General features: G+C 35.7%; 9 protein-coding genes and 2 long non-coding RNA genes across 16 annotated transcripts; 6 read left to right on the top strand and 5 right to left on the bottom strand.

Moving 5' to 3' along the window:
* The first annotated feature begins 18387 nt into the window (after positions 1–18387).
* Positions 18388–19424, top strand: LOC110794752 (PRA1 family protein B4). The gene has a single exon (XM_021999705.2). It carries the CDS (start codon positions 18519–18521, stop codon positions 19212–19214), a length of 696 nt encoding a protein of 231 aa, XP_021855397.1. The 5' UTR covers positions 18388–18518; the 3' UTR covers positions 19215–19424.
* Positions 19425–25772: 6348 nt separating this feature from the next.
* Positions 25773–29252, bottom strand: LOC110794753 (uncharacterized). 2 transcript variants are annotated; one of them, XM_056832085.1, is made up of 4 exons: positions 29019–29252; positions 26536–26736; positions 26380–26445; positions 25773–26124 (listed from the first exon to the last, which is right to left on the bottom strand). In XM_056832085.1, exons 1-3 carry the CDS (start codon positions 29127–29129, stop codon positions 26392–26394), a joined length of 366 nt encoding a protein of 121 aa, XP_056688063.1. In that variant the 5' UTR covers positions 29130–29252; the 3' UTR covers positions 25773–26124; positions 26380–26391. The 2 variants fall into 2 exon arrangements, with proteins under 2 accessions (XP_056688063.1, XP_021855398.1); XM_021999706.2 differs by lacking the exon at positions 26380–26445 and having other exon boundaries at positions 29019–29245.
* Positions 29253–29354: 102 nt separating this feature from the next.
* LOC130463061 (uncharacterized) lies at positions 29355–31191 on the top strand. The gene is made up of 2 exons (XM_056832084.1): positions 29355–29716; positions 30114–31191. The coding sequence occupies exons 1-2, from the start codon at positions 29377–29379 to the stop codon at positions 30431–30433; spliced, it is 660 nt and encodes a 219-aa protein (XP_056688062.1). The 5' UTR covers positions 29355–29376; the 3' UTR covers positions 30434–31191.
* A 7257-nt stretch (positions 31192–38448) lies between these two features.
* Positions 38449–43962, bottom strand: LOC110794754 (uncharacterized). Its single transcript, XM_021999707.2, has 2 exons — positions 43557–43962; positions 38449–39022 (listed from the first exon to the last, which is right to left on the bottom strand). Exons 1-2 carry the CDS (start codon positions 43665–43667, stop codon positions 38795–38797), a joined length of 339 nt encoding a protein of 112 aa, XP_021855399.1. The 5' UTR covers positions 43668–43962; the 3' UTR covers positions 38449–38794.
* Positions 43963–48377: 4415 nt separating this feature from the next.
* Positions 48378–58446, top strand: LOC130464281 (uncharacterized). The gene is made up of 7 exons (XR_008924655.1): positions 48378–48643; positions 48742–48991; positions 49505–49569; positions 50523–56241; positions 56340–56589; positions 57103–57167; positions 58121–58446. It is a non-coding gene; the product is annotated as an uncharacterized lncRNA (long non-coding RNA).
* Positions 58447–62457: 4011 nt separating this feature from the next.
* On the top strand, positions 62458–64607 carry LOC130464280 (uncharacterized). The gene is made up of 3 exons (XR_008924654.1): positions 62458–62801; positions 63286–63349; positions 64372–64607. It is a non-coding gene; the product is annotated as an uncharacterized lncRNA (long non-coding RNA).
* Positions 64608–65517: 910 nt separating this feature from the next.
* Positions 65518–81270, bottom strand: LOC110794755 (AP-4 complex subunit epsilon). The gene is made up of 12 exons (XM_021999708.2): positions 81175–81270; positions 80336–81049; positions 77621–77806; positions 75482–75697; positions 75276–75386; positions 73972–74169; positions 73763–73894; positions 71839–71895; positions 71013–71129; positions 70056–70133; positions 67778–67921; positions 65518–67074 (listed from the first exon to the last, which is right to left on the bottom strand). The coding sequence occupies exons 1-12, from the start codon at positions 81268–81270 to the stop codon at positions 66010–66012; spliced, it is 3114 nt and encodes a 1037-aa protein (XP_021855400.2). The 3' UTR covers positions 65518–66009.
* Positions 81271–82181: 911 nt separating this feature from the next.
* Positions 82182–84104, top strand: LOC130463641 (uncharacterized). The gene is made up of 5 exons (XM_056832831.1): positions 82182–82266; positions 82348–82656; positions 82717–82932; positions 83067–83845; positions 83937–84104. Exons 1-5 carry the CDS (start codon positions 82182–82184, stop codon positions 84102–84104), a joined length of 1557 nt encoding a protein of 518 aa, XP_056688809.1.
* Positions 84105–92038: 7934 nt separating this feature from the next.
* LOC110794756 (protein SIEL) lies at positions 92039–102470 on the top strand. The gene is made up of 9 exons (XM_021999709.2): positions 92039–92777; positions 93069–93152; positions 94428–94658; positions 95491–95682; positions 97775–97915; positions 98021–98110; positions 99708–99924; positions 100028–100211; positions 101417–102470. Exons 1-9 carry the CDS (start codon positions 92091–92093, stop codon positions 102348–102350), a joined length of 2760 nt encoding a protein of 919 aa, XP_021855401.1. The 5' UTR covers positions 92039–92090; the 3' UTR covers positions 102351–102470.
* Positions 102471–102840: 370 nt separating this feature from the next.
* On the bottom strand, positions 102841–111294 carry LOC110794757 (uncharacterized). Of its 2 annotated transcripts, XM_021999711.2 has the most exons (12): positions 111087–111294; positions 108893–109014; positions 108258–108439; positions 107325–107906; positions 107156–107209; positions 106447–106759; positions 106166–106365; positions 105245–105321; positions 104245–104346; positions 103346–103532; positions 103116–103224; positions 102841–103026 (listed from the first exon to the last, which is right to left on the bottom strand). In XM_021999711.2, exons 2-11 carry the CDS (start codon positions 109011–109013, stop codon positions 103126–103128), a joined length of 1917 nt encoding a protein of 638 aa, XP_021855403.1. In that variant the 5' UTR covers position 109014; positions 111087–111294; the 3' UTR covers positions 102841–103026; positions 103116–103125. The 2 variants fall into 2 exon arrangements, with proteins under 2 accessions (XP_021855403.1, XP_021855402.1); XM_021999710.2 differs by having other exon boundaries at positions 102841–103224; positions 111087–111292.
* Positions 111295–113371: 2077 nt separating this feature from the next.
* On the bottom strand, positions 113372–121779 carry LOC110794759 (protein root UVB sensitive 3). Of its 4 annotated transcripts, XM_021999712.2 has the most exons (15): positions 121592–121776; positions 121440–121497; positions 121111–121170; positions 120177–120215; positions 120013–120075; positions 119851–119907; positions 119357–119420; positions 117882–117965; positions 117372–117454; positions 117166–117295; positions 116550–116642; positions 115722–115860; positions 114925–114965; positions 114632–114819; positions 113372–114021 (listed from the first exon to the last, which is right to left on the bottom strand). In XM_021999712.2, the coding sequence occupies exons 1-15, from the start codon at positions 121690–121692 to the stop codon at positions 113923–113925; spliced, it is 1299 nt and encodes a 432-aa protein (XP_021855404.1). In that variant the 5' UTR covers positions 121693–121776; the 3' UTR covers positions 113372–113922. The 4 variants fall into 4 exon arrangements, with proteins under 4 accessions (XP_021855404.1, XP_021855405.1, XP_056688929.1 ...); XM_021999713.2 differs by lacking the exon at positions 121111–121170; XM_056832951.1 differs by lacking the exon at positions 121592–121776 and having other exon boundaries at positions 120177–120320; positions 121440–121492.
* Between the last annotated feature and the right edge of the window lie 7596 nt (positions 121780–129375).

The following is a 129375-nucleotide window of genomic DNA, read 5'->3' as shown; positions in this document are numbered from 1 at the left end:
AAAAGCTCTAGTATAGAGGCCAATAGTAAAGAATGAGGCGTTTTTAAAAATAACCGCATTTCTCATTTTCCAGATGCTCCATAAGGAAGTTATTATTTTCTTAATTGGGAGGCCGAGTTATTTCGCATATTACGAAACAAAGAAAAAAATTGAATTTTCTTGAAGGTGAGTACCTAGCCAACATAAAAATTCTTTTGTAGAAGGGCAATGTAGCAAGAGATGATCTTGGGTTTCATTGTGAGGTGTGCAGAAAGGGCAACTAATAGGAATATCAATGTTGCAGTACACTACATTGTCCCTAGTAGGTAGACCATTGTGCAAAAATTAGCATAAAAAGATTTTTAGCTAAGGGGAAATATCTAATTTCCAAATCGAATGGCTTCCCATTTAGCGTGAGAGATAGCTTTATGAGCTAATCAAGTGGCGGATTTAACTGTAAAATTTCCATTATTAGAAAAACCCCAACATGGTTGATCTAATACATTCGTGACAAGTAAGGGAATACATTTGATAGCTTGAACTACTGAGGGAGGAACTGCCGAAGCTAGAGCGTGTTCATCCCATGTTCGAGAAGGAGTAATAAAGTGATATACTGTAATATCCAAGTCTTCCATAACTGAAGTATCTAAATTTAAATGCGAGATTAAATTAGTGGAATAACACCAATTATCTAGCTAAATGGGAATACAATCATGACAATTTTTTTTTGTACAACTGTTTGTAGCATATTCAGGTCTCGAACTTAGCCAAAAAAATGGTTGTAATCATAAAGTACCCAATTTCATATTTCCTTGATCCATTATAGAGTAAGTTGGCCCATTTCATTCTCTCAAGCCTTATTTATTTATTTATTTATTTATTGCCATTTTGAGTATATTTTACTATTTTCATTTCCTTTTCTATATAACGTTCTAATTATTTGGATATGTTTTAAGCCAGTTTATTTATTGATAAAGTCGTTGTAATTGAAATATAAATTATAACGATGATATATTTATTATTGTTAAAAAAATTATTATTATTATTATTATTATTATTATTATTATCATCATCAAGAATATAAAATTTTCCTATTTCTTTCCAAGTAAATAAAATGGATTATTAATTATGACTTAGATTATTTTTATTGCTATTGATTATAATTATAATAAGCTATATATTCTCTGACATGTTTAACAAAGAATATTTATTTAAACTAAAGTAACTAATTTCATATTTTATTTTTATAATATGAGTAACTATTTTAAAGTAATTAAAGTATATGGTTTTGAAAAGAGATGTATTATAAGAAAATAACATAATTTCTTTTAGTAAATTCTAAAACGAGAGACTTATTCAAAAGCAAATTGTTGACAAAGAATATTTATTTAAACTAAAGTAACTAATTTCATATTTTATTTTTATAATATGAGTAACTAATTTAAAGTAACTAAAGTATATGGTTTTGAAAAGAGATGTATTATATTATAAGAAAATAACATAATTTCTTTAAAGTAATTTCTAAAACGAGAGACCTATTTAAAAGCAAAGGGAACTTTAATAAGAGTCATTGTTTGTTCGATAATTACTAACATCGTGATTAAATCCCTATATTACAAGATTCGTTTCTCGGAATCCAAAACGAACGATTTATCGAAGTTAGCAGTAAGGATTACTAAATGCGGTGTAAGGTAACATCTATTGCTAACACCCACAATCCCCTTCACAGACGTGTTTATGAAACCAATTTATGAACATGAGAAATGCTTTATGATTTACAACCATGTTTATGATATAATTCTTGATTGGATTGTGGGATGCCTTTTGATTTCAATAATGATTTTATGAAATTATGAATGATTTCAGTGAGCTTTATGAAGCATGATTTATGATATGAAATGTTATTCAGTCAACACATGAATAAGAAATGAAACATGATACTGAAAAGTGGAAGACAAGGTTCTGGCAGTATTCTAATCTATTTTGCTCTGATTCTTATTCTGATCATGGTCGTGGACGTACCCCCGTACCCTGCTATCCCACGATGGATAACGTATGTTTCAGTCTTATTGAAGGAACGATCTGGTGGGAGACGTCCTACATTTTGTTCATACTTTTCAGTAACCATGAATGAATTAATGTTTTAATAATATAACGGAAAGGTATTATGTTTATCTTGAATTTTAAAGGATTTTATGAAATGATTTGCAAAAAGATTTTACATGACTCTACTCTCTCTGTTTTCAAATAAAATGAATTGAAACAAATTTACGTTGTTAGAGTAGTTGTTACTGCGCATTGACTCATGATGTTGCTTTTGGTTTTAGGTGCTGAAGAGGACAACGAGATGGATTAGTGGAGATGACGTACCAGTTAAAGCAAGGTTATGTAGTTGAATAACGTTATGGATTAGTGGTGAGGACATGACCTTAATGTTAATCATGTATTAAAACTCTAGCTTTAATTCTAAGAATTAGTACGGTTTGTATTATGACAATTTAGTTAATACATATCGCAAGACTTATGTTTCATTAATCTAAGGTTTGTTAATTTATGAATTATGCGCCTTGTATTTTTTAATAGAGGTACAACATGTGACACACCGACTAAATTAGGATTTCACCACTAATTATAGATTAATTAACCTAATAAAATTGATTAGAAGTTGGGGCGTTACAATTACTAACTTTGGTGAAAGAAATTTTTGTTTTATTTAGTTGTTGTACAAAGTAGTATTTGTTAGATTTAAATATTTTTACTTTGTATTATTTTTAATGAATGAATTAAGGGAAAATAGCTATTTACCACCTATAAAATTGGGAAATTGTTTTTTAGCACTTAAAGAACTAAGGCCTTGTTTAGTTCACTTTATTTCAAGACCTTATTACTTATTTTAGATTTAATCAGATCAGACCAGACCAGATCGGATCAGATTAGAAAAAATAAGTTTAGATCATATCATATCAGATCAGACCAGATTATTATGATGATTATTATTATTATATATTATATCATTGTTATTATATTTAATATTTTATTACTATTATTGCTTTAATACTAAAGAATGTTGTTGTCGATGCAATTAAAATCTACTCCCTCCGTATTTATTTAAGGGATACACTTGCCTTTTCCGGCCGTATTTATCTAAGAGATACACTTGCCATTTTTAGTAACTTATCAACACCACCATTTAATTAAATAATCTATCTAGCTAATATATCCTATGTTCCACCACCCTATTAAACAAATAATTTCAGAACTACACCTCACCTCCAACCCCCTAAAATAACATGGTCCCCATTTATTTTACATATTAAAATATCTACCCAACCTCACTTGTTTTATTACTATATTTCATTCAATTGTTCTTCTTAATACACGTGCCCCACCAAGTCTACCCCCTTAAATAAATGCGCAGTGAGTATTACTTAAGGCATACAAAAACATTAACAAAACATTCAAATTCATCATATCCAAATTAAAATCATTAAGTCCAGATCAGAAACGATATGATCAGCTAATGTCCATATCAAAACTGATTTTTATAGATCGGAACCATTATATATCTAGAACTGATAGGATCAGATAACATTCAGATCATAACTGATCTGTACATATCATGTCCAAATCATGTTCAAATCTGCAAAGATCTTGTCTACATCAGAACCGATCCTTACATAACAAATATGTTCAGATCAAAACCGATTTTTACAGATCATATCCAAATCTGAATCGATGTGTCCAGATTATAACTAGTCTAGATATCGACTCTGTACATATTATGTTCAGAACAGAATTTATCTGCAAAGATCATGTCCCTGTCATAATTGATTTGTACTTATCATGACCATATCCTAACTAGTCTGTACAGATCATAACCAAATCAGAACTAATCTGTACATATCATGTCCAGATCAGAAATGACATGGTCCCCACTTGTTTTACTTATTAAAATATTTATCCCAACCCCACTTGTTTTATTATTTATTTCATTCAATTTTTCTTCTTAATATCTGTGCCCGGCCAAGTGTATATCTTAAATAAATACAGAGGGAGTACATTTTTTTTTTGACATGCTTTGGCCTCCACTACCAAATATATTAATATATTTTTCTTTCTTATGGTCCCCATACATACTCACATTAATTTTTAACTATAATAAATTAACCCACTTTCATCTATTTTAATAAATTTAAAAGGCTAATAAAAGAGAACTGAACTTTGAAAATCTCTCTATGGAAATCTCTCTACCAAATACGGCAACCAAGGAAAACACCTCTTCTGAGGAACGAGATCAATTACATCGATCAAACAAAAAGCCTAAACGCAAAATTACACATCTTATCTTTGATAAGAATCACTCCAATGGAGAGGACACAGTTGAAATGGAAATAACAGAGGAGCAGCCATCTACGGGATAAGCAAGCACTATCCCTCCTCAATCAATTCTTAGGAATGTACCCACCACACCTCTTTCTTTTAGAGATCTGGTTCGTGGCAATCCTCCTCAACAAGTTGTTTCTCCAACGTCCACAATGGAGGAAGATGATGATGTATCAGATGATGACACAACAAGAAATTTTGAATGATGATCGTTGTCCAGCCATCCTTTTATCCAAGGAGGAAAAGAGAAGCATGCGTCGCCCTTGGCGGAATACACTGATCGTTAAGATGTTCGATGGTAATGTTGGTTATATGGGCTTGATGCGCAAACTGAAAAAGAAATGGAACCTCCGAGGAGAGCTCTCATTGACAGACATTGGACACAAATTTTTCATAGCAAGGTTTACCAATGAAGCAGACTACAACTTTGTGCTTACTCAAGGTCCTTGGATGATTGATGATAACTACCTAACAATTAGAAAGTGGGTTCCAAACTTTGTTCCGGATGAGACTCCCATCAAGATTCTCACCGCCTGGGTACGCATTCCAAACCTTTCAGTTGAATATTTTGATATCAATTTCCTCAACAAAATTGGCTCGAAAATAGGCAAAGTCCTCCGTATTGATAGAAACACAGCACAAGCTCAACGAGGCCAATTCACCCGTTTAAGTGTTAAATTGATCTTTCAAAACCTCTCTTATCTAAGTTCTGGTTGAAGGGAAAGGTTTGGCGAATCCAATACGAGGGTCTAAGAATGGTTTGTTTCAAGTGTGGCAAAAACGGACACTGATGAGTCATATTTGTATAGGGTATTTTAGGCGCATTTAGGTTGCATTAATAGGCATTTATATCATTTTAGTTGCATTTAGGATCACATTTGCATAAGTTATCGTTGTCGTACTCTATTACGCCCCGTTTGTGTTTTCTTAATGTTTCAGGTGATTTTACGGTCATTTGGATGCTTTCGGAGTGTTATGAGTTGATTTGGATGATGAACGGATGGAATGTTGACTCGAGGATCATTGCATGTCTCTAGGGATAATTTTGAGTCAACAACGAAGCTAAACGCTATTTTTCTAAGCATCAAAACGGACAAGCGTTCACTCTTTTGATGATATCTCAAGTTCTACATGTCGGAATGAGACGAATTTGATTGGGCTAGAAAGTAGACTTCAAGAGCTTTCCAACGACAGGTCACACGTCCTTATAGGCATTGTAGAACAAGAGTTATGACATAAACAAGATGGCTCGACTATCCGATTCGCCTACGGCCCAAAACGCAGGCCCAACTCTCCTCCTTGGGCGCGAAAACCAGCGACCAACCAGCGGGCCCGCTGGTTTCTGCGCCCAAGTGATTTCCGCGCGTGTTTTGGTCTTCGTGATCGTCCAATTAAATCTTAGCTTATGTAATTGTTATTTTTTCCTATTTTGTTTAGAATTTGAGAAGCATATAAATACTTCAAGGGAATGCTTTTATCCCTCATGCTTTTATTTTTCTTTTAGGTTTCAATTCCCTAGATTTCGAATTCACGTTCTTTTTCTCTCTTTTCTTCTTCATGAACCCTAGTTTTTCTACATACTCCATCAATGTAATTCTTTGAGGTATAATTGATTTTTCTCTTTATTTTATTTATTGCTTTTAATTATGTTTTCATTCTTAGAATTGATTTTCATTGTTCGTTTCATGATTGAGTAGTTCGCTTTCTAGGGTTTGGGAATCCATGTTTATATTATGAATCCTTATTATTATTGTTGATGGTTTGATTATTCATTGATATTTCTAGTTGATTAGGTTTATATTGTTAATCTTTGCAATCTGATCAATTGTTTGATTAAATCATGCTAATAGGATTTAGAATCGAAAGATCGAATTTTAGAGGCTTACCTACAACTAGCAATTCTGATTATGTTAGCGATCGTACTGCATATGTTGAATTGAGAGTGTTAAGACCCGACCGTAGGATTAACTTGTGCTCTAGATAATTTGAATATTTGAGTTGTTGATGATGTTTTGATTGATTCTGAACTATGAATATGGTGAACCGTTGCCCTAGATATTTTAGTTTATTTTTCTATTTATTTTAGTTTAAACATTGAATCCTAAATTTCGTGACATTGTTAGTTTCGCCATACCTTGAAAGCTAGATTTAAATAGCCATCTCTCTGTGGATTCGACCCTGCTTACCCTACTACATTGTTAGGAGGTTTCGTTAGGATTTTATTTTTGACGGGTGTACGACAACCTATCAAATTTTGGCGCCGTTGCCGGGGAGACGGTTTTATTTTTCTTTTTAGCTTTTATTTTTGGTGAGACTACATTGTATATATTTTTTTTCGTTTGTGTATAAAATTTCCCTTATTTTTTTTTTATATACATGGCTTCTATTTGTTTTCCTCAATTCGAGAATGAAGTGTTTTGGAGGTATTATTATAGACTCGGAGATTTTCTTGGTCCAAATCATCTTTTTGAACAATGGGAACTATGTATGGTGATTTATGAGGGATTGAATGAAGATACAAGATTGGTGTTGGATTCCATGAGTAGTTATATATTTGTGGAGAAGACTCCAAAAGAGTGTTGGGATTTGATTGAGCAATTAGCTAGGGATACATATGAGTGGGAGATGACAATGCTTGTTGAACCTACTCTGCAAAATTTCTCTTTTCCTATTCCTCAAACTCACACCCCTCCCCCGTATTATTGTTCTTGGTGTCATTGTCATGACCATGATACTTCTCTTTGTCCCTATAGCGAGTCATATGTTAAAACTGTCAACCCTTTCCTTCGATTTAATACGCAAAATTTCCAACTCGAACCATCTTATTATGACATGAAAATCCTTTATAATGATGATGATGATGATGGTGGATTTGTTGAGAATGTTAGTTCATTAGAGGAAGGTTATCATTTGACTTTTGGTACTGATGAGGAAAAGTTGGATATAACGGAGACTTTGGAGGTTGAAGAATCACTAATGGTTGTAGAATCGATGGTTGAGAAACCGTTGGTTGCAAAACTTTTGGTTGACGATTTTAGTGACGAGTTTGTTCACGAGGGTGGAATTATAGGTAAAAGCATCAATGTTGAGCCTATATCTCCTCCCGCCTATGCCCCGTTTTCGCGGAGGCTTGATCTTTTTCCTACATCCCCCATGTTAAGTCTTTCGCACTTTATCAATAGGTCTCCATTCCATGATACATTTGACCTTGCCGACCTTGATGCTCATTCTAAAACGTTTACATTGCCCGAGGAGCAATTAGAGGGAAGTTGTAAATATTCTCCTTTTTCTTTTTCTTTTGATTTTTCCTCTACTTCTGATTCTTTTTCTTTTGGTTTTATTTTTTCTGTTTATTTATCTAATACCCTATTTGCGAGGATGAATTTGGTTTTTCTCAAGCCATACGTAGTGCTCAATGACATGTTTGCAGGGGCATTTGATAAATTACTCAAGGCGTTGGATTCTTCTGATTAAATATTTGAGTGGAGTCAAGCTAATGACTTAAAACGAGCGCTTATCGGGAGGCAACCCGACCTCTAACTCTCTATCGTTTCAAATTTTTTTTTTTTTCTCATTTTATTCCTATTTTAATTTATTTATTTTCTATTTAAATTTCTTATTTTTCATTTGGTTAATTCATTGAAGAAAAAAAAATAGAACAACAAAAGCACAAAAATATTTTATTTTCGAGTTCACTTGAATTCAATTTTTTTTTTGTTATTTTTAGATTAGTTTTTCGTTAATCGTTTTTATTTATTTTTTTTTATTTATTTTTTTTGTGTGTTTAATTTTCACTAACGATTCTAACTTTGAGTTTAGTGGTGCTTGAATTATTATTTTTTCAGAATTATAGGTGCAAGATCAAGTCCATTCCGAAAATCCGATGCATCGACAAGCTTTGTAAGCCACAATTATGCAGCGAGCAAGCGATTCACGCCCAGCGAAGGAGTTCATTATCCGCGCATAATCCAGCGCCAAGCCAGCTACGTCGCTGGCTGTTCTCCCCTCGCAACTGAACATTCTGCCTTGTGCGCTGGCCATCCAGCGGCCTCGCTGGAATTCCCGCCCCACCTGATTCAAAATAAGCAAGAAAATACTAAGTCATCCACCTACGTAACTCCATCACCTTCGCAACTCCATCACCTTCGCCATCCACCAGCCCCCTCCCTCGCCCGTGGCACCCTCTCTCCTCGCACCTCAACCACAACCGCCGCCGCCTGCATCACCCCCTCCTGCACCGGCGGTCGGCGAAACCTAACCCACCCCACGCAATCTCCCTCGCCAGCAACCAGTTCGCCATCACCACCACTCCTTCGCACTTCCTTCCCTATCGCACACTGGCCTCCTACCACCATCGCCTCACCGGCGTCCCGCCGGCGCAGAACCACAAACCGCCCACCTTCGCTTCCCCACCAGTCGTCCATCCATCTCCTGTCGTTTTCGCCCAAACACCATCACCCACGACACCATCCCCTTCCGCGCCACCAGCCCTCCACCTTCTCTCACCCTACGACGTCCACCACAAACAACTGCCGCCAGCCACTTGCAGCATGGTGGTCGGCGCACCAGCCTTCCAACACTGCCATCTTCCCTCCTTTTTCTCCTCTCCAATCTCCCATATTCACCATTGTTCTATTCATAATTTAAAACCCTAACTTTTGAAATCAATTTGGGGGTTTTTGATTATTTGTAGGCATTGGCAAATTGTGTAGTATTGTGGCTTGTTTGTGGAATTCACGTGCTTTCGTAACCAAATTCTAGTCTTTGTGGTGCACAAAAGATATTAAAATTTCAATTTTTCTAACGTTTATTCACTTGAATCATATTTTGAAAAGAAATTTGGAATTTTGATGACAATATTGGTTGTTGAATTCAAATGGTTGTCGTTGTGAATATTATATGAATTATTTATCCAGATTGGTTAACGTTTGTTGATTGTTGAGTTCAAATTGGTAGCATTGGGAACTTATTGATTATTGCATGAACTATTCGTTGGGATTGATCGTTGAATCTTGAAGTATGCACCGTCTTGGTTGATTGGAGTATTTTAACTCGCGGTTGTTGCATCATGAAAGCAACTAAACCAACTAGCTTTCACCCAAATCCACCACATCTATGGAGATTGGCTCTTAGCGTAGTCAGTTTGAAGCTTCTGGCCACACCGTTTCTACTGTCGACAGTCGTACCGAGTCATACTCGGCAGACGATGCTCATCACGAGTGAGCATTTCCCATCTCTCTCCCTTGTTTGAATTTTTCTGTTGCTATTTTCACAGTGAGGGCACTGTGTTTTGTTTAGCTTGGGGGAGGGATATCTATCTTTGGTTTAGTGTTGCTTGGGGACAAGCAACAGTCTAGCTTGGGGGAATTGGGATATCTATCTTTGGTTTAGTGTTGCTTGGGGACAAGCAACAGTCTAGCTTGGGGGAATTTGGGATATCTATCTTTATTGCTTTCTAGTATAGTTTTATTGCTTTTTTAGGTGTTGTACGCTTTGTACCATCCATTAGGGGTGGGAGTTTACGTGCAACGAAAAAAAATGTACTGCTTTCCTAGTGTTATTGTTCAATTTAGTTGCATTCTTACTTGCATTCATATGTCTTTATACCCTGCATTGTGCAATTGACTTTCAAACTATGTTCGGGCTTTATTTGACTCTCTTGAGCTTCTTTTGAACTTAGTTATGATTCTGAAATTCAGTCGGTCATGCTATACATTGATAACTGCTTGGCATTGTGTGAACCAATTGAATGGTATGCGGTAAGATGTTGGTCTCGTGTCAAGAATAGCTAGCCAATTATCTTGCAGGTCACCTTACTATGCGTTTGTGTGATTGATGTGACTTGTTATCGTATGATTTTGGCTTGAGATTCATTAGTAGTTTAGTTGCAACTCACGCATGCCGCGTATGACAGAGGCCATTCTCTTAGGAAGCCTTCAGACGAATTTAGAAACATCAGTTCCTGCCTTTCATACCCATGTTGTAGCCTTGTCTGTTTATTGTTTTAACTCCACAAAATTGAGCCCTATTAGCCCCGTTGGTTACTTGTCCCGAATCTAGCTTGGGGGAGCTTCGGTGTTCGTAATGGTTTCATTGATGTTGATTGATTGGCACACTAAGCCAATAGTTCGTGGTTCGAGGCTATGTTTGGATTTGTGGTTCGGAAATGGTGTATATTATTGTTGGCACCCAAGCTTGTAACAGTTAGCATTAGATTTATTATGTACTTTCGATTTCATTATCTAGTTTCATTTTCATACCAAAATAAATAAATAAAAAAAAAAAAGAAAAAAAAATAGAAAAAAAAAGAAAAAAAAAGAAGAAAAAAAAAAAAAGAAAAAAAAAGAAAAAAAAAAAAGAGAGAAAAATCAAAAAAAATATGTTTCGTTTTTGTATGTAGTCTGAAAGCTGGGAAAGGGGAATGAAGAAAGATCATTGACATTATATTATGTTTTTCCCTTGGTTATAACTTGGTTGATTGTTCGGGTTTCATGGTTCGATGGAGTTGGATTTGCGGCATTATCACGCCGACGCATGTAGTTCACCTTTGCTCCCCAAGTTGGACCTTACTCTCACTTTTTCCCAAATTATACCCTACCCTTTGTTTTTACCTATCCCCATTACAAGCTTATTATAAAGACCTCTTGATCGGCATGTTTGTTTTGTGATTGAATGAAAATCGTTTCTTGCTATTGTCATCTTACCCCATGTTGCATCATATATTTATATTCTACAAGGTATGCGGCGACGACTAGCTTGATTGAGAATAGTTTGTGGCTAAGCTTGGTTGTTTCGATTGTGGATCACGATGCTTTGTGGTTCTATTTGTATCCGAGCTAGATTTCTGTCTCAATAACTCTGCTTGATTGTTTGCTCGAGAGTTGGGTTGGTCTTACCATGGTTTTGTGAAAGTCATGTGCGTCTTGTTTCTCTACCTTTGGTTTAGTGTTGCTTGGGACAAGCAACAGTCTAGCTTGGGGGAATTTGATGAGTCATATTTGTATAGGGTATTTTAGGCGCATTTAGGTTGCATTAATAGGCATTTATATCATTTTAGTTGCATTTAGGATCACATTTGCATAAGTTATCGTTGTCGTACTCTATTACGCCCCGTTTGTGTTTTCTTAATGTTTCAGGTGATTTTACGATCATTTGGATGCTTTCGGAGTGTTATGAGTTGATTTGGATGATGAACGGATGGAATGTTGACTCGAGGATCATTGCATGTCTCTAGGGATAATTTTGAGTCAACAACGAAGCTAAACGCTATTTTTCTAAGCATCAAAACGGACAAGCGTTCACTCTTTTGATGATATCTCAAGTTCTACATGTCGGAATGAGACGAATTTGATTGGGCTAGAAAGTAGACTTCAAGAGCTTTCCAACGACAGGTCACACGTCCTTATAGGCATTGTAGAACAAGAGTTATGACATAAACAAGATGGCTCGACTATCCGATTCGCCTACGGCCCAAAACGCAGGCCCAACTCTCCTCCTTGGGCGCGAAAACCAGCGACCAACCAGCGGGCCCGCTGGTTTCTGCGCCCAAGTGATTTCCGCGCGTGTTTTGGTCTTCGTGATCGTCCAATTAAATCTTAGCTTATGTAATTGTTATTTTTTCCTATTTTGTTTAGAATTTGAGAAGCATATAAATACTTCAAGGGAATGCTTTTATCCCTCATGCTTTTATTTTTCTTTTAGGTTTCAATTCCCTAGATTTCGAATTCACGTTCTTTTTCTCTCTTTTCTTCTTCATGAACCCTAGTTTTTCTACATACTCCATCAATGTAATTCTTTGAGGTATAATTGATTTTTCTCTTTATTTTATTTATTGCTTTTAATTATGTTTTCATTCTTAGAATTGATTTTCATTGTTCGTTTCATGATTGAGTAGTTCGCTTTCTAGGGTTTGGGAATCCATGTTTATATTATGAATCCTTATTATTATTGTTGATGGTTTGATTATTCATTGATATTTCTAGTTGATTAGGTTTATATTGTTAATCTTTGCAATCTGATCAATTGTTTGATTAAATCATGCTAATAGGATTTAGAATCGAAAGATCGAATTTTAGAGGCTTACCTACAACTAGCAATTCTGATTATGTTAGCGATCGTACTGCATATGTTGAATTGAGAGTGTTAAGACCCGACCGTAGGATTAACTTGTGCTCTAGATAATTTGAATATTTGAGTTGTTGATGATGTTTTGATTGATTCTGAACTATGAATATGGTGAACCGTTGCCCTAGATATTTTAGTTTATTTTTCTATTTATTTTAGTTTAAACATTGAATCTTAAATTTCGTGACATTGTTAGTTTCGCCATACCTTGAAAGCTAGATTTAAATAGCCATCTCTCTGTGGATTCGACCCTGCTTACCCTACTACATTGTTAGGAGGTTTCGTTAGGATTTTATTTTTGACGGGTGTACGACAACCTATCAGACACAATGAGGAAGAATGTCCCATGTTATCTACTGATAAAAATCCTGCAATGGCTGCTGTGAACGATCAACTAGAAAACATTTCCATTGAATCTAATGTTGTTCATTCAAAGATCCTCGAACATAGACCAGAAGTGACTGAAGACTACGGCTCCTGGATGCTCGTCAAAAAACCTCCCCGAAAAAGAAACCCTAGGCCGGAAAAAACCAATGTTACTGGTGTCAACACCACAATAGGTGGTCCAGTGATATTTGGTAAAAACGGAAACATGGGTACGAAACAATCAACTCCTATTTTTCAGGCACAAAAAGGGGGATCAGGCTCGAGATTTTCGATACTTCAAGCTACAAATAAGGAGAATCCCATCAACATTGATACTCTGACTATTCCCCTCAACCAAAACTCTAATTCCCCATCAGACCCCGTGATTGAAGGAGGGAATCTAGCTGAAAAGATCTTCCCTACAGTGGATTTAATTGTAATTCTATTCCAAGTCAACCAAAATTTAATCTTGGTAAGAAATCACAGAAAACACAGAATTATACTACTCCTAAACTTCCTAACAAAACCTATCAAATAAGGAATAAATCTCCCAGAGCCATATCTCAACCCCCGCTTGGTATTATAGACCCTAATATTCCACAAACAAGCCGTAATACTCCTCCCCATACCCAACTTAGTAAAGGAAACTCTAGTGCCATCAATCAAGCAAACACACAAGCCATAACTCATCTGCCATCACAACTTGCCCCACAAAGCCAACCATCAAGCTCTCTCAATGGAACTATACCCCCCTATACTACCCAATGTGATCAGTTTGGAGGTCCCCCTGGAGAAAACTCTATGCGTAGGGAGCCCAATGGACCTCCCATACCTAGTCACAACGACCCCCCTATCCCACATTCTGGAAGTCAGAATGGAAGCATGGATCGAGCCGAACCCGGAGCCACCGGAGTTAGTGGTAACAATGTTACTACCCAATGAGATAAATCGCCTTGTGCGATTAATTAGCCAAGCCTACATGACCACTCTTTCCTCTGTACCGATTTCTATGTCAGACAGAATTCCAAATCTTGCTCATGACTCCTTCCCAATTACTTGTATGATATGGAATGTACAAGGCGCGGGGAGTCGCTCTTTCATCTCTGCTCTCAAAGAACTAGTCTGCATTCACAAACCTTGTGTCCTGGTTTTAGTTAAACTCACATGGGGGGTGAACAAGATAATAGAATTGCTGCTATTCTCAAATACTCTGGTCACACAAGAACTGATGCACAAGGTTTTAGCGGAGGTATTTGGGTATATTGGAAAACGGAGCTAGTCTCTATAGAACCGATCTTGAAACATAATCAACACATCACAATGGATATCTCTAGAATTGGAGGTCAACCCTGGTACTTATCGGATGTCTATGCCAGCCCTGATGCAACTAAGCGCAAAGATTTATGGGAGGAACTACAAAAATTTGCAGCAACCCATAACAAGCCTTGGTTAATTGCAGGCGATTTTAATGACACAAGGTTTGACTGGGAGAGAAGTAGCTCTTGTGCTGAAACTTCTCGACGAACTTCCAGATTCAATGATTGGGTAGAAGATATGCAACTGTTGGAAGTTGAGTTCTCGGGAGCTGCACATACTTGGGCTCGTGGTCGCACTACTGAAACTAGATGCAGTGCTCGCTTAGATCGTGCCCTTTGTAATAGCGAATGGGGGATGCGCTTTACTACTGCCAAGATGAAGCACCTCCCTGCAATAGCTTCGGATCACTGCCCTCTTCTGATATCTCCTAATGGGTTTGCCCCAACTGAAGCATTGTCCCATCCATTCAAGTTCCAAGCGGCATGGCTAAAACATGAGAACTTTCAAGACTTTGTTCATGACAAATGGAACTCCTCCTCTTCTCTGTTACAATCGTTAGAGTCTCTAGCTAATGAACTGCAAAACTGGAATAAAGAGATTTTTGACAACATTTTTAGACAAAAACGTACTCTACTTGCTCGAATATCAGGAGTCCAGTCAGCCTTGTCTATTAAGCACCACAGGGGTCTCATCAAGCTTGAAGCCCGTCTACGTCGAGAATTGGATGAGATCTTGGAACGAGAAGAACTTCTCTGGTACCAAAAATCGAGAGTAGAGTGGTTACGAAACGGAGACCGCAACACCACCTTCTTCCAACTAAGCACAATAATTCGCCAGTGGAGAAACAAAATTACTGCTCTAAGAGGTGAGGATGGGAATTGGGTACATGACAAATCCCAAATTAAAGAGTTAATAGTGCCATATTTTACAAAACTCTTTACGAATGAAGAAGATGATGGGGTGTACAACATCCCTTCAGGTGTGTTTCCAGAGTTACCACAACCCGATTGGGACCTGTTAAGCAGGCCTTTTGCCAAACACGAAATCGACACAGTGGTTCAAAGTATGGGCTCCCTTAATGCACCTGGCCCAGATGGCTTTCAAGCCTTATTCTTCCAAAAAAATTGGGAACTTGTCAAAAACAGTGTTTATGATACTGCTATGTCTGTTCTGAATGGAAACAAAATGCCTGACAGATTGAATGACACTCACATTGCCCTATTACCAAAAGTAGACTATCCAGAATTGGCAACACAATTCCGTCCCATAGGCTTATGCAACTCGGCCTACAAAATCATCACTAAAACCATTGTCAACCGCATAAAAATGGTCCTTCCTAAACTCATCTCCAACACTCAAGGTGGATTTGTCCCAGGAAGACAAATCACTGATAATATCATCATAGTACAGGAGGCCATTCATACTATGCGGAGAAAACAAGGTTCGAGAGGACTAATGGCTATAAAGATTGATTTCGAAAAAGCTTATGATCGCCTTAAATGGTCGTTCATTCATGACACTTTGGTTGAGATGAACTTACCACTTCTATTGATCAATGTAATTATGGAGTGCGTCACTACGGCAGCTCTTAAAGTGCTATGGAACGGAGAACCTTCGGAGTGTTTCAAACCATCTAGAGGAGTCCGTCAAGGCGATCCCTTATCTCCATATCTATTTGTCATGTGCATGGAACGTTTATATCAAATTATTGAGGAATCAATCATTGATAAACGTTGGAAACCAATCAAGGCAAGTCGAGATGGTCCCCTCCTTTCAAATCTATTTTTTGCTGATGATATAATTCTGTTTGTTGAAGCTACTGTCGACCAAGCAGATGTTATTCAAGACTGCTTGCAACGCTTCTGTAAAGCGTCTGGTCAGAAAGTGAGTTATCCCAAATCAAGGGTTTATTTTTCCAGAAACGTGACTCCCGAAATGCAGGCAAATATTGGTGCTAAATTAAGCATGGATATAACAGATGATCTGGGAAATTACCTCGGTATGCCTACTCTCACAAGTAGAATTACAAGGGATACCTTTCGACACTTGTGCGAAAAAATTGATCGAAGATTGACAGGGTGGAAATCGAAATACCTGTCCTTGGCTGGCAGGATAACATTATCTAAATCAACTCTTTCCACCATTAGCAGCTACTCTATGCAGTTAGTAAAAGTCCCGCGCTCAATCTGTGATGAAATGGACAAAAAAAATCGAAGATTTGTGTGGGGTGGGACTGATGACAAGAGAAGTATACACCTCCTTTCTTGGGAAACCTTGCAGCGTCCCATACACAAAGGAGGTCTTGGCATTCGATCCTCAAGACAAACTAATGATGCGCATCAAGTTGGGCTGGCGTATGCTTACGGAACCAAACTCTCTTTGGGCAAGCGTTCTCCGCTACAAATACTGTCATGGTCGTTCAGACATTGATATGTTTGTTCCAAAACCAGGTATGTCTAATATTTGGGGCGGAATCACAAGCAATGCACGCGTATTGTGTGAAGGCATGCGGGTGGCAATTGGGAACGGAGCAAAGACCCTTTTCTGGGATCATAAATGGGCTTCACCTAAACCCCTTTGCGACTTGGCCACTCAACCAATTCCAACTGATATTTTGGGTGCCACTGTTCAAGAGATGTGGGAAGAGGGACAAGGGTGGAGGTGGGATATTTTCAGTTCGTATCTCCACCAAGATACCCTCAAACTGATTCAATCACACGAAGTGAGGGAAAATTCAGAGGTAGGGGATTTATTATATTGGCATGATGCACCAAAAGGTAAATTCTCTATCAAAACTACAGTTGAAATCATTAGGAAAGACCCAAGTCAATTTGAAGAAGCAATTTGGAAACTGATTTGGTCAGCTCCCGCACAACAACGAGTCAAAACTTTCATCTGATTGGCCTGCCATGATCGTTTGCTCAGCAATGCCAACCGCTTCAAGAGAAACTTGACTGACAGTCCAAAATGTTACATTTGTGATGGGGAAGAAGAATCCACACTGCATATTCTACGCGACTGTCCAGCTGCTAAAAGTGTGTGGAGAAGGTTGGGTGGCCCAGCAGATGCTACAGTTTTTTTATCAAGATGAATTGAAGCAATGGGTGATGAATAACATAGAATACAGAGAAGAAAATGAGTCTGAAATTCCCATTTGGTCCGCTTATTTTTGCCTTTCTCTTTGGTGGATTTGGAGGTGGAGAAATGCTTTTGTTTTAAGCAAAAGTAATGTGATACCCGCGGACATAGGTGGTTTTCTCCAAGTCCGTTTTAATGAACTAAGGAAGAGCCTGCTTGAACCTATTGATGGTGCTCTACAAACTGCAACAAAGAGACAAGAAGCTCACATTAGATGGAATTTCCCCCCTACAGATTGGTACGTTTTAAACACTGATGGAGCTGCTAAAGGGGCCCCAGGTACTGCAGGTGGAGGTGCTATAATTCGCGACCATGGTCTCTGCATTAGCAGCAAGTTTTGGTAGCTGCTGCGCTTTTAAGGCCGAAATTATGGCTCTTCACAGAGGATTAGAACTAGCTCGAAGTCTTCGCATAGGCAAACTCATGGTTCAATTGGACAGCCTCTCGTGCGTCCAGACTATACAAAGCACAACTCCAAGCAGTGGAGAATGCGCCCACGTCATTGATTCCTGTCGCTCCTTAATCAATGACACTCAGTGGGAGATTCGCATTAATCATGTGTATAGGGAAGGTAACCGCGCTGCGGATTGGCTCGCCAACCTTGGAGTGACTCACCCTCATGGGATAGTGATCCTAGAGGAGGCACCTTTAGCTCTTCAAAGAATTTTAGTCGAGGACATTCGGGGTGTGGCCTTACCACGCTCCATTCATCCTTAGTTCGTTGTTTCTGTTTTCAGTAGCATAGTTTTTACTGCTTTCTGTTTTTTGCTGTCTTTTTTCCTGTTTCTTTGGAATATTCTTCCTCTTATGAATCAAAAAAAAAAAATCTATTTTAATAAATTTAATTCACTCTCTTAAAATGTGTGCCGCTCAAAGTGTATCTATTTTTAAAATACGGAGGGAGTATTTAGATAAATTGGGACTCGGACTTTTAGTTCCCTTGGTCCACCCAAGATCTAAAATAGACGCGTAGGCTGTCACGTGTGACGTTATTCGTCGGTGCATCAGTAATCCTCCCATCCCAAACCACAATTGACATCGACTTCCTTTCTTAATCTTAACCTCTACGCTTTCTTTTTCCGAACCATCGTTGAAATTACTAATTTCACCACCCATAAGAATCAAATTCTCCTCTCTCTCCTCCCATAATCTCTCTCTTTTTTCTCTCTCCAATTCCTAAATCCTCTCTTCCCCCAAATCAACCACCAGCGATGGCCACCTCAGCGCCACCAATCCTCCCAATCTCCACCCCACAATCGAAACCCGCCACCATCCCTACCACTTCCACAACCGCCATTCAATCATCCGATCCACCCATTGCAACCCCCGCTTTCCGATCCTTCATCACTCGCATCACCGACCAGGTCAAAGACGGTTACTCTCAAGGTCGTCCATGGACAGAACTCGTCGACCGATCTGCCTTCTCGAAACCTGAATCCATCGCAGAAGCCACCACCCGCCTCCGCAAGAACTACTCTTACTTCCGCGTTAATTACCTCGCATTCCTCGCACTCGTCGTCGGGTTCTCCCTCGTTACCCACCCTTTCTCTCTCCTCGCCCTCGGCATCCTCCTTGCCGCATGGTCCTTCTGTTTCCTCTTCAAACCCGCAGATCGGCCCCTCGTCATCCTCGGTCGCACCTACTCCGACCGTGAAACCCTCGGAATCCTTGTTATCTTCAGTGTGGTCATGATATTGATCTCCAACGTTACATCTGTTTTGATGTATGCTTTTGTTCTTGGTGCGGCGATTGTTTCTGTTCACGGTGCTTTTAGGGCCCCTGAGGATCTCTTCCTTGATGATCAAGAGTCCGCCTCTGAATCCACCGGTTTTCTCTCCTTCCTCGGTGCTACCACCAGGAACGCCGCCTTTGCCGCTGCTCCAGCCGTTGCCGCAGCCCGTGTTTGAACGGGGTAATTTCTTGATCGTCTTTGAAACAAAGAGAACTTAATTCATGTTTGTTTAGTAGTGGGAAAAACAAGATTTGGATTTATTTTTAGTTATGTTTCTGGATCTAGATAGAGCGAATGTTCTTTAATTTGTATCAATTTCTAATTACGGATCTACAGTACATATCAAATTTTTTTTGTTGAATGTTAATAATTACTGGTTAAGTGATCTGTTGAGTGATGATTGCCATACTTTTTTGGAAGAAATTTTGTATGTGTTCAGATGATCTGTTTTATTGTTTATATGAAATTTAGGCATGAACAAAGAAATTTGTGAAATTCTGGTAACAGATTACGAAAATTTGTTAATTAATGTAAATGATGATGATGATGATGATGATGCAAGCTTGTCATTTTACCATAACTATGGTTATAGATGAAATTGTAGCGTTGAGATTCACATGGAATTTTGAATCTGCATTTTTACAAACTCCTGTCTAATTAGTTCTGTAAAGTGTAAACCTACAGACACCTGGTTGTTTTCATCTGTTTCATTAAGACACCTGGTTAACCAGCGTGGATGATGCCCAATTTCTGGCCTTGCCTTGGGTTGAGATGGTCTGTTAGAAGGTTGTTGTCTTGTTGGGGGCAATATGATGTTTACAATGTATGTTGGATGGTTTTCGGTTGTTATAATTTACCTGCTGTAATGTTTTATTACCATTACATCCAGCTCTTTGAGAGAACTGGATAATCAAGTCGTTAGTATTTTCTTGGCAAGTCGTTAGCTAGAGCCTAGTGGTGTATAATCATGACAAATTGTGCTGTTAGTTACTCGATATGCAGCCAACTCAACTTTTATATCTCTGTTATAGCCACCATTCCAGTAATGCTATATTAGTGGCTAGTTTACCAATGATGTCTTGGCCTAGTGGTTAAGACTGTGGGTCTGTGCACGATAAGTCTCAGGTTCAAATTCCCCTGCCCCCATTTGTAATTTATATTACCCTTGTGGCTCATTCGCACCAAAATAAAAAAATAATATTAGTGGCTAGTTTAAAATTGTGAATGTAAGTCATTCAAGTGTCTCAACTGAATCTGTGTCTTGTCATGATTTCACCCTTAATAATTATAATGGAGCTTTGTTGTTGGTCACCCGATTATCAATGTAGTAAGTCGATCATGTTTGCCTTCTTAAAGCTTATATTTGTTCGTATCACAAATGCACAAGGAATCTGTGCTAGTTAGTTAACCAATCTGTACAATAACTTCTCTCTCCGTTCTCATAACGAGGGATTTTTACTTTCGGAAAATGTGAATATACAAAGAGTTGAGAGGGACATTCATCCACAAACATATACCCTCACCTTGAAATTTACGAACACTTGAACCCATGGGTCTGCAAACCAATCAACTTGAGTCGGCTATTACCGAGTTCGAGCTAAAACTGGTTATGAGCACATTCGACCTCAATATCAGTATTACCATATTCGAGCTAATTTGTTAAGAAATATGGGCCTGCAAGTGAATCAACTTAACCACAAGTGTGTCTTAGCCTAGTGGGAAAGGATTTCACCTTCCAACCAAAAGGTTGGGATTCAATCCCCACTAGGGGCACTTTGAGTGAGGATTCTCCTTATCACTCCCCACACTCTCAAAGTGTCTAACCTGCTAACCCGGGCTGGTTGACCAGTGCGGGGTTCCGACCCGATAAAGCTATTCATCTTACCTTGCAAAAAAGGAAAAAAAAAAAAAAGTGAATCAACTTGACAAATTGTTCTAAAAGAGGAAAAAAAGTAATATCGTAAAAAAAATTATGATTTCTATGCTCAACATATATTTTTCAAATTCATATTATCATATTATTTCCATGCTCAACATATTTTCAAATTAGCATTAACAGTACTATCATATTATTTTCATGCTTATCATATATTGTTTGTTCAAATCAGCATTAACAGTACTACATATTAAATTAAATAAGTCAATTCAAGTCCCTTAAACTCTGTGCCGGTCAAACCGGGTCGAGTATTCCGGGACGGAGGGAGTATCATATTATTTTCATATTTACCAAGTTATCATATATTATTTGTTCAAATAAGTATTATCATATTATTTCTATGCTTACCGTATGTTGTTTGTTCAAATCAATATTATCGAATTATTTCTATGGTCAATATATATTTTTCAAATCGGTATTAACAACTATGACATATTTCCGAAGCCAGCCCAGCCCCCAGATTTTTAGCTGGATAGGTATCCAGCTACTGTTGGGTGCATATGACATAGAACGACATCGTTCTTCACTTCCCCTCTAGTTTCTTTCAATTTCCACTTCCCACCTCAAGACATGAAGCAAATTAACTCCCTCCATCATAAATCGCTGACCAGAAAAAGTGAATCCAAATTTCTACCTCAATTGACCCATTTTCTCTCCCCTAAAATCTATGTATTTCATGCTGTGTTGCACGGAAACGGCAAAATTTTTCCATGATCCATTTCTGAAACGCCTAAAAAGTAAGGAACACAGAACACCATGAAAACATATATGGGAATGAAGAATGGCATTAAAATTATGTATTAATTGAATTGGTTAACAAAATTTTATAAAAGGAGGCGGGCTGCGACGGATGGTTGAAGGCCATTGAAGATTTGAAGTAGTAGATCTAAAGGAAAACCAGCAAGGAAGGAGGAGGAGGGAGGGTACGACCGTACGACTGACAAAAGGAGTTGTCATTGGAAGTGAGGTCCATCAAAAGCTTAGGATATTGATTATTTTTGCTAAAACAAGTTGTAGGACTGTGTAATTTTTACTTTATTTATTTATTTGTTTCTTTTTGGGTTTATAAAGGAAAGAAAGTTAAATATTTTAATTTTTTATGGATATATGTAGTTATGTGCAATGATTTTGAACATTTTATTTTTCTTTTTTCTATGTTTATTTATAATAATAATTCATAAGTAAATTTATTCCTAATGAACTAACATTTTCCTTTATGCAGGAGAATCATAATGTTTTTAGTTGAACATGATTCAGTATAATTTGAACATAAGACTTGAGAAATTGAACATCACACAAAAGTGTTCTTATTTGTGAACATATCATAGTTTTATAATTTGAATTTAGTTGAACATGATTCTTTATAAGTTGAACATGAGACTTGAAAAACTAAACATCACATAAAAGTGATATTATTTGTAAACATATCATAGTTTTATAAGTTAAATTTATTGTATTATAAATTGAACATTGAACATCATCTTTTATAAGTTGAACATGATGAATTATAAACTGAACTTAACAAATTCAGAATCAATATTCAGAAATTACTACCACAACCACTAAGAACAACAATCGCAAACACAATACCAAATTACCAACAAACAACAACATGCAACGACAACAACATCTTCGAATATAATGAAATAATATGTAAATGAACATGCAAGCGAACATATCTATCATGCATATTTCAAAAGATAGCTAGTCTTAGTCCCCATCTTCCCATATTTAATAAGTAAGGTGATAAAATTTGAACATCTTGCTTTTATAAATGAACACAAATGTAGAATATGTGAACATAGTTAATTGGATTATAACTAATTTAATATACCCTTCCTTTAAAAATAAATAAAAAAATAAATTAATCTACCCTCTTATCCAACAATGGTTACTTGGCTAGATTCACATGTCTCTTCACTTCTTCTAAACAACACCTAGCTCGTCCCCCACAGCCTTCGGTTTAGCCACCGTACCTATCCTTCCTCCGCTCCTTAGTCTTCATCGTCTCATCTCCCTCCTCGCCCCTATTCGGCTTCGTAAGTTGTGTCTCCTCCTCTTATTTTGGCTTAGCTGGCTTTCTAGCTTCTTCCACCGCAGCTCTTCATTTTTCTCTCGCAATGGCAACCGCCTCTTTAACCATCTCCTCCGCCCCATCGTCCTCCCCAATCTCCTTTCCAGACCTCTTTTTATCTTCTACCATTGCTCCATTTGGTGTTGATGTCAGTCGATCGAATTTAGGGAGTATGCATATGGCATGAGAGAGATTGAAAGATGAGAGAGAGTTAGGGGGAGTGCTGCAAGTTTTGCATGTAGAGCAAAAATGTCAGTGATGCGCGTCGTTTTTGTGCGTATGCAGCTACTACTGGATGGATACGTATGCATGCAGTAATTATTAAGCCCAGCCCACCTAGCTTCCCAAAGTACGTTCGAACAGTGTAGTGGGCCTTATTAGGTAAGTGCCAATATTGGGCTAGACAACGTTGGCCCATGTTTTTTGAAGTTTAAGATAACAAAATTTTGATTGATAATTTCCTAACCCTAAACGAAGTCAGTTTATGATAAAGGGTTTTGATGAGATACTAATTAGGAAAGTGTGACTTATGAGTTATGAGATCTAAGATTGTTTCCTAAGTTGTTTATGTATGTAGTTTCTATATTCTTAGACTTCCTAATGTTACTACTGCCTCCATTTCATAACACAAATTCTTATACATTAAATATTACAACGGTTTTTCTAACCTATGCACCTAGTGCATAGGTTAACTAATCAGTGGAAGATTATATTAAGCAATTAAATATATTCTCCAAAACTAATTAAGGTTAGAATTTCATCCTTATTATTATTATTATTATTTTGTTCCCTAGTTTTTTACTACCTAAATATTTCATTCCTTTTTTCTCTTATACATAATACTACTCCGTACGTTTATAGCTAGAGATTTATTGTACAAGAGTATTATACGCTACTACTAAAACCATTACACAATTTGTAATTGTGTTGATTCTAAGTTCTAACTGTAAGTCAGCAAACAAAATTTATGAGCACTACTATAACCCATTCTAGCTAACCCTTTTTTCTTTACGGGACTTTCTAGCTAAGCCTTAGTGAGTTAGTTAACTGGGAGATTATCTCTCTAGAGAGATACTCCGTATACTTAAAATTTTTGTTTGAGCTTTTCCCTCCAAAACTTCGTCTCATCAAAACCCTTAATCTGACGACTCTACTATCTAGATTCATGATTAATTAGTTAAACAAAGAATTGCAACTTTGAACAAACGATGAACAACTTTTTAAGGAATTAATCGTACGAGTTGGGATAATTTCGAGTTTGGACGTTGATCGTGTTTCATGAGAAGATCCATAATAATTCTTCCAAAAATAAATTGCAATTATTTTATTATGCTAACAGCTAACTAGATACTACAATTACGCAAACAGAAAAAATAAAGAACATTACATGAATCGGCGTAAAACATCAAACCGATTCCGACTTTAAACTTGGTACTTATTAGTATCAAAAATACATGTAGAGGTCATCGTCTTCAACATTGGAGTCGGTGGATTCGATTTCCGCCGTAGTGGCAGCAGCAGCAACAGGAGTAGATTCTTCATGATCTGGTAAGGCTTCTGATGAGGCGGCGGCATTATTACGTCTGCATTGATTGTGAGGTAGCCATTGACTTAGGTTGAGGCCGTTGAGTGGATGTTCCGGTCTGCATTGATTGTGAGGTAGCCATTGACTTAGGTTGCGGCGGCCGTTAAGTGGATATTCCGGTGAGTCTTTACGTCGGAGTTGATTGTGAGGAAGATATTGACTTAGGTTGAGCGGGTGTGTTGGTAAGTCTTTGCTAGGGAGTTGATTGTCAAGTATCCACTGACTTTGGCAGCCTTCAAGTTGATCAGACTCTTCAAAAGGATGGTTAGGATTGATGACGGCGTCGTCAAGATTCGAAGTTGGTGATGTAGCCATTGATGAGGTTGAGCTTTCCATTGGAGTTGGCCGATTGATCAACAGATCTAACATTTAGCAAGCTAGGCTGCTAGGGAGAGATTATGGAAAATATATTGTGTATGAAAAGAAAGGGCGTGAAGGGGGTTTTTTTATAGTTTTTGTTGGTGTACTTTCCTTTTCCACAAAGTATTAGGAATTAGGGATTAGGAATACACGAGTTCTATTAGGATTTAATTAGGGTGTCGGTTACCCTTAATTCATTATTTCCTTGTTATTTTTTTTGGCAGGTAACAGACCTAAACTAAATTGAAATTATGAAAAACAAAAGATAATAAATGAATTTTTAACTTTAACCCAATTTTCTCTTATTTTTATATTATTAAAAATAAAAGTTATAGAATTTTTTTATTTTTGGTAAAATAGAAATAGAGAAACATGTTAAAGGATTAAATGATTATTAGTAACTTTGAAGAATTTTTTTTATTAAATTGAAAAATTTTATCACTAAAAATAGATAACTATTACATAGGGTAACTTTTAAGCATTTTACATTATTAATTTCGGTGTACAATATTTATCGTATTTGTGTATGAAAAATATCCAAAAGAACAGGGCAATCTTCACCAACAAATAGTCTATCCATCATAAGAATGATCATTAACCCTCAATCGGTCACGGCTCACAAGCCTGTTGAGCTAAAAATTTCTGACTTGCCGCGCAAGTTTGCAAATGGTCATCACTAATCTACTATTGGTTTTCTTAATGGCAATGCACAAGAATTTCCAATGCAAAAATTTAAATCATGTCTACTTGCGGCAGCCAACCAATCTGCACACCATCAGAAAAAGAATAACAATGGAGAATGTGTCTTTAAATACTGAACTTAGAATGAACAGTTTCACATCATGGCTCTTGGGAAGACTACTAAACATGACATCAGTGGCTCCATAACAGAGGTTCCCATATCAAGGCAAGGTTAATTACATTGTCATATCCTTAATTCAGCCACAAGACTAGAAATAGTGATATATCCTTCTACCAGTTAAGTACAAATAGTCAAATATAGTTCCATAAGAGGAGTTTCAATGGACCAACCATACATGCATTTAGAAGGTAGTTCCATAATAGGAGCTTCAATGGCGCAACCATACGTGCATTTAGAAGGTAGTTCCATTCCACCCGAAAAAGGCACCCTGCAAAATTTTCGGAAAAAGTATTCTAAGTAAACTTAAGAGATGAAGATTTATCAGTCAAAGAAGCATAGCAGAACTTCACCCTGCAAATTCTTTGCTCCCCCACCCTGGCCATGATCCCTACCCATTGATTGTGTAACTTTTAAGAAAAGAGTAGAAAGAAATATAGCAACAAAGAAAAGAATGGAGGAAAATATAAACTAAAATTGAACTTAGAGTTCTTAAGACAACTTTAGATGGTGAAAGCTTGTTTACGTGTTTTATTGGCTAGCACTGGTGTAAAGCATGCAAACACTGTGCATGTTCTTGAATTGGATGATCCTAAACAGGAGGAAGAGTGCAATAATAAGAAATGAGTGCATATGATATGCTCAGTCCACTAAGATGAACAAGATAATTAAGACAACTTGCCTTGGTGTCATAGAATTTGAGGAAGAAACGGTTTTTGGGAACAGACAACTTGGTCTCGAGGATTGCGGCAATGGCAGCACTCAGTTTCTTGTTGATATCAGGATTAAGGCCTCCAATGGAGACAAGTTCACCATATGCTGCAGGCTGCTCAGTTCCGCCAAATGCCATTGGCACTGATCCCTTGAGCACCACCATAACATACTGCAATATTTTACCCCAGGTGGTTGGCCATGTTAAATGTCAAAGACGTATAACATGAAAGAAAATAATGCAAATCAAACCACAAATCCGTTGCAGGAAAATCAACACCCGTAATTGTTCAGATATACAAACAACATATTCAGAATCGAACAGATTCAGGATAGAAAGAAACTGTAGCCTATACATAAAATTAAAAGAGATTTTAGAGTTTAACTATCCAAGTATATGCAGGATCATCACTTCCATCTCAGTGTTTAAGACCGTGATGTTGTCAACAACCAACAATAGGCAGAGATCGACATGCACTTTCTTCATTATAAAGGTAGCCTAACACATAATAAGTTCGTAGAGAAGTTATCATTTCTTCATTATGTTGTTTCTTTTTGTGGAGGGTCACTTGGGGGGGGGGGGGGACTTGGAAGATATACTATGAGCAGAAAGGAAGAAAAAAACAGCAAACCAACCCTGGGTACAGATTTACATTAGTATAGAGTTATAGACCATTGATTCAGAAGCCAACAATATCCTTTTCCCTGTTCTATTGAAGGAAGTAGTGCGAGCTGGGTATTTGGAACACCTGTTCTATTGAAGGAAGTAGTGCGAGCTGGGTATTTGGAACAAAAAGAAGCCTGTATTATTGTGAGATCATGGTACACACAGGTGATATGCTGGTAGATTATTATGAGAAATACTTGGCATTGAAAAATCCATGTCTTAGAAACTATTCTAAAACTACCTACAGCTGGTAGGGATCAGGATGGCAGGTTCTTGATGTGAGATAGATGTCACGGGTCTAGCTTTTAACGCCAGGCGATAAATCAATGTCAAAGAAGTTGAATATTAGTTACTATAAACGAAGGTGAAAAAGAAGATTTCAAAGGGTGCTTCGATCACCCTTCCTCACTGTTGCCACCATATACATGACTGAAATGCATAATGCAACAGTTCACATATATAATGGCTCTTACTGTACAAAAGGAGTAACAGGACTTCCAAACATACATAATGGCTCTTACTGTACAAAAGGAGTAACAAGACTTTCAAACATAATAACAAAGAGGACAAGGAGCAATAACACCGATAAATATTTAACAGATAAAAGACTGTAAGAGATGTCACAGTATTCAGAGGTCAATTCAACTCAGCTCTTGATGATCATTTAACCAACAAGAACAGGAACTCCGTGAAGTGGTACCAGTGTACCACTCTCTTTGATGATGTTGCCAAAACCCCTAACTAACCTACAAAACATTTTAGCTTGAAGTCATATTTTTAAGAAATAATGTGGGTCGAGGTGAAAGAGCATATGCGAAGTGACAAAACAACACAACGGTAGAGGGGAAAGGTAATGAAGGGATGATCAGCAGGAAGAGCATAAATGATCTCTAATCATCAGCATTTGTTTATCTATATTGATTCGCATGCTGGTTGCATAAATATACTCCAATAAAAAATCACATTTTTATCTCCCTCTTCCTAGTCCCTTCTACTTTTTTGCCTTCCTTCAAACAAAGGATTTGGTATCTCATACAAATATACGTCTTCTCAATGAATATGCTAACTTATCCTTAATTTTAGGCAAAGCTATTAACAGTACCGATATAACATGGCGATAAAGCACTTGATAAGTTGGTAATGCCAATCGAGCACTTTATCTTCATTCAAGCACAACAGAAAACAAGTCAAGACTACATTACTTGTTAATGCTACAATCACATAAATCATCATAACGAGCATTCGAGGTTTTAATCAATTCGACTATCAGGTACATAGATAATCTCATAGAACACAGTCAAGTTTGAACTCATTCAAAACAAAATCGAAGAAAATAGCTAATATTGCAACAATAATCTACCACAATACAAAACCAAACGTCCAAATTTCAACGTACCAAATGATTCACATCTATCAAACATAATGCTTGTAAAGAACGCGACGAACCCCATACAAAATCTTAGTCCAACCATCATTGGCAGGGCGATTCGTTCCACAGAACATACCAACACAAGTCCAATCAGCAACAGAGAGATTAAAAAGACCCTTGAACAGAACAAAATAGGGGTCCAAGCAAAAATCAACCCCAAGACTTTCCGATAATTCACAATTTCACCACAAATTTTCATTTCAAAGCATACAGAACCAGAATTGGGATAAAATCACAACCACCCAAAAATTCAGTAATTATGACAGTAACAATTGAAATTTAAATAATGGAAACGACGAAAAATTCAATAAATGGGGAAAAGAAGGGGAAAATAAGAAAAGGAGGATGGAGGAAATACAGCTTCGGGTTTTCCGATGAGTTTGGCGACGGAGGAGGTGGCTTCAGAGAGGATGGCGGAAGTGTCGACACCGTCGAGGTTGACGTTGGTTGAGATGTTTAGGCACGGCATTTTGTTCACTGATCTTTCTGTCTCTTCTTCTTGATATGAAATGCTTGAGCTTTGGTTACCAGTGAAGCAGCAGAAACCCTTGGTAATACAGAATCTGTTTTCTAATGGAGATGAATTGATGATGGTGATAGAAACTTCCAGAATTTTCTATTAATTTTGGGCCAATATTTTTTTGGGCTTTCACATGATCCATTTAAAACAATATCTTTATCTAGAGTTGGACATGTAGATTTTTGGTTGGATAAGTATGCACGCAGTTCAACATACATACGATCTAAAACGACGATGTTTTGATCCTTCAGAGCTAATCTCACCTTCCTTCTTAGCGCCAAATGTTTCCTATTTTATTCCCTTTTTCTCTCTGCTTGTTGATCACGCTTTTAATCAATTCAAAAACTATTCTCTCTCCTCTTCTTTTTCGCCGTCACGCAGAGTTTCTCCTTCGATTTCGTTGATTGAAATCTCAGTCATGGCTTCCTCTATTTTTACGTTATGCTCTGATTTTACTAGTAAAGCTTCCATTGATGTTATACTTGCTAAAATTAATGCTGATCATTCTTCAATACTCTCTACGTTGATGAAGGAATGTGAGTAGATTCAATTTTTTGCTTAGTTTTACTTTTGATTTTGTTATTTGCGATTCTGATTCAATTATTTTTTTGAAAAAAAAAATCTACTTTCGATAATGTTATTTGTGATTCTGATTCAATTATTTTAAAAAATAATTCTTAGTTTTGATTCTTTTTACGTTAATATTTTGAGGGAATGTGAGTTTTGATTCCATTAGTTTTGATGATTTAGAACATATCTCACTCATATTCTGAACATGCTTTTCGTTATTTAATTATGTTAACATTTTTGATGTTGTGATGAAGTTATTATTACAAACATGTAGTTTATTTTCAGATTATGAACATGCAATGTTACTATCTGAATATCGTACACTTATAATTGAACATCATGTTTTACCTTTGTTTTTAACAGTGTCCAAAGAAGTAGTAGTGGTTGAAGAAGCATCTGAATCGGAATTAATGTTAAAAGAAGTTAGGAGTGATGATGAAGGTTATGAAATATATAATGACTATGCATTTAGGAAGGGTTTTCGTATTCCGAAGGGATTAATTTGGACTAGCCGTAGAACTGGTTTGTGGAGTATGCGTAGATTTGTTTTCTCCAATGTTGGTTTTAAATATGTTAAGAAGGAAACATCAAGGAAGTATGAGAGGTCTGAATTGCGTACATGTTGTACTGGTTTTGTTCAGTTTTTATTATCAAGGACGGTGTTTGAATGTGGTCAGACATAACATGACGCACTATCATCTTATGATTCTAGCTGACAAGAGATACTTGATTAGGTGTCAAAGAGACATTACAGAGGAGCAGGTGAAGTATCTTAGTGCAATAAAATCTAGTGGTTGCAGGGTGTCTGATCTGCTTCGTGCAATGAGAAAAGAGGTTGGAGGATCTCCTAATCTAGGGTTTATTAGTGATGATGCATACAATGCTTTGGCTGCTTAAAAGGCAATGAAGCTTGATGGTAAAGACTGTAATCAGTTAATTAGGTACTTTGCTCAAAGACAAGCTTATGAGAGTGATTTTATTACGAATTTTAGTTAGATGAACATGGATCTCTAATTAGTTTCTTTTGGAGGATGGAAGGATGAAAAGGGATTATGAATATTTTGGTAATTTATAGGTGTTTGATACGACATACTGGACAAATAGGTATGAAATGATTTGTGCACCATTTGTTGGAACGAATCATCATTGCAATAATGTTGTTTTTGGTTTGGGGTTTATGGTCAATGAGAGTATTCCTTCTTTTATTTGGTTGTTTGAGCGTTCAATGGGTGGTGGAAAACCCAAAGCTATAATGACGGATCATGCTCCTGCAGTTGCTGATGCTATTAGGGATGTGTTCACCGGGGCTAGGCATCGTTTGTGTACGTGGCATCTTGGAGAGAATTCAAAGAGAATATTGCACCCCGTAGAGCTATGAAAGGTTTTACTGAGAAGTTGAACATGGTTTTTTAAACTTGAACATGAAACTTGAGAAATTGAACAACGCAAAAAAGTTGAATGTATATAAGACTTGAGAAACTGAAAAACACAAGTGAACATGATCCTTTACATGTTGAACATGAGACTCAAGAAGTTAAACATGATGACCGTAACAAACCAGAATTCAACAACAATAAAAAAAACACAATACCAACAACATTATATTGTGATGATTAAGATGTAACGTCTTCAAAGATACCCAAATATTACCTTCCAGGCGACAACATTATATTGTGATGATTAAGATGTAACGTCTTTTTACTTTTAGCATGCTTTATTACATTTTTCATAATTAATGTCCTAGCAGCATGCATATCGTCGTTATTGTATTACCTACAAGATTATATGATTAGCATGATTATGTCATTTAGAACAACCAGTATTGTTAGTGCAACAGAATAATTTTGATACCTTTCATTTGTAACATTTTCTTCATGAGTAATAGCCGTTTGAGCAGGAGCAATAATTTTTTCAGCCGGAGCAATAACTTTTTCTACCTCTTTACTACTTGTCCCACCACATTTGAATTTGATATTTAACTTTTTATGCTTCTTTGATTGAGGATTCCTAGGTTTTGAGTAGTAATTAGTACACACTAAACATTTTGTATTAAATAAATAATAATAGATATAGCAAGAACATTTTACAATAATGTGTGATCTATTGTTGTGGCTCCTATACCTTTCGCTAGGAACAATTATAGGCACAAATTTTACTCCTTCAAGACCACCTTTTAAAATAAATTACATCTTCTGTAGAGGTACCTCCCTAAAGTAAGTATATTACCATTTGAATATTTGATTTGATAATATGAACACTACAATTATAGAACTGAACATAAACATTAACTTACTCATCAACATCTTCATTATATGATGCATTTATGTCTTTCAGAAGATATGTTAGAATCAAGCACTTTGAAAGTTGTTGTAGGCTCTCGTTCCTTTCTCTAATTTTTTCCATTAGCATCGCTAATGGAACCTCCTCTTCTTCTTCTTCTTCTTCTTCTTCTTCGACGATCCTGAGGCTGCAAAAATAACTGTTAGCTTTACAACTACCACATAAATTTAAACGTTAAATTTCACTCACGTTTCAAAAGATGAGTCACTTGTTGTTAGTGATTTCACTGAATTCAACAGTTTCATATTTATGCAAAAACAAATTAAATCAAAAAATTATCTGATCAGCAATTCAATTTGAACATGATCAATTATGTACAGAACAACTAGAAATGTTTTTGAATAATATAATTTGAACATCTTTTAGGTAATTTTGAATATGATCAATTTTCAACTAAATCCACATACAACTTCAGAATCACTCAAATAAAATGATTTTGATATTTAAATTCACACAAAATCAAGAACATATGTACCCCCTCACAACAAATCAAGTTAGAAAGTGACGCTTCAGATCTCTTAGTAACGGATAATGAACACCTGAAATATGAACATTTTTACTCAAATAATTTAAACATGACAATATTTAGACATCGACACTTCAGATCTCATAGTAACGGATAATGAACATCTTCTTATAAAACATGAACATGATCAATTTTTGCATAAACTACTTCTAAATTCACATCCAACTTCTAAATCAAGAAAAAAACTATTTGAACATTTAAATTCACTTACAATACAACACTAGTAGCACTCGATTCCACTCGACTCTTCGAGTTTCTGTCAAAAATTTAATCACCAAATTATTTCTAGTAAATGCGAAAAAATTATGTACATTATAAATAAAAATGATGAGATTATACTTACTTTTGCTTGCTTCCTCTTTTGAATGTAACTTTAGATCTACTGAGCTTCAATTCTTCACGCACGTCCATTTCTAGGGTTCCGAAATTGAACAAATCGCCTTTCGGCTTCTGTTTTTCACTAAATTTCGATTTTGAACTGCAATTAAAGGTTTTATAGAGTAAAATCGGCGTTGATGTGAGAGTGGGCGGTTTGATGAGAGAGTGTGGCGGTTTGATGAGAGAGAAAATGGCGAGCTATGTCCTAAATGACGCCAGATAGTACTCCGTAGTTTTTATACATGTGGGTTATTCCCTGTGTATTTTAAAAAGAGGTACACTTTCCTTAAACTGACGTATTTTAAAAAGAGATACACTTTCCTTTTTTGACATGTCTTGGTCCTCATTTCCAATTATATTAATATTTCTCTATTTCTTGTGGTCCACACACTTAATCACATCATCTTTTTACTATCATAAATAATTCATCCACTACCCCACTTTCATATTATTTTAATAAATTCAACTCACTTTCTTAAAAATACGTGCCGATCAAAGTGTATCTCTTTTTAAAATACGGATGGAGTATAATGATCATATGTTGCACGCGTGGTTTGTTTATGTTGAAACGCGGTCGTTTCATCTAGTATGCATGCATAGATGCGTAGATATCTATTCAATATATTAATAATTAGAGTTGGACATGATCAGGCTAGCATACGTGTATTTGGGCATTGCTCGGCAAGATCCAAAAGGCATATTGTCGGGCCGATGGGTGAGGGTATTAGTGTACTCCCTCCATATTTCATTAAAGGATACACATATTATAAACAACCGTATTTTTATTAAAGGAAAAATTTTCTTTTGTTGGCATGTTATTGTCCCCACTTCCAATTATATTAATATTTATCTCTTTGTTGTGGTCTCACACTTACTCACATAGTCACATCATCTTTTTGCTACAATAAAAAATTCAACCACTATACCACTTTCATCTTATTTTAATAAATTAAATTCACTCTCATAAAACTATTTGCCGGTCAAAGTGTATCTGTAACACCCCAACAATTCCCGTTTTCTAAAATAACCCTTTTATTAATATAACTATAGAGAATTATCGAAGTATTATCGCCCGTGTGAAAACGTAATGGCTTATTCAGAATTTTGCAGCGGAAAACATAAAACTAACTTTTAGGTTTATAAATAATCGATTACATATTAAGTTCAAAAACCAATTAACGAAAATAAGGAATCACGAATAGTACGACAAATTTCAAGTCCAAATTAACAAATTAAATCACTTAATTAAACAAATATAACTACAAGCTCTCTAATCCCGATCCCAATGATGCATCATCTTCAAACCTGTAGATGGGCAACGCTTATTGATCCTTAGAGACTGCTCACCAAAAATGGGTCATCACAGGATCAATAAGGCATAGCCATGATCAACACACACAAACAAAGCACGTAATCAGCAAAGCTGAGTACTACATACTAAAACAATAATAATCCTAACATGATACTATTAAACGATCAATCCTAACATGACACTAATGAACATAAATAAGGGCAGAAAAAGCATGATAATCTGACGACCATACTTAACTAGACTAGGCTAGACTGGACTAGACTTTTATAACAATAATATTATTTTAATTGAAATAGGCAATGGACCGAGTTTTCTAGCTAGACGAGGTACGGGCGCGACTCCGTAACCTCAGTGACCTGCGATATCGAGGAACGTTTGACTGAAAATAGGACGCGGTGATCAATCCGGTCCGAATGAAAGGCCATGGGCTACCACCATGAACCCCAACTCCTGTTTGTCCGTCACTTTAGACGTGCACAGTCTAAAGCTATTGCTACTCAGTTTCACTTTACATGATTTACAAATTGACACCCTGTTATGACTCAACAATCACATAAGGCATGCAACTCACATTTATTTATAACTGTTTTTATCTTGGAATTGAGTAAGTGATCACAAGGCATCAAACAAGACTCATTCCAATTAACTCCAATCTTTTCTTTAATACTGATCAACCCCTGAATATGGGTATAAGGTTTCAACTTACTAAATAAGGTCCTCCGCCCTCATAAAGTAGTGAAAAGCTAAAAGGGAACAACAATTAACTGATCTGAATTATATACTAAATAATCTAGTGTTCCCAATCAAACATGTTTGCATCAATCTTCCATACTAACATGTTATAATCCTCCAAATGCAATAAAAGTTTAATATGTTCATCCAACAGTATCAAACATGCCATTTCAACCTGACTAAGTTCATCAACAACATTAACATAACCAAGTTCATCAACAATTCAACATGGTTTCAACAATTAGCACACATTCCAAGCACACAGGTATGTACGTACCTTGTGTAAACAAACTGATAGACCACTTTAACACTTACAAAAGTCGCCTAAAGAGAATTCTCCGCCTAAACAACCAACAAGTAATCTCAATCAATTTCTAATCATTGGCAACCATAATAAAGCATTCTAAATGCATCATAAACATATTTAGAACTTTCCCCAATATCAAAACTTAAACATTTGCTTTCCTAGCATCATAGTTATTGAACTAGTGATTGAAATTCGTTGAAAACTTTTTGCAAACATCGTACTTTAAATTTTCAGCAATATAAATTCATTTAAAAGCTTCACCAAGGTCAATCTACGTTCCCAGTATCCCAAAACAACCAATTCAATAATCCATACTCAACCTACCATGATTAATAATTATAAAAACCTTGAATTTCATACTTTAAACAATCAAAAAACAATATTTCAATGTAATTAGATAATCTGAAAATTAATAACTTTATTATAAAATTCATATAATCTTAAATTTATAATTTAAATCACAAAACCCATAACTTTAATTCAAGAAAACATAATTCAAATTAATAAATCATGATAAAGCCCTAACTTAATTTTAATTACTCAAAACTAAAAATTAATTCGTTTTTAATCTCAACATCAAATCTGAAAATCATATTCACCATAAAAATTATAAATTTTATTTAAGAACATAATCTAAATTACAAATTTTAATTTAAAATAATTAGTTACTTAGGGTTTAAGAAAGTAACCAATTCAATAAGGAGGATAGAGGGTTGACCGGCGGACGGTGGTGGCTCGCGACAAGGGCTGGGCACGGTGGTTGCGTGCGGTGGCTGCTGTGCGAACCGGGGTTGCGTGCGTGGTGCTGCGCGAACGGGGTTGCTGCGAAAACGCAAGGATTAAGGGAAGCTCGAAAACAAACAGAGGGGAAGGGGAGAATCGAAAGAGGATGAGGAGAGGACAGGGCTTACCGGCGGGAGCGGTGGTGGTCCGGTGGCTGGGCAACAGCGAGGGCGACGGCGTGGAGGAGAGGAAGGAGAGATGGCTGAGTTGTGCGTGAATTGAAGAATGAGGGCTTCTCTTTTTTTTCTTCTTCTTTTGGTTTCACGTAAGAGTAGAGGAGAGAAAGGAGTATTTGTTGGGTTTATTGGTTTGGGCTATGCCCAATTGGGCTAGGAGTAGGAATTTAGGTGAATCCAAATATTTAGTACTTGTTTTCTAATTTCAATAGAACGTGGTTTCGTAATTCGAAATCGTTTTAACGTACAATTCGAAAATACATTTTGATTTCGTAAATCATTAAAAGTATTCCAAATGAAATAAAATAATTATATTTTAATTACATATTCATTTCTAAAATCTGCAAATTATATTTAAATATATTAATATACGTTAAAATATATAAACAAAATGTATAAAATTACGGGGGATTACAGTATCCTTTAATAAAATACGGAGGGAGTATTACACTCGTACTTTTACGTCTTTGCAAAAAAGCATGAGTCGACAAGACTGCCGAAAATTATATCCGGAACTAAAATTTATTTATTAATCTGTATTATGATTAGATTCTTGAATTATTCTTGCGTAGACCTGGTTCACAACAATATTAGTCTGGACCCAAAATCAATAATTTTCTCTAGCACCATTTTTACATACGTATGGACTTTTATTGTTCATATAATGACTATAATAAGTTAAACACCAAAATTCTTAGATATTTTGTATCATAGTAACGGAGTAACCCTATGTTTTTTAAAGTTAATTATGACCTACAAATCTACAATCACATTATTCCAACACAACATTTATCAGTGACACCAATTTTTATATATATATGTTTTCTTAATAATCTTAACTAATAACACATGTCAAAATAAAATAGGAACAAGTTGTTGACCCTTTTTTAGACATGGTCCACAATAAATTTAGTGTGGATCAAGTCATTTAAAAATTGATGTGAATGTTTTATGAAATGATTATCCAAGCTAATTTTTTTTTTGATGCCAAGCTAATGTTTTATGAAATGATTATCCAAGCTAATTAGAAATGTTTTGATTTAAGTTGAACCCAAAAATACCATATTCAATGACTAACCCGATCTGATATTGAGCCGCTCCTATTTGATTCAAAGCCGTGACTCAAACCAAATCCGACGCAACCCAACGATTTGTAAACCAAATCAAACCGAAATCGGAAAGTAGGATTGAACCAAACAGTCCAGTTTGATCCCGATATAAATGACCAACAAAACAATTGGTTCTTGATTCAATGATTCTACTTTAAGTAATATATACATAAAGAAATTAAGTTGTGGTTTTTGAAAGATAAAATATGTTAAACATGGGCGCATATCAATAAGTCTACTTTTAAGCAATAATAAATCGATTAATTTATAATTTTTGAAAAATAAAAGTACATTAAACAATACAGATGCACACAATGACACAAGTAAGCAAAATCACGCAAAGCCTCAAAAGTTTTTGGGCTTCAAGCTAGATAAACACTCAAGAAGTGGGAAAAATTCTACAAGAAAAGGTGGGCATGTGTATGTTTTGCTCAATTTATTTTATTTTCACATATAAGCTCAGATAAAACAAGCTTAGAAAAACTATGGACTCTTATATTTATAACTTGATTTTAGCCCGTATGATACACGGATTTTATTAAATTGTTAAGTTAAAATAAAAAAATTATCCAATTTTATATATTAGATTATATTAATTTTTTATTTTGGATTGTATTTCCTTTTAGATTTATTTTTTAATTATGAGAGTGCTTGATTTTGGATGAAATTGCATATCCGTAATATTAATAATTAATTAATAAAAACATCTACGTGGCACTCGACTTTTTTTAATTCAAAATTAATTTTGAATATTTTTCATTGGCCGAAACCATTATATTTCCTACGTGGCGCTCTAATGTTGGATTTATGTTTGATTTTGGATTGAATTTTATTTTAGATTAGTGTTTGATTTTATTTTTCATTGGTCGAAACCATTAGTAATCCTACGTAACGCTCTAATAATTCAGCAAATATCCTCATATATATATATATATATATATATATATATATATATATATATATATATATATATATATATATATATATATATTAATTAGATTAGATTCACAACTAAAATAAATTTAGGTCAGTGTATGAGATGAAAAATGGTACTATTGTATATTTGAATACTTGGACTGCATCAAGTGATTAAACTTTCTATTACATCATCACAGTTTAAAAAAAACCCGCCAAATCACAAATTAACACTCTCTTATACGGAGACGACTTTTACATGATTTGCGATGATTCATGTTGCATACAACACGCCGTCGTATATGAGAATTTCATCTTAATATTGAGAAAGGCCACTGAAAGGGGCCACTAATTTAACAATCTTCCAGATGAAAATTAAACTAACAACTAAATTTAACAATCTTCCAAATTGGTAGATTTAATTAAATTGGAAAATCAAATAAGTTTACAATAATAAAAATAAAAATCAAAGCTTAGATTGTGGGCGACCAGCAGTAGTATCAACAACATGGCAGAAAAATCTAGCAGGAGGGATTGAAAGATGATTGTCAAGGATGGCACCTAGACTTTTTATCAAGTTTTTCTTCACTACTTTGTTAATTCCACCCATTGATATTAACTGTGCAAATGCTGCTGGCTCCTTTGTTCCTGTAAATGATATTGGAACTGATCCTTTCACCACCACCATTACCAACTGCAAATTAAAATTAAAATTAAAAAATAACAAGTATTTGTCAGTCGATATGATCAAATATTTTCAATCGTTTTTGTTTAACTTGTACTTGGTCTGACCAATTATAATCCATCAAGCCATTTTTTGGCGTTAGGAATAAAGTTGATTTTTTGGGAGAATAAATTAATACTCCGTATGATTTTGGTGTTAGGAATAAAGTTGACTTTTTAGGGTCATTGTCTCCGTTTGGGTCGTTGTAGATAGTTAATAAAACGACAATATGATGCCAATTGGTACATCTTACTGATAAAAAAAGGGAAGGGACCATATAGCTTAGAGACATTGAAAACAACTAAAGTGGCTTGGCTAAATTGTACTCCCTCCGTCTTATATTTACAGTCCCGTTTGATCAAGAATACGAGTTTTAAGAAAAATAGAATATAATACGTAGAAAAATAGAATAAAGTACAAATGATGATTGAGTTGGATGAAAGAGTAGAATAAAGTATATTGTAAAGATAATATAGTACATAAAAAAGTGGAATATAGTACAAGAGTGAGGTTTTTAATGCATTTTTAATTAATAAAGTACTCCGTGAGAAGATGGAGACCTAAATAGCCAAAATTAGAAACAAAACTATAATTTTGAAACGCCCGATTTGAAAAACATGACTGTAATTTTAGGACAGAGGGACGAAAGAAAACCCAACATTAGTTTTGAGTAGTTAGGAATGATAATAGGCCAAATTCATACTCTTTATCATTTAAAACAAAAAAGCGATGTGGGGGGCACAATTATACTCTACGGAGTATTAACTTAAGGTATTGGATGTTGTTCTAAATTTATCTCTTCTGTTTTCCCTCACACTCTGTGACTCTCAAAGCTAGCCAAGAATAGTGGTGTTAATTCAGCCAAAAATGGGCCCCACATAGCCAAATGGCCACAATATTAACAATCATGGGTTCAAAGAAAAAGGTCATGGTGGTTTCCGATCAAGTAAGCAACAGTGATGATTGTTGAATAATGAGTAGAGCTGTAGAGGTGTAAGGCTGTAAGCATGGTACGTGATACAGTCTCAGATTCTTAGTGCTCTAGTGGAGAATAAAGTGCACCCAACCACTTTCATTTACTAACAACCAAACACTCCATATAGATTCACATATGTCCCGTTACAACGTACTTACGTGTTACCAAAATAGTGAAATACGTAACATAACTCAAATATAAATCAGGATTAAGTTATTTCGTGTATTTTGAAGAGATACAAGGATGATAAACTCATAAGATGGAAATCTACTAAGCTTGTATCGTTGTATGTACGTAGTAGCATGTAGCAAAACTAGAGTCGCATCAAAAATATGTAGCAAAACTAGTTATGATTAGCTTGTACTCGGTCACGTTTGGGATGGACTTGGATAAGGTTCAGCGAGGTTCATCAATTTTATTCCAAGAAATTATCAAGTCCAGGACTTTATGATTAAATTGTGCATAGTCCATGCGTGTTAAAAAATATGTACGACAACTCATAATAAAATCCATCTTTCATAAATTTGGCTTATTTTTACATTTGAAATAAGAGAAATAATGATGTAGAGAATCATATGTATGATGGATGGAAACTGGATAAGCAATGGGGTTATATTGAGTGGGAATACAATTGACTCCTAACCCAACACCCACCCAAGTGATCCGACCCCTAGCTATATGGTAACCACTCGTTTGCTCTCAACTTAAAACAAACGATATGGACGTTATAAAGAGTAGGGTTATACTTTCTGGTAATTGAGACTATACATTTATGGATCACCTTTTTATACACAGAGATATATGTGTCAATGAAATATCGGCCAAGTGGTAAAAAAATGAATGTATGCACATGTATGATAAGTCACACATTTAAATCTTCTTTTCTCTCATTTATAATTTGTGATTTATAATAGTCTCCTGGATCATTCAAACGCACTAGAAAAATATAGACCTCAATCACATATTACTTCACCTTAAAAAAATCATTGTGTCAAATTAAATTATACAATTACCTCAAAAAAAAAAAAAGTTAAATTATACTAACTATACTAATCAAATTTAAATTTAATACTCGGTATAGTGTTAATATGACTAAATATCATATTAACATACATAGTACTCCATGTAGCATTGATATTCTACGGTGACTACTATAGTAAAAATATACAGAGTATTCTACGGTGCAATATCACCTACGAAGTAACTGCACGGTCTCGTATTAATTATCATAAAAAGACGGTAACATTTATTTGAATAACTACGTATATTCCCTAGAAAGTTTAGGCATGTGATCAATAATCAGTGAAACAGTTTTATGTACTCCCTCTGTTTCTTTTTGTTACGTTTGGACTTTTACACATTTATTAACGTATGATAAAGATTCTTTTTATTTTTTATTCAAAAAATAAACGCAAATAAAATCTCAATCCACTAATCATTACAACAACCAATAAGATTGTTTTATTTATCTAAATGAACCAACAATAGAAAAGCACAAAGATTGCTACCTTAACATACTTGGAAAATTGTAAAGAAAATTAATGAGTTGAAAAAATTGGACCAATTAAAATTAAAAGTTGGCACAAAAAATGATAGTATAATAAGTTTATAAATGGAAAGATTCTCCCACGTAACAAACATTATGAAACACCCTAAAAGGAATACGTAACAAACAAAAAGAAACGGAGGGAGTACCTTATAGCCTTACTACTTCTTCTGTTCTTATTTACATGACACATTGGATTTTGGACACTATTAACACAAACTCATTTGACTTACTTTTTGTAATTTATACTTAAGAAAAATCATAATTGTGTGAGGTTTTATTCGATTCGTCTCAATAAATATTTTTTAAATATCAACTTTTTATAAGTTTTTCTTAGCCATAATTAAAAATAATAATATTTGAAATTGTGCATTGGCAAACGTGCCTAAATAATTGTGTCATTTAAAAAAAAAATTAGAGAAATCTCTATATTAAATTAAATAGACATTCAATTTTAATAGTACTCCACATGTGACAACTCTTTGCTTTGAAGTTGGACTTACCCAACCATTACACAATATATAAATAGGAATCGATTGTAAATCGACCTCCATGGATACACGACCAACTTCTATGACTCTATCACTTAATTTGAGACACGCATTGCACACTCCTTATACACATGCATGTGCCGAATGAATTTGTTTTCTAATAGTTTGTTCATGGGCGTATGGCACAGACTTTTTATAATTAAGTTAGGTTCACAACTTTACATATGTACTTGACTTGTTCAATACCAAGTACTACTCTTAATTCTTAAATGAGAAAGCTCACCAACCTCTTAGAAGATACTCCGTGGCGTAACTACTAGACTTGTTCAATACCAAGTACACATGTTATTGTAAGTTGCAACTTAAATGACCCTTTACGAAATTTTAACTACTTGCCCAAATATACAAATCAACCCCTAATCGAAAATGACTTAAATAATTAAATACATTTTTCGAAACCTGGGTAATTTTTGGTTGAACATAAGAGCATGTACATTGGGGCTCTTGGAGTGACTCTCCAAGTAACTCTCTAAGTAGCTCTCCAACATGAACTATCTCCAGCAAGAACTATCTCTTGGCCAATATTGGGGCTCTTGAGTGGTTCTTGAGGGGCTCTTGGGTAACTCTTTATGGAGAGCTATTTCAAGGTAGCTCTTGCCCAAGAGCCCTTCAAGAGTTGATTCTTGTTGAAAAGTGGGGAGTAACTTTGAAAATTGGATAGTAACTTTGGTAAAAAAAACACAATTAATTGTGGACCACCAAATGTACATGCTCTAAGAGTTGGATCCTACTATTTGTACACCTAGTGTACATGTACAAGACATCTTATACACCTTGCTTTTTTATTGGTTGAAATAACATATTTAATATCTTTCATTCTCATTTTTTAGTGGGTTTGATGATATGTCAATAAATTAATGGTGGTGTACATGTAGCATTTTTCATAAGAGTACGAGTATTTCATAAAAGTCATACGTGTAAAAACCTTGTGAATTGTGTGATTTAACTTCTAGGAAATGCGGAGTACAAAAAGTTGTACACTACACATTTCCCATCAACTTCTAGCAAAATTCTGTTACACGTATTATTTTCTCAACCAAACAACTAATCACATGACACAACACACAAGCGTAAGTTGTGAATCTGTGATTCAACTGATTTTTGCCGTTTCACAATAGCCACACGGCCCGAACGTATGGCAAACTATTAACATTTTTAATACCATCATCGATTTTATGTATATCGCAGTCTGATCTAAAAATATTTGTCAATTATTAAGCAGCAATATTATTCTAATAGAAATTCATGTTGTTGTACTTGTACCAAACATAATAAAAAAGACTAGTACGACATTCGCTTTTTCTATTAGGAAAGAAAACCAGAATACTGAAGAAAAAAAAAAAAAAAACTCCGACTGAAATGATCATATCAAAGTATTGAAATATCGGGCATGAATCAGAAAGAAAAGTAAAACCGTAAAAAAGTACTTACATGTTGAGGGCGGCCGATAATGGTAGCAACCGCAGCACTGGCTTCGGAGAAGACGGGCTCAATATCGAGTCCGTCCAAGTTGACGTTTGTAGTGATATACAGTGCTGGCATTTTAACGCAATCCAATCCGATCGATCTTCTATTTTTTTTTTTTTTTTTTTTTTTTTTTTCTCAGCTCTTATTCGTGTTTCTGGTTTTTCTCTCTCCTCGATTTTGAGTGTTTGTAAATGGATGGGTGAATGAATGAAGAGGAGTGTGTGTTTGTGATATTTAAATAGTACTGGGATTAATATTAAGTTACAATGGAGTGGGAAAACTTAATGTTGATTGAGTCGTTTAAACGGCGGTAATAAGTCGGTAAGTCGGATTCATATTTAGATGATAGCGTGAAAGAAAGTGATGGCCTGCCTTCTATTTATGTTTATTTTGATTCGTCTTTTATCCAATCATTATCGTCTTATCAATGCCATGTAATCCATTAAATAGGAGATATCGTGGCAGCTCACCAAAGAGAAGATCAAGGAAAATTAAGTTAACCCATGTGAAATATATCATAATTCGTAGAAATAGTGATCAGAAGGTCTTACGTGTACATGGTGTATACTAAATTTATTGAACATCCGATCATTTTTACCCAATTTTTTTAATCTAAAACATTATATCAATAAAAAAATAAAGAAATTTAAATGTATTGGAAGTTCACTTTTACAGTTAGATAATGCCTTGAATCGGTCAAACCTTTTACTGCAACGCCCCAGAAGCGGTTAATACAGCTTGTTATCTGATCAATCGTGGACCTCACATAAGTATACATCTCAAAACCCCTATTGAGGTGTGGTCTGGTAAGCCTGCTGATTACTCTAGTTTAAGAGCTTTTGGTTGTTCTGTTTATTATCATGTAAATGAGGGTAAATTAGAGCCACGAGTTAAAAAGGGAGTATTTGTAGGCTATGGGGATGGGGTTAAAGGGTATAGAATCTGGTCCCCATTTGAAAAGAGGGTTATACTAAGTAGAAATGTAGTCTTTGATGAAAATTCTATGTTTAACCCTATTGTGAAGTCTATTGTTGTGTCAGAAAGTGATAGTGTTGAGAAACAGGCGGAGCAGCAAGTCACTCTAGATGAGAGTGAACCACAAGATGAAGGTCAACAACCACAGTCAGAATCAGAACCATCAGTTAATTTCTTCATTACCAGTAGCGATTCAGCACAGTTTGGCTCTTGATCGATCAAAGAGAGCTAATTATGGGATGCCTCCCAAGAGATATGTTTTTGAAGATAAGAGGTGGATCCTGACTCTGATGAGCCATCCACCTACAAAGAAGGAGTTACATGTACTGAGTCTACCCAATGGCTTGCTGGAATTGGAGATGAGATGGAGTCACCTCATAAGAATCAGACTTGTTAATTAACCAAGAGACCTCGAGAAAAAAAGATCGTCACTTGTAAATGGGTCTACAAGAAAAAGGAAGAAGAAACATCTGTTGAGGGTATCAAGTATAAAGCTCGAGTAGTAGCTAGAGCGTTCACTCGGAGAGAGGGAGTAGACTACAATGAGATTTTTTCACAAGTGGTCAGACACACTTCCATCAGGGTGCTACTAGCAATAGTTGCACATCAGGATCTGGAGCTTCAACAACTAGATGTGAAGACGGCTTTTCTGCATGGAGAGTTGGAAGAGGAGATATAAATGACTCGGCAAGATGGTTTTCAGGTTCCTGGTAAGGAAGATTATGTTTGCAAGTTGAAGAAGTCCTTGTATGGACTAAAGCAGTCTCCGAGCAATGGTATAAGAGATTCGACAGCTATATGATAGAGATTGGCTACACCAGGAGTCCGTATGATTGTTGTGTTTAATATAGCAAGGCAGCAAATAGTTCCTTGATTTATCTGGTCATGTATGTAGATGATATGTTGTTAGCTGCAGAGAACAAGTCTGATGTTCAGAAGTTGAAGGATCCCCTTAGTGCTGAGTTTGAGATGAGAAATTTGGGTGCGGCTCGAAAAATTCTGGGGATGGAGATTTATAGGGATAGAAGCAAAAAGAAGCTCTTCTTATCACAGAAGGGATATATTCAGAAGATTTTGTCAAAATTTGGCATGTCTACAGCAAAGCCCATAGATACTCCTAGTGCTGCAAATGCACATATGTCGGTTGCTTTTGCACCTAAGTCTGTTGAGGAGAAGGAGTACATGTCTCGTGTTCCCTATGCTAGTGCAGTAGGAAGCTTGATGTATGCAATGGTCTGCACTAAACCTGATTTGGCACAGTCTGTTAGTGTTGTTAGTAGGTTTATGGGAGAACCTGGAAAGGACCATTGGCAAGCTGTGAAGAGGATTTTTCGGTACCTAAAAGGTACACCTGATGTTGGTCTCATTTATGGAGGTGATACAGAGTGTTTGGTGACAGGGTATTCAGACTCTGATTATGCTGGAGATGTTGACAGTATAAGATCTATGACTGGTTATGCTTTCACTCTTGGTGGTTTAGTTGTCAGTTGGAAAGCTACTTTGCAACCTACGGTGACTTTGTCTACTACAGAAGCAGAGTACATGGCATTGACAGAAGCAGCAAAAGAGGGAATATGGTTGAAAGGGTTGGCAAGTGATTTGGGTCTACATCATGATCAGGCTATAGTGTACTGTAACAGTCTCAGTGCAATCTGTTTAGCTAAGGATCAAGTACATCATGAGAGGACTAAGCACATCGATGTAAGGTATAATTTTCTGAGAAGTGAGAAGAGAATTAAGGTGAACAAAGTGGGTACTGCTGATAACCCAGCCGATATGTTCACCAAGCCGGTTCCACATAGCAAGTTTCAACACGGTTTGAACTTGCTAAATGTTAGGAGTTGTTGATTGCCCTTTTGAGGGCAAAATCTGAGGCAAAGGAGTTTCTGGTACATCTGGCATTATAATGGTGCATCTGGTACATCTGTTATTTGTGAGAGGATTCAAGTCAAGGTGGAGATTTGTTAGATAATGCCTTGAATCGGTCAAGCCCCTTACTGCAACGCCCCAACACGGGTATCTGTTTTGGGCCTATTTTCTGGGTTTTTCCGCATCTGTCTAGAGAGTACTATATAAATTCTTTAGGTCATAACCTAGCAGTATTCTGTAATCTGTAATCCTCAAGATCAATAAAACTTTCCTCTCCTCTGCCTGTGGACGTAGCTAACACATTGTTGGTGAACCACGTTAAATTCTCTGCGTTCTTTATTACGTTATTTATTCTTTCTTTGTATCCGTTATAACATTTACCATGTATAATATTTGTTGTAAATCACCAAGAAGAATTTGTGATATTGGACTGCCATGTCTTTTATATTTTAGGGTCCCTGTAAAATGCGTATTATACCCTTGCTATCAGGCTAAATAACACCCCCAAAAAATCATCTATTTCTAGAAGAAGATAATTTCACAACAAAAATATAAAAAATTTCATTTATTTAAGCAACTAAATAATTTGGGTATTATCTTTGTTTTATAAAATTGCAATATTAATGAAATATATCACACAAGCATCGCGTGCATAAACTCTAATACTTCTTCCGTTCCGTAAATATCGCACCATTTGTTTTTTACACGATTCACACTACGACTTTTACCAAAATTTGTGATTCGTACGTAAGAAAATTTTAGTCATGTGTGACCAATGTTAGATTCTTATCGAATATATGTTTTCTAAATATTAAATTTTTATAATTTCTACTTGCACGCAATTTGAGATATTAAGAGTCAAAGTTACGGTTAGAGAGGTAAAAATCAACTATGATGCGATATTTCCGGAACGTATGAAGTAAGATGGTTGAAAAAAGCCCCTCAGCACACTCCATAATCGGTATTGACAACAGACCTAGTTTAGATCAGGTTAGAAAAAATAAAGTCAGACCAGATCATCAAAGAATATAAATTCATATAAGATCTGGAGAAGTAAGGTGAATTTAATTAGTTGAACCTCAATTACGTACGGAGCATATAATTTCGTTAAAGATAATGAAGCAAACATTTCCTCTTGTTTCTTGTCATCGCGGATAACCGGATTTCGTTTTAAAGTTACGAAGCAACTATTTTTCGTCAAAATAATAAAATTTACCGTATAATCACGCTAAAAATTCCGATAATAATAATGTTGCAGTGAACGAGTTAAAAAAAATGATGCTCTCACATGGCGATTCCTATCACATACTTTTAAGTTTTAACATTAGCTCAAATGACCCTCCCCTTTAATGGGTCGTGATGGTTATGATCATTTAATTTCATCCTACGTACTACTATAAATAGTAATAGTCAATACGTCTAAACACAAATCTACAATGAATGAGAGTTTGATCATATATATATATACAAGTTCAATAGAGTTCTTTTTCAATCCATAAAACCAGAGGTGGGTAGGTGGAAAATTTAATAGGGAGTAGTGAATTTTTAGTTTCATCCCCTAAATTTTAAATATATCTAAATTAGGGGTGTAAATTCTCAATCCGACCCAGTGAACCCATTGGGTTTGTCCGACCGTTTAGAATCCGAACCGTTTATAACCCGCGAGCTAAGATCCGAAATCCGGCCCGGTCCGATTATATGTAATCCCCCGTAAATTTATAGATTTTATTAATATATTTTAACGTATAGTTATTTATATTTTAATAGAATTTACGAATTTTAATAATAAATATATAATTAACGTATATTTATTTAAGTTAATTACATTTTAAATTTTTAACAATTTATGAAATCAAAATAATTTTAGAACTTTACATTGAAACAATTCGTTTTACGAAAACACGTTCGATTGAATTTAATCCTAACCACTTTGGATTCAACAACCTAGATTCTAGTCCTAGTCCAATTGGGCAAAGCCCAATTCAATAAAACCAACTACACTCTTCTCTTTTCTAATTCACGTACAAACCAAACACCCAAAACCCTCCATCCTCATTCAACTCACGTACAACTCAACAACTCCATCCTCATTCAACTCACGTACAACTCAACAACTCCATCCTCTCTTCTCGCCGTTCTCCCTCCCGCCTCCACGTCCGTTGCTGCAGCCACCAAGGCCGTCAGACCACCACCAGCCGTGGCCACTGGTAAGGTCTCACCTCCTTCCCCTTCGTCGTCCTTATCCCTCCTTGTTTTCTTTCTTCCTTGCAATTTCTCTCTCCCTTAATGTGTTGCCTTCTTGTAGCCACCACCGAGGACCATCAGCCACCTTCGTCGTTCCCCTGCACGCTGCGCCGCACCACCCGTTGCTGCTGCCCAGTCGGCCTCCATCCTTCTCCTCCACACACGCAAGCAACTTTGCCCTCTCTTCTGTGTTTCTTGCTCGAACACGCAACCACCATTGCCGACCACCGCGTCGCCCAGCCCTGCCGCCGCCAGGCCCGCTGTCGTGTGTTATTTCCCGCCGGCCAGCACTTCCTCTTCCTCTCTCTTTGGTTAATTTTAAACCCTTAAAACTAATTCATGTTTTAAGTATGTTTTATTAATTTAATTTATGTTTTCTTGAATTAAATTTATAGTTTTATGATTTACTTACGAATTTCATATTTATATGTTTGCATAATTAAATTATTAATTTTCAGATTATATAATTTGATTGAAATAAGAGTTTGAATTATTTAAAGTATGAATTTTAAGGGTTTAATGATTTTAAATTATGGTAGGATGATTGTGGATTATTAAAATTATTGTTGGGATGTTCTAAGCATGTTACTTTGGTCTTGACGAAGTTTAAACGAATTTATATTGCTGGAAATTTAAAGTATAATGTTTGCGAAGAGTTTTCAACGAATTTCAATCACTAATTCAATAATTATGATGCTAGGAAATCAAATGTGCACGTTTCAATGTTACGGAATGTTCTAAATATGTTTAGGATGTATTTAGAATGCTTTGTTATTGTTGTGAGTGATTAGAAGTTGATTGGTAATATTTGTTGGTTGTTTTAGGCGGAGAATTCTCTTTAGGCGACTTCTGAAAGTGTTAAAGTGGCCTATTAGTTTGTTTACACAAGGTACGTACATACCTGTGTGCTTGGAATGTGTGCTAATTGTTGAAACCATGTTGAATTGTTGATGAACTTGGTTATGTTAATGTTATTGATGAACTTAGTCAGGTTGAAATTGCATGTTTGATACTGTTGGATGAACATATTAAACCTTTATTGCATTTTGAGGATTATAACATGTTAGTATGGAAGATTGATGCAAACATGTTTGATTGGGAACACTAGATTATTCAGTATATAATTCAGATCAGTTAATTGCTGTTCCCTTTTAGCTTTTCACTACTTTATGAGGGCGGAGGACCTTATTTAGTAAGTTGAAACCTTATACCCATATACAGGGGTTGATCAGTATTAAAGAAAAGATTGAAGTTAATTGGAATGAGTCTTGTTTGATGCCTTTGTGATCACTTACTCAATTCCAAGATAAAAACAGTTGTAAATAAATGTGAGTTGCATGCCTTATGTGATTGTTGAGTCATAACGGGGTGTCAATTTGTAAATCATGTAAAGTGAAACTGAGTAGCAATAGCTTTAGACTGTGCACGTCTAAAGTGACGGACAAACAGGAGTTGGGGTTCATGGTGGTAGCCCATGGCCTTTCATTCGGACCGGATTGATCACCGCGTCCTATTTTCAGTCAAACGTTCCTCGATATCGCAGGTCACTGAGGTTACGGAGTCGCGCCCGTACCTCGTCTAGCTAGAAAACTCGGTCCATTGCCTATTTCAATTAAAATAATATTATTGTTATAAAAGTCTAGTCCAGTCTAGCCTAGTCTAGTTAAGTATGGTCATCAGATTATCACGCTTTGTCTGCCTTAATTATGTTTAATAGTATCATGTTAGGATTATTATTGCATTAGTATGTAGTACTCAGCTTTGCTGATTACGTGCTTTGTTTGTGTGTGTTGATCATGGCTATGCCTATTGATCCTGTGATGACCCATCTTTGGTGAGCAGTCTCTAAGGATCAATAAGCGTTGCCCATCTACAGGTTCGAAGATGATGCATCATTGGGATCGGGATTAGAGAGCTTGTAGTTCTATTTGTCTAATTAAGTGATTTAATTTGTTAACTTGGATTTGAAATTTGTCGTACTATTTATATTTCCTTATTTTCGTTTATTGGTTTTGGGATTAAACCTGTAATCAATTACCTATAAACCTCAAATTAGTTTTATGTTTTCCGCTGCAAAATTCTGAATAAGCCGTTACGTTTTCACACGGGCGATAATGCCTTGATAATTCTCTATATTTTATATTAAAAGGTTATTTTAGAAAAGAGAGAATTGTCGGGGTGTTACAAAGTGGTATCTAGAAGCTTATGGTTTTATTTCAATGATTTTAGGCGCCTAGACTAGCTAGTTTTCTAAAACGAATTTCCTAGAATTGAGCTCCTACTCATTATATCGTTCAAAAATGCGTACTTTTTTTTGGGGGGACCAAATTCATTTTATTTTGTTTAAAAAGTATATTAATATTTCTTATTTAAGTTTGAAATTAATTTATTTATTCGAAACTTTACGTTTATGTGAATTAAGTACGTTCTTCTTTTCGAATCTAAATTAAAGATATTCAAAAAAAAAAAATTAAAAAAAAAAAAAAAAAACAAGACATTATTCTATTTATTCGTTATTATATATTCGTTTAATAAAAAAAAAAAAAAAAAATTCTTTCTTATTAATCATTCTTGTTTTATTTTAAGCGTTTCAATGTTTACTTATTTTGATTTATTACGAGAGATGGGTAGTATAAGAAGGGCATATAAGATAGAATTAAATGTTCATTAGTAGCTAGTAATGCTAGCATAAGAAATTAATTGTTATGTACGTGCATGTGTTTATTGTTTAAATGTTGTAATTATATGTGCATAATAAAAATTGTTTGCTTCCACCAAACTTATTGTGTTATCGACTTTTGATTATGATTTGGTTGGGAAGTCATTAGTGAGGCCTGAAATTGTTTATTTCAGAAATAAAATATTCCTTTCTAAGTATACCAACATAGGATCTCTCGAGAAAGATCGATATAGAGACCACTGATATTTTTGTGAAGAAAGTGGTGTTTAGATGTGAATATCTTGCTAGGATTCAAGAGCAACCCAATTGTACTAAGTGATCATGAGAATGAAATGGATTATGAGTCTGACATTAATAGATGCACCAGCTTTGAACGCACTATGCGTCATATATTAAGAACAGGAGACCCTGATAGGGATGAGGAAGCCATTCGTAAGTTTGACCGTGTTAGAGGGCATACTAGAGTTGATATTTATAATGTAGTGATACTGAGCCAGAATAGGATGACCTTAGTCTCAAAGGCTACGAAGATCCACAAGGCAGAGAAAACTAGCTTAATATTTTAATACCGAGGATGATGATGAATTTAAATACGAGCCCTTTACTCTAGAAAGTTATAAGGAATCAAAGAACAAGATTGATAATGTTTCTCTCTAAGATTGTTTCATTATTTATTTATGTTGGGAATATTGTGGGACAAGTCGCCAACGGTAGTTTAAATTTATTGCATAGCGCTTTTATTTTATTTTGGGACAAGTACGTTATTATGGTTTAGAAATTGTAATATTGTTTTGAGGAATAAAATTTTCTTTAGGAAATACAAGTTTCTTTTGAGGAATTAAAGTTAAATATTTAATTATCCAAGTGGTCAATGATTTAGTTTGGGCACGCGAAGAGGAATAATTTCTTTTATTATTATTATTTGTGATGATTGAATTTGATTTGTTTCCCTCGATCGGATGTCCTTTATGTGAATGTCGTTCGCAAATGATAGAGGAGAATTATTTTGCAATGATTGTTGCACCTTTGTAAATGATTTTATGTGAATATTGTTTATTGAGGCGATCTCTATGGTCAGATCAAATATTGCTTGATATAGAATGACATGTAAGTGATGTTTAGAACCTAAGATAGAGTATATTAATTTCAGGTCGTGTTATAGAATGACCAACAATAATGACTTAGTTGTTGCTATTCGCCTCTTGGCGGAAAAGCTGATCCAAGAGAGAACTGAGCGTCCCGATTCTGCTAGGGACATGTTTGAGAGACTAGCCAAAGTTAAGTCACCATACTTTAAGGGGGAAACTGATCTTACTTTTAGAGAACTAGGTTATAAAATTTGAGAAATTGTTTGAGGCTGTGAACTGTCCTTAGAATATGAGAGTGGGTCAAGTTGTCATGTATTTGAAAGATGAAGCTGATTTATGGTGGAGAGAGAATAGAGTTAGGCTTAGCACTGCTGAGGAGATCCAATTAGGATTAGGTGGGGAAACCTTTACATCTTCGGATTGTGTATGGGAAAGATGCTCATATTTATGGTTTGCAGTCTAGAAGGGACAAGAAAAATATTGTTCTTGGGGAGAAAAGAAAAGAGTTTAATGCTGGGGAAAACCAAGGGAATTTCAAGAGGAATATGAATGAAAATGGGAATGGGAATGGATATGGAAACTTTTAAGGAAGGAACAAACAGGGGCACAACAATAGGAACCAATCTGAGACAATGTATCACTGCAAGAGGTGCAACAATAATCACCCTGGTAAGAATTGCAAAGGAGAATTAGTGACCTGCAACTATTGTCAGAAAAGGGGGCATAGGGAGTATGAGTGCTTCACTAAGCACAGAAAGGAACAAAATAGTAATGGAGATGGGAACCAAGTGAGATTTAACCAGTCTGGAGGTCAAAATTCAAAGCCTGGAGGGGCACAAAACAATCAAGAGAACTATAATAAACCTGCAAATGATAACAACAACCAGAATAAGGCTCCAGGAAAACCGTTCATGATGACTAGAAATGAAGCTGAACATTCTGCAGACGTAGTTCATGGTACTTTTTCTATTAACTCCGTGCTAGTTAAAACATTATTTGATTCGGGAGCAACTTATTCTTTCGTTTTGTCATATGTTATTAAGAGTCTGAAGTTAGTAGATTTTGAAATGATTGATTTACCTGTTAGTATACCTACTGGTGTAACCTTAAGGTGTACCAAGTTATTTAAGAACTTTCCTTTGAAGATAAAAGATTGCGTTTCTGACTTGATAGAGTTTAATGGGAAACCTAGATGTAATTCTGGGAATGGATTGGCCAAGTTTTTACGAGGCTAAGGTAGATTGTGAAATTCCGAAAGTAAGTTTAAGGAACCCTATGGGAAGGTTGACCTCATGTGAATGTTTTGAGAAGTCCAAGAACCTTTAGTGATTTCTATAATGCAAGTGAGGAAATTGATGAATAGAGAGTGTGAACTATTTTTCTGTATTGTGCTAGACGTGAGTAAAGAAGTTGGAGTGAAGATCGAGGATGTTCCCATGGTGAATGAATTCGTTGGTGTGTTTCCGAGTGAAATTGCGAGTACGTCACCAGCTAGAGCCATTGAGTTCACAATAGAGTTGAATCCCGGACCGACACCTATATCCAGAGCACTTGATAGAATGACACCTCCTGAAATGAGCTAATTAAGACAAAGTTGCAAGAGTTGTTTGGTCAAGGAATATATTAGGCCTAGTGCATCACCGTGGGGTGCTCATGTGTTGTTTGTTAAGGAGAAAGATAAGAGTATGGAATTATGCATCGATTTTAGGGAACTAAACACCATCAAGAGCAGGTATCCTTTGCCTAGAATAGATGACATATTGGACAAATTGAATTGGGCGAGTGTGTTCTCGAAGACTGATTTGGGTTTAAAGTACCACCGATTGAGAGTAGCTGGTAAGAATATACTTAGAACCTCATTAGGATTCATTATTGTCATTAAGGGTTTAGAGTAACGTCTTTTGGGTTAACCAATGCACCTGCCATAATTATGGGTTTGATGAATAAGATTTTCCACGAATTCCGAATTAAGTTCGTTATTATATTGATGATATCCTCACTTATCCAAGGAATGAGAAAAAGCATGACAAACACATGAGGATTGTTTTGGAGACGCTTAGAAAGAATCTAGTTTTATTAAATGAAGTATACAAATCTTGAAGTCATGTGTGTATAAGTGACACCGACGGAAAAGTGAAGATTAAATTGATTGAAAACTACGTTACTTAAGGGAATAAAATTTAGAGAAGATTCGTGTGGTCCAGGATCGTTAGAAATCATTTGTTGTCTTGAAAAGATGGGAATGTATGAATTGGTGGAAGTGCTAAGAGTTAAGACTAAGAGTTATGACATAAGGAGGTTTGGTAAAAAGGAAAAGTTGACCAGGAAGAGTTTCTGTAGATCATGCTAAGATTCAAGCTGTGAGTGAGTGACCTACTCCAAAGAAAGTGTCCGATACTTGAAGTTTTCTAAGCCTAGATGACCATTATAGGAGGTTGTGAAAGACTTTTCGAGAGAGCAAAACCAATGACCAACTTGATGAAAAAGGAATAGAATTTCAAGTGAAGTGAGAAATGTGAGGAAGCTTTCTAGATTTAGCTGTTGTCGCGTCAATTGAAACCTTATAAGGCTAATTACCAAACCCATGACCTAGAGTTAACTGTTATGGTGTTATCTACGAATATTTGGAAACATTACCTTTATAGGGCAACATGTAAGATTTTACCGAGAACAAAAAGGCTGAAATTTTTGCAATAAGGTCCAGTTGAATCTTGGGGACAACATTAAAAATTAATATTGCTTTCCACCCTGCAACCTATAGACAGATTGAGATTACTAACGGAATTTATGTTGAAAACCCGTGTTATTGACTTTAAGGGTAATTGGGAAAACCACCTAGAGTCGATTGAATTTCTTGCAACAATAGTTACTATGCAAGCTTTAAGATGACACCTGTTGAGGAATTGTGTGGAAAGAAGTGTAGAAATCCCACTTGCTTCGATTTTAGTGGAAATATAGCATTGGGGACAGGATTCGTTGAAGTAGAAATATCCAAACTTATTCCCTAAGATGAGTTACGAGGGCGTAACTCGTTTTCTTTAAGAGGGGTAGAATGCGATAGAAATTCGCATTTTTCTTACCTATTTTATAGCAATTTTATGCTTATTTTTAGCAACTTATACATGTTGATGCAAGTAAATAGATTCTCCGCAAAAGAAAATGTGTTCTTGAATATTACAAGTAACTTTTAGTTGGCAAAAGAGTTCACAAGAATGGCACAGAGTATTTCTCCAGTAAGAATAAGTTGAAAACCTTTGAAAAAAAATGGGTGAATTTTCGTGTCAAGTTTCGGGACGAAACTTCTTTTAAGAGGGGTAGATTGTAATCCCCCGTAAATTTATAGATTTTATTAATATATTTTAACGTATAGTTATTTATATTTTAATAGAATTTACGAATTTTAATAATAAATATATAATTAACGTATATTTATTTAAGTTAATTACATTTTAAATTTTTAACGATTTATGAAATCAAAATAATTTTAGAACTTTACATTGAAACAATTCGTTTTACGAAAACACGTTCGATTGAATTTAATCCTAACCACTTTGGATTCAACAACCTAGATTCTAGTCCTAGTCCAATTGGGCAAAGCCCAATTCAATAAAACCAACTACACTCTTCTCTTTTCTAATTCACGTACAAACCAAACACCCAAAACCCTCCATCCTCATTCAACTCACGTACAACTCAACAACTCCATCCTCTCTTCTCGCCGTTCTCCCTCCCGCCTCCACGTCCGTTGCTGCAGCCACCAAGGCCGTCAGACCACCACCAGCCGTGGCCACTGGTAAGGTCTCACCTCCTTCCCCTTCGTCGTCCTTATCCCTCCTTGTTTTCTTTCTTCCTTGCAATTTCTCTCTCCCTTAATGTGTTGCCTTCTTGTAGCCACCACCGAGGACCATCAGCCACCTTCGTCGTTCCCCTGCACGCTGCGCCGCACCACCCGTTGCTGCTGCCCAGTCGGCCTCCATCCTTCTCCTCCACACACGCAAGCAACTTTGCCCTCTCTTCTGTGTTTCTTGCTCGAACACGCAACCACCATTGCCGACCACCGCGTCGCCCAGCCCTGCCGCCGCCAGGCCCGCTGTCGTGTGTTATTTCCCGCCGGCCAGCACTTCCTCTTCCTCTCTCTTTGGTTAATTTTAAACCCTTAAAACTAATTCATGTTTTAATTATGTTTTATTAATTTAATTTATGTTTTCTTGAATTAAATTTATAGTTTTATGATTTACTTACGAATTTCATATTTATATGTTTGCATAATTAAATTATTAATTTTCAGATTATATAATTTGATTGAAATAAGAGTTTGAATTATTTAAAGTATGAATTTTAAGGGTTTAATGGTTTTAAATTATGGTAGGATGATTGTGAATTATTAAAATTATTGTTGGGATGTTCTAAGCATGTTACTTTGGTCTTGACGAAGTTTAAACGAATTTATATTGCTGGAAATTTAAAGTATAATGTTTGCGAAGAGTTTTCAACGAATTTCAATCACTAATTCAATAATTATGATGCTAGGAAATCAAATGTGCACGTTTCAATGTTACGGAATGTTCTAAATATGTTTAGGATGTATTTAGAATGCTTTGTTATTGTTGTGAGTGATTAGAAGTTGATTGGGAATATTTGTTGGTTGTTTTAGGCGGAGAATTCTCTTTAGGCGACTTCTGAAAGTGTTAAAGTGGCCTATTAGTTTGTTTACACAAGGTACGTACATACCTGTGTGCTTGGAATGTGTGCTAATTGTTGAAACCATGTTGAATTGTTGATGAACTTGGTTATGTTAATGTTATTGATGAACTTAGTCAGGTTGAAATTGCATGTTTGATACTGTTGGATGAACATATTAAACCTTTATTGCATTTTGAGGATTATAACATGTTAGTATGGAAGATTGATGCAAACATGTTTGATTGGGAACACTAGATTATTCAGTATATAATTCAGATCAGTTAATTGTTGTTCCCTTTTAGCTTTTCACTACTTTAAGAGGGCGGAGGACCTTATTTAGTAAGTTGAAACCTTATACCCATATACAGGGGTTGATCAGTATTAAAGAAAAGATTGAAGTTAATTGGAATGAGTCTTGTTTGATGCCTTTGTGATCACTTACTCAATTCCAAGATAAAAACAGTTGTAAATAAATGTGAGTTGCATGCCTTATGTGATTGTTGAGTCATAACGGGGTGTCAATTTGTAAATCATGTAAAGTGAAACTGAGTAGCAATAGCTTTAGACTGTGCACGTCTAAAGTGACGGACAAACAGGAGTTGGGGTTCATGGTGGTAGCCCATGGCCTTTCATTCGGACCGGATTGATCACCGCGTCCTATTTTCAGTCAAACGTTCCTCGATATCGCAGGTCACTGAGGTTACGGAGTCGCGCCCGTACCTCGTCTAGCTAGAAAACTCGGTCCATTGCCTATTTCAATTAAAATAATATTATTGTTATAAAAGTCTAGTCCAGTCTAGCCTAGTCTAGTTAAGTATGGTCATCAGATTATCATGCTTTGTCTGCCTTAATTATGTTTAATAGTATCATGTTAGGATTATTATTGCTTTAGTATGTAGTACTCAGCTTTGCTGATTACGTGCTTTGTTTGTGTGTGTTGATCATGGCTATGCCTATTGATCCTGTGATGACCCATCTTTGGTGAGCAGTCTCTAAGGATCAATAAGCGTTGCCCATCTACAGGTTCGAAGATGATGCATCATTGGGATCGGGATTAGAGAGCTTGTAGTTCTATTTGTCTAATTAAGTGATTTAATTTGTTAACTTGGATTTGAAATTTGTCGTACTATTTATATTTCCTTATTTTCGTTTATTGGTTTTGGGATTAAACCTGTAATCAATTACCTATAAACCTCAAATTAGTTTTATGTTTTCCGCTGCAAAATTCTGAATAAGCCGTTACGTTTTCACACGGGCGATAATGCCTTGATAATTCTCTATATTTTATATTAAAAGGTTATTTTAGAAAAGAGAGAATTGTCGGGGTGTTACATTATATTCAACCCGAATCCGACCCAACCCGTTAATTTTGATTCGATTAAGATTCGAATCTGATAACAGGCCAATTCGTGACAATCTGAATCCGTTTAATCCGAACCGAAGCGATCCGAAACCCGTTTATGATCCGATCCCTTTGAACCCGAATCCGTTCCAAACCGAGGAAATCCGTATAACTCGATCCGTTTGTAATCCGTGTCCAGTTTAATCCGAATCGTTTCAACCCATGACCCGTTTAATCCGAACTGCTTCAACCCATGACCCGTTTAATCCGAACCAATTTCGATCCGACCCCATTTAACCCAAACCGTTCACGACCAATAAGAGAACGTTAATTATGTTGCACTACCAATTAAGCGTATGGCTATTAGTTATACGGTGTACTTGTACTTCATTCTCCCTTTATATGCTCTGCTCAAATGAAACTTGTAATTGATGTAGATTTAAGGCGTAAAGAACTTTCAGGAACGTATGTAGTATTAAACTAAGTTATATACTATATAATCAATAACTTATATTACTGATCTAAAATATTATTACTTTTAAAAGTTAGTTATCGTTTTCGTCCCCTAATTAAGTCATCGATATTATAATTATATAATTTGGAACCAAATGGACTCGACTCGGATTCCAACCCACTACCGAATAACCCGATCCGATATAAAACTGAATCTGATGTAACCCGGCTAAATCCGTTTCAATCCGACCCGTGTTAGCCCGTTACTCGATTAATCAGATCTGATATCAATCCAACCCGATATGAATCCGAACCCGTTATAGTCCGGCTAAAGCCGTTAACAATCCGTCATGTAACATGTTCCAATCCGATTCGATCCGACCCAACCCGACTACAATCCGACCCGTTTACAACCCGATCCGAAATGAACCCGTGCATAAATAATCCGACCCGATCCGATCCGTTAAGTTTTCAATCCGATCTGATCCGACCTGTTGGCCAAAATAATCTGTTTTAATCCGATCCGTTTCAACCCGAATTCGATGAGTCCGATCCAAACCCAATCCATTGATCCGATTTGACACCCCCTTATTACTCTAAATACTTTATAGTTTAAGGTTTGCCACTGCTAACAAATTAACATGTAAGTTTTACTTTGGCAGAAAAAAGTCCATAGAAACATACTCTTAAGCCGATCTCTCAACTAAATAAATAAATAAAATAAATACGGAGTAATGATTATGTTGACTTAATTGATTCAACGTATAACTGATGACTCAGAATTAGTCTACCATTAGCCCCGTATAAAAGAAGGCATTATATCCAAAGCCATCTCTTACACCATTAACCAATAAAACTTAGTGGTAATTAAACTTGACGACTTTTGAATTTTCGTTGCATCATGAGAATATACTAATTTGTATAAGATTGAACCCACAACTATAAGTTTCGGGTTACAACTAGGTGTATTGTGACGATATCCAAATGTGAGACAACTAGGTGTGTGGTACGTATTCAGCTAAATACTCCGTATATCATACTACATCAGTCTACATGCATGTTCTCTTCTTAAAACTTTTGTTAATATAAATAAAGAAAAACTAATTTGTTTAAAGGATTACTCACAATTCCGTGCATAATTAAGAATATAATAGTTTGCTAAACATTCACCAATTTAACAAGTACTCCTTCCGTCCCTTAATACTCGCACCGGTTTGACCGGTGCAGAGTTTAAGACACTTGAATTGACTTATTAATTTAATGAGTGTTAGTTGATAGTAGGGTACTTTTTTAATATAGTTAGTGGGAAATGTGTAAAGGATGGGGAGTGGTGAGTGTGGGGTGTGAATTTTTAAATGATTTTTTTTGTAGAGAGTAGTGGTATAGGTGGGGTAGTAGGTAAGTGTGAGAAATAATATAATATTGGTAAAAGTTTCCATTTATAGAAGCGGTGCAAGTATTAAGGGACGGCCTGAAAAGAAAAGCGGTGCGAGTATTAAGGGACGGAGGGAGTAACGTTTTGAATCTGCCAAAACGCTATAGGGTCCTACACGCCCTAAAAGATATACTCTAATTATGGAAGACTTGGTTTAGCCAATATATCTTGACCCAATTAATTCAAGCTAAGGTGCCTGTCTGATTGCTTAAGATTAAGATTAACTTTCAATTAGATGCTTCTTAATTCACGTGGTAATTATTATATTTTGATGAACATCCGCGCTTGTTTGATGTTTGGTACGCAGACTTTCTATATAAAAATGGGTAATTCGACATTATTGATTGGGTCAAATTCAAACTCTTGTTGAACATAAGTGGGTTGAAAGTCTTGGAACCCTCTTTCCATAACATTAATATATGCATTAGGAGAAGACTATAATGGCTACGAAGTTGTTAATTACTTAATTATGGAGTGGATGCAAATTATTCTCCTTGCTATTTCATTGCATTTTTTTTTTGTCAATGCATGAAAGTCATTGACAACGTCTATTATGTTTTTTATTTTTTTGGATTGTAGCACCCCAATAGGAACGGGATTTAAACAGGGCTGGATAATAGTGTTGTTAAAAGAGCGGTCACTTAAAAATTGAGAATAATTCACTAATTTGTTAGTGATAGTGTGAAGTTATTTAAGTTATTAATTTATTTGAGGGCAGGTTATTTAAATTATTGATAGTGTGAAATTATTTTAAATTATTAAGGGCCCGTTCGGTATCATTTTTTGTTTACAGTTTTCTGTTATTCACAAAACTAAAAACTAAAATATGAAAATTATAAAAAATAATTTCCACTTTTTTATTGTCAGTTTTCAAAATCAACATGATCACTAAAGGTATGACTCTTTTTTGGTTCATGACTCAATCTAAAACATATGACTTTCAAAACCATAAATTATGAAGTATATTGAGACTTTTATGAGTTTTTGTTATTGTAAATTCAAGTTCCCGTCACATGCTCAGTTTTATTAAAGTACACCGCTTCATAAATCATAATTACATAAAGCACTATACCATTTCCGTTTGAGGTTGTTCCGGCCCATAATATGAATGATACATATCCGGCTATTAGACATCTGAGAAATTGAGGGTGTGTGTGCTTTGTTTTTGGGTGGGTGGGAGTGGTGAGTGGTAAAGTGTTGGTTCATCATAGTTGAAAAAGAAGAGTCTGTACTTGGTTAACATGCAGTGAGAAAGACATGCACTGGCTGGGTGTAATTTGACTAATAAGAATACAGCAGTTGATTAGCCATTCACATAAACTGCATGTCAATTTTGTGTTTATTGCCTTTATTGGAAACAGCCCAAACCCACCGGGCAATTGTATTGAAATTTGCTTAGGACTCAGGAATCTAGAATTCAAAGGATTGTCAACAACACCAACAAAGAAAACATGGCCAAGTTAGTATAAAAAAACTGATTTTGGCACATGTGTATACCTTTTTTTTTTTTTTTTTTTTTAACGCATAAAAGTGATATTATATTATATTAATAAGCAGGTCTTAGAAACAACATCGGGGATAACCCAAAAACTTACAACCCGACGAAAACATGGTAACCGAACCTACTAAAAGTTCCAAAAAACTGTACTCATATAAGATGTCCAATATCAACCAAATGGTGTATCAAAATCGCTTCTGGTAATATAAAAAAGTGTAAATTATATCCTTCAAATTATTTCTCCAACCTAACTGTAATCCCCCGTAAATTTAGAAACATTATTTATATATTTTAACGTATAGTTAATTATATTTAAATAAAAATTTACGAATTTTAGTAATAAATATATAATTAACGTATATTTATTTTTATACGTTTTAAATATTTCAACGATTTATGAAATTAAAATAATTTTAGAATTTGATGTTGAAAATAATTTGAATTACGAAAACACGATTGAATTTAGAAAACAATCCTAAGCGGTGTTGAATTCAAATACCAAACTTAATTCTAATCCTAGCCCAATTTGATATAGCCCAATTTGATAAAGGCCAAAACAAATAACCCATAAACCCAAATCCTTGTTTCAATACTCACGTGAAACTCAACTCCCCTTCTCTTCTCCCCATTCACGTGTTCACGTAAAAATCACCAAAATCTCAAACCCTCCTCCTTTCTCTCAGCCGTCGGACCTCTGCTGCGCCACCACTCCTCCGTCGTCGGTGCTCCTCCATCTCCTCCTGCTTCTTCTTTTTCGTTTTCCTTTCTCCTTTACTTTGCTTTATTGTCTTCTCTCATCCTCACTTTGTGGTTCTGTTTCTAGCGACAGCCACCGTTGCCCGACCACCTATAGCCACCAGCCGTGTCGCCCAGCGCCGACGACCACCCACCTGCCGCGCCGCCCTGCCGCCGGCAACACTCCCTTTATTCCCTCTCTTTTTGGTTAATTTCTTTAACCCTAAAACTATTTAATATTTTGATTTTGTTTATGAAATTTAATTAATGTTTTCATGCTTTAAATTATGGTTTAATTACGTAAATATAGAAACTAAATTATATGCTTTGCACAATGAAATTTCTAATTTTCAGATTATATATTTTGATTAAAATAGGGTTTTCATTATTAAAGCATGAATTTTTAAGGTTTAATAGTTTTGAAATTATTGTTTTTTATGATTTCAAACATGTTAATTATGTTTTGGAGTAGTTTGAAATTAGTTTATATTGCTGAAAATTAAAGTATGATGTTTGCGAAGAGTTTTCAACGAATTTCAATCATTGATTCAATAATTATTATGCTAGGAAATCAAATACTCAAGTTTTGATGTTGGGGAATGTTCTAAGTATATTTAGGATGTATTTGGAATGCTTTATTATGGTTGTGAATGATTAGAAATTGATTGGGATTATTTGTTGGTTGTTTTAGGCGGAGAATTTTCTTTAGGCGATATTTGAAAGTGTTAAAGTGGCCTATTAGTTGTTTATACAAGGTACGTACATACCTGTGTGCTTGGAATGTGTGCTAATTGTTGAAACCATGTTGAATTTGTTGTTGAACTTGGCTATGTTGATAGTATTGTTGAACTTGGTGATGTTGATATTATTGACGAACTTAGTCAGGTTGAAATTGCATGTTTAATACTGTTGCATGGACATATTGAACCTATATTGCAAAATGAGAATTATAACATGTTAGTATGGATGATTGATGCAAACATTTTTGATTGGGAACACTAGATTACTTTGTATATATTGATTCAGATCAGTTGATTGTTGTTCCCTTTTAGCTTTTCACTACTTTATGAGGGCCGAGGACCTTGTTTAGTAAGTTAAAACCTTATACCCATATAGAGGGGTTAATCAGTATTAAAGGAAATGTTGGATTTAATTGGAATGAGTCTTGTTTGATCCCTTTATGATACTTACTTAATTCCAAGATAAAAACAGTTGTGAATACATGTGGTTTGTATGCCTTATGTGATTGTTAAGTCATAACAGAGTTTCAATTTGTAAATCATGTAAAGTGAAACTGAGTAGCAATAGCTTTAGACTGTGCACGTCTAAAGTGACGGACAAACAGGAGTTGGGGTTCATGGTGGTAGCCCATGGCCTTTAATTCGGACCGGATTGATCACCGTGTCCTATTTTTATTCAAACGTTCCTCGATATCGCAGGTCACTGAGGTTAGGGAGTCGCGCCCGTACCTCGTCTTCCTTAGTGAAGCCTCTAGCTAGAAAACTCGGTCCATTGTCTATTTCAACTAAAATAATATTATTGTTATAAGTCTAGCCTAGTCTAGTCAAGTATGGTCGTCAAATTATTATGTTAATTTGTCTGCCCTTATTTATGTTCATTAGTATCATGTTAGGATGATTCGTTTGGTAGTATCATGTTAGGGTTATTATTGCTTTTAGTATGTAGTACTCAGCTTTGCTGATTACGTGCTTTGTTTGTGTGTGTTGATCATGGCTATGCCTTATTGATCCTGTGATGGCCCAACTTTGGTGAGCAGTCTCTAAGGATCAATAAGCGTTGCCCATCTACAGGTTTGAAGATGATGCATCATTGGGATCGGGATTAGAGAGCTTGTAGTTATATTTGTTTTATTAAGTGATTTGGTTTGTTAACTTATATTTGAAAGTTGTCGTACTATTCGTATTTCCTTATTTCCGTTAATTGGTTTTGGACTTAATATGTAATCAATTATTTATGAACCTAAAAGTTAGTTTTATGTTTTCCGCTGCAAAATTCTGAATAAGCCGTACGTTTTCACACGGGCGATAATGCCTTGATAATTCTCTATAGTTATATTTATAAAAGGGTTGTTTTAGAAAAAGGGAATTGTCGGGGTGTTACACTAACCTTAAAATTCTCCTTTCACTAATTAGTCCTGAACTTTTTTAAATGGCATTGTGGAAATGGCATAGATCTTTCGGGTTTCTGTAGTAAAATTTTAAAACAGGTATGTCACTTGTCATCTCATTAAATTAATCCTTTCATTTTCTTTTGAAAATGAATGTCTTGCATGCGTATGAACCTGCCTATACTTTTAATTAAAACTAGTTTTTTTGCCGTGCTACGCACGGTATATATTTTTTAATCAAATTAAATAATAATGTTAGATATAAACGTTGAAGGCCGGGCAATTAACTATAATAAAGTATTGATTATTTGGAAGTTTTAAGAATATTAAAAGTTTTTCTATTATATATTTAGGGAGAGTTGTACAAAATAAGTTTAAAGTTTATAAAAATAAAATAGATTTTAAGGTGGTGACAAGTGGACACACAAATATTTCTGTTTTAAAATATTAAGATAGATTATGGAATATGAAAATGGAAGAAAGAAAATATGAGAGTTGTTACTTATCTTTTGCTTCATGAAATACATGAAAGGACACTTTGAAATATGTTAGTTACTAAGATTATTGAGGAGTTTTTTCAAAGAAAATAATATTAAATTAGAAAAAATAAGGAGATGACAAGTGGCACTCCAAATTCCCTGCTATTAAATAGTAGTATAGATATTATAATATTCATAACATTCACCATTCATCAATGAAATGGAGCACATGGCCTTGAAAATATTTGAGACAACCACGATTCCACCAAAATCAAATCTCCTAAAAAATAGAAAATCTCTAATGAAAATGAGGTGATGCCAGCTAACAAGACGAAAGTAAATTAAAACTCAATTGTACCTCAAATGTCAACACAATCAAGACAAGCTTAGAAATATGCTCGTTGCTGTGGCCGGAGTATTGAAAATAGAGGAACTATATATATGGAAAAGCTACTGATACAATTTTATTATTACCATTATTACAACAGAGATCATCAATAAGAGCAGCTAATTCACATCGATAACAAACAAGGCGTCGATCAAAAAGCACCAAAATTGTTAATCATCTCTCACCATATGCAAGGGGTAAAATTGCCCCCATATGAATTAACTGGATCCCAAATATACACCACCAAACTCTTAAATCGCGCTAGTTCTACAAAATCATCACCATCAAGGAACAAGAACTGAACCGCAGGATCCGAATTTGAGACTCTACTCAACGTGTTTAACCCATTTACATGCTTGAAATCCTTCACAAGATTTAAGCATTGTGCCCTGCCAAAGGAGAGTAACTAAAGTAATGTACTTAGCCAAACAAGTCCTTGAACAAGTTAGGGTTTTGACTTGTTGGGGTTACACCCATCTGTCTCACCAAGGCATCCTTCTGCAGTGCCTCCTTCAGGTTAGGACCCTTGCTTCCTTGTGATTGTTCAGCATGACCATTTTTACTGGTGGCATTTGATGACCCAAAAATAAGGTCATCATCTGTTGTACTAAGAGTATCAACAAACCCAGATTGTGGGCTCATTGGTGTATCTCCAAAAAGTGACATAAGATCAGACTCTTTGGTAGAACTGATGTTGCTAGAATTATTTGCAGATAATGCACCTGGACCTGCATCAAGGCCTTCCAACTGTGTGAAAGGATCGATTATTGATGAACTGCCTGTGTCATCAGGTGCACCAAAATCAAGCAAATCGGGTGGAGGCGGTGGCGGTGTCATCTCTGCCACTGATTTTGTTTCTTGCGACTTCTCAATGGTATGACTGGACGCTTTTGTAGACTTATGGCTGGTTGAAGACGGCCTTTTTTGTGCTTTTGAAGGACCGCCAAACAATGAAGCAGCAAGCTTCTGCTTCTCCGGATCAATTTCCTCTGGCTGCTTCTTGTAACTGTAAGAAGTATCCCGAGGTTTTGAGCTTACATTGCCTGTTCCATCATGTTGCGAGGCACCATTAACAACATTCTGAGAGGCAGAATTTGAAGTAGACGGTGTAGAGGAATAACTAGGTTTTCCCCATTTCTTTTGGACCCCATCAAGCCGTAGCTTGATTTCGTTTGATCCAGCATCAGCCAATGGTCTCACTGCCGCGGCCGGCTGGAATTCTCGAGAATATGATGGCTCGGGTACAGGGATAAGTTCTGTTGAAGGCATAGGTGAAACTAGAGTAGGTTTTGGCTGCTCAACAGGCTTCGGAAGTTCATAAGCCTCAAACCTAAGTCCATGTGTGGATGGCTCATGGTGAGTTTGGCTTCTGAAGTTGCTGATACTTGGCATACCAGAATATTGATTATCAGAGATATAAGGTTGAGCCCCATTTTCTAGAGATTGTTGTACATAACCATTGAGGAATGAGAGGCTTTTGTCAACCTGTAAGTAAAACAGAAGTTGTTACTAAACCTGGCATTAGAAAAGAACATTGATAATTAACTCAAAAGTACAAAAATAAAAATTGTGGACGATACAAATGAATATGGATGACATTAAGAATTAAGGCAAAAACCACTTTCAGAAACCATTGAGGAAATACTCCGTATACTATAGAGGAAAACCCCAAGGCTACCACATTCAGAAACCATTGAGGAAAACCCCAAGGCTACCACATTTTCTTGTTCTAAGATATTTATGATCACAACAAATTAGTTTGGAAATACTCCGTATACTATAGAAGCCAATGCTACAGGTTACTTTTTACCCTTCCCAGTCAGTCACATAACCCTCGCTCGCCATATACAACACCCAAGCAATCAGCAAACCGATAAACAGTTCTTGTTTCAGAATACTAATAAACATCTGCGGCCCTGCCAAATAACTAGTTCACCTCGCAGGCCCACATGTTTAACAGAGGTCTATCGGCTCATAGTGACTTTTCCTTCACTCACTTCAGACCTCGAAACACGAAACTACAAAGTAATGTAAACCTGATTCCAGAAACTAGATGCTTTCTTTATTTTCCACGAGACATAAAGGTTGGATTCTAGGACCGATGAAGAAGGCTAAACTGATGTAACATGCTATTAAGAAAAACTTGAAACAAATCAACCATTCAATGCATAAAGCTACATCAGCTGACCTCAATGTCCTCACAGCTTGCATCAAATGGCAGTATACTTTCAACAGCTTGAGAATCCAAGCCAGTGACAGCCTTCAGTTCATATGCACGCTGCTGCAAATCTGTTGAGTGGGATGCTGACAATTCTTCAATTAATGACTGACACTGAGAAAAAGACCAAAAAATCAAAAAGTAAACGAGTTAGCAATTTGTACATTTTATCTTTAGGTGAAATTTTGAATTACCAAATGATATGCAATGGTTCATAAGACTAGGGAAATTTCTCTTTTCACAAGATAACCATAGATTGCCTCCAGGAGCATGAATATATACCAAACAAAGCTCATAATTAAAAATGATAAAGTAATAATAGATAATACTTAAGGTTTACAAAGACCAACCGACCAGATGAAGAAAATGATTTTTGTGAATAACTGGCTTAATGAACAATGCTATTCTACACTGAATCCGGAAAGATTTAAATGCCTCATTAAGAATAATTGTCTAACTACTGTAGTATCAACAGTGTGTATCATAACCAGACCAAGCATCAATAAGTAGAAAACAGGAGAAACCTCATTAGGCCATGGTTCAAGAGTTCAAACTCAAAGAAAGACACACCTTTGTTAGACATTTAAACTTTAGAGGAAACATTCATCCTCCATGCATACATCAAAAAATAAGGTCACCTTCCAAGATAGTAACAACAACCTTGAAACGAAGAATGTTAAGTGATCAACATCATATAGAAACTTTGGGAAAAGTATGTCCAAAAAAACCTCTCCAGTACTATATCTGGACATCTCAAAAAGTTCTCTTCTGCTCTTTGATACTCTCTCACTTTGACTTTTTTGCACTATTCATATACTTCCTCCATTCACTATAATTGCAACGTTTTGACTTTGGCACTATTCACAAATTTTCGTTTGACTCTATTTGGTCGCTTTATGTAAGTCAAATATAGTCATGTAAGATCTTGTTAAATTCTTCTCCATTTTTAATATCATCATATCAAATTTTTATATATCTATAATTCAAGATTTATAATCAATTAAACAATTACTCCACTATCTCCCATCATATCTACTTTTCTATTAAAATATACTTCCTCATTTTTTTTAGTCCCACCATTTGGGTTGGGCACAAACATTAAGAAAGGAAGTAAATATCAAGAATTCTCATGTGATACCAAATAAATTATGTAGAAAAAGTGGTAAATATAAAATATGTACAAGGGTAAATGGGCATTTGGTGTTTGAGCACCAAAAAACATGTGAATGTATAAAAGGAAATGGTGCAAGTAAGATGCAACTTCCAAAGAAGGAAAATGGTGCAAGTAAAAAAAACGGAGGAAGTAACAGATAAGCATACTCCTACTTATCACATAAAACTCTGTGAAAACCTAAATAAGACGATTAAATTGGGACGGAGGGAGTATTATGTAATATGTTGTTGGTTGGTCACAATGCATTATTTAATAGTATCAACTTTTATCTTTTTACTAATAGACAATTAAAGATTACAGTGGTCAAAGTTGTGTGTTGGCATACATGCCCAATCAAAATGATGCACTTAAAAAAGATAACAGTGGGCGTAATAAAAACTAGGAAAAACTGATGTATATATACTGAACTACGGGTCTTCATACAAAAATGTACTAAACTAAGGAAGTACGCAAGAAGGAAAAAAAGATTGAAAAATGAATTATGTTAACAAAAGTATAAGTTGAAGAAAAATAATGTTAGTGGTAAGAACGGAAGATTCTCCATGAAAATTTATTTTTTTGTTTCCTTCGGTTAAATTCCAACTCCAAATCATTTAAAAAAGTTACAACATCCTTCTTGGTTGTGCCTTTTTTCTTTACATGTCTATAGTTCACTAGTTCAGTCTATCACACGTAGATCAGTCAACAGACGCAATATTATTACCCTTTTAATCTCACTATCACATCAACCATATTTTTCACTATCGTGAATTTTTTTGTTCTTTTTTTCTCTCGTCATCAAATTTTGATTCTTCTACTATCTGTATTTACATGCAACAAGACTAGTCACTGCTGAAATTTGTGACAAATATTTCAACTTTCCATCCACTTCGAAATATTTTGTTACACTCAATAACTATTCTTAAAGCGAAGGACAAAGTCACCCGTAAAATTAATTTTGGGAGAAAGGTGTACATTCTTTAAAGGACGGATAGAAAGGACATTCTTTTCAGGGAGAAGGGACTAAACAGTCCGGATAAAACAGATTTTTCAGGTAAACGATGACTAAAATTGATTTTAATGGAATGAAATTACCTCAGGAAGCATGTCCACATTTCTGCCTGCTGCTTTTTCAAATGCATATATCTTCATGAGAGCTGTAAGTGCATATGCCTTCAAATAAAAAAGAGAATAACATAAGCAATCATTGAAGGCAAGACGTTAAAACTTATCAAACTCTTAAAATACAGATCATATTGAAAATAACAATCCTACTTGCATGCTATTAATTCAGTTAGCCGACCTACTTGGTTACTTAGGGGAGGGGAGTTACCCCCATTAGCATACTGGTCACAAGCCCACATACAAAAGGGTTACATTAAATAGCCATTAGGCAGAGAACAACTCTGTCCGAGTTTCTTGGCACAGTCACAGACCGAAAGGAGGAGGGTTATCTTACGTAGCTCCGTTTGGTTTACACGATTCTCGGATCATTAGACAAAAATTCCTACTCTTGATCCAAGTTTCCAGAACTTTCTTTGGGTCTTACAATTCCTCCATTAGTAACCCGTCGCCAACTAGTAACCAACTAACCATTAGAAAAGACAAAGCAATAGAAAGAGCCGATTCCTACCACCTAGGAGAAATCCCCAATCTTTGGTTTCATTAGATGATCAATTGATGTTTTCAGAACTATGAATTCTGAAAACAAATTTAAGATCTAAAAGAATATGTAATCTTTCATCACGGCAACTAAAAATCTTTGTCAATTGTCAAAGAGAAGGGGTTCAAATTTAATTTTATTTACGTAAAGAACGTGAATAATACTTCGTATATCAAGAGTCCTTTTTTAGCTGAAAATTGTAGATTAGTTAATGAAGTGTTTCTGCAGTATGTCAATGCCTATATGTTTCCGTGCTTTATAGATTGCATCTGTTAGCAAAGCATTTAAAAATAAAAAGGAATAAATAATCAATCACAACTCACGAGAACAGAAGGTTTTACAATTAAAAGAGATACAAAAACTTAGAGACTAAATGGTTCAACTAGTACCTTCACAGTGTCATCAGTTGAATAAGCTTCTGCCACATCACAGAGCTTTCCAGTAATATATGAAGCAGAATACTTCCCATAAGCAGTTCCATACTCCCCCAACACCCAACAAATAACCTGTAAGGAATTATCAATAGAATAGACTTAAAAATAGAAAAGTAAAAGAAAATATGATGTATGGGAAAATTATACAGCTGATTTGAGCAGAGATGTAGATTGAGAAAGTTCTTTGATTGATTTAGTGGCAAGGGAAATAGAGTCAGGGATATGTTTTAACTTCAGACTGTGAACTTTTCGGTTATGTGCTGTCATAAATTCGCATTTTGCAAGGAGGGAATGCTACTGCCTTATGGGTGAGATGAGAGTTTCTCTTCAATTAATTTGTACTGCCTTTTAAACCCCATTAACCATCTACTTCTAGTTGAAGGTTATCATCAATATAATACTTCGTATGTACTACTAAAGTAAAATGCTGCAATCAACCTTCAAATGCAGTTGAGTAACAGCAGGGTATGTCACGGAGAAAAACTTTACCCGTCTCATATTTATCCACACATTGGGGAGTTGTCTGGAAATTAAGGAGGGTAAAAAGTACAGAAAAAAATATTATATGGTGGCCTGGAGATGGGGCTCAACTTTAGAAAAAAGTGGAGAGTGAAAGCCTAAAAAGAGAATGTATAGATGGGACATCCAGGAGAGGAAAATATGTTCAGAGTAATTTAGAACGTCGGTACTTTTTCGCTAGTGCAGTTTTCACCTTTCTATAAAATAACATGAAACATATAGAACCCTCAAGGATTACTGACTGATAGCACAGAAAGCTTACTTGAAGAAATGTAGAAGGAAGTTTGGGTTCACCAATGATTCGCAAATATGACTCAACCTGAAAATCCAAAAAATACAGAATCAATGTTCAATTAGTCCTACATAAACTCATGAAATGCAATTCTATATATATGCGGATACTCCGTACAATTTTTCGCCAGAAACAGAAGCGTAGTTTGTGCGTTGATCTAGCCATCTTATAAAACATTCAATCAAGTTTACAAATGGCGATGAGATAAAACAGACTCAAAAGTACCTCAAACTATTACCTATTAGTTTTAATAATCTAAACTCACAAATTCATCATTCTTCTTTGCCATGGAAATTGGAAGCATTATAATTGGATTTAACTTATCTCCTCAAATCCCCAACACAGTAACGTACCGTATAATATCAAGCTTATTCAGAAAAGAACAAAGACAAAAAAAACATATGTCCGTCAATAGACAAAAATTCTGATAACCATGTCTCATTATGAAAGGGGAAAAATTCCAGCAAAATGTACCTAAAAACATGTCTAATAGCAGTCCATAATAGGGGAACATGGTTTACAAAACTAGCGGGCTCTCTTGCTGATGGACACAAGAACTGCGATAAAATGCATTAACCATTCCACACAAATTTTATCCAAGAAATCCTTGAAAGGGTTTTAGAAGTCGCACATCATTAAAAATCCATTTATACGTATCCCATTTTGATTATGTTCTTCACTCTAGTACATAAGTTATATAATGAACTTTGTGTCCCAAAAAGCTTTTCCACCTGTTTCATATGATTAAGAGAAGTAACACAATAATCCCCCTAACATCCATCACCTTTTAAGGTGGACAGGACAACAACAAACTGGAAAAGTAAAACACAACCCAGATGAATCCTTTATCAACTAAGTTTTAAGGGGGAAGGGTTTCGCTATCTGGATCCCAGGCTAGATTGTTCATATAGCATATCCATACAATATACCCTGATCCAACACAACCTTGCCTGACATATACGTGAAGTGAATCAGCAATGGGAAATGAAATAGAGGGGAGAGGTGAGAAACTGAGAAGGAATCTTTTTCTATTCAAATAAATAGGAAAGGGTGCTCATTAACCACCACACAAGGTAGAACTAGGGCTACTAGGCACTAGATTCTGGTCACTGAGAGGAGGGAAAATGCGAGCACTAAAAAAATTTAAAAAATAACAAAGAGGAGAATAAATATTAAATAATATAAAAAGTATAAGAAAAACATGTTCCCACTATGAAAAGTACTCAACGTGGATTTTCCATTATACTCTATCAAGGATCATAGGCTCTCCAGATCTAGGCACAACCAAGTACAATTTTTTCACTTTAACTCCATATGTTTTATATCTAGGGTGAAATTGATTAGAATCTTAGGGCGTGATGTGGGTTTGGGATACAAGGGTGTTGGGATTGGGTTTGGGGTGGAGTTAGAAGTCTTAGAACAACCTGGTTTGAGGTTCCATAGTTAAAAAATAAAAGCCCAGCCAAACAATGGAATTGATTCTGACTCATTCCAAGAAGTCTAACCAAATAAGGACTCTAGAACAAAGAAATGAGTTGACTACAGTGTACTTCCTGAATTCTAAAAACTTTTTTTTTGACAGAGCGAATAAAAACATACTTGTATTACTTTTGAATCGATGTTTAAAATAGTATTTCCTTGACTAATAATCAATGTGTAATTGTGCAAAACAAAAGAACAAACCTTTACCAAACAGATGAACCTAAAATTGGGCAGACTAGATACCATTTTCTTAAATTAGTTTCAAGCCAGGTTAGTATTTTCCTATTAAGTTTATGAACCACCGCGCACTCTCATAGGACGTGGTTGGTAAGTTCTATTCATAGATAAAGCAGGTTATGAAGAAGACTTGAAAGGAAGATATAACACAATAGAATAAGTCACAGAAACGCACAGCAGATAATCTCAGCTGACCATCTGCAGTATCATCCTCCTCTCCAAATCCTTCTGCAATCAAACGCATTAAGTTGTGCACCACCTTAATATTTACCAAATCGCCAGCATGCTCGAATACTTTGTTCATTGTCTGAGGAGAACAAAAAACATAGTGAGATCAGTAGGTGTTGAATATGCAGAAAGAACAAACTATTAAACTTTACATACCTGAATAAACCATTGATTACTTGGGGCAAATTGCTCAGCTAGTTCAACACACCGTGATGCGATTTCAGTTTTGTAATGATTATCATTAATACTTATCATATACTCTATCATGCGATCAACAATCACTTCAACATTAGAGGACTTGGTCATCTTATACAGTAGTTCAAACGTTTTTCGCTTGAGGGAATCATCCGGATCCTGTATTTCAAGGTAAGCAGACATTTCAGTTAGATAGTGATTGACGGACTTCTATGGAAAATGGCCCTTTTTAACACAACACATCATTAATCACTTGTTCCTCTCTCTTTCTTTTTTGTATGCAAGGCAACATGACACTTACGTAACCAGTAATCATGTTAGCCAGTAGCTGATGTGTTACCATGAAGCTGGCCTATTTAATTGTAGAATCGATTAAATAATATGACCAAGGCTACTTTTAGCTTATTTGCTAATATGGGGAATCTCCAAGTCTCCAACAAGCAAAAAAAAATGAGTGAGCTTGTACCATGGATGCTTTGCATGAAGCTTATTTTATTAGCCAGGTAATATTTTCCTGGTTAGCAGTCTCGGTGTCAATACACCGACGCTGCTAGCCACCAGCTAGGCAGCTATGGCTACAGGTGAAAAGGAATTTCGCCAATTGCATATTTAACAACACTACAACTTAAAGGTACAACATAGAAGTGGATAATGGGAAAGTTCAAGCAAAGCCCACCTAGAACAGGCTTGGTGAAGGGCTGGCTATCCATATAGAGGTGAACAGGCTTGGTGAAGGGCTATCCACATCTAGGGCAAAATAATAAAGGAACGTTTTTTACTTTCTGAAGCTTTTTGGGGACTTCAAAACACGTCTCTAGGCATTTTGGTTTTCTAAACGACATGTGAGCCGTGCTTCTCACTGCCAATATTTCCATGTCTGGGCTCTTCTACTCATAAATAAAATTGTGAAGCGACCAAACAGTCTGATGCTTAATTTCCTTTCTAAGGCTCTATTCTCCTCAGCTTATTCAATAAATAAGTAAAGTTCCACAACAGATGAGAGTCTAGTAAAGCAAAAGTTCGGCAAAAATAAATCGAGCAGAGCCTAAGGCACCCATGCGTTTTGGTCATCCAATGATCTCTAGACCTAATGGCCCTAAGTCCCTAACCGGTTTTCTGATCAAATAATAGATTCCACAAATTATACTTCTCTAAGCATACAGAAATATAGGATCCAGATTATGCAAGTCAATTATACTCCATTGATAAGAAAAAAGGAGCACGCTTAATAAGAGAAAGCAAGGTCTGTAGGCAAATGTTCTCACCTCCAAGCAATCAATCACTGCCAGTTGATGTTGTTCCGCAACATCCGGGCTTAGCTTTATCAATCGACCAAGGGCATCAATGCCCATGTATTTTAAGTTATGACTATCACTCTGCTCATTAGGTAAGCAAAGTTAAACAAGATCATGAAAACACACAGTTATCAGTAATTATTCCAATTAATAACATATCAGAATTCAGAATATACCTTCAGAAGCTTAGATATTGCATCTGCTGCTGCTTCCAATAATTTAGTATTGGGATGTATAGCAGATGCACAGCACACACTTTCATAAAGCACAGCATTTCCTATGTTGCTAGATGAATCAGACTTCCGGATTAAGTCACCCAGTACAGTGTACATCTGTTCACTTGCATGCTTGTCCCCACTACCCAGCAATGCCATAATTTTGAGCAACTTAATCTGAATAAACAAAGTATGATACAAAGTCATCAAGCAGAGGGATCACATGTGGCTTTTTAGGGGCTAAATAGCAGGGTTCCATTTACATCTTGGACCACCAGACATAAATGAAATATGAACACATAAGAAAATCATTATATATAAATCAGACAACATTTATAAAAATCAAACAGAGGCAAGTTGAACTGGGATCAACTGCAGGCAAGCAACATTGCTAGGGCACACTGTGGCAAGCTGATTCCTGGTGGTCAAGTTGGACTGTTCAATAGCTTACAAAAACTAAAACCCAGATCAGCTAGCTATAGCAAGTACCAAACACACCTAAAAATAAACCGCGCCAGGCCCACAACTGCTATAAGACAGAGGTAGTAAACTGCACTCCCACCCAATACCCCCCGCCCCGGAGTCTACTATCTTATCTATCTAGTTGGTCAGTATCAAGTCTAATATTTAAAATTGAACCCTGAAAAAATTCAGTATGACCCGCAGCTAGAATTTGGCTTGTTAACTCAAGGAAAACTGTATCCAGTTAACAGCAATAGAGATAATCACCAACACCACCCTCACAATGGGATTTGTTTTTTTTTTTTGTTTTCTTGTCGTTTCCATCATGACCAGCTGCCTATTAGGGGAAATGGTAATTGAAACAGAGTAGGCTGCAGGTTGAAGAATAAAAATCTATAACTTACAAACCCATATATGTCCATTCCTTTACACTGCATCCTTCCAAAACTAGCACCCTCAAGAGTCAAGAGAGGATTTAATTATAATTTTTGCCTTTTCCTTCATACCCAGCTGCCAGTGAGTATAAATGGCTAAAGGAACAGACTGGGCTCCATGTTTTAGAATTAGAATCTATAACTTACAACCCAAATATAAGAATTTGACCATTCTATTTCTTCACATTTACCTAGTTTACCATTATAACCTATTACCCAAGGGCGGAACTTCATGGAGCGGACAGGGCCCGTGCCCCAAATTTGTGCTTTCCCTACAACATCTAACTTTATAAATGTATAAAGAGGAACTTGACACAATGATAGAACTAGATTTATCATAATAAAGAGATAAAAGGTTCACAAAGTTCGACGATTTAATCCTTCAAGCTGGAGACTTTCGTCAATACATAGGATAAACTAATCAACTCTCTTGCAAATAATGGATTAGTCAAAAGGCTGACAGATGCTTGCTTAATTATGTAATGCATGTAACTGGTGTTTTATATTAAAAGGGTTAGTGGGTTACACAGTGCAAACAGTGAAAACGACAATAGTGGACTTGTATTTATTCTTTACCTATAATTCTCAGCATTACCTAGAAACTTAGATGGTAGGTTGATAGTGCATACTAGCATGAAGCCATGTACTACAATCTATGGAGTTACCTTTTTACCTAGAAGCTTATTTTACTCTACCTGAACACGATACATGTAAGACAATAGTCACACTGCAGTAGAATTTTGTAGTTATTCGAATGTATAAGGAGAAAACACTGACTTGTTTGCCACTTTGCATTACTTATTTAGTTATGGGATTGGAAAAAGGCGAGCATGCATCTAAAATTCTACAGAGTACAGATTTTCAGTCCCTATCAATATTAAAAGTTCTCCATATCAGTATTCCGGGACGCTATTCCCCACCCCACCCCCACAAGACCAAGTCTAGTATTGCCCCTGTTACTCTTCATCTAGAAAAGTTTCTGTAACACTGTGCTGGATCCTTCAACATGAGCCTCAGCTCCTACCATCTTTCACACACTCCGTGTTGCTTAAAAATAAGAGGATCACATAGGTCTCTTCAAATTCATGCTCCAGCTTTGGAAAAAACCAGATACAGTGAGTACAGCCATACAACAGACCCAGCTCTTGTCTAAAATTATAAGGTCTCCGTAAAACTAAATGGAATAGGGTTGTTAATAACATACCTGAATGAATGGAGCGGGCATCTGATGATAATCATAGCTTTTGGGCAATCTTCTTTCTGCTACTTGTTTTAAAATACTCACAAAGCTTCCAACTAAATCTTTATAGGAATTCCCATCTATTGTAATCAGATCATAAAGAGGACAAAGTGCAGCACCCATAACCGACGGGTCGTTATCAGAAAGCTTCTGCAGAAAATAAATAAATAGATAAATAAATAATAAGGGTTAAGATAATAAAATTGTACAACAAAGGCAAGCAAATAAAAAAAAATGACAGCAATTAAACATCATAGCAGAGTGCAGATCCTAAAAACTAAAAGGCATGAGCATCAATAGGGATTTGGACAAGCACCATACTGTGTCAATTACTCATCAATTCAACCGACATAACATGTCTAGACTCTATACTATAAGCATGGCAGCTAAAACTTGTTAACAATTCAAGATCTGAACATATTTAGATATATTACCAGAACAGGGAATCATATACCCTATATACTAAATTGTCATCCACGAATATGGACCATAAGATACCAAATTCCATTGGAACTTGATGGGTTAAGTAAGGAAAATAGAAACCAGGATGTGGCGTTATGTAGAAAGAAAAGACTAGCACTATATTTGGATAGAAACCTTAGGAGAGATGGGGAGGAAGGGAAAGTGAGGAATACATTTTCCCTTATTTGGATTAGAATTTAGACATAAGAAAAGGGAAGGGAAAGTGAGGAATACATTTTCCTTTATTTGGATTAGACATAAGAAAAGGGAAGGGAATAGGAGGGATCCGTTTTCCTTCCCCTTTAAATAAATCAAATCCCTCCGCTGTTGGAAGGATTTGGAAGGAAAATTGAAGTTTTCATGCTTTCATTCCCTCACCTCCCTCCTTTTCTCCTCCCTCTTTTTACCTCCTCTCCCTTTCCCTCCACAAATGCTAACCAAACAAAGTGCTATACCAACTTTGAGACTTAGAGAGTCAATGAGCTCAACCTTGGTAGAGTTTGTTGAACAGTAAAACCTCTAGGCAAGTTAACATATCAAAAGGCATCAGTATTCTCTTTCAGTTGAGTAGTAAACTTGAGTCGTTGTCCTTAGATAATGTTATCTAATATTACCTTCTATCCCCATGAGGCCATGAGAATCACTATATCCCCAGCAACAGTAATACATGTTTTTCAGTTTTTCACACAAAATGAGCTATAACTTAACACGGATCTTATAGTCCTAGCAAAAGTTCACCCAGCCCGATTAAAACCCGCTCTTGAAAACAATTCTTCAACTAGGAATTCCAAATAGCACCAAAAACCTACATGCATGGTCATTGCTTAGTATGCACCACCAATAAAGTCTTCCCACGTGAACTGAAAACACAGCACAAATGCATTCTTTGAGAAAACACTAGCCGTCTTTAACATAATCACCCCTCTTGTTCCCTTTGCATGAGAATATTGGCAAAGATTTGAGTCCGGTTACATGCACAATTGATATACGTGTCAAACTAAATATGAATCAGAAAATTTTTGCAGGCTATGTCAAGAGAGGACATAATTTTTACTGCAATTCTTCATCTACTACACCTCTTCTTTCTGAATCATTACAGCTTACAGTACCACAATCTATGATCACTAAATCCCGTGTTTTCCTTGCATGTTTTCAGTCAACTAGATCTTCATGCTGACCCATTTAAGAACTTTGTACATGTCTGGGCTAAATTCTATCAGAAATTTGACTCAGAATTTCGGCACAGCCTCTGTTATAGGCTCATCAACAATCCAACATAATCTACAAACTTGTGGATTCTACATTCATTTCCTCACAGACCAAGGTACACATAATCTCATTATTTCATATCTGCAACAATTACTAGTTTCAACTAATAGCCTCAAAACCAAACAAAATACGGGAAAATTGTCAGATTCAATCTGTTAAGAGAATGTACTACCAACAGTGGTAACCAAAAGGCTTTACCCAAAATATGTACAAAAAGATCTTGATTGGAGAATTTCAGCATTGAAAATTTGGCAATAAAACTACAGAGTGATGGTCTATCCCTTGCCTTGTCCCTCTTCTTCAAAAAAATTTAAGTTCACTAATTCAACCTACACTTTCAAAATCACTCTTCACTGGTTCAAAATCGAATAAAAAGACGCTATGTATTGTTTACACTTGATCCATTTCTAGGATAAACCAAACATTCAGTTTTTATCACAAGTCCGAATACCACCAGTCACATTCTTATTACTATTGAAGATTATCAAGTGCTGATATTGATTCAATATTACTCAAGCATTGAGACAAAGTTCAGGTACAAATCTATTCCGAGGAACATATCTCACTACTTCAGAGGTATATCTACCTTTACCTAATTTCAAGTATACAATGTTACAAACTTACAATTGCATACCCGAGTATCGAATCAACCAAACTGTGTTAAAATAAAGAGACATACTACAATAACCTCTAAAACAACATTATTTCCAAATTCCTAAAGTTCGCTTTCACTTCAGTTAATTAGCATCACAGTGCACTGCACCATACATAATAATTATCATGCAAAACCTGCTAGAAACTTTAGGACATACTTTCTAGAGTTTCTACTCATCAAATAGATTACTATTACTACAATGCACAACTTAAAACCCATTTCAACAAAATTGCATTCATAAATCAACAATATAATTTACACAATGCAGAAAGAAAACATAATAATCAATTCACCTTACGGAAGTTGGAAACTAGGTGAGACACCGAGGACGGCGACTGCTGATAAAACCGATGCAAAGCCATAACAGCCTTCTTTTTAACAGCCTCCTTAGGGTGATTAAGCAGGTCAACAACTTGGGGCAAAACCGCGGGAATAGTCTCTTCATTGATCAAGCGACAAACAGCATTCAAAGCAGCACAAACCACAAGATAATTATCCGATTTCAAGTCCTTTTGAATCGTATTAACAATGAGGATGATCAAATCATGATCATCATTCAGAAAGAGCGTCACCGCCAAGTAGCCGGTTCTCTTAAGAAGGATGTTATCATCATGAGTCATCTTGACGGCATGGATGTACCCAAATGAAGCGTCATGGCCAAGCATCTCGACATAGACGAGGCGAATGATGAACTCCTTCATCTTGCGTTTGGGGATGTCGGGTTCGGTGATTCGTCGTTTTAGGGTTTCGATCTCGTGGAGAACGATTCGATCTTCCTCGGCTCGAGATCGAGCTTCGCCGATTGACTTGACGAGATCTAGGAATTCTTTGGATTGGCCGAAGCCTCCTTGGGAGCCCATTGCGAGCTCCCTGCCTATGGTCTTCAGCTGCTCCAGCTTTGCTCGGTGAGGAGAGAGAGAAAGAGAGGGGAATTGCAGGTGTGAAGAAGATCTGAGAAGGAAAGAGGGGGAAATTGAAGGGGGAAGAAGAAGAAGTTGTTGTGAAGTCTAGTGAATTTGGACTGTTATTCGTGTACTACGTATATTGTACACAAATTTTGGACGTGTAAAATGTGGGAAATCCACATGTTACTAGTTGTTAGGAATTAAAGATTAGAAATTTATTAACGTACGATATGAGACCGGTTTGTTGATAATTGCTTCTTACTTCGTAAGATAAGATAAATATGTAAGTATTTTATGCGTATATCAATTGTGTTCATGATCATTATACTAAGGCAAATTTGTTAAAAAACAACTTTTAAAATGACAAATTTGTAGAAAATCACCTTTAAAAAAAATTCTGTAAGAAGAAACCTAAAACAAATATTTTTTGTCAAAGACCACCTCTAGTGTAGGAAACCGATAGTCAAACGCCTTTTCCGGTGTTGACTATCCACGTGCCGGTCACGTGATAACTTGAAATTTTTATTTTTATTTTTCCCATTTCGTTCTCCTTCTCCTCTACGTTCCTCTCTTCCCTCTAACATTTATGCGCCTGACTCTTTCTCCTCCCTCGTTTACTTCTTCTCTTCACTAACTCCTCTATTACCATGGAAGACATGAATTTAATTCATCAACAGTAGATGGGTTAATTTAAGCCTCACATAAACGGTAAGTTTTCACTTTCTCTCTCATCCTTTTTTAAGTTTGTTATAGTATTGTACTTGGGACTGAACTTGTCCTTTTCTATCTACCATGGGTTAAAAAAAAACTTACATCATAACAAAGCAAGGAAGGGGACCAATGACATAATAATTCAAAAGCAAGGTACAATTTTTTTATTCAAAAAATGTAGGATTTTTATTGAATACATAATTTTGAGTTTGATTTGTTTATGAATTCTCCTTGATTATTGAAAAAGCATATAATATGGGATAAATGAAATTATTATAAGAGTTAATCTAGATTACATAACCTAATTGCATATTGTGATAGTGAATTTTTTTTAGTTTATTGTACTCGTATATGTAAACTCAAAATTAGATGTTCTTTTAAGGAAATTAATTCGTTATATTAATTGATTTTAATTCAGTAGTTAAGCATAATAATTCAATATTGAATTTGACATGTCACTTGTGTGTATGTTTGTATCATGTCAAAAATTAGGATAAATATTGATTATCCTTCATTTAAAATTATGGAGAAAGTTAATATTAAGCTATTCCATGGGGTTAATTTTGTTACTACAAAATGCAAAACAACATATGAAAAGGGAAATAACAGTAAATAGGGGGTAGCTTTGCATCTAAATGTGGAGGAAGTGTGTTACTTTGAGTCTGTACACTGGATTAAAAGTGAATTAGGCTACGATGAGGTGGGTCGGATTTGGCATAGGAAACGTGGTTGTAGTTTATATGCCGGGAGGAAAGAGTTAAAGAATGATGAAGATATTCCTGGATTTTTAGAGGCTAATAAAGAGAAAGATGGATGGTATATACTGTATGTGATTCACGAGGAGAAAAATGATGGTCATGCCCCAGTTAGATATGAGGAAGCAAATTTGAGTATTAGTGAGTCGGCAGGCATGGCTAACGCATTAGCCAATAATACAAAGGGGGTCCCACGAGGAAAAGATGATTTGCTTCCAACGGATAGTGAGGATATTGATGTGTGTTTGAGTGATTGAGACTATGAGGATAAAAGTGATGATGATTTATTTGCTAAAAATGTAGATAACGACATCAATGAGAGGGTGATTAGCAGCCTAGGAGGGTCTAGAGAGATTTATGTTGAGGATGACGAGGAGGAAGTTGAGCATGATGAAGAAGATAATGGAATTCAAGTGCAATATGATGATGAGCTCAATGATAGTGACGGTGAAGTTGTAAGTGTAGTTGGTTCGGATGATGAAGGACCGGAGTATCCAATATTTAACCCACAAGTGGACTGTAAACAAAAAATTACTTTAACCGTTGGCTTAAAATTTTCATCAAACAAAGTGTTTAGGAAGGCTTTGAGGCATCATGCCATAGAGAAAGGCTATGATATGATTACTAATATTTACACAACACTTCCTTGAGAGTTTCTGTCTACTCTGCAAAGAGGTGTGATTGTCCATGGAAGAGGGCTATGATTGAAAAGTGTAACTGTAAGAAAAAGAGGAAGTGCAAATTTAAGGTTCACTGTAGGAAGCTCAAAGGGGAAGAAACTTTTCAAATAAAAAGTCTAAGAAGTGAACATGTGTGTGGGCGTCAACATCAGAATCCTAAAGTGACTGCACAATGTCTTGTTGAGAGATATTTAGAAGATTGGAGAGATGATGCATATGTGAAGGTGAAGGTATTTATGAGACGGACAACAAGGAAGGTAGAAGTAGAAGTAATTTACACTAAGGCATATAATGCTAAGCAGAAGGCATTGAAAATGTTGTTTAGTGATGCTTATACAGAGTATGAGAGGGTGTGGGACTATTCAGCTGCAATTCGTAAGTATAATCCCGGTTCCACTGCAATTGTGAAGGTGGATGGCATAGATAACCCACTTCCCTTGTTTCAGAGGATGTATATTTGTCTTCAAGCTTGCAAGGAAGGCTTCATGGCTGGGTGTAGGCCAATACTAGGAGTGGATGTTGCTCATTTGAGAGGGTCATACCCCGCGGCCAGTGTGTTGTTAACAGCAGTAGAAAAAGATGGGAACAATAATATATTTCCCGTTGCTTGTGTTGTGGTTGAGACAGAGAATTTAGAAACTTGGACATGGTTTTTGGAGCTTCTTGTGAAGGACATAGCTATTGTTGCTTCTTCTGTGACTTGGGTGCATGAAAAAGAAGAAGAATTGACTTACATGTCTGATAGACATAAGGTGTTACTTCTTCCTTTCCTTGTATTCCTTTTTATTCCTTACATTCCTTTAATGCATGCTAATCTAACCACTATTGTGATTTAACTTCTAGGGATTGTTAGAAGCTTTTAAAACTGTGGTACCAAATGCAGAGAAAATGTTCTGTTGCAGACACATTTGGGCCAATTTCAAAAACAAGTTCCCGAGGGAGATTTATAGAGAAAGTTTCTGGAAAGCTGCAAGATCATCCGCAAAGGTTTATTTAGAGCAAACTAGTTAGTAATTGTACGTCATTGAAATGTATTATTTTTATTCGGTTTGATGTAATTAGTTTACACTTTTCATTTTGCATCATCATTTTAAACAATATAAGGAGACAATTAAATCTTTAAATGTCGAGGCATTCAAGTATCTAGAAGCAAACCGTCTTGTAATTGGTCAAGGCATGCGTTCGGTACTAGCTCAAAATCTGGTATGCTTCTTAACAATTGTTGCGAGAGTTTTAAAAACGTTTGCAAAGATGCAAGGGTCAAACCAATATTTTTCCTAACGGAACGGATTAGGAGATATGTAATGAAAAGATGTGCCAAGAGGGAGGGGTTAAAGGACTTTGATGGGGTTATTATGTCTTCTGTGGAGAAGATGATTCATAATGGTATTTTACATGTATCACAAATGAAAATCAATCAGGCAGATTTGCATGAGTTTGAAGTTGATGATGATGGAGATACATTTATGGTCAATTTGCAAAACAAGGTATGTGGGTGCTTCCGGTGGAGTCTAATGTGGATTCCATGCTGGCATGCCTTGGCATGTATTGTCAAGAGGAGGTTGCAATATGAGGATTTTTTTGCATAAAGCTTACCATGTAAGCACTTACGCAACCACCTACGCCCCTGCATTCAAAGCCATACTGGACCATAATCAGTGGGAGTCGACTCCATTGCCCTTCCCACTCCCACCTCCTTATAGAAAGATGCCTGGGAGGCCAAGTAAAAAGAAAAAGAGTCAAAGGACAAGGGAAAGATAAGGATAAGCAGTTAGTTAAGAGGGCCAAGAAAAATAATAAGTGCTCCAAATGTGGTGGACTTGGCCATTACAGACCTAAGTGCCAAAATGCGCCCCTTCCATATGATAGAACGAAGAGCAAGGGTGGGATACCAAGTTCAACCACCCTTGATCTATCTCAAACTGCAGCCACCCTTACCCAACTTCAACAATAACAACAACTGCTGCAATAACATCACCAATTCCCGCTTTAACAACAAGGCATCTATTAGCAGCACCGACTGCACCAATGGGAGAAAGAAAGCAACCAGAAAAAATAAATGGAACGAGAGATAAGCAAGCAGCAACTAAGAGAGGTTCAAGTACTGCATCGTCATCCAAGAAAGTTGTAACAAAGAAGCCACAGAAGACCTCATCAATTTCTGCTCTGATTTCCTCACAAGCTTCCAGTTCTGCTGCCATTTCATCTAAAAAAATAACCAACTCATGAAGTTAATTAGATGTAGGTTTTTTCTATTGATGTTTTTTTTCCTGGTTTTAACTACTACGCCAGCTTTTATAATGACAAACATATTGGTTTTGGTCGTATTTTGCTTATTTATCAATGAAAAAGAAGTTGTTTCCTTTTGAATTAAATTTTGTTTGGCTTTCATCCCAAAATTCTGTCAACTTGGCTTTTGTTCTGAAATTCCATCAAGTTTGGCTTTCGATCTAAGATTAAGTCAACTCTGGCTTTTATGTTACTGCTTTTACTTCTAATAAGTGAGTGTTGTAGTTGTAGCCATTTGGCCAGGTGCTTGGTGGAGTGATGTTGGTATATATGTTATGTTTCTGGTGGTTTGTTCTGATCTACAACAGTCCAATAGTCATGCAATTTTAGCTCTTGTTGTTACAATGTAAGGGGTTATTGGGGGTTTGTTTCAGGTCTGTCTTGGTCAACTTGGACCCGAATAGACCCGATCCTACTTATTTCTTGATGGGGGTTTGTCTACCGCTGTTATTGCTGCATCGAAAACAAAAAACAACCATAATTTAACTCCATCAACCAACCATAACTAGCTGCTGCACTGAAAACCAAAAACAAAAACTGCATAAACCAAGACTAAGTCAGTGCAACATGAGCATATTTTCCCTTGGTTTCAGTCAGAACAAAACCACTAGAAGCACCAAGGACAACAACAACTCGCCAGTAGTCACTACAAAAACTCAATACAACAACTTAAGCACACAAGCTAAATATATATAACATAGCAACAACCAAACAACACAAACAACTCTTACAAAAGCTTAAAAATGTCAACTTTGGTATTTCATTCCATAAAAAAATCAACTTTGACATTTGTTTCATTCCAAAATCCATTTTTTCCATATATAAGTCTTACATTGCCAATTAAGGCTCACATTGCAAATTAAAGTCTTAAAAATCTACAATACTAAACATTAACCTAACCAAATATTTTGGTAACAATGACACTTAGTACAAGACACAATAACACTTCTTCCTCTTCCTCTTCATCTTCTTTACATCTTCAGTTAGCCTTTTCTTCTCGTGGTCAACACAAGCCATTTTTTTCCAGCAAACTAACTTCAATGGATAATATATGCCTTAATGCAATAACTGGTGAGCAGACACATTCTGGAAATTGTTGGACCAACTACGATTGTATAGGTGAAACATTGAAGTCGAGGCTTGTTATCCAAGGGAATACATGGCTCATTATTTTAGACGAGAAGCAAGTAGCAGCAACATCCTTGGTACGAAGCAAAGTAAGTATCTGAATCAACATTGCGTCATCTAAAGTGGTGAGCCTGTCTACGAGGGGCATCACGGCGGATTTACATATCTTGTACTAGTCTTTGATCCATAAATGCATGTCCTGAACATAAAATATTAATAATATGATTAATAGTTAAAGTAGGATGTTGTTTAACTTAGTTCCAGTAGTATTAATTAACTAATTTAGTTTGAAATGAACAATCGAATAAAAACAAAACTTATGAACTTTGATTATAGCAAACAAAACAAAGTTTCTAAAGTATATCCTAAACAAATTACCATCCAAACAAACTTCTAAGAATGAGAGCAATGGTTGACTACAAAGTGTTACTTTAATGTCAAGCAGGATGCGTTGATTCTTTCCCGGATGGATATAAGCTATCTCATATTAACATACTCAATTATTCTTTCCTAGACGACTTATTTCTGTCTATTTTGGGTCTAATAGAGTTTTAAGAAGTCTAATTCAAAATCTTCAAACTGACATACTGAATCATAATTATATGGATGAACCCCCAAAAAAATTAAAATTTCAAAATAAAAAACCCTAATTAAACAAAACAACGACAACAAATAAATATGAAAATAAAAGAGGAAAGTGTAGCAATTACCTTACTCGATTTTGGGTTAATTGAAGTTTCGTGAAATAATTTTGAGTTTTGTTGAAGATTTTGATTTTGGCTGCTTTTTCAATGGGGGTGAAGGAGATTAGCAAGGGAGAGATGGAACTGAGAAAAGCATGAGAGAGAGAGAGAGAAGAAAAAAAAGGAAAGAGGTTTAAGTTATCACGTGACTGGCACGTGGGTAGTCAACGACGGAAAAGGTGTTTAACTATCGGTTTCCGACTAGAGGTGGTCTTTGACAAAATAAATAAATTGTTTTAGGTTTCTTCTTACAAGAATTTTTTTTAAAGGTGTTTTTTTACAACTTTATCATTTTAAAAGGTGATTTTTGACAAATTTGCCTTATACTAATGGGTTTTGTACTTTTGTGTGATGTAGGAGTTAGAGTTCATAATTTGGTATATGGTAAAATAAGAGATGATGGACATGAGATGAGATATCAAATCAAATAATAAAATAAAATAAAAGAATTTCACTTATTGTTGCTAGTTGTTGGACAAAATATGCAAAACGCGCGTTTTCAGAAGAATTACTCGCAATTTGCAACTTAGTTAGCCGAAATAGCATAAGCAATAACATTATGGCAATTTGTTTGAGCAATAAATGGTAAAGATCAAGAGGCGTTTGGTTACTTATGTAGCATGAACTTATTCGACATGATAATTAGTTTCAAAAATATGCATACATTTTAAGACCATCTAGTTACACATGTGCCTTTATTCTAGAGTAATAATAGCATATTGTAGGCAATAGGCACTTTAGGTTTCAGTTAGTCCTTTAATTTGCATTTCGTTTGTGATGTGGATATTGATCCTATTTTAGGCACACTTTGCCAAAAACATGAAAGAATATTTTTTTAAAATCCACCTCGTTTTCATAGTATCATCCTATAAATGATTCCCCGAAACCTACAGATCAAGAGAGCATGCAAAAAAACAAGAAGAAAAAACAAGAAGAAACATGACTTTTGTAAGCAACAATGCACAATGGTGAACTAAAAAATGATATTGTCTTTTGAATACACGACATTTGAAGGTAACTCGATAAGGACCAATGAGAATTATCTTCATATCTTTGCAACGATCCGTTATAGACTAATTTTGATTGGTAAAAAAATAAGGTATGGCATTTTCAAGAGAAGTAACACTGCTAGAGCGAAACGTATTGACAATAAATATGTCCTAAAATCAAAATGCATTTCTCCAAATTTATTTTATAGGATCATTTACGTACGAGTTTAAATTAATCGATATGTTTACTTGGTTGAAAACCCATCTATGAGCTAGTCCAACCAAATTGGGTTTGCATTAATGTTAACTAATCTTAGACGATCTCACACTTATGGTACACATAAGGTCATGAACACATATATGTCGACTTTGGAGTCTAACATTTTTTGTCATGCTCATGAGCCAAGGCACAAAGCAAAAACTTGTAACCATAACGACGTACTCACACATATATATAATTCACAATTTCACGCATTGGTCATGACTCATGAGGTCATAAACCATGTTGTGTGGCCGGACATATATTTTGTGTTGGTAAGGAGGAAGAAGTATTGCTCGACTTGTTTTAGGTTTACTAAAGTGACATGTTTAGGTTAATGAACATGTATCATGGTTTGTTACAAAGATATTAGCCAACTTGCATTATAAATCAGCATATCACATAAATAATAAATTGTAATTTGCACAGTACTTCACGTGATAAAAAGAGAGGAAGAGAAAGGGAGTTCACCCTCCTCATTTGATATAAGTCATCACTATTCGACAATTTATCACAGTTATTATAAATCTTGAACTCATAACCTTAAGTAAAAATAATATCAACTTAACGATTGAACCAAACCAATGTCATGAATGTTATCTCATAGTTCTCCCTCAAAATAAAATATAATGAATGGCATTATATAAAATAAATAAACAAAACAAAGAGTTTTGTCCAAACAACAAACACATGGTATCACCTGGGAGGCGTGATACACCGTTGAGGGACAGCGGCAAATTTTTCCATACCCAAGGTACAACCGTCATTTACTATTAAATGTTTGAAAGTTTTACTTAAGTAACTTAAAGTTACTGCACAATATCAATCTATCTCTTCTTTCTTTCCCAACAACTCTCTCTTCTTTCTTTCATTTCGACGACGACAATCTTTGCACAATAATCTCTCTCTTATTTCTTCAACTCTGACGACGATATTCTCTTTCCTCCTTCTACTTCGACGACTCCATTGTCACTCACTTACTCCGACTACATGGGGTATACACTTTAGTTTTTCCAATTCGCAACATTGCAAATAGGTAAACTACCTAGTTAAGGTTGATTAGGTAACTGTTAAATGTCAGTAAACTCATACCGATTCTTTTATCACATAATTATATCTTGATTCAATGAAGCTATTTTATATGCAACGACCATTAGATGGTGTGCAATGACTATTAATTTTAGTGCAATATAATGGCAATATATCTTGATTCAATGACAATATGTTTCAAACGACATATTACAATAGATAAACTAGCTTGTTAAGGTTGATTAAGTATCTATTAAATATCAGTAAACTCATATAGGCTCATCCGGCTTAACGAATTGTATCAATGATTCTTTTGTCCCATATTTATATCTTGATTCAGTGACACCATTTTAAAATGCAATGACCATTAGATGGTGTGCATTGACTGTTAATTGTAGTGCAATGAAAGTATTCAATAACAACTTTTTAAAATGCAATGACCATTAAATATCATACTCTGACTATTAATTGAAGTGCAATGCCAGTATGTTTCAAACAATATATTGCAATACTAAAACAAATAGCAATCAATGTCAAAAACAGTAAAGGGAAATTGGAAGGAAATTGAGAGTTTGAAGAGAGAAAGGCGACGCTTATCATGGTTGATGGTGATAGAAGAAAGAGGAGATAAAGGGTTAAAGTTCGCCGGAAGCTTTTCTTTCGTTCGTTTCTTCACCGGAGACCTCTGTATTTTTCTGCCCAAGTTCATTTTACCCATATACTGTGCGGGTCCCTTCTCTTTTCCTATTTCATTTCTTTTTTTTGTTGGGTATGGGACAATTTTGCCGTTGTCCCCCAGCGGTGTATAATGTCTCATCATCCGGACCCAAACCTTAAACTATTCTACTACGAGTAGTCGAGTATTATCTGTAAAGTTGATAAAGCATAAGTAGGTCTTTTCCCCATAGAACATCAACTTTGATCTAGGAAATATAGCTACATTATACCTCTCACTTAGCTTACCATTTACAACACATATCCGACACGGGATACTTAGAAGACACACAATACTCTGCTTGGTGTCTTAGTGGTTATCAACCACTTTAGTTGGTTAAGTCTTGAGGATGTACCTAAGAGGCTAAGATGTATTGGATTAATTGGTCTACATCATTTGCTTCGTAGGCTGTTATTGTGGCTTTCTCCACACACAAAAAAAAAAATATTTGATCATATACAACAGAAAAATGATTGACCATTTTCTAATATTGATTAAGGTTATTTACAACGAACTCATTATCAAAATAAAAAAAACCCGTACATGAACCCTATTCAAAATTTTCTCGACACAATAAGATGTTTTAAAATTAAAAACATAGTTTTAAACTATCATAAATACAAAAAGGTGAATTTTATGAATGAAAATTTTAAAATGTGCTTTCTAGCATCGTGCATAGACCTTGTTACTTAGTGGTTATAAGATTAGGGTCAAGCTAAAAGAAATTTTGATGCATACAGTCAATATGGGGCCAAAATAATATGGACTAGTTCAATAATTTTGGCAATTAATATAGTTATGATAAGAAAGAAATTATAGGTGTAACTTCGCATTCGCTCGAGCTCACCTTTGCCTTTCTCCGATCTCATTTTTCCTTACTCGTTTATTAACTCGTCCGCTCTTAATCCAGTACCAGTCTATTATCCGTCTACTTTAAAGTTACACTTTTATAGCCGACTCTGTTTTGCGACAAATCATCACTGACCCAAGCCATCCAATAAACATGTCTACCTGTATCCCTCATTTTCATTTTCTATTTTTTATCCTCTTTGTTTTTTCCCGATTTCCTCGTATTTGTATCCATATTAAATTATCCATGCAAATATGTAGAGTTGGAAAAAGTGTCGTGTCGGGTCGAGTACGTGTTTGGTCTCGTGTCTATTTCGTATTGTTCATAAAATTTATCAAAAATATCTAAAAACTACTCCCTTCATACTTCGTATTTAATAAATGATACATTTTGAACGGTATGTAGTTTTAGGTTAGTGAGTTGAATTTATTAAAATAAGACGAAAGTGGGGTAATGAGTGAATTATTTATTATGGTAAAAAAATTGTGAATACGTGTAGGGCCACAAAGAAAGAGATAAATATTACTCGTACTGTAATATACTCCGTAATTGCAAGTGGGGACCATGACATGCCAAAAAAAGGAAAGTGCATCTTTAATTTAAATACGACAGATTATAGAAAGTGTATCATTTATTTAAATGCAGAGGGATCGAGTATAAAATAGTTTCATAATATGACAAATTAATCTAAACGAGTAGGTTCGGGTTAATTTCGTGTCATGTCAACTTAGTGATTTCTCTCAGTTACTTCGTGTTCATGTCATGCCGATTTCGATCATATTGTCGGATCGTGTCAGAGAAGGCCGGGTCTACATGCAAGTATGCAACCTTGTTTAGACACCTTCACCTTCTAGGCAAGGGCAAAGGGAACATGGTCTCAGCTCAACTCAAGGAGTCAAGGCTTGGGCCTAACTGCATAATTGCGGTAAATCTTAAACATTTCAAAACAAAACGTATAAATAAAATTCAACGCCCCAATCCGTTCAATTAGAAAAATGGAGCAACAGCTATGGCGGGAAACAGAGGAGAAGCTGACCACCCCCACCACCACCGTCTCCGGCGGCGAGAGAACCAGTGATTCGCTCTCTCTCCAAACACTATCATCCATTCATTCACTCATCATCAACCCTTCAACGTCACACCTCACCATCTCCTCCATCCTCAAAACCCTAACCTACATCCTCTCCCTCCCTCACAACCACCGTCACCACCACCACATTTTCACTCTGCTCTCCTCTCTCTCCCTCCACCACCCTACCTTTTCTGCCTCTCTCTCCGCCCCACTTACCTCACTTGCCACCTCCCTCCTCTCCGACCCATCCTCCTCCGCTCGCCTTGCAGCCGCCGCACTCTCTCTCCTCATCTCAATCTCCGCCGTTGATTCCCTTGACGAAGGGCTGCTAATATCTCTTTGCTTCCGTCCTTGTATTTCGGTTAGGGTGTGGTTTCTGAACAATGCTTTGAAGTTTCCAATTCGTCCCAATTTGTTGTTGCCGGTGATGCTAGGGTTTACCCAGGACCCTTACCCCTGTGTTCGTAAAGCTGCATTGGAGGGCTTGGTCTCTGTTTGTGATTCTGGGATTGTGGTTGAGGATTCCGCCATCGTTGAGGGGTGCTATGCTCGCGGTATTAAGCTTCTTCTTGATCAACATGATTATGTTCGCTTGGCTGCTCTTCGTGTGGTGAGTTTTTATTGTTCATGTTTTTGGGTTTAAATGATGTGTTTAAGTTGATTTACTCAAAGACTCATAATTTAGCTTTAATAGTGAATTGAAAGAAGAGCTACTAGCAATGGGAATATTGAAATTCAGTTGGGTTTCTGTGTCAGTTACTGGATGTTTAGAATATCTGATAGCTACACGCCCACACCTAGTTATTAGGGAAATAAGTTGAGGGAGAATGGGGGAAGGGGATATACTTATAGAGTCGAGAAGAATCACAGTATAATAATATTCAATTGTTTCTTATTTCAGGTGAGTGAATGGGGGTGCATGCTTGCTGCATCTAAGAAAGAAGAAGAAGAAAAGAGAGACTGTTCTGATGGTGTATTTCTGCAGGTAACCTAAGTAACTTAATGAACATGTTTTTTGTGTAACATATGAAATTTGGTATTTTTGTGATGTTTACCTGAGTTCTTTTTTTTTTGGTGGTTGGTGGCGCTAGAGCATGAACTGCAGCAGCAGTAATGTTGCGACCTAAGAAAATTGCTTTATTATGAAAACCTTTCATTCTTTATTTGTCATGCTTGCTAGGTTGTAGTTATAAATCTCTCTCCGAAGGAGTTTATACTGCTAAGAAAAAAAATTTACCGCCCATTGCATTTGTAATTCATTCGTGTAGTTTGGATAATGTTTGGACTATATAGGATATGTCCTTTAAATGTGAAAATGATAACAACTTTTATGAGGATAATATCTTCAGAACAACTCATGAAATACCTTTATATCTATACTTGTGAGTTGTGAGTCTTGTGATTCTGAACGCAACTTCGTACATTTTGTTTATCTCTGCATGTGCATCTTTTTGTTTAAAATGCCAAAATTAATTACCCTGGCATGTCAATAATCCTGGAATAGTTGGTCTACAGGTTCAAATTCCTTCTACTAAACCTTACAAAAGTAGAGTGTATCTGCAACTCAAAAGGCAGGCTCGTCATGAAATTTTAACTGGTAACATCATTGTTCCTTTTCCTTAAATACCATGTACTAAAACTCATTGTTTCGCCTGAAAAACCAAAGAATTATGTGGCATTTGGTTTTGTGTCTACCATACCCGCAACATATTTCAGTTTGGTAAAACTTGAACTTGGGAATATAGGACCTTGGGGTCCTTGACTTCCTAATATCTTCACATGAGATTCTCTCTGAGATAAACAACAGTGAGGGCCTGTAGTTTTCTACTTGGTAGTTGAGCTGCTACCCTGATTTTTTACATGATGCCCTACAGAATATATATTTGTAACTCCTGAACTATGGACTATAATGAGGAAGATTAAGAATATTGATAAGATTGATGGCTGGGTGATTTTCATTGATCTATACCTCAAATTATTTTTCTTACTTTTTACGTGTTTTGCCTTGCTATACATGTATCAGCATGTTTTTATCTCCACTAAATCTATTTCAAAGAGGTGCGTTGTGACACTCTGTAATGTAGTCAACCTTTGACTATTGTGGTGTGAAGTGGGCTTCTGACTAGAGGACTTCTTTTATCTTGTGACTGTGACGATCATGCTAATCATTTCCTCAATGTCTTTAAGCCATCCTGTAATTGTCATTAAATTTTATCGTCATTGATCCGCTAACAATTTTGTGATTGATTTGGCCACACAGATCTGTTCTATGGTCAGAGATATGAATGTCGGAGTCAGGGTGGAGGCTTTTACTGCCCTTGGAAAATTTGCATATGTATCTGAAGATATTTTATTGCAGACCCTGTACAAAAAGGTCAAAACAGTTAAAGAGAAACAATCATTAGCCCTGTCTTGTTCAAAATCACATGAAAATCATGCTGCCGTTGCTGCTGGTGTATTTATTCACGGTGTTGAGGATGAATACAGTGAGGTAATCGAATTTTTTTGGTGCACTCTACTTTGGATTACTTCGCGGTAGTTTTGTGTTGATTGGTAATTTGGTATTTATAACTGTGGAACATGGTTGCGACATGATTTTCTATTCACTAATCGTTATAAAGACATTGATGTCCACAAAGAGCTAATTACTCTCTTCATTCCATACTATCAGACATTCAGACCACTTAAAGTACTACCTCCTTTTGAAAATAATCTAACATTTCCATTTTGGCGGTTAAGTAAGGTTGATGTTCTTTTTTCTATGGCAAGTTGTTTGTCTTTATCTCTCCCCTTATCACATGGGAAAAAACCTTATCTTCCTCTATCTCCGTCTTCTTCATCCGTGCTTATAAAAAGGCTTGCCATCTCTCTGTGTTGGAAAAATTATGAAAGGGTGGAGTAACTTTTTCCGTATACTATTAAGCGTGCCTTAAAATACCACCGAACAATTATTTGTTTTTAAATATCAATGCACTATTAATTGTCAGTCTTAAATATCTCGATTCAATAGCTATATTCTTTTAAAAAATGTGCATAACCTTAAACGGCAGTTGAAATAGAATGGTGAGAATATATTCTTCAGCTTCTAGTAATGCCTTTTTTTTTGGTATTGTCCTCTTGCGTTTTCTCATTGTACTTTATATTACACCCAAAACTACTTGCCCATTAACAACTGTTCAAGCAATTTACCAAAAGCTGTAGAATTGATAGCAATACAATTGCTTTTGGGATGGAGGGTGATGGTCTGCACCTTTTTCTGTTAAAGATGGTTCCCATTATTCTACTAGCATAGACCCTATGTAATATGTATTGCTATCCTGAAGGTACAACGGGCTGCCTGTATATCCTTGCGAGTGCTCCGTGACATCTCTGGAGGGTTTGCTGTTGAAGCTGTTAATATATTGAGCTATGTTCTGAATGATGACTCTGTCGTTGCCAGGTTAGAGGCTTTGAAGACAATCCATCATATGGCAATGTCTGAATGTGTAATGATGCAAGAGGCCCATGTAGATATGGTATACCTTTAATACCGCAATAAACAATTTTGAATGTTTTTATGAATTATTGCTTTTGAGACGACTTCCTTTTGTTTAAAAAACACTTATTCTTAAGTATTTGTATGTACATAACATCATAGTGGTTACAAACTTTTCTAAGATGCAACATTTTGGTGTTTACAAAAGTTGAATATGGAGGTCATGGATTAACAAGCATAATAAATGATTTATACTGTCTTGCGACTTCTAGTGAAAACCTTATTGCAAAAGTATGACTGCTAAGGCGCATTAGCTTACCGTAAATCTACTTCCTGCTATTACTTCCTGATGGTGCCTTGCCGCAAAGGTCTATGTCTCTTTGAGCATCTCCCATTGTCTTTCATATTCTTTGACAGTCTGCCATAGCGTTTCATATCCTGTTTAGAGTTCAGCAAAGATTCTCAATTTGTGTCTTGGGTCCATTTAAAGTGTAGGAACTTCTAGGGTTGGACTAGGTACGACATTTGAACTAGCTTATGCTTATGAGCTCCTTTTTCCCCTTTTTTTAATAAAGAAAAGAACTTAATAGGTATTTGGTGAGGGAGTTCCACGAAATTTATGTTTGTTATTGAAGGCTTGAAGCTAGCTTATGAAATGTTTCCCTACAAGTTTCTCAAAGTTTAAGCGAGCTTGTGATATTTATTTTCCTTTTTAGCCAATCATATACAGAAATCACTACCCCCTTACCCCGCTTCTTGCGGGAGCCTTTTTGAGGCAATGGGGGTAATGATAATGAATATACAGAAATCACTATATCCCTTGTCATTAACTATTAAAGAAAACTCAAAGCATGGAATTACTTCTAGCAAAGCACCTGTTCCAAAAGGAATTAAACAATAAATTAATTGATAATGATAGCGTACAACTTGTTTTGTGAAACACTTAGATACATTAAGCTAACCTTTTTTTTATAGCTTTCAGCAAGTAGTTGTTATTTTTCAAGCAGTCTTGAGTTCTAGAAAGAAATTAAAAAATAGTGGTTAGTCTATGGGGGGCGTTGGGAAGATCCTGATTCTCAAGAAGATTCTTTAACTCCTTAAGTTCTGCCAAGATGAAATGTTCTCATGGAGAAAATATAGAGTTCATAACTGGAAGTCCAGAAGTAGTAGGCTTGGATCTTATGCTGGTTTGCATTCTTCAGTACCATTCAGAAGGTTTAGTGTTCTGACATGATTATGTGTCTGCACTTTGTCTGGGAGGCACAAGAACATTTTTGGAACTTTTATAGTTTTATCGTTTAGTATAGGAAATTTTGGTATCTACTACCTTAAAAATACACCACTTTTGTATTTACTACCTTGTGAATTTTTTTTTAAGTTACTACCTTAAACTTCCATTTTTTTAATTTACTACCATTTTATAGTTTTCTCATTTTAAAATAAGATATCTCTTTCGTTTCTTAATGGATCTCAATTTTAAAAGAGAAAACTGTAAGTGGTAGTAAATAAATAAAAATTGGAACTTTAAGGTAGTAATTTAAATAAAAATTTCATAAGGTAGTAAATACAAAAATGGTGTAGTTTTAAAGTAGTAAATACCAAAAAGATCCTTTAATATACACTACTCTATCGGGAAACATTTTCTTTCCTTCCTTTACTCTTGTACCTTAACCAAACAGTACTATTGGGAATCAGAAATCATTTCAACTGCACCAAACACGGTAATTGGAATCACAGGTCTAAAATATAGCTTTCTAGTGTCATTTTTAATTTCAAACCCGTATCTAAAATATAGCAATATCGAGGTTAATTTATTGTTTTTAAGAGGGGGACGAGGGGGTGGGAACCGAACTGTGTGTAGATGTGTAATGCCTGTTCTCAAGTGTGAATCATTGTTGTGTGCTTGCTCTACAGTCATTTGTTATTGGCGTTCCATGCTTGTCACTAATCTCATTCTTTGGTTTTCTGTTGCGTGTTGTCTATGGAACTTCTCTGGCATGTACGTCTCGTTGGGAGACATATCTTATCGCTCGTAGTTTGTTATAGTAATCTGCATCTGTGTCTCAATATGCTATGTTGTGTTAGCTACGAAATGCAGCTTTAAAACAAACTCTCATTTGTCCTTGTCGCAGTTGCTTGGTACCCTTGTTGACAGGAGCTCCCAGATAAGATCCAGAGCCTTCGATTTGCTTGGATCAGTTAAATTGCCTAGCTTGAAGGTGTCCAAAATAACTGTTGAGAGCCTTTTTAGAAGTTTGGACATTTACCCAAAGGTTGCTAAGTCGTGTCACATTAACACTATGCATTACTCCATTTGATTTCACATCGTTTAATTTTCCCCATTTTTACATTGTTGTGGGTTTCCTGTTATGTTCCAGAGTGAAGCCGAAATTTTCCGAACCTTATTCAATATCGGTCACAATCATGGCGAATATGCAGTTAGCATCATCAAGGAACGTTATCATGAGGTTAGCATTTTTCCAGATGTCATTATGCATATTGCTATAACTTTTACGGACATCATTATCATTACCCCATTGCTTCAAAGATTGCTTTAAAGAGGCCCCCGCAAGAAGCGGGGTTAGGGGGGGTCGGGTGTACGCAACCTTACCCCTGCAATTGCATAGAGGTTGTTTCCAGTTGACCCAAAAGCGATAACGGGACGGCAACGGGACGGCCATCTCCTACTTCATGGAAAGGAAGCGAAGAGGTTTTAAGAGTCATTTTGATTTAGTCCATTACATCCCACAGCCAAAAGAACAAATGAATCTTTGGCTCCATCGGAAATGGACATTTAATTTTACGGACGTTTAATTTTTTTATTTGAGGAGGACAGAGCCTTAGTAGTGTTAGGGGATTCCATTGTTGATACATACTACCTCCCTGAAACTTATTTACGCTTTGGAATATATGTCCAACATATGAAAACTATGACCGTAAATTCTAAATACTATATACGTCAAAACATTATCATATGGGATCTTGTTAGAATACTTTCAAAATATCAACTTTTTATAATTTTTTCTCATACAAAATGAATTGGATATACTAATGGTTAAATATTGCATTGGTGTTCGTGCAAATAGTGAGTTTAAAGAACTTCCGAGGTAGTATTAGACTAGAATTTCATTGTGTACGTATACATTTTAACTGATAAGTGTTCCCATGATTATACGACAACAAGACTTCATCATTTCCAATGCCTCAGAAGAAAGCCCACACCTTCACAGTTGGATTTATGCAGCTTTATCATTGCAGTACCTGAGAGGCTGAGAGATTGTTTTCAATTGACATTGACCCTTATTTAACACGCGATGACAATCTGCTACTACTTCACAATTTATCTCATAGTAGTTGTATTATTGAATAGACTAAATATTTGGTTTTGGTTTTGGTTTGGTGGGTTATGAAAGATTGGGGAAGTCATGTTGTAGCTTCATCATAGTTAGAGAAGTTATGTTGAGATTCATGTAAGAGGGGGGGAAGTTAGGTTGAGGTTTCTATGTCTTTTCAAAAGGCACCTTCTCCCCCTGCGTTCCTTGCTTGTCCGATGTTCTGTAACTCTATGTTATTTCAGTACTTTGACCTTCAATGAGGAAACTACAGCTGTCTCTGTTGAATCCTGATGTATTAGCCTTAAGATTCTCCCAGAAAGTTTGTGTTTGTTCGGCTATATTCCCCTTGTCCAGGACACAACATGAAAAAGCCAAAAGTTACCTTTAGTGACATAAAGTAGTTGCTTAGTGGATCATAAATTTATAATCACAGGTTAGTATAAATGAAAATGGATATAGTTGTGCTAAGGTTGATCCCTTGTTGCTTCTCATTCGTTGCACAGGGTTTATGACTAATTCATATTTCTGCAAGAAAATAATCTTTGAGCTTTTCTGCTGGACACTGTCCTTTGAATGGATTATGTGTGAATGTATGACACCTTAATTGATGTGTCTATTTTAAAGATGCACTACCTCATCTATCTTTCTTTTTTTTGTGTGTGGTAATTTTCTTCGTCTTTAAATTTTAGACTAAGACTGCCTTTTCTGACTGAGTGTTATGTCTCCTTAGATCGAGCCTTCCAATGATGAAAAATCTGGTTGTTATAGTCCAAGAATTGCTGGACTGCTAGTGTTGGCTATTTCAGCTTCCCTCAAACATGAAAAACACTTTTGTCAAATTCCGTCAAGGATATTTTCGTATGCAGCTGCATACTTTGGGCGGATTGCTTATGCTCTTGGTGATGTTCTGGATATTGATTCCCTTTTGGCCTATCTATCTTTCTGTGGTATATAAAGTTTCCCTTCTTGCCTGAACAATGAGCATTTAAGATTTGGAGTATATCATAAAACTTTGTTTTTTATGTATATATATTTTTCTGTGTCAAAAAGGTGAAAGCCATTTTAAGGTACAGTCTGATATCAGGACTCGACCAGACGTACTTCGAGCTGCAAAAGGTCAACAGGAAGCACCTATGCATGTCCTGAGTTCAATGCAGCTTGTCCTTGCAACAGTGAAAAGGTTGTGGCAGCTGGTAAAATGCGGATGTACAAATGAAGTGCTTAAGGCATTAAGGTGTGTGGATGGAAGTCTCTGCTTTTCGTTTCTTTGAGCTCATTCATTGCATACGATTCTGTATTCAAGCTTGGTATAATTGAATTTGTTCAGGATAGAATACTGATGGAAACAAACTTTCTTAAGTACATACTTAGAACGGGATCTTGGAAATGAGAAAGGATTGTGAGGATAATATAGACACGGCATTCATTGGGTAGAACTATAGGCATTATATGCGAGATCCTTTCATAACTTTTGGTGGCCTTTGCCATTTTGAGCTAGACTGTTGGAGTTGGAAGTAAATACAAGGGGAATTTCTCTGCGTCATTTTTTTATATTTTGAATTTTGGGTTGCTGTGGACTAAATCGTATGTCTAGCGTAAGAATAGATCAACATTCTCTTGTTATTTGATGTGAAATTATAGGTTGGGAGAAGGGGATGAACAATATGCGAGATCCTTTCACCAACTTAAACGGTCTTTGCCGTTCTGAGCTGGACTGTTTGAGTTAGAAGGAGATAAATAGGGGAATTGTGTGCCATATTTTAACCTTGTGTTACCGTGGACTAAAAGTCAAATGTCACATTTGGACCAGCATTCACTTATTATCTGATTCTGGTAAAGTTGCACACATAACCCTCCTCTACTCTATTCTAGGTCCTTGTTAGAGGCATTTTACTCATTTTGATATTGGTAGGTCATGAATTTTTACTCTATTCCTGTCTATTTACTCATTTACTAGGAGTCTTGGACTCTGACAGCTTGCATGACTGAAATTTATAGTTTCGAAATTTGTGAAGTCTGAACTTGTATGATGTTTCTGTTAGGTTGTGTTCATAATTAGCTTGTCTTAACTTCTGATAATATTACAACTTCTGGTGTTTTAAATGCTGTTGAAAGCAACTTCTGTTATATTTTTCATGCTCTTTCCTTTCCTGTGTTCCTTGTATACCTGGCAAGTTCCCTCCTCTGGTAAGTTATTTAGGTAATTTAGTAGCAAACACTCAGTAGTGACTAAGTTAACATTTCTTGTATTTTCTAGTACCAACTATGTCGTTATGACTCCCACTTTTGAGGCATTCTGTTTTTTCCTGTTTTCTAGGAGAGGAGAGGTGGCAATGAGTTCACACCCTTACCTTGTGAATTGTGATTGTATCTGGCTCTTTATTGCCGCCTTTCCCGTGGGATTAAGAACTTGGTAAACATTCTTTTGTGCTTTCTCAGGTCTTGTAAAGAATCTCTTGTGGCAATAAGGGCTGGCTCTTTTGCATATGCTGGTTCACTTGCTTTTGCGTTTCAATATATTTATGTAGTGAAGCTTCTCACAAGGGTATGGGGACACTATGAGGTTTCCAGAAATCGCCAATTGTATCAAACGGGTGACTTGGACTTACTACTTGGGAAACTTGACAAAGCGGTTCTAGCTCTCAGATATAGGTTTGTTGGGTTAAATGAAGATGTTGAGCTTCTTATAATGGAGCTTCTGCTTCTCAACTATCTGCTGCAACTTTCAAGCTCTCACATGCACTGCAAAACCTGGCAGAAATTATCTACTATGGTTACTTCAGTGTGCCACTTGAGGAATGCAAAATCCATCGAATTTTCAGACTTTGTGAACCATCTAGCAGAATTAGCATCAAATGGAAGTTTCTCTCTTAATTCAACTGGTGACCGTATTCAATTGAAAAAACTGCGCAATTTGTTTATGCTCAAGGACTTGGTACTCACTGAAGGAATCAGACACATAAATGCAGAGCTTGTTGTTCTTGGCTTCGACACTGTAAGTCCTTTGCGCTTCATCTCGGGATTACCCGTCAGTATACCCCTGGATGTTACTCTATATAATGTGACTAATGAACATAAGCTATGGTTAAAGATTGCGTTAGATGACAAGGTAACAGAGTTTGTATTTTTGGACGTCGAAGAATATGGAGGTCTTGAGAAGGCCAGCAGGCAGTTCAAGTTCGGCGTGCCTTGTTATAGAACACCAAAAGCAGCTGCTTTCACATTGAGGATTAGTATGGGTATGGAATGTGTGTCTGAGGATTTGCATTTGGTGAGAGGTCATGGGGGGCCTAAACATGCCCTAACTTATATTAGCCCGGAAATTGAAGTTTATTTTGTAAATATGAATGCCGATCATCTCTTGATATGTTAAATTGTAAAAGACTATGGTCGTGAACAAAAATGGTAAAACTCTGACTGTGCCATAACAGAATTTTAACTTTCACCATGAACAGCATATTCTAAACACAACATATTAGATTTGAATCGAAAATTTTCTGTATCTCCTAAAACATTTTGCTCTAAAAACAGCAAACGGAAGATTGATTACAGGCCATGAGGCCAGTGAAAGAGAAAGAAAATTCGAGCTTTCAATCTTCAGAAAATCTCATTTCCTCTCACTAAACACCCTGAAAATAAGTTAATACAAAGTATAATGTTAAGTCAACTGCTATTAGAAATGGCCCTTGTAAAATCTGTGTGGTTTTCGTATTACAAGGGGATAGCTACCACCTTTGGGCACAAGTTAATCATTTAAAGTGTGTTCCTACAAGCGGGCACATATATCAATGATAATACAGGACGTGAGACAACGATAATGAACTAACGGCTGAACCAGCCGACTAGACTGTTACAAACAGAAATCAGCCTACATCATATCAACTTGTGTTGATTCAAAAAGATTCATTGATATATTGTGTATGAAGGTTTATATGCACCTCCATTTTTACAAAAAAAGTAGCTGAGACCAGAGCGCAATGTCGGGTTTTCTTTCTATACTTTGGCAGAAACCCTGTACAAAAGTGGATTTTACGCTTACACTCATTCTCCTATACACAAAATTAAAGCTTTAGAAAACCAAACAGGCTTCTCTGCAATCCTAGCTAAGCTAAAATGATGATATCCTTCCTAGTCCTACCTCTTCTCTTTCAATGCATATGCATGACTACTGCTGGAGCAAAGCACCTTTTCCCCACAGCCTTTAGGTTCGTTACTTGCCAACCAAGGCCTTCCTGGTATCGCTCCACCTGTCATCACATTTCAATATAGTTAAGGCACGATCATCTTAATTCTTGCAAAATAAGAAATTTGAGATAGAATAATAGATAATGCAGAATGGTGAACCAAGAGAAGAAAGGGATGATGCACCTTATCCAGAATATTATCGTTTTCTCCCATCCCTCCAATTGCATATATGCTATCATTCAATGCTATGGCCGCTGAATATCCCCTTGAGTGGTTAAGTGGTGCCTCGCTCATCCAACTCCCACGCCGAGGATCAAATACTTCAACACTAGCTACCATCGTACTTCCATCAAAACCACCTATTGCATACCTGTTATAAAGAGTACCTTGTATTTTAGGTAACAAACTCATCTTTACTAAGGAGTACAATATAGTTTAAGGTATTGTCTCTCCCATAATCTTGTCGTATGGACACTCAACTACTAGCATATGGTTCATCATCTTCATAGCACCACCAGACTCAATATTCCTAAAGCCTCTCACCTCAATTAATAAAAAAAAAGTCAATACGTAAGATGCAAAGAATCCAAACTCTTCACTAGCAATTGTTAGATTAATCAAGTCACCCCCTCCCCGTATGTTAGATTCAGAAAATTTTGATATTTTGAAAGTATGTTTTGAGAAGAATCTAACAAGATCCCAAATGAATACAAATGGTGCAATTATTAAAAAACAGAGGAAGTATAAAGTATAAACTACCCTAAAAGATTATATGAAACTAATTAAATAAAACTCAGGACTCAAACATGGTTTCATCCATGCAAACCCATTCCACCACCTATATTGCACAAATGCAATACTAATTATAAGCTTGCTTAAAATCTTAGAATGAAACAGAAAATTACATGCACATTATTGTATTTTGCAAGTATTACAGTTAGTTATCCTTGAAAAATCAGCACTGTATGATTAGTTGATTACCGTCAAATTTTAAAAGAAAGCTCATCAGAAAAGCCGACCCATGAAATAAAACGTTATTAAAAAAAAGAACAAGGAAGAAAAAACAAACATATGTTCCTTACAGTTTTTCATTCAGCGCAATCAAGGAATGACAGGCCCTCTTTGAGCTCATGCCTTCAAGTCTGCTCCAAGAATGCTCTCTAGGGTCAAACCGTTCAGCAGAACTGACAATAGAAGCATAAAATTGGCTAAGCATTGGTGAACAATATCAATCTTTCTTTTATACTCCTTCCCCTACAACTTTGGGCTTCTGAGAGATATTTTTGTAGGCATAAGATCTTCTTAAGGTAAAAAAAAATATTGCATAATACTTACAGGTGGAAATGAAATGAAATGAGATTGCTTCTATCAATCTATTTCTTCCTGAAGATGTAGCTAGACATAGTACACATAAAGTGAAATTCTGTTGCCCCTTCAATAAAGTTCACTAGTTGAGCATATTGGAAGAGAAATCTTTAGCATAGATAAGGCAAGTCTTTTGGCAGACAGATCAACTTAAGAAGTTATACACTATTATTCACTGTCCAATTTCAATGGAATCAAAAGATTCACTATTCTTTAGTTTGAGTTGTTTTCCTATAATTGACTTTCTAAAAGAAATCATTAAATTGTCCATTCACACTTCTTATAATTATTGTGAAATAAGAGGCGACTGCTGTTTTTTCAGATCAAAGATCTAATAAAATTGTCTATCTACTATTGCAACGGTGACGTATTCTACATCCAACTTATCCCACCTTGAGCAGGTGCCTCATTAGAAGCATTGGGTGATGTTGACGTTGCTGACTACTAATATGGGCACAAATCACAAGTTGCCAAAACCTTAATTTAGTTAACACTTTATACATCTCAATGTACTTCTATTCCAAGAGTCTCTTTTTACAACTCAGAAATTTAAGAAGAATTGAAGACGACAAATATGTTCTTGCAGTGTTTAAAATCGGTAAGGAAAAGTCCAGGCATGTTTGCCAAGAAAGAACGTAATAGATGCTGCAAATATATGCTCAAGACCAAGTGCACTTATGTGAGATACATAAAGAAGTGTGGTAAGAACATTATTACCTTAAATACTCTTTCCCATCATATCCACCAACAGCATAGATGGCTCCATGAAGCTCCACTGCTGCAAGGTCAAATCTCTACAGTAGATTTCCCATAAACATAACGGAATGAATTAAACATTGAGTTTAACTGTTAGCAGTACAAATTAAAGTTGAAGTATTAAGATTGAAGCTTAGCTATATCACATGTTAATACTGCCAACGTTACTATGAGAACAAAATCACAGGGTAGGTGCAATGCACCCACCAAGAGCACCTATTTCCGTACATATGTAAGGAGACAACGCCAACAACAGAACACCAACTGTGACAGCTGCAGGCACTGACACAGAAGCAAGGAACCACTTCCCTTAGTGCTAGCAACGATCAAATACATTAAGGCCTTTTGTCCTATGCTAGCTTTTTCTGTTTTACGTCATTTTGCCTTAAGTACATTTGTCAAATGCTGAGTTTTGTAAATAAAAGGGAAGGAGGGAAGAGAAGAAAACTATCTTGAGAGTAGTTGGATTAATTAGGTGAGTTGAGACCTTTCGAATATCTCTTGGCCATTTTGTACTGCAAACCTCATATTTATCATCAATGTATCAGGCAACCTTTCTCTTATCTTCTGTTTCTTAATCCTTTCAGCCTTAAAAAAATATGAGTTTCAAAAAGTAAGTCCCCCTACCCCCCACCCACCCTCCATTAAAGATCTTTCACCCCAACCCAGCAGCATACATGCACGGAGTGGGATACAGGGTACATCCATACACTACAGCGTTTAATTTAAAAGCACATGTTTCAGCACAAATGGGATGTTAGTTACTCGAGTTCCAGGTTTCCCAGCCCAATTAAATTGCATTCCGCAGGTAACAATTAAATCAACTACCTTCAAACTAATTCAATTACATTTTTATATATATAGACACTAGTAGAAGCTCACCTTCTGCAGCATTGATCTAGCAGATATCCATCGTCCAACATCTACATCGAACATCTCCACGTCAGAAAAGCAGTGAATACCATCCCCACCACCAATTGCGAATATTTTGTCATTCAGCGTAGTTGCAGCTAACCCCCCCTTTTGCTCATTCAAACAAGGAAGTGATGTCCAATCATTGTTTACAGGATTGTAGGATTCAACTTCAACCAAACAAAGTCATATATTAACAGGAGTGTTACACGGATAACACAAAGGAAGGAGAACATGAAAAACCTTAATACCTGTGTTATACCACAAACCAGCATTTCCTCCACCAATTACAAAAAGATCACCATTCAACGTTGTAAGAGAGGCATATGAACGAACAGTGCTCATTGGTCTCAAAGATTTAATTATATCTTTTGATGCAGAGTAGGAGTTAAGTGATGCTAGCCATGATTCCCCATCATAACCACCTACTAAATATATTAAACCATCTGGGTCCAGGTGCTGCTCACTGCTAAGCTCCGTTGTTCCGTGTGAAAATGTCTCTGACTGGTTAGACAAGGCCTCTAGCCTTGTACAACGATCTTGTAACTGCTGGATTTCTGAGATCTGTGACAACCATATTACATTTGAATAAGGAAAAGAGAGTACTTACAGAAATAAGGGGTAGCCCTCCCCTACACACACGGTCCTATAACCATCTAACAGACATTAAGCTTAAAGTTGGAGGAAAGGCTGAAAAGACTTGTAAAGAAAAAGAAAAAAGAATTGCACTCTTTTACAGGTAAAATACATTCTTCTCTCATCAATAATGATGACTATATACTAAGAAAATAAGATGAGAACAAAACTTGCCACCCAATTTGTTAAATCGTCCACATGTGAATCATTGTGTTACTAACCAGATCGTATGCTCCAAAACATGGTAAGCCATCCCAAATAAGATAAAAGAGGTACATTAAGGGATAAAGACAAGTGAAAGAAGGTGAATAGAGGGAAGACTACCAGCATCAGTTGGTTCTCAATAGATTCTTTCTTGAAGGCCTTTAGCTCTTGTAACTGCATAAAAAAGAAGATCAACTCATGCAGACTAATATTATCAAAAGAAAAAACTCATGCAGACTAATCATAAATATTGTTTATAAGTGCTAATAACTGAGTCTAAAATAACAACCTCAGCTATAATAGACTGTAAATCTGAGGGCAGTAAGGAGCTCTCCTTCATATTTTCCTCTTGAGGCACACTTCCTTCTTGTGAATCATCATGCATCTTGTTGGCATTTCCAAACTCCTGAACTTCGTATACAGGGTCAGAGTCTGAAGCTTCACCATTCACAGCCAACTTTTGCAATTTCTCATATATCAGCTCCATTTCACTCTTTCCCATTGCTTCTATATCAACTCCATTTGGCTGGCGAATATCATCAACGCATGAAGGACCTGTGAGAACCGAATTCCCATCTGACTTGTTGCAAGGAGTGAGGCCAACATATGCATCAGATAAAATATTTCCTCCTTCTTCTATAGTTCTCGGTTCTGATGGAGGTTGATCTACTATCTGGAAGGTTAATGTAGTTCTGGGCATTTTGGCAGACGGTGCAACCACTTGGGTTAAAAACAGAGCGATCAACTTGCTGACTTGAACATGATCTAGCTCAAATCTGAAATGGGACTGAGTGTAATAATTCCCTTTAATGATTGGCATAAACTGACTCTCTAGCAGAGGACGACAATTCTTTTTGACGCAGATTTGGACCTACGTTAAAAAAAAAAATCAAAGAAAAAAAAACCAACACAAAATTACCCAGAGGATGAAGTTAAAGCCTTAAAGGTAAACTATTTCCTATGTTGCTCAGACTCTTATTTGGGTGTCGTGTCTGACAAGGAATCGGAGGATCCGACACTCCTCTGACACTCTAGATGTAATAAATTTCATACCAAGACCACTATGTATTTCGGTGTCATATCGTGTTGAAGGATCCGACACCTGACACCCTCCATCAACCAGAGTGTCGGCGTAACATAGCTATTTTCTCTGACAGTGTCACATCTCACTATCTCAGGATACATAATGCCTATAATTTGGCAGCAAGCAAGCTTGTAATACCTGAGCAGGGTATGATGTTCTCTTCGAACCATCCTTTGTCCAACCATATGGATTAATATTCATTTGACCATGGCTAGCAGCCTCAAAAATTCCATGAAGTTTCCTTTTACTGTAGTTGAACAGAAACAACGGCAAACCTGGATGAATATTCTTGACATACACAAAGTGCTGAGGAGGCAAACCTGTCAAGGAAAAGAAGTTTGAGTAAAGAATCAGATCTACAAGCAGCGCTAAAGAAATTTGGTAAATGCATCAGCAAACATATAAAAGTGCCAAATTGACGCTAATAAACACATGCCAAAGTAGATCACTAAAATCACCCATGTATCTCATGGTGTTGATGTATTATAGTTTCATTTCATAGGAGAAAGAAAATATCAAAACTGGATGACCATAAGGAAGACGCAAATAATCACATGTCAAAGTAGATTACTAGAAGCCGACTACGGGTATCTCATGGTGTTGTAGTTTCATTTCATAGAGAAAGGAAATCTCCAAACGACGTGATAATAAGACAGGCATGAAAACAACAACGTATGAACACAACACATAAGGACAACGAAAGTTCGTGCAGACTGCAAAGTTTGATAAAGTATAATTTCTTAAAATATAGAACTGGAGTAAAAATGACCCACCAAAGAGCTGCTTAGTAAGACATTCATTGATCGTATCATCCGTGCAACCAAATATGACGCCGCCTAACATAGTTGGTTTCAAATTTCTAAACGATACCTGTTGCTTTTTCCCAGTACCCATTCTGTGAATCAAAGAGAGAAACTAAGCTCAAATTCATTTCACATGTCAAATAATACGGTTACAATGAACAGAATGAGCAAATGACAAAGCAACAAGCAGCAAGAAAAATAAGAAACCAGTCATTCACACACAACAAACTTAAGAAGGCATAGATGAATGACAGAGTTAGTTTCACATGTACTTTAGCTAATAGTTCGCATGTACTTTAGCTAATAGGTTAGTATAACATAAACTTCATAGGAGGATTAAGTCCACATCTATATAAAACAAAAGGTAAAAGAATAAAATTGTATTAGATGAATGATGTCATGGGCGGGATTGGGAAAAACAAATTCTTGAGGTTACTGAGAACTGGACCAACAGTACATGCAAAATGTTTTCTGAAACGAGATCAGCATTTCAGATGTGGCAAAGACCTACAGCGTGCCAAGGAACCTTGCTTACAGGAGGAGGAACAATAATCTAAGAAAAGCATTATTTATGTAATTTACAATGAACTAATCACCAAATCAAGCCTCCCAAAGAGCCTACTCTAAACAATGTTGCCAACCACCCCACCAGCGTAAAAAGAAACATTGTTCCGATATATTTTGCATCTAAGTTGACATGCCTAAATTCCAAAAATATACAATATTGAGCACATAAAACCTCATATGACCAATGTTCCATTAGGAAGGACCCAAACTCATCTAGATAAATGTAATAGCTGCGTAAAAAACATTGAAGAAAACAAAGCACAGGCTTCAAGAGTTAAAACATGAGGCTGTTGCACATGGAAAGCAGCAAAGGCAACAAGGCCAACAACCCCTTACACTGCCACCATTATTTCCAACTATTTCAAGCATCTTTAAGGCTCCATATGGTTTGGCGAAAAACATTTTCTAATTCCAAACTAGTTTCCTTTGTTCGGTTCCTTACAAAACAAAAATCATAGAAAATAGTAAAATGGAAGTAGATTGGTGAGGATTGATGGGAAGAGAGAAGAGGAGGTAAGGAGGAAATTTGGAAAAGTAGTTTCCCTTCCTTTCAAATGGAAATTATTTTCCACCATTGAGAGGGATATTGAAAATTGTTTACACCCTTTGTCATAACAAAGGGCGGAAAATGCTTGAAAGGGAAAATTATTTTCAACAAAAACGTTTTACACTAAACCAAACATTATATCTCCTCTCTTTCCCCTCTTTTCGTCCGTGTGCCTTGACCCGCAAGCACAAGCACTCGTGCCTTGCCTCACCAGCCCGCACACTCCGTGCTCGTGTGTGCTCGCACAGCACCTCGCGCACCCCCTCTCTCTTTTCTCTCGTGCGTTGCTTGCACACCACTAGCCTCACCCTCTCTCTTTTTCTCTCGCCTCTCGTGTCTCCTCGTCGCACAAGCACAGCCCATTGCTGTGCATAAACAATGTATTTGAGTACTCGCTTGTGCATAAACAATAAGGATGTCAATATTAACATAAATGTAAAAACTGTGTCTTCAGACAAGATGCTTTTAACCAAAAGTTCACGTATTAACAAATTCCACATAGGACACAATTCAGAGAATGAGCAATCTAAAATTGCATAAGATGATCAATCAGAACGAACCCGTCTTATTGTAAAATTTAAAAATCAGTATAATTCACAAACCTGTATAAATTCATAACATGAAACTAAAGAAAGTAGAAATTGATCCAGAAAACATAATTTCCCAAAAAAAAAAAATGCATTTTCAGAACTAAAATAATAATAAATTAATTAAAACCGCATAAATTACCCAAAAACACAACCCAGAAACAGCCCAAAATACAACTACGTCTTACTTGGAGAGTTAAAGAAGATGGATATAATTACACCAAATATACAAAACCCATTAAACTAAATTGAAAACCCGGAAAACCCCAGAAACCCCCCAAAAAAACATGAAGAAGTACAAAAAATTAGAAGATTCTGACCTTAAAATTGACAAAACCAAGTATTTGATTATGGCTAACAACAACAAAAAACGAGAAATTTAGCTGCCAACTAAAGATAAATTCATAGTGTGGTAGAACAGTCACAGTGAAACTCATACAGAGAGAGAGAAAGAGAGAATTACAGGAAATTGATGAAGATGAAGAAGCGCGCAATAGAACAGAGAAACAGAGAACCGCCTGGAGTTTGGAAATGAGAAATAATTGCTGGAACTCAATAGTCTCTTCAACAACACAACACAACACAACATCACATTCTTCCTCGTTTCTACTTTTATTTATGGGGGGAAATTTACTTTTATTTTTAATTTTGTCTACTCTTTTTTTTTCAATGGTAAAATGGAGAAATAGGGTTGAAATGAAAATAAATAAAATTTTATTCAAAAAAAGCAAAAGTAAAACGTGGGAAAGGGATGGTGGTAGACTGGTAGTGGACTTATATCATGGGCTGTTTGATCAAAAGAAGGAAAATGAACGTGGGAAACCTAGAAATTCTATTTAAAATACTAATTTTTTGGGATTTTTAAAATATATACAAAGAGAATAGATCAATTACTTGCGTTATAAATCTTTCGCGAGTATGGATTTAGTGTTCATATGCTAACTGCTAAGTACAAATTTTTTGAGACGGGACATTAATCATAAATACTTTAACGTAGAAACAAGCTCGAGTTCTGTTGAATAATCATCAACAAGATAACAAACACGCTTCTGCCAGGAAAAAAACTATGTACAAATTAAACACCTCATATTAAAGAATTTGCATGCTTCAATACTAATTATCCACAGCAACTTTTGCGTGAGACCGCCTTGTTGGCAGTCTTGTGGTGCGCGCTGACGTCATGCTGACGTCATCATTTTTCAATTTTTTTTTCAAAATTTTTTTTTTCAAAATTTTTTTTCAATTTTTTTTCCGGCCTTAACTAATTGGACTTTTAGCTTAACTAATTGAACTTCTAGCTTAACTAATTGGATTTCAAACTTAACTAATTCAATATAAGGCTTAAAAATTATTTTTGACATTATTTTTCTTCGAAAATTATATAAATACAAATAGTTAAGATATAAAGACAAATAGTTAAACTTATGAGTCGAATAGTTATTTTTTGGTAATTAAATAATCTTGCTATTTTTCCACCAAGCAACATGCAACGCTTCCTCTCCTCCGGCTGTGAAACACAACGGCCACCACGCGAATAAACAATGTCAGCAGCAGAGTAGAGGAGCGAGAACAGATTATGGTTCTGCGGCCGTCGTTGATGAATCTGAGGGTGTTCGTCGATGGTGTCGATGGATCTACTGGCAGCGAAGACCTCCACTATCACCGCCATCGAATACTCCGCCTCCTCGTCCTTAATTAAAAAATCGAAAAAACCTTAATGAAAAGAGGAGAACACAAGAGAAATACAAAATTCAAAGATTTTTATCGACCGGCGAGGTAAGACCACCGCCGATTCATTACCTCATTTCAACACGGAATCCGACAACTAGATCTGGCCTCCAACATCAACGGAATAACCGCCTTCGACTTGTTACTCAAATAGAGCGGCGGCGGCAACAAGGCCGAGAACTTCGTCGCACCTTCGATCTGTCGTACCTACAACCGCTTTGAGCCTGATGTGATGAAGGATCAACACTTCCACCATCGCCACCGATCCTTTACCTTAGTTATGGAGGAGAGAGGAGCAAATCTGCGTTTAGGAGAGAGAGAGGAGCAAAACTGTGTTTAGGGGAGAGAGAGGAGGCAGAAAATTTAGGAGAGAGAAAGGAAAGAATTAGGTTTTGAAAAATGAAAATGAAATAAAAATAAATCATAAAATGATATATATATATATATATATATATTTTACTTTTTTGACGCTGACGTCAGCCGCTTATGCTGCAGCTTATATGGCACCTCATTTGACATCAAGGCGGTCTTACAGGAAAGACCGCCTTATACAAAAGTTTGTAAATTATCCACTAATCCATGACTATGAATGGATTTTCGGTTGAAGATATTGTAGATTAAGCACTTCATGAGCCAATTAGCAATATGTACTTTGTCCCTATAAGGCTATAACTTTGAGTACTCCGTAATTTGTTTGAGAAATGAAATATACGAATCAATCTACACCTAACACCTACTTTATACATAGAAAAACCATTAGTGACACATGTTTTTTTTTTCTGTGATCGTATTTAATTTTTATTTTTCTTTTAGTCTCTTAATAGTGTTATTAATACGAACTATTTATAAGGTGACTATTCACACATGATTAAGGAAAATAAGTACTCCGTAAACCAATTTAAACAAAGTAAGAAAGCATCATGCTAGATTGGGTAAAGAACTTCGAACGCATATGAAGATCTAAAACCATGAACATTACTTAAAAGGAAAAGAATAACAACTTAAAAAGATGGACAACAATAACAACAAATTAAATAGATTAAAACAAAGAGAGTTATACAAATATTCTACTTAGAAAATATGGTTGAATCACTTGAATCCAACAGTATAACTTAATACTAATAAAAATGAAGATTTAAATATAAGAAAGCTTAAATGTTTTAACTAAGCAAAAGCAATAAAAATATCAACAGGTCTTGCGCGCATCCGTTGTACAATCAGCGGTACTCAACCCATCTTGTTGCTGCCATGCATTTAGCGCATCTCCTAAAAAAGGAGTTCACATTGGCCTATCACTGGATATAGTATTAGAACCCACATTGTTTGTAGTTTTACATAAGTTATGTATATGATAAATTGCTATACATACTACTCGGCTATTCTGGTATACACTTAAAATAGGGAAAATATGGAGGGTTGTACAAAATTCATTCCTTGACCAAAACATCAAGTTTGAATATAGGTTGACAGACTTGACACTGTCTGTTGTTTTGTGGAGAAAAGAAGATGGTGTTGGTGATAGCTTCTCTTTCCCGGAAACTGTCTGGAGGATTTGAGGGTGAGGTTGCTAGCTAGTCGATCTTCTCATCTGACTGACCAATAAACCAACTTGCTCTCCAAACAACAGAATGCGATAATAGTCTTTCTGTCTTCCAACCTGATGACTGAAGCTGCAAGATATTATCAGCAGTCAGTTAATTTAAACATGCACAATTAGGTGATTGCAAAACAAGGATTAATACACTAGCCGGAATAGGTAACAAGAGGATGTTATGCTCTATTATGTTGATTATCCAAATTTCCCCCTTTACTCTTCACATCATCCCAATCACCAACTTAAGTCTCCTTCAATAACAACAAGATGTTATGCGCTTAAACCCGTAACAAACATATAGTGAGATAAACTCCTTCTGTCTGGAACTAGTAGTCAGACTATTCACATTGTGCTAATTGAACATAGTTAAGGATATTATATGACAAACTTATCCTTCACAATAGTTGGGAATTTGGAGTGATTTTGTTTCCCGTCATTGTGTTTGGATAAGGGTGTACTAGGAAATCAAATCATAAGTCATTACTACTTTGAGAAAGGTGACAACTTTTCCCAGACATTCTAAAAAAGTATGTGTGTCTACTAACTTAGTAAAAGCTGAGTTTTTATACAAAAGTACTCGAGTTGAAGATTGAAGGAGTTAAACAGTTATCTGGAATCCATCCGGAAATAGTGATGCAAGGAACCCCATTTAGAGACAATACATTGGACAAAACAATACGGAGTACCTTTTTAATGAAATCCTCGTAGCATTTGTCCATCCATGAAAAACTTTCAACATGCCCTGATTTACTTTTATTTGAAAGATTTGCCATTACAAGTGCATGTATGTAGGACTGCAAGATGTCTACTGGTGTTGAGTCTTTATGTATAATGATGCTGATCATCCCATTTTTCTCCAGCAGCAAATACTTTGCTAGCAAGGTTGAAGAAGACAAGAGAGGTGATGAGAGGGTGTTAGTTACAGGTGTCTACAACAGAATTCTTCACATCAGAAATAATAAAGAAATGTATAACTAACCTTTCTTATAATAAGATCCTGCACAGAAGAAAAGGTCCGTCCTGTTGGTCAAATGACATGAAAATTAGCCTATAAAACAAATACAACAATAGAAGATGAACCATAGAACTATCTTGAAACTATAATGAATAACATAAAATATTCAGATGGTTTCGAGATCATGAATAACATAATTGTGCCAAGGAACTTGACCAAGATAGTCCACCACAACGCTGAGATAACATAGTATGCTATATTTTTCTTTTGGAAAAAGCAGTATTTATCACAATGCACTGGTTTATTCTGAAATCTAGCTGCACGATATTTGACAAAGCAGACAAAAGCACAAGACCCTTTTTCCGTGGCGAGATGTCATGAGATTGAGTACTAGTTGAAAATGAACCCACCTAAGGTGCAGCTCAAAACCAATAGACACCAACTAAACCGAAAAGTAAATTCTCCTACATCACAAAAGGTTGCCGCCACTTTGTGAGCAGACTGGTTGTTTATGACTTATGAAGGATGATAGAAACTTTATCACAATAAGTTATATAGAATACAACATACTCCACCAATTTCCCTGTAACCTAACGACTAGGTAAATTACAAATCAAGGCATTTCTCTTGGAGTGGTGGAAGTAATAGAATTTTCTTTTAAAAAAAACACCCATTCAATTTAAGTTCATAACTTAAAGAACTTTTAAACTGAAGGAACATATGCTTACATTTCTGCATTAAGTGATAGATGAGACCTTCACGCTTAAGTTTATGTGAGTTTGCAAACATTTGAATTTTAAACTGAATGGAAATATGCTTACATTGCTGCATGATTGAGAGAAGAGACCTTCACGCCTAAGTTTATACGACTGTGCAAACATTTGAACTTTTTAGAACTCCATGGATTCAACCACAAAGGTAAAACATGCTCTTCCATTGAGACCTTTTCAGGAGAAAGCACTGGAAACAATTACACACTAATTAAGAAAAATTCCACATAGCTGGGGAAAAGGACAAATGTGTACGCTTAAGATATATAGATTGATGTAATACATTGGTCTCCCCCTTAAGTATGTAGCTTTTGATCAAAATTTCTAGAAGTATACAAGAGTATCTAATTGCGGAACTACTATAAGGTGTAGACTTTAATCAGCACCACCTGAGGCGGCTCTAACCATGCCTTCCCTCAAAATAAAAGAGCAGCAAACATCATAGAGAGTGATTTTTGGAGTGCTAGATTTTTCAGGGAGATCTATATCACCAAAAGGATGTGATTCATGTGAATATTTAAGACTAATACAACAACATCGCAATTCACTTAAAAGAAAATGTTTCTTGGCATCAAAGATTAAAAGAAAACGCGCTAAAAAAGCAAATGAAAACTTAATCTCAAAAATTACCGACAGCCTGACAAGATTTGCCTCTAAAAATCTGAAATTACCAATAATCAGCAAATTTATGTGGAAATGTTTTACAGCAGCAGAACCCTTCTGGGCAGCAAAAATACCTAGACTAAATACATGGGCAGTATACCTTCAGCGGTTCAACCATTACCAAGTAGCTTGACATCTAATGAGGAAGTAAGTGCTACAAGTTTTACTTGACACTGCACGTGACCAGCATAAATGAGAAAAGATGTGCAGATTTACCTTGTCCAGTCTTCATGAAATGCTGCAGAAGAAGAGAGCTCCTTTCTCCATTTAATGCCTTCAGTGAAAGACAGCGGACAGCCTTATAGTTTGCTACATTGTAGAAATAATTAAAGCTAATCAGGAGAGAATTTCCATGAATTAGAAAATCAGCAGTCAAATTGAAGTAACCAGTCCAATATGAAAGGATATATTCACCACTGAATAGAATACTTTAAATCAGCCTCACCATGGCAAGGGGTCAAACTGAAAAAGAAAAATCTAGAGTTCGATACAACATACTTCTATGGAAAAAGGGTGTACAAAAAGGTATAAGTAACCGATACGTAAGCATTGTATAAAAGAGAAAAAAGAAAAGAGATTCAGCAAAGCTAAAAGTTGGATAAATCACATTGGTGATTTGGTGCAATAGATCAGATTGGTGCACATATTCCATCATAATTCAAGTAAACACAAGCCCAGAATCAAACAGTACATTCTTGTCAACTAGCTGTTATCCTTGTTGATTTAAATGATTGAGGATATATGCTATCAGATGATAGAGACAACGGGACAAAACAAGTAGAAATTGGGTTCAGATCCAAGCAAAAATAGGTATTAGAAAGTTGGAACTCACCATAAATATGAACCATAGTTAAACACAAGAAGGAGAACCAAATTGCCATAGAGTGTCCTCTAGTAACATGAGCAAGAAACATTCCCAATGCCATTCCAGCCATTGTTGCTACTGTCTCTTGACTTCCTTCCTAATTTACAACACCAGGTACTCAGTTGACAATTGTGACACAATGAAAGGATAGCGTACAGATGCTGTGCTGGTACCTTTGCGGATATATCTGCTGCATTATCTTGGAGTGCAAAATGCTGAGTCAAAGCAGCTCTAGTAGCTCCACTAGCAACACCAGCTTGTTATGAGAATTTGGAGAATATATATGTCAACTTAACTCGAGCAGAATTTATTAATAAGAAAAAGGGATAGGAACTTTGCAGTTACATACTTATAGAAACCTTATCCTGATTACAGAGTCGCAAGCATTACTTATTTTGAGAACAGTTTCCACGGAATGAAAATGTTTCCATACAGAGTACCAAGTATAGGACTCGAAAATGAGAGACCAAGTTTAAACTCTTGGTCAATCCAGATCAGATACTGCTTGAGGTATTTGCCAAATTCAGAAAAAGGAATAAATTTAGGTTATATTACATAATGCAAGCTTTCCTCATCTCTACAATGGTATGGTGGTCAAGGTGCTTTAAGTTTGCTAATGTTTTTCATGATCTGACAGCTTGCAAGGTAAGATGGAGAAAAGAGTAAGTGAATTTAGAACTTACTGAATGACCGTGACAGACTTCCCAAGCAAAGAATAAACACAAATGCCGAGGGAAATAAGGGAGAAATAAGATCCATCAGCATTCCTGCAACAACAACGTAAAATAGACATAACCGATAAGACAATCATATTCATGTCAGATCTCTTGAGTATAGACCTTACATTGACATCAGACCCCTTTCATTTTGATGCACTAGATCATGGTTCGATATTTAGGACGAATTTTAACAACAATGAGATAAATCCTGCATTTTGTTGGTAATTAAATGCAAAAGAAAAGTTTTACTAGGATATATTTGAACAAGCACAAACAGATATAATAATGAGCTCCACATGCTTCAAATTAACTGTAACAAAACTCTCAGAAAATAAAATCAAACTACAAAAAAGCAACTTGTGAAGCCACATGCTTCATATTATATTACTAGTGAAAACAATGTTCTGCACTAGAGAACGGTAAGCTTCAAATGCAAAAGGAAATGAAATTACATCATAAAGAACATATGGTTGGGATGGATAAACACTCATATTAACAAGATGTAGATTCATAAATGTCTTATGGCTAACATAACTAGAAAACAATAAGGTTCCAATTTAAATCTGTCAAGAAGCAAACATGATTTAAGGTTTAATACAAAGTTTCTGGAATACTTAAAGTGGGATAATTTTTGAAGACATGAACTAAACAAAAACGTGTCAAAGCGATCAGGTAAAGATACTGTGGATACCAAAGCATTTCATTTCAATTGGCTACAGCAAGTCAGGAGATTCCTCTTCCATATATTCTGAGTCTTTTGGCCTAAAAAAGGTGCAAAGCTAGCAATAAGTGAAGAATATAGGAAATAAAAACAGGAGTTCGGTGGAAATTGTTCAAGTATACTAAATAGCTGGAAAAGTGATGCTAAGAACTAAGAAGAAATTTTACAAAGTGATCATTAAACAAGTACCCCTTCCATGGTATGCCTGAGATTGAGTACATGGGAAATCAGAAATGTATAAATATCAAACGAAATCAGAGACTGCTATTATGAGGATGTGTACATTTATAAGCTACCCAGGAAAATTTTCAATACGAAACTGACTGAAATAATTTCGCTGATGTACCTTGTTTCACTTTCTAACATATAGTAGCCGATTATCACTTATAATGATATAAAAAAGTACTGGAAGATCTGAAACTTGGAATCTCTAACTGCACTTAATTAAAAACGATTATGATTTATGAGTACACATCAAGGAACTCTAATCAGAATTTATCAGGGAACTCTAATCAGAATTTTTCTGACAAGAAAAAGATAACTATGAAAGATATAGAAGTATAGAACTTAGCACTGAAAAACTCAAGGAACCTTGCAACAAAAACCGGAATCCCATTCGAATTAGATGGATATACATTCACATTATGGAGCATACAAGTTTGGGTGTCAAAGAGAGTTAGTTAAACATGCAAAAATAGAAAGGGGGTGAGAATAATACCGAGGTCGTTCATCAGATCTGCAACCAAACGCCACATTTTTGCATTGCTATCCAAATTCGACCCCTAATAAGAGACAAGTGACATAGCTATCAGAGATTAGTCAAGAGCTTAGAGTATTCTGATCCTATTTAAGTAATTTTTTTCCTTAGTATTTAAATGAATCAAAGGAGGGTTACAAATGTAGTTCGCTAAATAATCAGTGTGCCATAAAACACAAATTTAAGCATGAAAGGAGTTTTGTAGCGAATATTATCTCCTGTTTATGCATTATGGCATTGCTTATACATGACTTTGGTATCTTCTCTTGTTCTACGAAACAGTTTCACTATTTGTACATGACTTTGGTATTAAGTCTGGCCCTGTCCTTACATGGAGAAGTGCTTAACCATTAACTAATACATGATAAAGCTCATATTTCAAATCATACTAGGTTGTTTCCCTGGTGAGAGCCAAGAAACAAAAGTATTTGAGCCAAAAAACTAGACAAAAGTACCTGATAAAATGTGAACAAAATGCCTCCAAGCATTCCTGTTAGATCCCTCAAAAACCACTACAATATTTACAAAAGAGGGAAAAGTTAGTATGCCAATACGACTAATTATTTTTACAAGTTTACCGAGGACAAAGCTTAATACTGTTCAATAAGAAAACTAACCTGAAAAGTAGCCCCAATTACTGTGGCAGATTTCTCGCCAACTCCAATAGCACTCAAAAGAGCCTGTCAATGTGTTCAAACCATCAAACAGAAAAGGATATACCTAGGTCAAACATGATGGAAGCTGAAATCAATCACTGAACAAGCATTGTCTAAATCCTCACTTGTGTTGAAAGCATCATCCGTATATATGTCGACAGGCCCTACAAACCAAAATATCATAAGAACTCGTTGGTCGTTACACCAAATTTTGCAAGAACAGCAGAAAGTATCAGCTACCTCATCCATCACCCATTGTATAAACACAGCTTCAGACAGACAGAGTAAAATAAGCCAAATAGCAAACCAAATCACAAAACAGTATATAATGTCAACCATTCTATTAAATAACGAGGCATCAACAAAAATTACATGGAAAATCCAAGGACGCCTCATAAACAAAAATTAAATTGTGTATGTGGTTCCCAATTCCTCATGTACTGCAACATCATTGGTATCAGAGGGCATGGAATTACATCGGATTGGCATCTCAGTTTAATTGATCATCCAAATCTCACATGAAATCTTTTTACTGCCCATATCAGATACTCAAATATCCACCAATGGATATGAACACTTGCACACTTCAATCCAGACCAAACTACATAAAAAGTTCTAAAATGGTTTGAATATAACACTTGGAGACGTATCCATGTCGCTTAATCATACCGGAAGTCATAAGAGCAACTTCAGTGATTAGCTATAAGGTGATGTAGCTAAATTTGCCACGTCAAATTTCTAACTACAGTGTTTTTAAGCTGCAAAGTTTCTCATTGGTGGGCCACAATACCCTTGTATCTCTCTATAATATTTATAAATTATAATTTTATTAATTTTATCTTTTCCATTTATTTCTTCAGCTACCTGTTATAGTTGCTTACGTAATTCATGTACAAACAATTGGCTATCTGCTCATGTATTTTTATGTTTTGCGAGCAGGTCATTTTTCATGAATATTGGAGTTGCTCCAAGTTTGCACAATTCTCAAAATATCAAATTAATTGGCAATCAAATAGAGTAAACTTCTTGATCATTTAAATAATTTAAGATCACTATTACCTGCAATGAATCCCATATTTGAAAAGGTACATAATCTGGGGTTACACTACTAGGAAACCCCTGCAAAGAAAAGAAATGGAAACACAAATCAGTATTGTTCTTCAATAATACCCCTATGTCCGGAATAGTTGTCACAATATCCCGATCCCTAAAAATCATGGATGATTTTAACAAACAATTTCATATACTCCTAGTTGCAGCATTTCTATCATTCCCCGTCAAGTAAAGGTGACAACTTTTCCCGAACATCCTACACATCGTCATTGTCGGACGAATTAATAATCACTACTCTAGAGTCTAGACAAATAGAGAGAAAATGAGAGAATTACCTCAGGAACAAAGGCACTGAGAATTTGTCTTCTAACCAACTTAAAACGGCTGTCAAATCTGTTTGGGGAAAAAACGAAATTGGATTTTTCAGGGAATTAACGAGTACGTGAAAAAAGAACAAAATTTGAAAGAAAAAGTAGAGAGAATGTACCTTCGAATAGAGATATTTGGGGTGGAAGAAATAGTGGCAGTAATAGAGAGCTTTGATGAGGAAGAACCTGCCCATTCTTCCACCAATATTTGTTCTGCCATTCCCCAAATTAGCTTCAATTCTTTGTTTAATGTCTTCAAAGACTTTGAGATTGAGATCACTTGTGTTTTCAGTCAGTTTCTCAGAGTGTGAAAGTCAATCTAAACATGAGAATAGTCGAACTCTTAGTTTGGGGTTTGGGCTTGGGCTTGGGCTTGGGCTTGGACTTGGCTTGGTCTTGGAATATGTATTTGGGTTTTGAGTGTTTAGTTTGGGATGTTTCCCCTAATGGTGTGGTGGTCTCAAGAATCATGAACTTCTTATGAACACTTGAAGAGGTCTTATGTAGTGAGTTGTTAATTTTCAACCCGAATCGTTGAACTCTTTGGGTTGATCCGGTCGTTTAGAACTCAAACTGTTATTAACCCGCGAGTTGGAACCTGATCTGATCCGATAACCTAAACCCGACCGACCTGGAAATACTAATCCGAATAAGATCTGAAACCTGGTAATGAATCATTCTGCAGCAACCCGATCCATTTCAACCCGGACTAAAATGGATATGAAACCCATTAATGACTGGAGATTGAACCGAGGAAAACCCGTTTAAAACGTTTACAACCCGAACTATTTCAACTCGTAATGAATTGTTTACAACCCGTAACCCGTTTAATCCAAATCGCTTACAACCCTTAACTCGTTTAATTCGAACGTTAACAACTCGTTTAATCCCGCTATTAATCATAAATTCTTAACACTTTTAAAAGGTAGTTATTGCCCTTGTCCCCTAATTAATGTCTCAATATAAAAATTACAAACGTATTGAAAATTGTGATTTAGTAATAACCCGATATTGTGATTTTCAGACCGTTGTTCGATGAACCCGACCTAATATGAGTCCGACTTTATATGACTCAAACCGTTACAATCAGGCTAAACTCGTTACAACTCAACACGTTCCAACCAGACCCGATTATAATCAAATCCGATATGAACACGTGTGGCGCTTAATTAATCCGAACCGAACCGACCTGACCCGAATGAACCAATGAAACCCGATCCGTTTGTTATACACTTAAGCTCCATTCTATCGTATTTTACTGAACTTATATTATCTGAACTTATCTAAACTTAACAAACTTATTTGAACTTATTCGAACTTATCTGAACTGAAATGGACTTAACTTATATTAACTTATTTTTTCGAAAAAAAACTTATGTTGTGTGAAACAAATTTATTTGTGTGTGGAAATATGTGGAAAAAAAACTTATTTTTTCCAAACTTATATTATCTGAACTTATCTGAATTTATTTTGTATGAAATAAGTCAAAATAAATCGAACAGAACAAATTCCTAAATGTATTCTCCCTCTACACCCCAAAGTTTATACGAAGTAGTGAAGTACTCCTTATATGCTTGTAATTATCGTACTTTACATTCTCATGGGGTGGTACTCAATCATGAGACGTACACAAAATCGACTTGTTAATAAAAGAGTATTAGATTATGTCATGTGCACGCACGGATATTATAAATCTGTTATTTATCATTATTTTTATAAAATATTATGTAATTAATAATTCCTTAACATATTAATTTAATCATATACGTAGTAATATGCAACGTTCGTCCTACTACATACATATTACGGGCAGTGGCGGTGCCAGAATTTTTTGTTAAGGGTTCGAAATTAAAACATAAGTCATATTTTTTGTACAGAGCGTACATTAGCAGATTTTTTTGAATACAAATAACAGGTTGCATACGTACTATAGTACATAAGATAAATAATTAAAGAATTTATTTTTAAGAAAATGAATAAAAACAAAATCCAATTTTTTCTAGGACGTTGGATAATTCAGAATTTCAAATACATTTAGTAATAAAAAAATTATTTATTAAAAGTTCAAAACTATAGCTACTAAGAAAGAAAAGATAGAAAAAAAAAAAAAGAAAAGAAAGAAAAGAAAGAAAAATAAAAAATCTTATTATTTCCCTTGCGAAGAGTCGAACCCGCGACCATAAGACACGCCAAACGAACTGAGAAAACAGTTCCTGCTCCAACCAGTGTTCCAGCCTCTATCCTGTGTATATTTTGAGCGCTAAATTCTATATATACGTAAATTTGGTAGGTTCAGAAACTCGCGAACGTCTTCTATGTTTTTGCCAGTACGGGTTCAGTTGAACCCACTGAACCCGTACTGGCACCGCCACTGATTACGGGGTTTTGGGTCCTCTAGAGTTCTAAAATAATTCTACAAGATAGAGTTTGAGCAATATCGACCATTTGATGGAAAATCAATGGTTCATATATTATCTTTCCAAAATCCCCCTTATTTTTTCTCATTAATATCCACCCACTGATTTCCAGTACATGTTTTATATGCTTATAATATGCCAAGTTGACCAAAATATTGATTAAATATATTTTCCATTATTAAATATACCAATTTGATTAAAATGTCCAAAATTCATTTCTAGCAAATTATTATCACACGGAACTCCGTATTTATTATTTCCATAATCTTAACACCAATATTTGTTTTTACATCCATTAAAAAGTTATATAAAAGGATAGAAAATTTAAAATAAAATAAAGTAGAGACTTTTTTAGAAAAGAATACACTAAAAACTAAAAAGTGACACGTGACATTCTTGTGTGTGTTTTAATATACTCCGTACTACGTATAGAGTTGTACTACCTCCGTTTTAAAATGATCTTTACACTTTTCGTTTTAGTCCGTTTTATATTGTTCTTTATACTTTGCTTTATTCTATTTTTGAACTTACCTTTTTACCCCATAAAATTTACAATTTTCCACTCACTTTCTCATACTTCATTTATTTTTTCCCACATCCACCCACCTTTTAACACATTTCTCATACTATATCCATATGTTATTACGGAGTATATTCAACCAATTTTTTAGTTTTGTCTTAATATTTATGCAAATAACCGTGTTAAATCTTTATGAAACGGGGGCAGTAGAAGATATGGAAACTCTGGGGTACATAACCGTACAAAAAACAAGTATACACTCAAAAAAAAAATCTTCATGTGTTACTAAATCTCATGTTCACGACTGTTGGTTATATCACTTATATGTTTCATGATTTTAGAGTGGTTCTTGAGTTTACATTTACGATTAGATGTTTTGAATAAAGACGATTGTTTTAACATTTTAGATACTTCGTACGTTCTTATATTCTTATGTACGGAAACATGTTTGTTTAGTTGTACTCCGTAGATGTGATGAAATTTATTTCTCTGTTAAGTGTTAACTGCTCGATCTATTGAAAGTACTTAAGAGAGGAGCTAGAGCTAGTTAATTAAGTTAATTTTATCGATTAATCTTTGTTAATAATAAAGTAGAACCAACTAATATGATTGCATGGTCTCAAACGAAAGTTAATTATCATAGTAATCGGTGAAAAGTGGCAGATTTTAACAAATTGCAAAAACTTCATCAAAGTAATTTCTTCTTTATTATCCAGCTTTAAGCTTTGGCTTTTTGACTTCATCACTTGTTTCTTTAACCGTTTGCTTAAGGTAATAATTAATCACATCACTTTAGGATTAACTTTATCCATGCTATGTATGATTACTTAGCAAAATTTCAATTTTATGTCTTTTTATTATATTTGCTGTTAATTAAAATATAAGAAAGTATAGTACTCCCTACATGATTCAACAAAAGAGTTGCTAATGTGAAGATTTTCAAAGGCTCTGTTGGGAAAATTTGTTTTTGGAAAAATGGTTGTTTACCGTTTATAAAAATTAAAAAATTATTTTTTACTACCAAAAAAACTAAAACTTGTATTTTAACACTCTTACAAAAAAACTTATTTTTTTACCACCTGAAAAAGAAAAAAAAAACTTTTAAAAAAATGAAATTGTTATGTGAGGCCCACTAATTCTATTTCCCTCTAATTTTTTACTCCCTCTGCGTTTTTTCTTTAACTCTTTCATCCTCGTCTCTTTACTGCCATTATTTGTCAATTTTGTGAGTTAATGAGAGAAAAGAATACGTGAATTCATGGAAGAGAAGGAAGCAAGGGATGAGAAGAGAGTTAAATATACATGAAACCGTTATTGTAGCCCTTTACGTAACGGTTTCATTTATTTTTCCATTTTCAGATGGTAAAACAAACAAGTTAATTATTATTTTTATGATAAAATACGACTTTTAGTTTGTTATGTGATAAAAACAATTTTTCGATTTTTTTAGATGATAAAAAGATTAAAAACCAATTTTCACCTAAATAAAACAACAATCTAATCCCTCAAAGATTCTGAAGGGCTTAAAACTTTGTCTGATCACTTTCCTCTTCCACGACAAAAAATAAATAACTACAGGTCATGGTGGGATCAGAAAATGTAGCAAAAACTTAAGACAAGAGAAAAAATAAAAGAAACAAAAATGGTAGATTCCAAAACAAATGATAAAAAGATGAAGAGTATGGGGTGGTAATCATGATCATAGCAGGAGCTTCTTTTATACTAATAATATTTGGCCTCTTATGCCAAGTTAGTTAATGAAGTAGAAAGATCAGTGTTTTAGATTTTTTTTGGGGATTACAACAATCCCAAACATCTCATCTCATGTCTATCAATTTTTATGTTGTTGTACTCTTGTCCTAGTTTCATTCTCATGGTACCATTACACCACCATCTACCATGGAATTGTACAGTGGGAGGGAATTTATGTTTGAAAGTATTTCGTGTGGGTAGAGCACACAAAAAACTATGTTCTCATGGAGGTGGTGAGAGTATCGGAATTAATTATAGAAGTGAAAATATTATTTCATGGTGTGGAAATAGTAATAAACACAGAGTTTGAAAGTGTTTAAAAAGAACTAGATTAGATCTCGTGGATGTACGAATATCTAACATTATTTTACAATTTTTTTAATACTATGTAATATATTGAACATACTCATTTAATCATCATACGGAGTACGCAATTTATGTCATATGTAGTATTACGTTTTACGTATTATATATGCTTAATACGCTAAGTTGCCTAAAATATTTGATATACTAATACTTCATATGCTGATTTGACAAAAATATTGATAAATATATTTGCAATTATTAATGCAATGATTGGATTAAAAATTACAAAAAAAATAGCAAATTATTATGTGTCATATTATTTTCATAATCTATAAGCAAATATTTTTGTTTCCCATACATAGACAGTTAATAAATAAGGATAGAAAATAAATAAAATAGAGATTTTTTAGCGGAAAAAAAAAAGAAAAATTGGCGGGAAAATTTTGCACCAGAAAGTAACATGTGTCACTCATAATGTATGTTAGTATAATGTACTCCCTCCGTTTCTTTTTGTTATTTACGTTTGGTTTTTTACACGTTTATTAACGACTAATTAATGTACATTGAGATTCCTCTATTTTTTTATTTAAACAAGTCAAAATAGGTTTATTTATAATGTTTTCACATTTATCAAAATTCTGATATTGGAAAAATGAGAAAAATTTAATGTCCCAATGAAAAAGTGTGAAATATTAAATAAGTCAATGAATTTAATTGGTTAAAATAATCATTGGAGACAAATTTTGATAGAATATAAGAGCATTTATGTGATTATGTAAAAAAAAATGTAAATAATATTTTATAACAGCCAAAAATGAAAACTTAAAGAACAAAATGAAAAGAACAAAATGAAACGGAGTGAGTACTTTGTACTAATAAATAAGGTTTTTGGAGGCATGGAAAAAGAACGAAGATTTTCATTACCGTAGCCAGAATTATTGCATGTAAATTATTTTAATTTTGTGCTTGTAGGTTTCTTACCAATCCTGATTCTAAATTTAGTACCCACATATTTTGCTCACCCCTACCAAACGGAGCCTAGTTGTAAGCAATCAGAAAATTGAGGCGATTCGCATTTTGAAATGGAAATGTGTTACTCTGTAGTTTTGAGCATAACTGTACTATTAACTAGGTATTTCCCTTTCCCTTCCCATATACGGATATACAGTACCTTTCATTTACGTAATTCTCACAACAACATTTATGGAAGCCTTCAAATCAGTTGTAAATTTGTTAAAGTAATATTTATACCACTAGATTAGATCCCGTGCACGCACGGTCTTTGATCATTTTTTTCACAAAATATTTAACTGAATATCTCCCAAACTACGGCATAGTTATAACATTTTTAAAATACTCGTTTAAATTTATTAATCTAATATGCATATTTAAAATGCTAATATGATCATTTGGCCAAAATATTGAGTGATATGTTTTCCATTATTAATATAGAGATTTGACTAAAATATTACCAATTTAGAATAATTATTATTACGTCGTATCTATTATTGACATAATTTATAAACAAAATTTTGTTTCCATACATAAATAGTTTATAAAAAAAGGTAGACAATAAAAATAAAATAAAACATATACACTTTTCTGGGAAAGTGCTGAAGGAAATAATGCCCTTGGTCCAAGTATGCATTCTATGTTAAGTCTAATAAATGCGGTTCAGTATTAATTAACAAGTTAATAATTCAGTGAGATCAAGTGAGCTGAATGCCTAGCTAGAGGCCGCTTCAGTTCAAGTGGAATTAATGATATTAATCCACAGCTTACTCTTGACTGAACCCGTAGGGTCACACAAATAGTACGTAAACGGATCAAGTATTTAATAGCATTAAATACTCCATCTATGAATATTCGGAACCGACGGATCTTGGTTTCAGTGGGAGCTAAGATCGTCACAGGCAAGGAATGAATACTCCGGAAACGATGATATTGCCGGAAACGGAAATATGGATCGTATCGGAAATATAAATATTATCCAAGTCGTAGATGTTGCCGGAAACGGAAACATGGTACGTGTCGGAAAATATTATCGGAAATGGAAATATTGCCAGAATCGGAAATATTGCCGGAAACGGAAATATTGTCAGAATCGGAAATATTACCGGAATCGGAAAATAATTCCGGAAACGGAAATATTAAATATTTGTTCGAAACGGAAATTAATTCCGGAATCGGAAATATTAAATATTGTTCGTATCGGAAATGAATTCGGAATCGGAAAATTTAATCGGAAGCGCATCGTACGAATAAGCATCGGACGAGGCCTGCCGGACGAGGCCCAGCACGAAGCCAGGCCATCGCCCAGCAAGCCAAGCGCGCCGCACAAACAGCCACGCCAGGCCCAGCGCAAGGCCAGGCCCAGCAGGCTGCGCGCAGCGCGCAGAGCGCAGCGCGCGCGGGCGCTGAGTGGGCTGCTGCTCGCGCGCACGCATGGGGCCCATCGTGGCTGCCGTGCGTGTGTGTGCAAGTGTTTGTGTTCGTGCACGTTTCCTAAAACATGCAGAGTTCGGTTAATGATTAAATTCCTAATTCTATTTGATAAATTAATTAAATTAGAATTCTTGTAGGATTCTAGGTTTAATTAATTTGTATCTGAATAGGATTTCGATTCCCTTTCCATACCGCTATAAATATGAGGCTAGGGCTCACAATTTATAACACAAGTTTCAAAGTATTCAAAGTGAGTTTTTGAGAGAAAAATTCAGTCACACATTTGCCTATAAAGTGCCGAAAATAATAGTACCTTAAGGGCGATTCTAGTTGGTCAATCTTAAGGCGGATCCGGACGTGCTGTGGACTATCTACGGAGGGACGACACTTGGAGTCCTAAAAACTTGTTCTTGTTCGGTTCGGGCGCAGCTAGGGAAGGCACGCAACAAAGAGTATGCATCT

This window comes from Spinacia oleracea, chromosome 6 (genome assembly GCF_020520425.1).
Source record: "Spinacia oleracea cultivar Varoflay chromosome 6, BTI_SOV_V1, whole genome shotgun sequence".
Classification (NCBI taxonomy): domain Eukaryota; kingdom Viridiplantae; phylum Streptophyta; class Magnoliopsida; order Caryophyllales; family Amaranthaceae; genus Spinacia; species Spinacia oleracea.
The sequence above is the reverse complement of the archived record's forward strand: the minus strand, read 5'-3'. Positions and strand labels throughout refer to the sequence as shown.

Bases quoted from the DNA above. Each gene is read 5' to 3' on its own strand.
- LOC110794752 (XM_021999705.2), top strand. From the start codon at position 18,519: ATGGCCACCTCAGCGCCACCAATCCTCCCAATCTCCACCCCACAATCG.
- LOC110794753 (XM_056832085.1), bottom strand. From the start codon at position 29,129: ATGCCGTGCCTAAACATCTCAACCAACGTCAACCTCGACGGTGTCGAC. The intron at 26,737-29,018 runs GTATTTCCTCCA...AAAATATTGCAG, and splicing joins TCATCGGAAAACCCGAAGCT to TATGTTATGGTGGTGCTCAA. The intron at 26,446-26,535 runs GCAAGTTGTCTT...CCTCCTGTTTAG, and splicing joins TCAAATTCTATGACACCAAG to GATCATCCAATTCAAGAACA.
- LOC130463061 (XM_056832084.1), top strand. From the start codon at position 29,377: ATGCACGCAGTTCAACATACATACGATCTAAAACGACGATGTTTTGAT. The intron at 29,717-30,113 runs GTGAGTAGATTC...TGTTTTTAACAG, and splicing joins CTCTACGTTGATGAAGGAAT to TGTCCAAAGAAGTAGTAGTG.
- LOC110794754 (XM_021999707.2), bottom strand. From the start codon at position 43,667: ATGCCAGCACTGTATATCACTACAAACGTCAACTTGGACGGACTCGAT. The intron at 39,023-43,556 runs GTAAGTACTTTT...TTTAATTTGCAG, and splicing joins TTATCGGCCGCCCTCAACAT to TTGGTAATGGTGGTGGTGAA.
- LOC110794755 (XM_021999708.2), bottom strand. From the start codon at position 81,270: ATGATCATGAACACAATTGATATACGCATAAAATACTTACATATTTAT. The intron at 73,895-73,971 runs GTATGTAAAGTT...TGTTCTCCTCAG, and splicing joins GTAATCAATGGTTTATTCAG to ACAATGAACAAAGTATTCGA. The intron at 71,130-71,838 runs GTAAGCTTTCTG...AATTCCTTACAG, and splicing joins TTCCTTCTACATTTCTTCAA to GTTATTTGTTGGGTGTTGGG.
- LOC130463641 (XM_056832831.1), top strand. From the start codon at position 82,182: ATGGAGAAAGTTAATATTAAGCTATTCCATGGGGTTAATTTTGTTACT. The intron at 82,657-82,716 runs GTTTGAGTGATT...CTAAAAATGTAG, and splicing joins TAGTGAGGATATTGATGTGT to ATAACGACATCAATGAGAGG. The intron at 82,933-83,066 runs GTAAACAAAAAA...CTTCCTTGAGAG, and splicing joins ATTTAACCCACAAGTGGACT to TTTCTGTCTACTCTGCAAAG.
- LOC110794756 (XM_021999709.2), top strand. From the start codon at position 92,091: ATGGAGCAACAGCTATGGCGGGAAACAGAGGAGAAGCTGACCACCCCC. The intron at 92,778-93,068 runs GTGAGTTTTTAT...TTCTTATTTCAG, and splicing joins GCTTGGCTGCTCTTCGTGTG to GTGAGTGAATGGGGGTGCAT. The intron at 99,925-100,027 runs GTATATAAAGTT...TGTGTCAAAAAG, and splicing joins GGCCTATCTATCTTTCTGTG to GTGAAAGCCATTTTAAGGTA.
- LOC110794757 (XM_021999711.2), bottom strand. From the start codon at position 109,013: ATGGGTACTGGGAAAAAGCAACAGGTATCGTTTAGAAATTTGAAACCA. The intron at 106,366-106,446 runs GTATTAAGGTTT...GTTTGGTTGAAG, and splicing joins TGGTTTGTGGTATAACACAG to TTGAATCCTACAATCCTGTA. The intron at 104,347-105,244 runs GTAATAATGTTC...TTCTATTGTCAG, and splicing joins GATGGGAAAGAGTATTTAAG to TTCTGCTGAACGGTTTGACC.
- LOC110794759 (XM_021999712.2), bottom strand. From the start codon at position 121,692: ATGGCAGAACAAATATTGGTGGAAGAATGGGCAGGTTCTTCCTCATCA. The intron at 121,498-121,591 runs GTACATTCTCTC...TTCCCCAAACAG, and splicing joins CCAAATATCTCTATTCGAAG to ATTTGACAGCCGTTTTAAGT. The intron at 121,171-121,439 runs GTAATTCTCTCA...TTTTCTTTGCAG, and splicing joins TCAGTGCCTTTGTTCCTGAG to GGGTTTCCTAGTAGTGTAAC.